This window comes from Eubalaena glacialis, chromosome 17 (genome assembly GCF_028564815.1).
Source record: "Eubalaena glacialis isolate mEubGla1 chromosome 17, mEubGla1.1.hap2.+ XY, whole genome shotgun sequence".
NCBI classification, from domain to species: domain Eukaryota; kingdom Metazoa; phylum Chordata; class Mammalia; order Artiodactyla; family Balaenidae; genus Eubalaena; species Eubalaena glacialis.
Window position 1 is genome coordinate 73,026,652 of NC_083732.1, and position 144,179 is coordinate 73,170,830.

At 39.8% G+C, this 144,179-nt stretch overlaps 3 protein-coding genes across 4 annotated transcripts; 2 read left to right on the forward strand and 1 right to left on the reverse strand.

Moving 5' to 3' along the window:
- Positions 1 to 2,078: 2,078 nt before the first annotated feature.
- On the reverse strand, positions 2,079 to 68,084 carry ATAD2 (ATPase family AAA domain containing 2). The gene is made up of 28 exons (XM_061171336.1): positions 67,832 to 68,084; positions 56,525 to 56,673; positions 50,101 to 50,150; positions 47,912 to 48,077; positions 47,172 to 47,274; positions 46,830 to 46,917; positions 45,897 to 46,097; positions 45,158 to 45,275; positions 38,254 to 38,361; positions 35,585 to 35,693; positions 35,232 to 35,347; positions 28,115 to 28,289; positions 27,151 to 27,239; positions 22,712 to 22,871; positions 21,731 to 21,821; positions 20,367 to 20,681; positions 19,891 to 20,023; positions 19,357 to 19,543; positions 18,247 to 18,432; positions 12,005 to 12,140; positions 10,363 to 10,559; positions 9,679 to 9,838; positions 7,576 to 7,698; positions 7,310 to 7,453; positions 5,740 to 6,132; positions 3,921 to 4,054; positions 2,948 to 3,076; positions 2,079 to 2,160 (listed from the first exon to the last, which is right to left on the reverse strand). The coding sequence occupies exons 1-28, from the start codon at positions 67,997 to 67,999 to the stop codon at positions 2,116 to 2,118; spliced, it is 4,173 nt and encodes a 1,390-aa protein (XP_061027319.1). The 5' UTR covers positions 68,000 to 68,084; the 3' UTR covers positions 2,079 to 2,115.
- A 10,828-nt stretch (positions 68,085 to 78,912) lies between these two features.
- On the forward strand, positions 78,913 to 96,583 carry NTAQ1 (N-terminal glutamine amidase 1). 2 transcript variants are annotated; one of them, XM_061172282.1, is made up of 6 exons: positions 78,913 to 79,226; positions 84,333 to 84,432; positions 85,223 to 85,273; positions 89,778 to 89,926; positions 90,555 to 90,679; positions 95,904 to 96,583. In XM_061172282.1, exons 1-6 carry the CDS (start codon positions 79,138 to 79,140, stop codon positions 96,011 to 96,013), a joined length of 624 nt encoding a protein of 207 aa, XP_061028265.1. In that variant the 5' UTR covers positions 78,913 to 79,137; the 3' UTR covers positions 96,014 to 96,583. The 2 variants fall into 2 exon arrangements, with proteins under 2 accessions (XP_061028265.1, XP_061028266.1); XM_061172283.1 differs by lacking the exon at positions 95,904 to 96,583 and adding an exon at positions 90,829 to 91,134.
- A 36,616-nt stretch (positions 96,584 to 133,199) lies between these two features.
- LOC133076987 (ubiquitin-conjugating enzyme E2 K-like) lies at positions 133,200 to 134,255 on the forward strand. The gene has a single exon (XM_061171703.1). It carries the CDS (start codon positions 133,285 to 133,287, stop codon positions 133,885 to 133,887), a length of 603 nt encoding a protein of 200 aa, XP_061027686.1. The 5' UTR covers positions 133,200 to 133,284; the 3' UTR covers positions 133,888 to 134,255.
- The last annotated feature ends 9,924 nt before the right edge of the window (positions 134,256 to 144,179 follow it).

Genomic DNA, 144,179 nt, shown 5'->3' on the forward strand with positions numbered 1-144,179 from the left:
AACTTTCTCTTCTTTTTCAAGATTGTTTTGGCCAGTCAGGGTCCCTTGCAGTTCCGTTATGAATTTAGGACTGACTTTCCCATTTCTGCAAAATGGGCCATTGGGACTTTGAAAGGTATTGCACTGAATCTGTGGATTGCTTTGGGGAACATTGCCATTTTAACAACATTAAGTCTTCCAATACATGTATACAGGATCTCTTTCCATTTATTTAGGTCTTATTTAATTTCTTTCAGCAACATTTTTTAGTCATGAGTGTACAAGTTTACACTGCCTTGGTTAAATTTATTCCTAGGTGTTCTATTGTCTTAGGTGCTATTGTAAATGGAATTGCTTTCTTAGTTTCCTTTTTTGGATCGTTCATTGCTAGTATACAGAAATACAACTGATTTTTATGCTGATATTCTATCCTGAAACTTTGCAGTATTTATTGGCTCTAACCGATGTTTTGCGGATTCTTTAGGATTTTCTATATATAAGATCATCTGTGAATATGCCTTTCATTTCTTTTTCTTGCCTAATTACTATAGCCTGATTGCACTTTTAAGCAAAAAAATGAGAAAAAAAATTCTAGGTTTGCAATTTCAGCATGGTTTTGAAAGTCTACATAGGAACGTAGATATATTACTTCCCACGTCAGCAGACAGTATGTCATGAAAGGACAGGAAGCAGATTAGTCTTTGTAGCTAAAGAATATACACATTTCAGTGTCAACAGCATTTTAAATTATGCACAGTAATAAAACAAATTTTTGCAACTGTTTTGCACTGAATTATTTTAAAATAATTAAGAAACAGAAACAACATTGAGAAGCAATTTTCACCTTTAAAATTTATTACAGAAGCTATACATATAAAATAAAATCCTAGTTATAAAAAATGCATCTAGAATAAGTTATAATAAACTTCACTAAAAATGAGTACGTGTGTGTCTATGCGAATCCAGGAATATACAGGTACTTAAACGTTTTCAGTGACTCGCATTGCATCACGCATTACATAAGACAGTATCTACTAATTAAGGTATCTGAATTGAGTTTTAGAAGGCTTTAAATACAATATCCAGATAAAACGACAACAAAAGGCAGTTTAACTCAGAAACTGTATTAGCATCCAGAATCTCTCATATGAGATCATTATCCCCTATTCCCCTCAAAAGAAGTTTCCAACAGAAGCTATTTCACAAACTAATAGTAGAATGTCTCCTAAAAAGAAGAAACATGGTGGGGTGGGGGGAGGGAGTGAATATGCATGGCAGTGAATGTTTTTATTGCTTTAAGAAAGAAATGTATTTTTGGTATCATTAATACAAAATTTATAATATTTACATAATTGTATATAAAAGGTATCTATAGACTACAACCTAAACACATTTAGAAGGATATAAATAGTTTTCAAATATAAAAATTTCGTGCTATTAAAAAGATGTTTAACAAAGTAGTCATTAATACATTTGTTGTATATATAATCATAAAAGTAAACCAAAAAATATTTAAAATTTTTATTAATCCAAATGAGAATTATAAAAAATGTTTATCTAAAAAGCATTAATTTTGACCTTCAAGTACAGAATTGTGGTGCAGCTAGAAGTTATTCAAGGGCCCTCCTGCAAATCACTACTTGAACACTAGCTTTTAAGTGAACAGGCGGGGACGCTAAAGGCAGATGGGAGATGGGCATTGAAGAAAACAAAGATGACAAAGGACGGCAAAGAGACAATGGTTAAGTGAGTTTCTAGTCTGACACAATAAACTATTTTTAGGAAGGATAAAATTAAAAGTGCTTAAAACAAAAGAATGTCAATGTCACTAATTACTCTTAAGTGCCATAAACATTAGTTATCAAAATAACTTTATTAAGAGTTGGCCACACTTTAACTACTGATAACCACAGGAATACTATACTACAGTGACTCAATGAAAATTCCAATATTTATCAGTTATCTCTGTAATTTATCTTACACATGTACATAAATACCAGAAAAGTTTAAATATTTTTATTTACTATTTTAATCTTTTCCTTAAAGATGCAGGATTTCATCTTGCATCAGTTATGTCAACATGACAAAGGTGAATTAAATAGGAACGGAATATAAAGAATATTTGGTACCATGACATCATGATCTGGAACAACTGAAGTTTTCTATCTCTTGCTCCATTTTCTAGATAAAGGATAGGAAGGAAAAATAGTAAGTTTCAATATGGAAAAAATCAAAGAAACATGACTCCATTGCTGGCATTTTTTTTTTTTTTTTTGCAGTAAACAACCTTAAGGATATTATTATCCATGTATATATCTGATAGTGAAACAGAAACTTTGTTCATGTTTATGACTATCACATAGACTGGTATCACTGACGGGACTTCATTATTTAAACCTCTTTGAAGTAAGTCTGAGATGCTTTCATCTTACATTAAATTCATACACTTATTAATCAAGGCACTGGTATACATATAGATATTAATACTTTATATTTTGTAGGTACTACTGTTACATATATATTATTCTGTGTAGGTACCATAGTATACTTTATTAGATATACTAAATACTATATATATTACATGCTAATAGGTATATAGTAGATACCAGTTTTATATATATATATATATAAAATACTATATAGGTATCAGCCAAACTCTATTTTTAAACATTAGTACTTGAATGCCCACTATGAAGCAAGATTAAGTAAAGACAAATAGGTCTATGTTAAGTCTGTCTTAAAAAGGAACTATATATCTTCATCAATATACACACAAAATAGATTTTTCATAGTTTACAGATAATACAGTGTTCCACTGCTTATTAAAGAAACACAAACTAATGTAAGTGCTAGATTTAAAAAAGCACAGAATACAGTTATACCCAGAAATAATCCATAATCCACACATTAAAAAAATAGTATTTAAAAATTTTTATAATGTGTTAACTTCTCATATATATTAGTTTACCTGAATAAGTGTTGTCTTGTCATAATCCCTGCGATGCTGATAAATACACTGGCTGATTACAGCATACAAATTTTCCAACTGAAAAATATTGTATTCTTGACTTTTTCTAACAACAGTCTTCAAAAGATTCTAAAAGAAAACGTAAGTGTTACACATGTGAGAGAAATTCCCTGAGATATTTTAATTTTGAAGATTTGGGGGCATTTTTAGCATATAAGCCAGAGAGAAGGCGGACCAAGTCATCTAATGAGACACTGCAGCCTCTGATAGTGACTCTGACATTCAGCTGTAAGTTAATGTTATCAACATTCTATGACTCTGGCCTCTCAGCCTAAAAACTACAGCTGAGGAGGTTGCCAATTTCAATTCTAGCCATACATCACTAGAGACAAATTAAAAAATAATCTCAAATTAGACTAACAGGAAAAAAGGCAACATTTTTGCAGAACATTTTATGGCACTATGAGTACATTATAATCAATTCTGTTATGTGAAATAAAAAGAGACAGTACATAAATGATGAACTACCTCACCACGTCAGGGTTCTTTTCTTACAAAAAGGAATTTCCATCCACTCAGTGTTTTTTTGTCATGACTGAAATGGACTTACTATTGATAAATTTCTGTGATTCTTCAAGTCTGGTCGTACCTTGATATTCCATTACCTCACAGTTAACCATGGTTGCATGTTTTTGTTAAGTAAAAACCAACTAAAATGGTCATATGTAATGGTCGTAAAAACAATGTATGGGATCAGTGACATAGACAAGTATGTTAAAAACAATAATATCAACATCCTAGCCATCTCCAACCACTGCCTTTATGAAAGTTATTCTATACCAAGTTTATCCTTTCATAAAAGATCATTATTTATTACGTGCCAAATTGATACAATGTACTATTACAATCCTTCTTTTGGTGGGTCATGTTTCTAATCTGCACAATGAAAGCATTACGATTTCAATTTACATACTTTTAATCGCTCAGGGTCCACAACAAGGGAGGGTGTCGGCTGAGAAAGAATCGCCAAAGCCTTTTCGACACAGATGAGCTGCTGTTGCTCTACCTGGGAACGTCTAGCTCGAGTCATTCGCAGGACACACATTTCTAGAATGAAAAAATAAATAACTGTTGTTTGTTTCACAGACACTTTATAATATCCAAAATAAATATCAGGCAGATTAAAGAGCAGGACATATTTACTTAGACACAAACCCCTGTTCTGGTTTATTGACTCTGCTGTGAGATTAAGATGCTGCCATTTACACACTCAAAAATTAAGGACAGGGAATTCCCTGGCGGTCCAAGTGGTTAGGAGTCTGAGCTTCCACTGCAGGGGGCACAGGTTCAATCCCTGGTCGGGGAACTAAGAACCTGCATGCCGCACGGCGCGGCCAAAAAAAAATAAGGACATTTCAGAAATATTTTCTCAAATAGAGTATTTCAAGGGATCCTCAACAGATTAGACTGTCTCCTACTTAGGCACAAAACTCAGAATTTAAGAGCTGGAAGGGGCTTCAGTAATCTCGAATAGGAGTTGCAAACTACTACGCATAGGCTAAATCTGGATTTAATTAATCCATAATTAAAGTTTTCTTAGAACACAACCATGCCCATTTTACATATGTGTGTCAATGTGGCTTCTCCAGCAGGGCTGAATAGTTGTGACTATCTGGTCCTTTACAGACAAAGTTTGCCTATCCCTGATCTAAAACAATCTACTCACTGAGAGATGAGAAAAATGAGGCCAAAGAAAGGTGAAGACTTTTCTATGGTCAACATACCTAACTGTTCTAAGAGCCAGGACAAGAACCCAAATCTCCTGACATGTAAACAGGTACCTATCTCACTAAATAGTGTCCTTTTAAAAAAGATAATGATAAAAGAAAAAATAAACTTTGAACCTAAACAAAACATACTAAATTATACAGCCAGAGGATTAACATTTAAAATATCCACACTGGAAAGGCTATATCCTAGACCATTCTAAGATTACTCAAACACAGGAGAACTCATTTTAAGGAAGTCCTTGGAAAAGATTTATCTACAGCATATAAGCCACTGAAGAAAACCAGTCTCATTAACTTAGTCAAATACTTTTGACCAAAATAAATTTTTGACCCTGTTACCCTTTTTTTGCTTTGTAAGACTAAATAATGTTTGGTTTTTCCAAAAACCAAACAAATCTAATGCCAAAGGTCCAAAAAGGTGCAGACAGGAAACAATTCTACATGAAAGACTTTGGGAGCAGGATCATTAGAATAAATATAAATAACCTTGGACTAAACCTACAGTAGGGATAGAGGAATGATGGGGGTGAGTAACAGTTGTTGTACATCACTCAGCAAGAAATCACATGAAACTGCTTATCTTGCTTAAAAATGAGAGGGTATCCTGCCAGCTTTTAAAAATTGTATAGCCAAGCACTTTGCTACATGCTTTAGATGAATTACTTTATTCAATCCTCAGAATATCTTATTACCCAGCAACTATCTACCCCAATTTTGCAAATGAGAAAACTGAGGCTGATGGGTCAAGAATCTTGACCGAGGTCACAAGCTACTAAGCAGTAGACTAGAGGCTCAAATCCAGGTCTGTTTGATGCTACAGTGTGCTTTTAACAATAGTGATTTACTAGCTCAATAGTTATTAAAGATAATGCTATTTTCCCTAATTAACTCCTGTACTCTGAAAGACAAGGAAAAAGGAGTAAACTGAGATGGTAATTAACTATTTAAGAACTTTGAATGAAACATCTTTTAAAATTAGTAAGTTGCTTGACTGAGACTTACCTTTTGCTTCATTTTCATCAGAAATATCTGTTATCTGAGAGCCAGAAGCATCTCCATTGCAAGTGATCTTATCTTTCCTCAATTCTGTACATGCTATAGTCTTTCCAGATTCTTCAAGTTGATTTTCAAAACAAGTACTTGAATTATTATTTCCCAATTCTATTTTGCTTTCAGAGGCATTTTGCTGCTTTTCATTTTCCTCCATTGAAGACTCCCCTGTGTTTCCAGCCTCATTGTGGTCTACACTTGTATCTTGATTTTCCTCTGTATCACTCTCAATTTTGTCATCTACGACATTTTGGCCATCATCTTTTGCCTGTGAAATCCTCCTTCGTTTTGTTATGGTGCCTAAGTACCACTTCGACTTTTTGCGGATTTTTCTCTTCAACTGAGCTTCAAATAATTTAAAGAAAAAGGGTAAGAGAACATTCAACAATTTTTTAAAGTCTAAGTAAGTGGGAGAAAAAAATACCTCCTGCGATATTAAGAGGAGAACCTGAGATATCACCATAGTATTGTATGGTTGGAATATACAAACAAAAGTAGAGAATACTGTGAGAAGGTAGAAAGTGGTCAATGACCTGTCATTCTAAGGAATTTGGATTTTATCTTGAATAATTTTTTAAAAAATCGAATAATTTTAAGGAGGGCAATGACATGAATTGTCTGATGCATATATTACAAAGGTCACTTTGGCAGTAGTATACGGAATGAACTGAAGGAAGGGCAAGACTAAAAATAGCTTACATTTACTGAGTGCTTACCGTATAGTAGGAACTCTTCTAAGGCCTTTATATGTACTAACTCACTGAAATTCCACTTTAACCTGATCAGGTTTGCTACCATTATCGACATCATTTTACAGATGAAGAAACTACCGTATACAGAGATTCAACATTCTGCCTAGACTAGACGCAGTATAAGCACACTGCAACCTTATGTTTGGGAGACTCATCCATACTGTTGTATGTACTTGAAGTTTAATAATTTTCACTTTTGTATAATAATCCATATTTTTCCGTTCTACTGTTGATCTGCATTTGGGCTGCTCCCATTGAATACTGTCTCTATGAACATTCTGTTTAAAAGCATTGAGGAATTATGGCACCAAAATCTGGGAAAACAAATGAATAGCTGAGAGGCTAAGAAGTTGAGGACAGTCTGAAATTCATGGAGCTTAAACAGCAAAAACTGGAAGTAAGAGCTTGCCAAAGAAGAGAGGCCTCAGGAACCCCACAGGATTTGGGTTGGTACTCCATGGAGTTATACCCTAAGAATAAAGAGGAACAGGAAACAGACTAGGATTTATAGGAAATAAAAGTCAGTTTCAAATCAAGTCATACCACAATTAGATTGTGAACTGAGAGGTGAAAGGTAAACTGGGATTGCAAGTGGTACTTTATTGCAAGCCTGGATTTATTTCAAGAATGCAAAGTTGCCTTACTGTTAATGAAATCAACATAATTCACTGCATCAGTATAGACAAAGGAAACTGATGGAAAAAGTAAACAGCATTAGAGGAGAATAAAGGCTATAGTTCCGTAAGTAAAAATTACATAAGTGCACTTACCAGGAGTGCTGCAAGCCATAGGAGTACTGGGGGTCTTCAGCTTTTCATTTTGCTCTGGATCTGGTCTTCTATCACCAGCAGGAGTGGAATTTTGCTTTGGCATTACATGGTAGTAAGATGGGGCATATCTGGAAGAGCTACAACCTTATAAACAGACATGTGGAATATCAAATCAAATTTCCAGATTTGAAAATTACATGAACAATTAATTAAAAGGACTCAACACATCTAAAGCATCTTTTTCTGATATCAAATCATTTTCCTACCTCTCTTCTTCCTAGATTCCTGAATTTCTTCACAAAGCTGCTCAAAGTCTTCATCAAGTTCTTCTTTAATTATTGCATAGGCAGTATCTCTTAAAGCACAGGCTCTATGTCTAATAAGACGATCTATGGAATGAATAAAGAATTTTAAAATGTTTTCCTTTTGCTAATGTAACAAAAATTAACACCATATGTTGGGCTAAGATTATAGCCGTTACAATTCCTTTTTTACTTCCACCGTGAATAGTAAAAGTTACTGGAATTGTGTTATTTCTGTTTTTGATGTTAATCTAATGTTCTGGACATCTGATTCAACACGGCAGACTAAACCTAATTTCATTGCCCTGTCCTATCCAGATCCCTTTGAAATACCAGAGAAAATATAAGAATCAATTAGTAGCAAAACTAAACAACATAATGACACAAAAACAGCAAGGAAGGCTATCAGTGTCATGAGTGAACCAGGGATGTAAAACAATTTTGGAAGAGATATAGAGGATGTTATTACATTGACAGAGAAACTAAACAAAGACAATGAAACAGCAACCCTACATAGGAAACACTAGAAAAAAATCCAAAACTGAGCCTAAGCACTGTAAACTGGAAAATGCCTTGAGGCAACAGGCAGATAATAGGTGAATGTAAATTTGCTTGAACAGCTGGATCAGTCCCCCTCACAGGGCAGTAGGCTGCAAAATTCACACAATATTCAGTTCATAGTTGACAGGAACAGCTATAAATAACAGAAGGGATGTTGCTGGGGGCTTCTCACATGGCCTGAAGAAAGGCCAGGCAAAGTTCATTGGTTCCTGGAGTGTGGCAGCATCGGCAAAACCTTGGAATTTGTCAGAATGCACATCATTCTCAGGCCCTGCATCTACAGAATCAGAAATTGTGGAGGTGAGGCCCAGCAAGCTGCATCTTAACATGTTCTGTAGGAGATGCTGATGGTAGCTAAAGTGTGAACACCACTGCTCTAAAGTAATTTTAGATTGTCACAGTGGACGAAAAGGGAAGCAGCGGCAGTATGACTGCAATGAAACAGAAAAAGCCCTCTTCCTCCAGGATAAATGCTTCCTTCTTTCTACAGTTAAGGGGTATTCCCAACTTGGTAGCCTGTTTCCCACTGCTTACCTCCAGAACTCTGAACTACAGGATAAAGTCTAGGGAAGGTGTGGGCAGAAGACTGGCAAGGGAAGAACAGTGAGCTTTTAAATTGTTGAGGAAACTCTTAGTGGTGGAAATCAATCTAATTTATAAGCGCTACAAATTTAAAAACAGAATGCCAATGTACTGGAGGAGAGAGCCAATGCAGGAAATAGAACTATTAAAAAAAATTATCCACTAAGACAGTTAAGGGCACAGCATCCATAAAGCAAGAATAGGAAGCTAGGAAAAAGCACCTGAGAGAATATTTTTATGGAAATGAACAAGTTTATAACAAACATATAGATATTTGAATATATCATTATAAATATGAACAAATATATCACTTAAAAATCCCTTACTTTATACATTTTATTTAACGGACTGGGTATGTGAGGTAGAACGTGAATGCATTCTACGCATCGGAAAGGTCTGGAAAGATATCCCCAAACTTAACAGTGTCCACCCTTGGAGAAAGGAAATGGGTGACTTAGTTTTTTAAGTATTACTGTTAGCAAGTATTATGCTATATTACTTTTGTAATAAAATTTATAATGGTCTTAACTAAGAAAATCCTTTCAAACTTATTGTATTACAGAGAGCTTTAATTTTTCTACTTTGAGAAAGAACATTGATAAACAAAGGAAACAAGCTAAGTTGTTATGCAATTTTGTGTTTCATTAGAGGCTATATCATATAATTGTTTTGGAGTGAAAGAAACCTGCATTTGAATTCTGCCTCTGCCACTTCCTGATAGTATGACCTTGAGTAAGTTTTTTAACCTCTCTAAACTTCCATTTTTCTCAACTGTAAAATGAGGATACCGTTGTTGAAGACTGAATGGCACTGTGAATATAAAATGTTTATAATATAGCACCTAGTATGAAATCACCCGCCACTAAGCGTTAGCAGCCCCCATTCCACCCCCTGAGGAAGAAAAACAAAACCAGTAATGCTCACCTCCAGGATCTCTATCTGGATTGTATTCTAAAGCATTACTACAGATTAGATCGATATCACTCAAATAGTCTTTCACAGTCAGATACTTGTGGAGATCAATTTTACTGATTACAGATGAAAGGTCCATTGGTTGCTTTATTACAGTGACATAATCAGGAACCTAAAATTCAAGCAAATGACCAAATCACTAAATTAACTCTGAACAGTAAAAAAATTTGAGTCAAGTTTTTCTACCAGGCAAAATAAAGGAGAGAGAATAAATACACAAGATATAATGAAAATATATTAATACAAAACTGTGACTCTATTTAAGGCGAGTTTTGTTTTGTATTCATTCTTATTCTTGGGCACCTATATCTCCAGTAACATCCTAAACCTCTTTCCTCATCCAAATGCCACCCACCCTTCAATGTCAACTTAGGACCTCATTCTTAACTGTGTAGGTCACAGTAATATCATGTAGCATTAAGACATTCTCAAATTACTTCTACAACATTTGAGTTGGGCAAAGTTAATTGTCTATGCTCTGCAGGCAAGGAAAATGCTTTACATAGCTCTTGAAGGACACTACTTGGTATGTTTCCAAATACAGAAAACAAGATCACAGTATACAGAGGGAACCACATAAACTAGTCAAATAGTCTCTAATTCTGAAGCATTTTGATCCAAAGATTAAATTAATACCTCATCAGGGTCAACAGGTTTAGTAAATATTCTGAATCGCTTGTCAATAGCAAGCCTATGTGTAACATTTCTTAAAAAAATCCTTAGTTCTCTAAATGTATCTTCTTCTTGTTCTTCCAGTCGTTTCACTTCTTCTGCTGTCAATGGTCTTGGTTCAGGTGGTGGTGCTACAGGGAGTACCTCCAAGGCCTGCAAAACTTTACATGAATGGAAGATTTTAGTTACCACTCTCCCACCATATCAAGGGTGACAAACAATTCAGTACACAAAGTAGACAAGCTCTCAGGGATTATCCTCCTTGTATTTGCCAGGAATCAGAGGATTTGGAATACTAAACAGCTACCATAATCTCGACCTCTACACGCCCCCCCAGCAATAATCGCTAACTTGTAATTTGGAGTGCTAATTCCTAAATCATTACCATTTTAAGATCATTTAAGAGGCTATTAAAATTTTGAAAATGCATATTTCCAAGACAAGAATATTCTAATTTTTTTAAAAGTCATTTTTTTTTTTTTAAATTTTATTTATTTATTTATTTATTTATGGCTGTGTTGGGTCTTCGTTTCTGTGCTAGGGCGGCAAGTGGGGGCCACTCTTCATCGCAGTGCGTGGGCCTCTCACTATTGCGGCCTCTCTTGTTGCGGAGCACAGGCTCCAGACGCGCAGGCTCAGTAATTGTGGCTCACGGGCCTAGTTGCTCCGCGGCATGTGGGATCTTCCCAGACCAGGGCTCGAACCCGTGTCCCCTGCATTGGCAGGCAGGCTCTCAACCACTGTGCCACCAGGGAAGCCCTAAAAAGTCATTTTTACTAGCTAATCTTTAAACTAACAAAAAATTGTGGTATGTTTCAAATATAACAAAAGTTTAATTTTGTTTAAACAGATTTGCACTAATAAGTAATAAGGATAAAAAAGGGAATATGAGAGTGCTGCCCCAGTAAGTTGGCAATCTATTAAGGGAGTAAGAGACATAATTATAACATCATTGTAATATCATATTAGTAGTATGAAAAAAGTACAGTGCATCATAAAGGTAATAAATTAATTTTGTCTAGATGTTAGGGAAGAAAGAATAAGTTATACTAGAAGGAAGCATGAATGAAATTATGAAAAGATACAATATGCTGTGTATGGTTTAAAGATAGAGTGCTTTGGAAGGAAAAAGTTGGGGGAGAGAAAAGTGCCAAAGGTGCGCTTGGAAAGACAGATTGGGGCTATGCTATGAATTCTAGCCCCAATTCCACATAGATTACGGCTATACTATGAAAGGCCTTGTATGCTTTAAGAACTTTAGTCTAGGGACTTCCCTGGTGGTCCAGCAGGTAAGACTCTGAGCTCCCAATGCAGGGGGCCGGGGTTCAATCTCTGGGAACTAGATCCCGCATGCATACGGCAACTAAGAGTCTGCATGCTGCAACTAAGACCCGACATAGCCTAAATAAACAAACAAACAAATAAATAAATAAGAACTTTAGTCTATTTTAATGGGAAACATAGGGATTTTAAGAGGTAAGTAAGAGGTATCAACTTCAACTGAGGTTTTGAGCTTCCGATATTAGAAGATGGCAATGCCATTAACTGATATTTTATTTCCACTTTCTCAAAATTATTATATATTAACTTTGATACAGGAACTAACCTGCTTTCTTTTTTGATATAGGAGGCTTAGCAGCTTGCTTTAGAATTAAATCTTCAAAAAATTGTGTCCGTTCTTCTTTACCAGGCAACTGGACATTAAAAATTTCTCCATAATCATGGATAAATAATTCTTGCACCTTAAAAAAGAAAACAGATGCATTTTATATACATACGTATGTATACACACACATTACTATGTATCAATCATTCAATGCCACAGTAGGTTACTGTACACGTTTTTAATGACAATCTAAATTGTGTAATAAAGAAATAATTTCTTAAATCTTTTACTTATATTGAATTTATGTATTATATAAACCATGTATGCAATAGATAAGGAACTAAAAACATGGGATCTTCTTTAGAACTCAAGGTTCCAAACTATAATTCATACAATAACTGATATGGTGATATTTTACTTAAAGGGTTTTGTTGAGATCAAGTAATTCACCTTCACAACCCAAAGTGAGATATGAGAATGAGTGGTTCTTCAGTAAGAATAAAGGCTGGAAAATAATAAGTATTGGTAAGGATGTGGAGAAGTTAGACCCCTTGTGCTGGTAGGAATGTAAAAGGATGCAGCCACTGTAGAAAACAGTATGATGGTTCCTCAAAAAGTTAAACACAAAATTATCATGTAACCCAGTATATTCAAAAAAACTGCAAGAAAAAAAATAAAAGACTCAACAGATACTTGTATACCAATAATCATAGCAGAATTATTCACAGTAGGCAGGAGGTAGAGACAATCCAAATGTTCATCACCAGATGAAGAGATAAACAAAATGTGGTATGTACCTACAATGGAATATTATTCAGCCCAAAAAGGAATGAAATTTGAACACATGCTACAACATGGATGAACAATGAAAACATTATGCTAAGTGAAATAAGCCAGTCACAAAAGGACAGATACTTTATGTTCCACTTATATGAGGATACCTAGAATAGGTAAATTCAAAGAGACAGAAAGTTACTAGAGGTGTCCAAGGGCTGGGAGAGGAAGGAATGGGGAATAATTGTTTAATGGATACAGAGTTTCTGTTTGAGATGATGAAAAAGTTCTGGAAATGGATAGTGGTGATGGCTGCACAACATCATGAACGAACTTAAAGCAATGTACTTGATGTCACTGAACTGTACACTTAAAAATGGTTAAAATGGTAAATTATGTATATTTTACCACCAAAAAAAGAATAAAGGCAAAACAGGTCTCAAAAGGATGTTTCTAAACAAACCTCTAGATCTTTCCAAGAATTATTAGAGGATAATAATGTTTATTCCTTGTATGATGTTTGTGTACTTTGTTCAGCCTACCTCTGATACAGAGAAATTTACATTCACAGCTTTTGCATTTTCTGCTTTGTAGGTTCTTCCATGCTCCAAACTTATGAAAACTACATACACAACATCATTTATGAAATAAGTCTCTCCTTTTGCTAATCCATTTACTAAACTACTATGTATACAAGAGTCTACTAATGAACTGTATTACATTAATTTGTCATTTCTGGCCCAAATTCACAGTTTTAATCACTAACGTTGTGGTATGCTTTACCATATTTGGTGGGCTTTTTCAAAATTTTCTTGGAAATTCAAGAACTTTTTTTTAGCCATGCCACGTGGCATGCAGGATCTTAGTTCCCCAACCAGGGATTGAACCTGTGCCCTGTGCAGTAGAAGCACGGAGTCTTAACCACTGGACCAGCAGGGAAGTCCCTCAAGCAGTTTTTTCTTCTACATTAAATTTTAGAATCTATTTTGTTGATATTTCTATTGCAATTTGTACCTTTCCCCCCTTTCTGGTGGCCTGGAAGTTGTATGCTGTATTTCTATTCTTTTATTGTTACAAGTTTTAACAGACATATCTCTAAGCTTCTTTTCCTACCAAACTGTGAAGTTAATCAATATCTACATATCAGATACAAATCTGAATGTGCTTTTACTTCCTCATTCTCCTTCACTATGTCCTTCCTGCTGTTTTGAGTTCAGAACCAAGATCAACTTAGATTTACAGTCCTTAAAAAAATGTTACTAGCACAGTTTTGTGACGAGTTTTACTGTTTTCTTTGCTCACTGCTTCTTATATGCAACTTCTGCAAAATAAAAATAATCCAAGAGGAGAAATAATCCCTTAATAATTATTTCAGTCAGGGGTTTATGGGTAATAGTGTCTTAGGCACTGCATGTTCAAAAATATCTTTATTTTGCTCTTTCACTCAAATGCTAACTTTGCTGGGAAGAAAATTACAGGTTCAAAATTATTTTCCTTCTAACTTTGAAAATATTGCTCAGTTGCCTCCTTAGTAGCTGGTATTATACCAGTGAGAATGTAGAAGCAATTTGATTTTCAGTCCTTTCTAGTAATGTTTTATTCTCTTGGAAGATTTTTAGATTTTTCTCTATACTTTTGGTGTTCTGAAATTTTATCTAGATGTGGGCCTTTTTATACCCATCAGTTAGAACAAGGGACCTTTTAAATCTGAAGATTACGGTATTCTTTAATTCTATGAAATGTTCTATTATGTGACTATTTTTCTCTTTTACATTTTTCTCCTCCCATAAATCCCATTAAACAGATGTTAGACCTGAATCTATGTCCTCTGTTTCCTTTAACTTCCTCCTCACTTTTCAAATCTTTGTCTTGTTTTTATTATTTACTATAAGAATTTCTGATCTCATGATCTTCCATCTTGCTAATTCACTCTTACCTGTGTCTGCTTCTTTTTAGCCCTGTGGGGTTTTTTATTTGGGGGGAGTTATTTCATTTATAATGTCTTCAATTGGTTCTTTTCCACAACAATCTGTTGCTGATGCATGGATATGATTTTCCATGGAGCTGTCCTTCCTCAAAAGCTTACTTATAAATTCATCTTTGCCTTTGAAATCTTCAACTGTCCACAGATGCCTTTTCTGTTTATTCTAGCTCTACTTCCAGTGATTATGAAAGAAGCTTGCCTATATTAGACACAGAATGTGCCTGTAATTTGTCTTCTGGGCACAGGGTCTCCCTACTCCTCCCATTCAGTACCTATACATAAGTCACTGATCTGCCACACTAGTCCTTGGGCCCACCTTCACTGCTCTAGCTGAGGACAAACAACTCAGCTGACTGCTGTCTGGCAATGGCCAGAAGTGAAGAAAGCCAAAAAAATCCAAAGTTGTCCAAAGACTCTTTCAATTCCCTCCTAGCACTGAACCAGAGCTAGAAACCACTCCCATCTTTCAAAGCAGTCCTTTCGTGCACATGCTTTAAAATGTGGTTACCTGTATCAATCTAATCCCCACTGCTTGTCTTTCACGATTCATCAAAGTTTCTAATCCACTGATGACTTTCTTTCTCATTTTTCCATGCTGCTGAGTTGTTAGGGTCCACTAGTACTCATGCATATAGATACCCTGACTGCAGTTTTGAGATGGACAAACTTTAATGTAGCTAATAATGGTATACACAGTACTTCTCACATATTATAGTCCAATGCTATATAGACAATATCACTGGATCACTAAGGACTACATAGACTATATAAGGCTCAAAGCGGACTTGCTTATTTGTATCCACATAGACTATTCATTTTATAAAATGAGCAATTCCTGGTCCAGTGCCCATTCCACCCTACAGTGCAGTGTGATACTGGGATACTTTACTCAGTTTACAGTGATATGCTTAGGAAATATTACCATAAGAAAACAAAGAAGCTATCTTTAAAAAAATTTTTTTTGAGTACAAAATTCCCACATTCTTGATAAAGTTATCCAAGATTAAACTGATGACAGTTTTTCAACCTCCCTACGTCTTTATTAAGTTCAGCTAGTTTGCCTTACTTATTACCAAGAGTATAAACTTATCTTTGTTTTAAACTTTGAAATAATTAACAAAGTTTTAATTGACAGTGAGTACAATAAATCAATGGTTAATGTGGCTACTAAATAGCAATTCTTCTTTACTCTGTTAATCAGAACATTGCTAGAGTACTTAATTCATTCTGGGTACAGCCTTTCAAAAAGGAATATAAAGAGAAAGACATTCAAGAGAGTGACTAGAATTTTGAAGAAACTAAAAATATGTGTGACGTATAGCAGAGCCTGCTATTACCACACTCCATGTTTTCTTCCTTTTGGGCACACTGCTATATGATATTTCCTAGTCTCCCTTGCAGTTAGGTATGGCTATGTGAGTTTTAGCCAATGGAATGTGAAAGGAAATGATATGTATCACTTTCAGACCAGGCACAAGAAGGCCAATCCTTTCAGCTGGGCGGAATGAAAGTAACCTGGAAAGCCACATGATGAAAATGAGAAAGCTCTCTCAGCCTGAGTGTCTGGTATGACTACATGGCAGAGGGTGGACCCGCCAATCTAGTCATCTGCCTGGTATTGTTAAGTGAGAAAGAAATAAACTTTTATTGTATTTAATAATCCTAAGGAATATACCTTATCATAGAAGAAGAAATTTTTAGTGTGAAGAAGCCTGGGTCAGAGTGAGGAGATAGAAATGAACACAAAACCATATTCAAACATACAAAGAGCTTGTCATGATGAAGACAGAATAGACGGGCTCTCTATTTTATGCGGGAAACAAATGGAGTTTAAGAAATGGAAGCCTCTCAAAATAAGTTGATTTTTCTTAGGAGTCAGAACTAACAAAATGAATTGTGAAGGTGTTCTACACAAAAGAAAGACTTAGAGTCCAGAACTAGATGACTAAAGTAGAAAACTTTAAGGACTCTTCCCACCCTAAGAATCTGTAATTAATATATACTTAATGTTCATTTCCCAGTTTAATTTTTAGTTGAAGAATTCACAACTACAAAACTGCCATCAGGGACACAATCTGGTCCTTTGATAACTCCCTGACATCATTTCCTTCTATTCTGTCCTTTACTCCCTCTGTTCTAGCCACTATAGACTTTCTGCAATTTTCCCAACACACCACACTTTTCCTTCAGGGCTTTTGCACTTGCTTTTCCTCTGCCAGCAACCTCTGTTCCTCAGATACTCAAATGGGTCACTACCTTACTTTTTCCAGGTATTTGCTCAAATGTCATCTTCTTGGTGAGGCTAACCTAGTGGATTTAACACTGTGACCCTACCACACTCTTTTGGCATTGCTTAGCTAAATTTTTCTCCATACTGGTAGGTTGGTATTATATTTTATTTTTGTTTGTCTCTCCCTCAACTAAAATGTAAGCCCTAGGAGGATACAGATTTTTGTCCATATTGTTCAATGCTATATTCCCAATGCCTATAACCATGTCTGTCACAGAATAAGTGCTCAGTAAATATATTTAAAATAAAATATTTGAATTATCTTCCTACTAATGTTCTAAAAACACACACACAAGACTACAACATGCTTATTATGTACTCTGGGGACAGAGAGGTGGGAAAATGTCCCTGATTTCACGTATTTTACATTCTACTAGTAGAGATAGAGTCAAACAAATTAATATTTAATGTCAAGTAGTGATAAAAACAAAGCAGAGTAAGGGAGAAGAGAGTGATAGGCAGAGGTGTTACTGCTGTAATTGAGAAACTGATCAGGAAGACCTCTGAGGTGATATCTAGGCAGAAATCTGAGAAAAATAAAGGATCACGCCTTTATTTTCTATGTATCTAGGAGAAGAGTATTACAGGCAGAAGCAGAATGAACTTTGTCACTGGTAGTTGTCTAAATTGGCACAAATTTGAAGGACAGTAATTTGGTACTATCAAAAATGTCAAATGTGCATCCTCTTTGGCTAAGCTCTAGTTATTCCACTGTTAGGAATGCATGTTAAAAAATCCACATAGTAATGCTCATATAATTTAAAACCCAAGAATGCTCACTGTAGCAGTTCAATGGGAAAAAAACTGGAAAATAACTAAAATCCTATTAATAAGGATTTGGATAAATAAATTATGGTATATCACGAAAACAGAAAAAGCTATGCTGCTCTTAAAAGAAATAAGACTTATGTATTAAAAAATACATAAGATATATAAAGTAAGTTACAGAATAGTATGCATCATATTCCATTTAGAGAAAAAAAATTTACAATATGGTCTTACTATATACATACACATATACATATACCATCCTGCCCAACAAGCACATGTATCAAATAGCTAACAATGGTATCTTTAATAGGAAAACTTTTCCTTATAATTTTATTCACCTCTGTAGCACTTGGAATTTTTTCCATAAATTCTTATTACTTAAGTATATCTCTTTTTAAAATATAATGATTTCTCCCAAATTACCTCTTCTGGTAGAGTGGAATGGGGTTTGTCAGAAGTCGCAAGTAGTAAAACTGGAGCAAAAGAAGGAATATTCTGTAATAATGTGGTAAATGTGGCTTTAAGTGTTGGTCCAACTATTTCCCACCACAAGTGAATATGAGGAACATACACTATACTTGGTGCTGTTTTCTTAGCTTCACGAATCATCTAGTAGAGAGAGAAAAAAATTACATTCAATTAGAGAGTCAGCACATTAGTTATATGCTTTATTAATCTGGAACAATGTTTCACTTCCCAGAATTGTCATATAAAACCCTCAAGTTTTAAAAATGCTTCCCCAATCCCACAATCTTGTTTTTAAATGTTTTATAAAAGTCTCATTTTTAGAAAAACATTATTGCTTCAAGCAATTAGAAAACAGCTCAAGAAATCTAGAAGATTTTTCTGTTATGGTAACCAAGGTTAAATATAAAAATACAAATATAAAAGACTTTTACACTTAAAAAATTTTAGTATAGCAAAAACAGAAGCAGCATAGTTCATATGGTTTTTGGAAACAATCAACCCCTACAGATTTTTAGGAATACTTTATACAGTATAGTTTCTACCATCATGACAACTGTAACAACAAAAAGTTTTCTAATATTTTAACTTTTAAAAAAAATCAATTAGCTGGCATCTTTTATCTTTTCAAACATCATTTCATTTAGTTTTAGGGAATTTACACAAGAAAAAATATATATATACTAATTTTCAAGGGAAATGTACCTATTCAAATGAAGAAAATTAAAATTTTATTTTGCATAGCCGTCACTGTTTTAAGTACTTTACTCATTTCTCACAACAGCCACACAAGGTAGGGACTATTATTATCTCCATTTTGAAAATGGGGAAAATGGGGCAGAGAGGTCTAATAACTCCTAAGTCACATAGCAAGTAAGTGGTAGAAAAGGGATTTAAACTCATACTCTTAAATAACTAAGCACTTATGCATAGTTCTATTTTGAAAACCTGAAGTTAGAAATCAGAAAGACAAAAAACATAGTACAAAAAGAATGAGGCAATTCTAGATTCTGTCTTTGGAAGACTACTTTGACTTACAGCTTATTTGTCTGGGCAACAATGAATTACCTGGGCACATGTTTCTTCAGGAGATGTAGCACTGACTCCAAAAAGAACAGGAATGTCTAATGTGTATACTGCAAATTTTTCCAAAGCATGGATGACAGCTGGTGCTAAATGAGAACCTTGCCCAAATCCTGGTTCTCCTACTATCAGTATTCTTGGTCGAAAAGACATAGGTTGATAACAAGCATTTCTGAAAGAAATGAGTAATAACCTATGATTTAGGAAAAAAAGTTTAAATTTCCCTCCCAATTACCAATTATGAACTTTAGAAGTCAAAAGTTTTGACAATATGGCCAATCATAACAGCAAGGTTCATATGGTTTTTGGAAACAATCAACCCCTACAGATTTTTAGGAATACTTCATACAGTATAGTTTTTACCATCCTGACAACTGTAACAACAAAAAATTTTCTAATATTTTAACTTTTTAAAAAAGTCAATTGGCTGGCATCTTTTATCTTTTCAAACACCATTTCATTTAGTTTTAGGGAATTTACACAAGAAAAAATATATATTAATTTTCAAGGGAAGTGTACCTATTCAAATGAAGAAAATTAAAATTTTCTTTTGCCTTATTAAAGGATTTTTGAGAAAGTCCATTTTCATATACTGATGGAACATCATCATCACTGTATGCCAAGTCACTTTCTAAAAGAGGACAAGAAATATCTATAAAGTAAACAAAAAAAGTGTGCGTTAGTAACTTTTCTGAATTACAAAGCAAATCTTCATGTAATGCCTCAGTTAGCAAACCAAGGAACTTCAACGACATTTTTTTAAGAATCAAAAATGTTTGTGTAGATATAGATAACAAGTAAATTAAAAAAATGCATTCCAAACTTAGATTAAGTCTAGGGCAATCTGTGAAGTAAATTTCTTTCAAATATCTAGGCAAAGCATGACCAAATTCCTTTGAAGAGGCTCTTTTATAAAGAAACATTACTGTACAGGGATGTACAAAACATTTAGTTTTACTGATTATGAAAACTAAATGGTCAATCAAGTTTCATACCTGAGTCTAATGCCTTTTTAGTTCTGATTTCCGCCTGTGGAAATACTCTCTGCAGAGCTTCTAAGATCTTGTGAACAGTGCTTTGCAGGAGTGGTTTCACAATGGTGGACAGTGCCTGCCCAGGTGATGTCACAGCTCTTTGGGAGGCTGGTATCATCTTTTGCATAGCTACCTCAAAGTCCTTAGCTGAGATATTAATTGAAGAGAGATCCAACTGTAGTTTCTCACTGGTGGTATAGATCTGTGGGTAGCGTCGACGCAGAGCACACAAAGCAGCCTCAGAACATATTGACTTAATATCTGCACCACAGTACCCTATCCAAGGCAACCAAAAAAAAATTTTTAAGTATACCACCACCCTATTAGCTTGACCATGGTTAAAAGAAAATTAAAAATCAGCTTAGCAATATAGTAGCAAAATATTTAGGAGTAATAAGGCTAAAATATCTCTCATTCCCCCAGTGAACTTACATGGTTGATAATAACCCTTAACAAATCAATCAACTTTTGAGAGTGAAATATGCAGGCACGAAGTAGAGCACAGGGGTCAAGAGCACGACTTTTGAAATCAATCAGGTTCAAATTCTAGTTTGTCATTTACTAGACGTGTGATCTTTAGAGATTTATGCTCTCTTTATTCATTTATGCTCTCAGCCATTTCTACATCTGTAAAATGGGGATAAAGCTACCTACTTCGCAGGACTGATGTAAGAATTACCTGAAATAATACATGTAGAATGCTTAATAGGATAATTAGAAAAATGTGAACAGTTAGTAAAAGATCTAACTTCCTTCTCAAATTCCCTGACAGCCAAAATATCAATTACCTCTATATAATATCTAGGACTTTATACGAAGAAAACAGGACTTCCCTGGTGGCGCAGTGGTTAAGAATCCGCCTGCCAATGCAGGGGACACGGGTTCGAGCCCCAGTTCAGGAAGATCCCACATGCCGCGGAGCAACTACGCCTGTGCGTCACAACTACTGAGCCTGCGCTCTAGAGCCTGCGAGCCACAATTACTGAGCCCGCGCACCACAACTACTGAAAGCCTGCACACCCGCACGCCGCAACTATTGAGCCCGTGCGCCTAGAGCCCGTGCTCCGCAACAAGAGAAGCCACCGCAATGAGAAGTCCGTGCACCACAACAAAGAGTAGCCCCAGCTCATTGCAACTAGAGAAAGCCTGCGCACAGCAACGAAGACCCAACGCAGACAAAAAAAAGAGAAGAAAACATGCCAGAAACTATAAATAAGAAACAAATATAATTTGCATTTCTTTAAACATAACCTTGGCAAAACTACAACTTATTCCATCTTTGAAATGCATGTAATATTTCTTTTAATGCTTAAAGCAATGTTTACCAACACAGTTTTCTGCTAGTTCTTCTAGAAATGTGTCCAGTGGTTTAGGATTCCAATCCCTTGTGTGAATCTTTAGAATTTCTTTTCGAGCCTACAAATAAAAACAGTTAAATTTTTCTGTAATAATAAAGTGCTATTCAGATTAATTTCAATTTAAAATAATTTATCTAAAATTTTAAAGATTTTAATACCTAATATAAACAGAAATATGAAACAGTAAAAATGAAAAAAAAAGTTGTATTTGTAAGAGCTTGAGGATTTTATGTTAAACAGATCTACATTTATAGCTCAAGTTCTAGTCATCATAAATGTGAACGAGAGAAATTAAGTAACTACTGGACTATTGTTTATTCTGGTACATATTAAGAACTGTTTTTAAGAGCACTGACAGCTCTACCCATATTTTCTTACTTGGTTCTCAAAATATTAGGCAGCTTTAAAATAACTGCATAGGATTATATGGTTGTATCCATGAAAAAAGCCAAGGCTAATGAATTGGCTAAGGATTGACTGTTTGTTAGGTCACGTGTTCTGAATCAAAATAAAGCTGTATAATTAACATGCAAAGGTTGTGCTCAATTTGAAAGAATTTTAAGAGTATTTCTAGGGAGGCACTATTTTATTAAAAAAAAAAAAAGAGGGGGGTGGGGTGGGGGGTTCCCTGGTGGCCCAGTGGTTAGGACTCAGCGCTCTCACTGCTGTGGCCTGGGTTCATCCCTGGTCGGGGAACTAGGATCCCACAAGCCACAGGGCCCAAAAAAAACAAAAAAAAAAAAAGAAAAGAATAAAAAATTATCCACGTTATTTTCTTTAAATAAAATAATGCCTCCCTAAAAATACATACATACATATTTGAATGTTAATCATACAACTTTGCTTCAGAACATACAAAACTCAATCTTCAATTTTTTGCTATACCAAGACTTGTTCATGATAAAGGCAATCAATTTTGTCAAAATTTGAGTGATGTTAAATTCTTACATCTTTATCAGGTAGGCTAAAAAGGAATTCTCTGTCAAAACGACCAGGCCTTCGTAAAGCAGGATCGATAGAATCCAGTCTGTTGGTAGCGCCAATGATGACAATTTCTCCTCTGCTGTCCAATCCATCCATAAGAGCTAGCAGGGTGGAAACAATTGAACTAAATTTAAAAATAAGAGAGAAGAGATTAATTGTATGGAAGCTGAACACATCATTTCTTTTTTTTGCTAAGATTTAATACATTAAATGTGTGACTGAATTTTCTCAGAGCATTCCACTACTTTCAATAAGCTTTTTAAAAAGAAAATCTGTAAAATAACATACTACATGGCACATAGACATTTAAAATCAATGGAAAACACAGTTTTTAGAATGCTACAAATGGATCCTGGAAGCCATTTCATAAAGCATAATTTCACATAGGAACTTTAGAGTTCTCAAACAGGGATCCAACATCAAAAAAATACAAGTACTAGGCAGAAAAACAGAAAGTAAAAATCATAAAATGGTTCATTGTGTACACATTATCAAAGGACCCCAAAATAAAACAGAATATACATAAAGCATAAAAACATAGGATTTGGACTTCCCTGCTGGCACAGTGGTTAAGAACCCCCCTGTCAATGCAGGGGACACAGGTTCAATCCCTGGTCCGGGAAGATCCCACATGCCGCGGAGCAACTAAGCCCGTGTGCCACAGCTACTGAGCCTGCGCTCTAGAGCCCGTGAGCCACAACTACTGAGCCCACGTGCCACAACGACTGAAGCCTGCGTGCCTAGAGCCCGTGCTCCACAAGAGAAGCCATTGCACGCAATGAGAAGCCCGCGCACCGCAACAAAGAGTAGCCCCCGCTCGACGCAACTGGAGAAAGCCCGTGCGCAGCAATGAAGACCCAACACAGCCAAAAATAAATAAATAAAATAAATAAATAAATTTATTTTTTAAAAAAAGGGTTTAAATTACATTTTAAACTTTTCATTATGTAGAGAGAATAGTAAAACAGTCTCCACATTTTCATCAGTTTCAACAATTATCAGTATTCCTTTTTTGTCTTCACCCAATAGCTTTTAAAAAAACCAACCAAACAAAAAAATCTCAGATCATTTAACCCATAAATATTTCATGTTAAGTACTTCACATATGTATTTCTGAGGATAAGGACTTTTAAAAACTCCCACAATACTATGACACCAACGTAAATGACACTAATTCGTTAATACCACCTAATATCCAATTTCCCTGATCGTCTCAAAATATCTTTTTACATTTGATTTGTTCAAGCCAAGATCTACACACATTGCACTTGGTCAAACATCCCTCAAATCCATAACAGTTCCCCATCACCCTTCCCTCACTTTTTTTTTCTTCCTCCATGCCATTTATTTTTTGAAGAAACTGGTTCATTTGTTTTGTAGAATTTCCTACCCACATCTGGATTGAGCTGATTGCTTCCTGACAGGCTCATTTAACTTGTCCTCTAGCTTTCATATTTCCTGTAAACTGGTAGTTACATCTACAAGCTTAATAAATATAGATTAAACTATTTGGGATAGCATATTTCACAGGAAGATACCATGTATTTCCTACTGTATACCTCAGGAGGCAAGTGATACCATATTTTCATTTTTAAGATCAGTAGGTTGGGTAGAGTTGAGGTGTTATCAGCTTACTCCACTCATCATAAACTTTACTATTAACCTTTTCACCTTATTTGCTTTCGTAGCAACCACTGATAATTACTGCTTAGATCAAGGTTTCTCAATCTCGGCACCATTGACATTTTGGGCCAGATAATTCTTTGTTGTGGAGAGCTGTCTTGTCCACTGTAGGATATTTAACAGCATCCATGGTCTTCACCCACTTGATGCCAGTAGAGCACCCCCCCTCCCAGTTGTGACAATCAAAAATATATCCAGATGTGTCCCCTGGGGGGCAAAATCACTCCCAGTTGAAAACCATAGGTCTTGATCCACTATTTCATAAGGGGTTGCAAAATGGTTATTTTTCTAATTCAATAATTTCCTTTGCATTTATTAACTGTGATTTTTCTATAGAGAACAAAGTTCTCTTATCATTATTATTAAATTACTCTGAACCATGGTTACAGGACAGGAAAAAGAAATGCTTGATTCATTCTCTTCATCAATTTTCAGAGTAATGAGTCACTGTCTTAGCAACCTTTGGAGTGACCAATTAAGTTCTTTTTTTAAAGAGACCATTAAAAACTGATGATTTCTGTGTACTTGATACACTTCAATATACTGAGTCTCTTAAATATGTGTATACATATTTAAGAGACTCAGTATACTGGGTCTCAAATTGTCCTGTCTTTGGCCAATGGAAACCCCTTCAAACTGGCTATGTCATTCTGATATGACCCCAGTAGTCTTTGATTGCTTCTTCACTTCCAGGAATAACAATATGTTCCAGGCTTGTCTTGCTGTTTCCCATCTCAGTTGTGCCTAACACCTCCTCTCCTAAAGAATCCTAGTATTTAGAGATCACACTCTGAGTGCTAGGGGTATGAATTGCCGCTGGATTGTGATTGTTTCTAGGCCTTTTTAGTGCCCAGAGATAGGAATCAATTTTTTCTTTAAAAATAAAATTCATCATAAGTTCATACTGGTATTTCTAACTCAAGTAAAGATTTGAGGGTTTTAATTTAATTTACTTTATATTTGTATCCTCTTTTCTTAGGCTTAAAAATCGTATTTTCTAATGCATTCACATAATTGCTTATTTGCATTATCCTACAATTATTACCAACAATAAGATAAAGAGTATAGTTTAACTATGTTCAATGTGCTAACTTCTAAAAAAGCTGAATTTGGACTTCCCTGGTGGCGCAGTGGTCCACCTGCCAGTGCAGGGGACATAGGTTCGAGCCCTGGTCCAGGAAGATCCCACATGCCACAGAGCAACTAAGCCTGTGAGCCACAATTACTGAAGCCCGTGCACCTAGAGCCCGTGCTTCTCAACAAGAGAAGCCACCGCAATGAGAAGCCCACGGACCACAATGAAGAGCAGCCCCTGCTTGCCGCAATTAGAGAAAGCCCGCACGCAGCAACTAGAGAAAGCTCGCACGCAGCAACGAATACCCAACGCAGCCAAAAATAAAAAATATAAATAAATAAATAAATTTGTAAAAAAAAAAAAAAGATTTACTCTCTTAAAATAAATAAATAAATAAATAAATAAATAAATAAATAAGCTTAATTTAACAAAAATGTTTTTCTCTCAGATTTTTTAAGTCTTTGGAAAAAACAAAAAACTAAATTTCTCTTAAAAATATATATTTGAAATGATAAGTGCTTGCTAAAATTATTCTATATTTCTTGTTAAAATTTCTCCAGTCCCTTTTAGAACTGTTCCAAAATACAGTAAGTACTCAACTACTTGATTGCAAAGTGATGGTCGTATTGTTAAATATATTTTTCCCTATCAACACAATGAATACAGTATGGCTGATAATGAAATGTGTCATATATAAAAAGTGTGTATGATTATTGGTAGGGTATGTGTACACACAACTATTTTTACCATATAGGAGTAAACATTTTAATTTACTCAGAGCAACAAATAAAATTTTATAGTATCAAGTCAAAGAAGGGGACCAGAATATAGTAAATGTTGTTAGGTGTTAGAAAAGCCAAAACCTACCTATCACTCATAATTTTATGTCTCGTTTCTCTTTTATATTATCTACAATAAAAAACAATACCGGCATAATGAAAGCATGCAAACATTTGCTTTTGGGTATCCCAAATTAATTAAATAATTACATTTAAAAAGAAGCTGTGAAAAACTGAAGATGAACTAGGACTAAAATGAATTTAGATTCAAGTTGAGTCAGTGGTACTAGTGAAAACTGCTCCCTTGGGTAAGCAGTTATCACAGGGGATATGCAACTTTCCTATTCTAAAAATCAGGAAGTTGGGCTAGTACTAGGGGGGGAAAAAAAAAAAGCATCTGAATTAGTTGGCAACATCTAAAAGATATTTAACACAAAAATTTGAATATAAAATTTAAGAAAGAAAATTTATTTTTCAAGTCTGAGTCAGCTTTTGCACTTCAGTAATAGGCTGGAGCTAAAAACAATTGGCTATGCTCTTCATGACTGGACACTCAGCCACATTTCCCAGACCCATCCTTATCACTGGCCTGCCTCACTCATTTTATTTGCCTTACCTCACTGGCCAATGGGCATTTAAGTCTGTATCACAAGTTAAATCTATAACCAATACTGTGCTTGAGAACACCCTACCCTTTAGAACAGGTTCACTTTTTCTTTTTCTTCTGTACTATACATTGGTTTCTACTACCAAAAAACACTGGTTTATAAACTTTCTTTCACCATCTAACATTCTATCCCTCATGCAACATCAATACTGCTCAGAATATAGGAAGAAAGGCAGAAGTACCATCAAGCAAGTTTTACCTGTGAATTTGATCTTGCCTGCTTGATCGTACTGGAGCCAGACCATCGATTTCATCAAAGAAAATAATTGATGGGCGCATCTGATAGGCCTAGGAAGCAAGTCCAGTGATTGCATGTTATCATGAAAAACTTCAAATACATAAACTTAATATAAACCATTTTAATTCATTTTCATTCCTACTTGCTTATAAGAAGTTTTTAAAAATATAAACTCAAGAACTATGTTTTAATGATTCAGACATAATAAATTATAACAGCATACAATTTAAGTTTATTTGCATTTTTAGCTGGAAACATTCAATATACTCCACTGGTTCTAACCTTCAGATTTCATACAGCTACAATTATTGGGACACAAAAAATATCTACTAACGACCAACTGTCGAAACAAGACAAAGAATAGAAGACAGTGACATAGGTTTCCTCCATGTCAGGATGAAAAAAACATTTAATAAGATGCCATAGTTTAAAATCTATTTCAGTAAAGTTAAAATAAAAAAACCTCAGTGAATTCTACAAAGAGATATAAAAGCATTTGCAACAATATGCCTCAGTAGCTAAGAATGTTATTATCTCACAACTTACTGTCAATACAATTGGGATATGAAACTGAAAGCCACTCTAGGGCAGAGCTAATCTTCAGCTCATATACTGAAACATAACTCACTACTGTCGTCTCTTTTAAGTGTGAGACTACCACTCTGTCTCTAGTCTTTAGATATGAGACCTAAGACTCCAAAGAACTTAGACCCAATTATTCCTTCCTCTTTTTACTATAAAACTGTTCATCATATGTCGGTGTAATCATGACATGACAAAGGAAAACAATCTAGGAAGAGTATATATTTGGTATAATTATTATGAGTTTATTTCTATGAAAAGTAATTAAATGCAAGGTTTATCCAATCCTTATACTTAATCTACACTGATTACAGATCTATATAGGTAAATTTTAATATCATACCTGATCAAATAGCAATCGCAGCTGTCTTTCAGATTCTCCTACCCACTTACTCAGACAATCAGCACCTTTCCTCATGAAAAATGCTACTCTTTTATGCCCTTGACTGCATTCATTGGCAAGTGCTCTAGCAACCAGAGTTTTTCCAGTTCCAGGTGGACCATAAAACAAACAACCTCTGTAAAAGAATAAGTATTATTTTAGTACTACACTGAAAAATAGACCAAACAAAAAATTAGAAACCAATTTCATGAATACATTTAATGAATAAGAATGTAATTAAGACAAGTGAAATATCATTTCAATCCACAAAGCACAACTTAAAACCCAGGAATTAATATTCATATTATAAAATTAATATTGAAACTAAATAAAACCCTTTATGTGAAACATATTTTCTTTCATTCATTCATCATGCTCATCATATTATCTTATCTTGCATAAAAGTTATGATTGAAAAGACCTGTTTAATTTTATAACATATCAGGGGAAAGAATAGCAGATTTCATGTATAATCTTTGGTCTGAGCACCAGTAACATAACAGCAAAAGTTTTGCAAGAAAACAGTGGGAATGAACACGAGAGAAAATAAGATAAAAGAAGAGAGAATTTGAAGTAGTGGCTGGGTAACAGGGACTAGGACAACACAAAGAATTCAAGATAATTTTTGGTGACATCACTGCACTGTCATAGGGTAATGTACAGCTTTTTCACATATTTCCAAAGTTATTCACTGTTCTCAGGACAGAATTCTGAGAAAATGGGTTATATTCATAATCTTAGTAGAAATGATCATCAAATAACTGCTCTTGAAAAGAAAAGTTAAGATCCCAGAAAAACAGAAATGACAAAATAAGAATGGCAAAAAAAAAAAAAAAAATCACAAGTGATGGATAAAATCTATTCAGAGTCAAGAAAAAAATAAGGGAATTCCCTGGCAGTCCAGTGGTTAGGACTTGGTGCTTGCACTGCCAGCGCGCGGGTTTAATTCCTGCTCGGGGAACTAGTATCCCGCAAGCCGCGCATCGCAGCCAAAAGAAAAAGAAAAATAATAAGAAACGAACATAATCAAATGCAGATGGTAAAAAAACAAAGCAATTGTTAAGAAAACAATCAGACAAGTAAGTGAAGTAAACCAGTGATTTCAATGTACAAAAGTCAAGACAGAAACAGATTTTTAAAAATATATCTATTTTTAAAAATATATCTCACAGTAATCTTATTTGTGAGATGGTATCTTAAAGAAAAAACTTAATGATTCCCATAAAGAGGAAGCAATGAGATGTTCATGATATTGACATCTGTGATAACAAAAACAGGAGAAAACAAAATAGCCAGAAATAGCAGAATCAATTAAATAAAATGTGATACATCCACAAAATGGAATATTATTCAGCCATTAAAATGGAAAGAGAACATACCATATGAAAATAGTTTAACATAGTCATATATTGATTTTTTATGAGCAGAAATGTAAGAAAGGGGAAATGTAAGGAAGGGGAAATGAAGAGAAAAAATTGAAGGAATCTGTTGTTTAATTTTTTTACTTTAATTTTTAAAATTCAAGTATAGCGGATATAAAATATTAACTAAGTTACAGGCATACAATATAGTAATTCACAATTTTTTTTAATATAAATTTATTTATTTATTTATGGCTGTGTTGGGTCTTCGTTTCTGTGCAAGGGCTTTCTCTAGTTGCGGCAAGCGTGGGCCACTCTTCATCGCGGTGCGCGGGCCTCTATCGCGGCCTCTCTTGTTGTGGAGCACAGGCTCCAGACGCGCAGGCTCAGTAGTTGTGGCACACGGGCTTAGTTGCTCCGTGGCACGTGGGATCTTCCCAGACCAGGGCTCGAACCCCTGTCCCCTGCATTGGCAGGCAGACTCCCAACCACTGCGCCACCAGGGAAGCCCCAGTAATTCACAATTTTTAAAGGTTATATTCCATTTATAGTATTTATAAAATATGTGCTCTATTCCCTATGTTGTACAATATATCCTTGTAGCTTATTTTATACCTAATAGTTTGTACCTCTTAAGCCCCTACCTCTATATTGCCCCTCCCCAATTCCCTCTCCCCACTGGCAAGCATTAGTTTGTCCTCCATATCTGTGAGTCTGCTTCTTTTTTCTTATATTCACTAGTTTATTGTACTTTTGTATTCCACAAATAAGTGATATCATACAGTATCTGCCTTCCTCTGTCTGACTTATTTCACTCAGCATAATGCCCTCCAAGTCCATCAGTGTTGCTGCAAATGGCAAAATTTCATTCTTTTTCTATGGCTGAGTAGTATTCCATTGTGTATATACATACCACATCTTCTTTATCCATTCATCTGCTGATGGACACTTAGGTTGCTTCCATAACTTGGCAACTGTAAATAATGCTGCTATGAACATTGGGTTGCATGTGTCTTTTTGAATTAGTGTTTTTGTTTTTTTCGGATATATACCCAGGAGTGGAATTACTGGGGCATATGGTGGTAGTTCTATCTTTATTTTTTTGAGAAACCTTCATACTGTTTTCCACAGTAGTGTACCAATTTACACTCCCACCAACAATGTATGAGGGTTCCCTTTTCTACACATTTTCCCCACATTTGTTATTTGTGTTCTTCTTTGTTTAAAAAATTTATTTATTTATTTATTTTTGGCTGTGTTGGGTCTTTGTTGCTGCATGCAGGCTTTCTCTAGTTGCGGTGAGCGGGGGCTACTCTTTGTTGCGCTGCGTGGGCTTCTCACTACAGTGGCTTCTCACGTTGTGGAGTACAGGCTCTAGGCGCGTGGGCTTCGGTAGTTGTGGCTTGTGGGCTCTAGAGAGCAGGGTCAGTAGTTGTGGTGCGTGGGCTTAGTTGCTCCATGGCATGTGGAATCTTCCCGGACCAGGGCTCGAACCCATGTCCCCTGCATTGGCAGGTGGATTCTTAACCACTGTGCCACCAGGGAAGCCGTATTTGTGTTCTTTTTGATAACAGCCATTCTGACAGGTGTGAGGTGATATCTCATTGTGGTTTTGATTTGCATTTCCCTGATGATTAATGATGCTGAGCATCTTTTCAACTGCCTGTTGGCCATCTGCATGCCCCCTTTGGAAAAACACCTATTCAGTTCTTTTGCCCATGTTTTAATCAGGTTGTTTGTTTTTTAATGTTGAGCTGTATGAGCTGTTTATATATGTTGGATATTTACCCCTTATCAGTCAGTCATATCATTTGCAAATATTTTCTCCCATATGTTGTCTTTTTGTTTTGTCAATGGTTTCCTTTGCTGTGCAAAACCTTTTAATATAACTAGGTCCCATTTGTTTATTTTGCTTTTATTTCCTTTGTTTTAGGAAACAGATTCAAAAAAATATTGCTATGATTTATGTTAAAGTGTACTGCCTATGTTTTCCTCTAGGAGTTTTATGGTTTTTGGTCTTACATTTAGGTTTTTAGTCTATTTTGAGTTTATTTTTGTATATGATTTTAGAGAATGCTCTAATTTGTTGTTTCTTTTAAAATTCACTAAATCAGTTTTTTTTTTGGCCACAACCCACGGCTTGTGGGATCTTAGCTCTCTGACCAAGGATTAAACCCGGGCCCCCAGCAGTGAGAGCTCGGACTGCCAGGGAATTCCCTAAAATTCACTAAATCACTTTAACTAGGTACTTTCAACATTTCCTGTAAGAAGTAGATTCTATTATTTAATATTCGTATCTTTTAGATTTAAAAAATTTTTTTGGAATTCACTCAATGTTTAACTGTAATTGATTTATGGTACATAACTTTTATAATGGAAAAGGGGAAAAGCCTACTAATTTTAAAAAGTTTACTTAGGGACTTCCCTGGTGGTGCAGTGGTGAAGAATCCGCCTGCCAATGCAGGGGACACGGGTTCGAGCCCTGGTCTGGGAAGATCCCACGTGCCATGGAGCAACTAAGCCCATGCACCACCACTACTGACCCTGCGCTCTAGAGCCCGCACGCCTAGAGCCCGTGCTCCGCCCCAAGAGACGCTACCGCAGTGAGAAGCCCACACACTGCAACGAAGAGTAGCCCCTGCTTGCTGCAACTAGAGAAAGCCCACGCACAGCACGTAGCAATGAAGACCCAATGCAGCCAAAAATAAATAAATTAATTAATTAAAGAAAAAAGTTTACTTAAATCAATGTTTCCATAGAGGCTGATTCAGGGAGAAAAATTATATAAGGAAAAGGAAATCAGGGACTTCCCTGGTGGCACAGTGGTCAAGAATCCACCTGCCAATGCAGGGGACACGGGTTCGAGCCCTGGTCCGGGAAGATCCCACATGTCACGGAGCAACTAAGCCCATGCGCCACAACTAAAAAAAAAAATTCCATACACAAGAAAATAAAAGGAAAAGGAAACCAGGAGCTAGGGTTTAAAAACTGGTTGATAAGTAAGGTATAAAAACTAGAAGAAAAAGGAAGGGGATAAAAAAGTATGGTGATATAAAAAGTTCAGGAGTGGACTTCCAGTTAAACATGACAGACTGACCACATGGTTTTATCTGTGCTCTCTCCATTAATTCTGCTAAAGCACATAAAACAAAGTGAACAACAAAAAGAGATGATAATACTTGAGACGCCCCAACAAAATTTTGCAAGTTAGAATGCAGATGACATTAGAGACCTGAAAAAGCTAAAAATCTAAAGAAGCACCCAAAAGGAAAGCTAATTTGCAAAACCCCTTTCACAATTTAGAGGCAATTTATCTCAAGGCAGGAGTGAGGGGTGGGGGTGAAAACAGGATGAAGGAAAATATTATTAAAGAACAGTGAGACCACCCTGATCTCCCTTTTCCCTACCCTGTGCAGGCAGCTTGCTTGGATGGTTTACTTTCTAGTAGAGGACAAGATGAGCTGCTGCAGGAATTAAGTGTAAAACGTCATACTTAATGGTGGAGACTCCTAACCTGTGCTCAGGTCTACTGCTAAAATGCTGGCAGCCAGGCCATCAGACAGAAAACTGAAAGATTCATCTCTTGGTGGGCGGATGGAGGGAACCCTCCTAGATATAGACTTTGAGAACTTCTGGTAGAAGAAACATCCCCACCAATCACCCTAAGGAGAGGCCTACAAGTTAAGCCCAACTAGCAAGCTTTAAAAATATGCTTCACTCTTAAACATCAACAGAGAGCTAAGGGTTACTAGAGACTTAAGGAAAGCCTCTAACATCAAGACAAACCAAAATCAGAGAAAAAAGGTAAGAAAAGCAGATTAATCTAGAAAGTCTAACGCTAAACTGATATGAAAGGGAAGAGGAAAAACTGGAGTGAAAAAATTACAAAAGAAGTAAAAAAAAAAAAAAAAAAAATTTCCCAGAAATCAAAGCCATGTTTTCAGATCACAAAGGTACAGCACAACAAACGGGGGTGTGTGGGGGAGGAACATCAACAGAGTGTTGGTTACATGACCATTCTCAAAAATAAAATAAATAAAAATAATCTCCCATGCACTCTTTTCCTCAGGCTATTCCTAGAATGTGCTCTACCAAAACACAGCTATAAACCAAGAAGGTCTTAGTTGAATCCAGGAAGCTAGGAACCCAGCACCGCGAGAAACACAAAGGAAATCCCATGAAGATGGTAATGGGAAATCCCAAGACTTAGTTGTGCTACAAGACTAAACAGCAACCAGTCCAGACAGAAGCAGAAGAACAAAGGCTCCAGGAAGATGTTTCTAGAAAAGTAAGGAGGAGCCAATAATCACCTGATATCTTTATACTGAGAAGAGCTTTACAGCTCTAGCAATAACTCTGTGGGTGAAAGGATAAGTATATATAAAACTAAGTACTGGGCTTCCCTGGTGGTGCAGTGGTTGAGAATCTGCCTGCCAATGCAGGGGACACGGGTTCGAGCCCTGTTCTGGGAAGATCGCACATGCCGCGGAGCAACTAGGCCCGTGAGCCACAACTACTGAGCCTGCGCGTTTGGAGCCTGCGCTCCCAACAAGAGAGGCCGCGACAGTGAGAGGCCCGCGCACCGCGATGAAGAGTGGGCCCCGCTTGCCGCAACTAGAGAAAGCCCTTGCACAGAAACGAAGACCCAACACAGCCAAAAAAAAAACAAAAAAAACTAAGTACCAAGCCCCTACCTCCCCGCCGGCAAAACGGCAAATATTAAAGTTGGTGGGGAGAGGAGAGATGTAAAAGAGGAAATGCAGTTATACAATACATGGCTCAACTGCAAGACACAGTCATAAAGGAAACAGTGAAAATCAAGTTTATCTATATATAAAGAAACTACTGGAAATATTAAAGGGGGAAAAATGTGTATGTGTGGAGGGTGGGGAAAGTAAGAGTCAAATAGTCATTGTTCACAGAAGTCTATATATTATGTCTAAAATAGAAAAAACAGAGAAGGGACTACTACCATTATTTCTTTGTAAAACTTATAGTACTATTTAACCTTTAAAATTATGTACATATAATCAACTACACTTCATTATAAAATAAAATAAAGAATATATTAAAAATTACATACATGTATTACTTTGACATAAATTTACAACTAAATTACAAAACTGAAAGAAAAAAAGTAAAGAGTATGTATGAGAGGAATTCTACTAAATGTATGAAAAGCCATGGAAAACGATTTTTTTTTTTAATGGAGAATCAATTTTGAAACCATTTTTCATGTTAAACATTAAGAAAGTAAAAATAGGGGCTTCCCAGGTGGCGCAGTGGTTGAGAGTCTGCCTGCCAATGCAGGGGACATGGGTTCAAGCCCTGGTCTGGGAAGATCCCACATGCCGCGGAGCGGCTGGGCCCGTGGGCCGCAATTACTGAGCCTGCGCGTCTGGAGCCTGTGCTCCGCAACAGGAGAGGCCGCGATAGTGAGAGGCCCGTGCACCGCGATGAAGAGTGGCCCCCGCTTGCCACAACTGGAGAAAGGCCTCGCACAGAAACGGAGACCCAACGCAGCCATAAATAAATAAATAAATAAAATTAAAAAAAAAAAAAAAAAAAGAAAGTAAAAATATTCGAAACACCCAGGATGTTGCAGGGCAAGTATAACAAATTACTGTAGACCTGAAAATTTTCAACAGAGAAGCATTATCTTTCTGGACATAGCATAGCTCAGATTTTGGCTAAAATAAAATGTATAATTAAATTACCTTGGAGGTTGAATTTTGAATTTTTCAAAGACTTCTGGATAAAGTAATGGAAACACCACCATCTCTTTTAGAGCTGCAATATGATTAGACAAGCCACCAACACTATCAAATCGCACCTGGTAATGGAAGGGAAACATTGACGTTTTTAAATTTGGAATCAAAATTAAAATCTTACTCCATTCCCAAACTACCCAAGCCACACACAGTCAACTGAGTAACAGTATCTTAGTTGTGGCCTAAAGATTAAAAAAAGAAAGAAAAGACTCTATAAAGATTAAAATTTGATAAAACAATTGATTTCTTTTTTAACTTTAAACTGAAACAAAAAATAATACATTTCAGACTGTACTCACTGAAGAATCTAGTTGCATTGGATCAACATCAGCAAGGCTTCCTCCAACTTTCATTCGATCTTTATAAATTCCTTTTAATTCATCTTTCCGAAAATTTAGTGGGAGGCACCTATTTTAAAAAGATTTAAAAAAAGCCCCATTCATCAACCCACCTTCCTTCCCCAAATTCCATGTTAGAATATAGACATTTTTCTTAAGAATTTAAAAAATTTCAAATGGGGAAATCATGAGATTATGTGTTTCAAGTTCCTCATTTTCTTTAGAGGTTGAGAACTTAAGTGTTAGAAATATTTATATCTGAACCTTTATTATTAAAGATGTACAATCAAATGAAAATACCAGTTTTCAAGATACCACAGCAACATAAAGTAATTCATGGTTGAGAATTCAGAAAGTATCAATATACATTATAATAATCTTGTCTGACCTACAGAGAGTTTACCATTTGCCAAACACTGTTTTAGTTTAGGTGCTTTACATGTATAAATTCATTAAATCCTCACAATATTCTTATGAAGCAGGTATTATTATTTCCCCAATTTTAAAAGAAAACCGAGGCACAGAAAGGTTAACTGTAATGCCCAAGATCACGCAACTAGTAAGTGGCAAATCTAGGAATCACATACAAGCAGCATGTCTCCAGACCTGCAACAACTCTGCTACTGTACCTCTCAGCAAAATACTCATAGTCCACCAGCACCTGGATCCATGTCAATCCTTTCAAGCAAGAATGAATCACTACTTTCCTAATTACTTTCAAAAACAGTTACGGTAGGTTACAAAAAATATACCTAGAAAAACCTGCTTGTTTTATAGCTGGAAGAATGAAAACACTTACGTTAAAAGTTAAGATACTTGTACCAGAATGCCTAAGCAAAAAATGCCTGCTGCAACTGAACACAAGTAAAAGCACACCATGCTCACCCCAAGTGACAATTCTTGCTAGTCTCAAACTCCACGAGGAATTTATACTGCGAAGTCTAAGATGGAAAAGTTTTCAGTTGTGGCTTTTAAAAAGATATTTCTTAAACAATTCTTAATAGAACTGCATGATAATAAAAACCATAGGATTGGGACTTCCCTGGTGGCGCAGTGGATGGGACTCCGTGCTCCCAATGCAGGGGGCCTGGGTTCGATCGCTGGTCAGGGAACTAGATCCCACATGCATGCCGCAACTAAGAGTTCACATGTCACAACTAAGGAGCCCGTAAGCCACAACTAAGGAGCCAACGTGCAGCAACTAAGGAGCCGGCGAGCCGCAACTAAGGAGCCCGCCTGCCACAGCTAAGACCCAGGGCAACCAAATTAATAAATTAAAAAAAAAAAGCCATAAGGTTAGATGCACATTTTTATGAAATGAAGACAAAGTACATAGCTTCTGAATGATCTCATTGCTGTCCAATAGAAATGAAATGCAAGCCAAAAATGTAATTTAAAATTTTCTATTAACTGCACTAAACAAAAAGTAAAAGTAATTTTAATAATGTATTTTATATATCCCAATATATCCAAAATATTATCATTTCATCATGCAAAATCAATATTTAAAAAACTAAGGTATTGGACTTCCCTGGTGGTGCAGTGGTTAAGAATCCGCCTGCCAATGCAGAGGACACGGGTTCGAGCCCTGGTCCGGGAAGATGCCACATGCCGCAGAGCAACTAAGCCTGTGTGCCACAACTACTGAGCCTGTGCTCTAGAGCCCACGAGCCACAACTACTGAGCCTGCGTGCCACAACTACTGAAGCCCACGGGCCTAGAGCCCGTGCTCCGCAACAAGAGAAGCCACCGCAATGAGAAGCTCACACACCACAACGAAGAGTAGCCCCCACTCACCGCAACTAGAGAAAGCCCACGCGCAGCAACAAAGACCCAAGGCAGCCAAAAATAAATAAATAAATAAATAAATAAATAAATAAAGGTATTTTACATTCTCTTTTTTGTACTAAGTCTTTGAAATCCAAGAGTGCATTTTTTACAAAAACTGATAGTATGTCTCAATTCAGATGAGCTACATTTGAAGTGCTCAATAGCTGCATGTGGCTAGCAGCCACCATACTGAATGGGGCAGAGCTAACATGATAAAAAAAAAAAAAGCGTAGAACTTAGGATACAAAGAATGACTGGTTTGCATGCCCCTTCAATTATTATGTCCCAATTGCTTTAACAAGCATTGTCTTCTACCCTAAGAATATTATATTAGAATCCAGGCACTGCATTTTTCATTTACCCACCCATGTTCGTAAAATGGGAATAATCCTTGCCCTGTTTCTATAATTATTGTGAAAATCAAATGAGTTGATTTATTACATGTGAACTTACACTACGAGGAGTGTGAAATGAGTTAACCTTTCAATTTTCCTTAAGAGTTCTATAATAAGAATTTATTATCATTATACATGGAAAAAATATATTTTCAATGAAAAAAAACAGTTATTTCCTCAAGTCAGTGCTTACCAAGCACCATTTTGGTTTTACAAGAAAACATATGTTCTAACCTTAGTTTCAACAGCAGATATTTCAAACAAGATGGCATTCCGGTTTATATATTAACCTGGCATATAATTTTTTAATTCAGCCAAGCTGCACCTATTCCCAAATTATTCATCTTTCTTTCCACTTCAAAAAAAAAAAAGCTGGTAGCTTTAAGGGAATCAACATGCACTAACCTGTTGATAGCTCTATTGCGGCTCCTTTTTCTTCGCCTCTCAAAGTGTTGTTCATCTTCAGAAGAGGAAGATGAAGTAGAGTCACTACTGTGGATTGCATGCCTTCGCCTAAAGTAAAGAGGAAAACTGAAATCATGATGGAGGAAGGCAGGAGAAAAAGGGCATCTTACGGGATGCAAACATTAGAAATACCTAATAATCCAAAAATGTTTATCATAAAATTAATACATTTGCTGAATCAATGAAGTAAGCTTTGTTGGTTGCATCTTTTGAAGGGAATAAAAGACTTAGACAACTGAAAAGGGAAAAAAAAATAGGAGGCTGTGGTAGAGCTGACAATCAAATGTTCATTAAGACAAAACATGGTCCAGGCAGGGTGACTTCTTATTCTTAGTCTTAATATAAATCAGTTACCCTCAAAGAGAAAGGCGGGATAAAGAGGGTTTTAGAATCTTTGTGACTGTAATTTTAGAAAGTATTTTCAACATTATACTACATATAATTTACACCTGGAAGGGAATCACCTATTTTGAAATATCAAACAACCTTAAAAGGAGAACAAGAGAATTTTTATGTAAACCAAAGGGGATCAAGAAGGGTTAAAAAATGCTAAGAAACTGTGAGAAATTAGATGGTCTTTTATCTATAGTATATCCTCAACTCTATAAATTCACAACTGCCATTTAATAGTTGTGTAAATGTGGATGAGTTACTCAACCCACATAAGCCTCAATTTTCCCACTTTAAAAAAAAAAAAAAAAAAGGACTTCCCTGGTGGCACAGTGGTTAAGAATCCACCTGCCAATACAGGGGACACGGGTTCGAGCCCTGGCCCGGGAAGATCCCACATGCCGTGGAGCAACTAAGCCCGTGCGCCACAACTACTGAGCCTGCGCTCTAGAGGCCGGGAGCCACAACCACTGAAGCCCACGCGCCTAGAGCCTGTGCTCCGCAACAAGAGCAGCCACCGCAATGAGAAGCCCGCGCACCGCAACAAAGAGTAGCCCCCACTCGCCGCAACTAGAGAAAGCCCGTACGCAGCAACGAAGACCCAATACAGCCAAAAATAAATAAATAAATAAATTTTTAAAAAAAGATAAAAATAATCAAAATCTTAGGCTGGTTGGTAGTATCGAATACAATGCTGATATATGTGGAATCTAGAAAAATGGTACAGATGAACCTGTTTGCAAGTCAGAAATAGAGACACAGGTGTAGAGAACAAACTTATGGACACCAAGGGGGAAAAATGGCAGGTGGGGTGGTGGTGGTGGGATGAATTGGGAGATTGGGATTGACATATATACACTAATATGTATAAAATAGAAACTAACAAGAACCTGCTGTATAAAAAATAAATAAAATTCAAAAATTCAAAAAAAAAATACAATGCTGAGTGCTGCAAATACTCAAAAAGTTTTAAAATCACTTCTGCCTTTGGACAGTTGCAAAAGACCCACAGAATAAAAACAGAATCTGGCTGGGAAAACCTTTAATCATTCTACTGGCTCAGGGTCTAGAGCATTTCCTGAGTCAGAGTACAATGGTTAAGTAGGTATGTCCAAAAATATAAAAGGTTCACAATCTATTATCTGCAAAATTGAGGTCCAGAATCTTATACTTAAAAAAAACCTCTGAAAACAACTTTTTCCATTATTCACTTAGCAGCAAAACATGACCTGAAATGTCATAAAGGCAGTTCAAAATCTGTTTGTCCTGCTTACTATGATTATTCATACATTTTGCTATAAAATTAATATATCTGACTATACGGTGCTGGCCCAGACACACCTACAAATGTTAATATTGCACATTATATATGTTGTATGTTTTCTTTGTAAATGCCCCCCCAAATCTGAATTCTGAAATATAAAGCAGCCCCAGGGTTTTGATAAGGGGTTGTGGAAACACAGATATAAGTGAGAAAATAATCCTTCACCACCTACCCACTCAAACACGCCCAAAGACCATATTTGTGATCTGCCTGTAAAACCACTGAGTACAAGTCTGCAGTTTTATATGAAAGACTAACTTATTTAATACTACCATTAATATTATAAATAGAATCTTACTTATAATTATGTAATATATATAATTGTGTGTGAATTCAGTAGGTATTCACATAATTAAGACTAACAATTAATAAAAAGGACTAACATTTACTAAGTGTTTCTTGTACCAGGTGGTTGACATATTATCAAACTTAATCTTAATTAAAACTGGACAAGTACATATTAGTAGGCTCATTATACAGTCGGGGCCAACGTGGCTCATAGTTTAAAGAACTTGCTTAAAATATCAGAATTAGTCAATGATGGTATAATTCAAAACCTTTGTCTATTTAAAAAAAAAATCCACGTTCTGTACACTACCACACTGATGATCTCCAGTTGTTTATTTCATAAACCAATAAAGTTATAAGCAAACAACAAAACCTTGTGGACTGACAAAGTTTCCAACGTCTGATGTGCAAAGGAGGGATTATTTTTGAACATTATAGTTACAAACACATATAGAACTTAACATGTGCCAGATGCTATTTTAAACATTTTATAGGTATTAACTCACCTAATTTGCACAATACTATGAGATAGGTGCTACTGTCTCCATTCTACAGATCAAAAAACTAAAGCATGGAGAGGTTAAGTAACTTGGAAAAGGTCACTAATAAGTAAGTGGTAGAGCTGAACTCACAACCTAGGCAGTCCTAGTTCTTCAAAATTACTCTACACTGTAGAAAGGCCATTATTTCAGTTAAAAAAAAAAATTCTAAATACATATACCCACATTCACTTTTTCTTTTTTCCATTTTACTAATAACTTTTGAAAAGTTTGGCACAGACAGCACTGGACCAGCACTCTGAACCTAACCAGAGTGTCTAGAGTTGCCAGTTCTAGTTCCTTGACAACCAGTAACGTGTACTTTGTAATACCGGTGAAGCAATTGTGCTATTTATGTTACCTTCTTGTTTAAAGGGGCTAGGCTTGTTCCAGAAACTCCAAACTGAAGCTAAAGAGTAAACCTTAGATGACTAGAGGTTAGCAATCACAAGGAAGAAAGAAAATCCTACTTAAAGGCAGTATTTCTGAAGTTCTGCTATGTAAGTATGCCAAAGACCCTTCAAAAATCCTACATTGTGGCTGCAAGTTTCACTAAGAGCAATGTTCAAACAACTCTTTGGATGTGTGCTTTGTTTCCCTGCCTAAGTAGGATATAAATGATAAACGGAAGCTGGTCTCTTCAAGAAAAAGTAAAAAGACTAATAAGCCAAATGACTACAATTAAAGTTGTTAGAAGGAATGAGATGTTAACTCCACCATGATGAAGAAATTGGAAAAAAAAAAAAAAAAAGGTTTAAAGGGCTACATTCAAAAGATCAGGTAATAACAAGTGTTAGTAAAGGTGTAGAGAAATTGGAACTCTAGTACATTGCTTGTGGAAATGTAAAGTGCAGCAGCCATTTTGGAAAAACAATCTGGCAATTCCTCAAAACATTAAATATAGTTAGCATTTGATCTAGCAATTCCACTTTTAGGTATATACCCAAGAGAAATGAAGACATTTGTTCACACAAAAAGTTGTACATGAATGTTCATAATAGCATTACTCATAATAGCCAAAAAGTAAAATCAACCCAAATGTCCATCAACTAATAAAGGGATAAACAAAGTATAGTATACTTACACAATGGAATCTTATTTGGCAATAAAAAGGAATGAAGTACTAATACATCCTACAATGCGGATGAACCTTGAAAATGTTATACCAAGCAAAAGAAGCCAGTCACAAAGAATTCCACTTATATGAAATACCCAGAATCTATACGGACAGAAAGTAGAATAGTGGTAGGTTAGGGCTGGAAGGATTGGCGAGTGATAACTAAAGAGTACAGGGTTACATTTTTTTTTTTTTTTTTTGGTCACGCCGTGCACGTATGGGATCTCAGTTCCCTGGTCAGGGATGGAACCTGTGCCCCCTACATTGGGAGAGCAGAGCCTTAACCACTGGACCACCAGGGAAGTCCCCAGGGTTACTTTTTGAGGCAAGAAAAATGTTCTAAAATTGTGGTGGTTGGGATTTCCCTGGTGGTCCAGTGGGTAAGATTCCACTCTCCCAATGCAAGGGGCCCGGGTTTGACCCCTGGTAGGGGAACTAGATCCCGCATGCAGGCCGCAACTAAGAGTTCGCATGCCACAACTAAGAAGTCCACATGCTGCAAGTAAAAGATTCCACATGCTGCAACAAAGATCCTGTGTGCCACAACTAAGACCTGGTGCAGCCAAAATAAATAAATATTAAAAAAATAAAACAAAATTGTGGTGATAGTTGCACAACTCAGTGAATAAAAACCATTGAATTGTATACTTTAAATGGGCGAACTATATGGTATGTGAATTATATCACAATAAAGTTGTTATCAAAAAGAAAAAGTTTAAAGGGAGTTATCAAAACCAACACCAAGGTAATTAAGTCAAATAATGTGACTCACGGTACAGCTTAAATCTCTTGGTTCATAGTTTAAATGAGTCAGAATCCTCCACTAGTCCGAGATCCAAGGGCAGGAATTCTGACTTAAGTCATTTTTATATCCATAGTGCTTGGCACATAGTAGTACTCAAACATTTGTTAAATAATAGGAGGGGGAAAAAAATCCTATACCCAAGGAGCTATGCAATAACATGAGACACTCTCCATAGAGAAAGAGTATACCCTGTGAACCAAATGTGGGAACTCAAGCACCAAAGTGGCAAAAAAAATTCCTACCTACTGCAAGATATATCGTAGGTGGTGATTATAGAGGTAAGTCAATCAACAAGCATGTTAATTCCAGAAATATAAACCCATTAAATATGGGAAAAGAAATTAAATTTCAAAGTAACTGCCAGCCTCTCACTTCTGTGGGATGAAACACAGGCCTGTTTTGTGAGTCAGTCAACCAAGACAGCTGCCCTGGGCCCTATGCTTGATGGGGACTCCAGGGAGCACTACACCTTACTCTCCTTTTCTGAAGATCATTAAATTACACTATGAAAATATTGGTCTTTAACAATATCCTATGGGGCCTATGAAAAGTACCGACAGCGTGGCCTCCTTTTTTTTTTTTTTTAATATTTATTTATTTATTTTGGCTGTACCGGGTCTTAGTTGTGGCATGCAGGATCTTTGTTGTGGCATGTGGACTTCTTCTTAACTGCAGCAGGCGGACTTCTTAGTTGTGGCATGTGGACTTCTTAGTTGCAGCATGCAGACTCTTAGTTGCGGCATGCATGTGGGATCTAGTTCCCCGACCGGCTATCGAACCCAGGCCCCCGGAACAGGGAGCGCTGAGTCTTACCCACTGGACCATCACGAAAGTCCCTGGCCTCTTTTCTTTTTTTGTGTGTGTGTTTAACTTTTTTTTTTAATTGAAGTATAGTTGATTTACAATGCTGTGTTAGTTTCAGGTGTACAGCACAGTGATTCAGTTATACATACATATATATGTAAGAATATGTATATATTCTTTTTCAGATTCTTTTACCTTATAGGTTATTACAAGATATTGAGTATAGTTCCCTGTGCTATACAGGTCCTTGTTGGTTACCTATTTTATTTTATTTTTTATTTATTTATTTTTAAAAAATTTTATTTATTATTTTTGGCTGCGTTGGGTCTTCATTGCTGTGCACAGGCTTTCTCTAGTTGCGGCGAGCGGGGGCTACTCTTCGTTGCGGTGCGCAGGCTTCTCACTGAGGTGGCTTCTCCTGTTGTGGAGCACGGACTCTAGGCGTGCGGGCTTCAGTAGTTGTGACTGGCCTCTTTTCAAGTGCAGTTTATCTTGGGCAGCCCTGACAGGTTGTCTTTCTGATTCTCTATGCTTCTGGGCTCTGGTTGTGTGAAAAGGGATGATGAAACAAGAAATCTAGACCGTACACTTGTGATTTTGAGACTCTGAACATCAAATTAAAAGACCCTGGGACGCAAGCAGTAGTTCATATTTTTCCTAGAAGAGAGAAATTTGTCAGTACCTATAGAGGTGTTGCCTTCCATGGCCAAAACATGATCAGATATAGTCTGCTTCTATGAGGAGGCTTCTAAAAACTGTTCGAATAGTTGAAGTCTCATAAGACTTCAGTCTTACTTCTGAGCACATTAATAATATTAGGAAAAAAGCACCATTCCCCACATGAGTGTCATTTTTTTCTGCCTTTTTAGGCTTCACCCTATAAGCTTTCTCATTCATGAACTATTATAATGCTACTATTACCCAGAAAATTCTAATGCATCAGAAAATCTTTTATTACTCAGGAGAATGAAGAAATAACAAGAATTACCTCTTTAGACTTAAGTATGACAGACAGGCAACAAGTGTTAGGATGTAGAAGGAAAAGAAACCCACAAATAATTTGAATAGTCATAGAAAATTAATGTTTCCCAGTATGTAAGAAGAGCAAATTTGAAAAATATATCCAAAAATGGATGGTCACTGTCATAAGTCTAGAAGCTATGTAACTTAGAATTTGTCATGGTAAGAAAATATATCTAGGACAGTATGTGAAGACAAGACTAAACCTATACTCTAACTTAATGTGAAAATTAAATGAAACAATCTATGTAAAATGCTTAACACCAAGCCAGGAATACAGTAAACACTGAAGCAAAGGTAGCTCTCTATTATTAGTGTGGAACAATGGAATAAACTACCTTACCATGGTAGTTGTTAACAATTCCTATCAGTGGAAGCAAAACCAAAAACTAGTCGGTGGTAGTGGGGATTAGAACACTAAAGGCATAGAGCTAACTCTCCCAAATATACGATTCTAGAATTCTATCCTGATACACCTAATCCTAAGACTCTAGAATTCTACCTTAACATAGAGACAATTATGTTGTCATAAATCAATCACTATTTCAGAACCAAACCTGTTCATTCGTTTACAATAAGGACTTCTTGGTCCCGCAGAAGATAATCGATATCTTGGTCTTGTGGGAGAAGCTGGGCCACTATAAAATATGTTGGGCTTTCTCTGATGACGAGGTTCTAAGAAAAAAAATTATATGTATGTGACATATAAATATGTATAAAGACAATTTTGCTCTTCACTTAAATACTTACAATGATGCTACCTTCCATGAAAATACTAGTACATATCTACTGTAGAATATTTTACTGTTCATGTTTTAAATCGTTTACGCCTGCAACGTTGCTGTTGCATATATATGTGTAGCACAGACAACAACCAACCAAAACACACACTGGCCATAAACAACCATTATGATTATACTGATGCATAATAGCTGATTATCAGCTTCGCATATATACGCTCAGAAGTATTGAGGCACAACTTTAACATAAATCAAAAGCAGTCCTATTTATACAAACTTATAAAATAAAGTACAAAGCTGTGAAAACCAAAATAATTAAAGACAGACATGAAATTTCAAAATAACCCAATTATTTACTTTCATCAAGGCTAACATTTAACTTTCTTTAGAAGAAATAAATTCTTGCACATCTTGGGTAAGTTATGAAAGACAACAGCCATGAGTATTCTGCAAAATGAAAACATGAAAAATAAGAATAACAGAAGAAAGGCAGTGAAGATAAAGGAAACCTGATTACATCTTCTCCTGGAAAAAAAAAAAAAAAGATAGCACTTACTTTCCAATGGAGCCTGATAGTAAACAGTAGCTTTTCTCTGTCTAAGATAATATCGCTTCTGATTATCTTCCTCTCCATCCTCTTCATCTTCATCGTCATCATCTTCATCATCATCATCTTCTTCATCATCATCTTCTTCATCATCATCTTCATCTTCACCATCATCTTCATCTTCTTGGTCTTCACCCTCTTCAGATGACTCTACAATTAAGAGACATAATAATAGAATTTGTCATGGTAAGGCTTCTCACCCAAATGCTAACAATTTTTAAAATAGGGGAATAGAAAAAGATTCTCCTTTTAAAATTTATTTACTTCTAGATTGTTCATAGAAAGAATCTGTAATTCTGCAACATCAAATGAAGATTTTTTAAAAATGAAGTAAAAAAACTATAGAATTAAAAACAACTAGAGGAAGGAAAAAAGTAGTTTAAAGGCTACTATCAGTATGTACCAAACTAAAGTTTATAGTGTTACTGCTAATTTCATTGATATAGTGGACTTCTGGCTGCCACTGAGTTACATGCAGTATAACTCAAATAATCTACTTAAGATAATGTAAAACACCCTCACCAAACATTTAAAACGTATTTTGGAAAACTGATTTTCATTCAATAGAAGTTCTAAGAAATTGCAGCAATAAGTCCTAAACAGAATAGTAAAACTCAACTTTAATTAACTTTTAACTCAAACAGGTAGAGAGAGATATGCTGTCTGTAGATGTATTATACAAGCAAACATGTTTTAGCATGTTTAAGTACTTTCCCAACAAAACATATTACCCTTTTATCTCCCCTGCCTTCACTTTTTTCTTTGAAACTATGACAACCCTCTTAATTTATCATAAACTACCATAAATGTCACAGCTTCTGAATAAAAAGGCTATATTCTGCCAAATAAAACCCAGAAGATAGAACAAGAGAAAAGACTAACCCACACTGCCTTCTTGATTGTCAGTTGTTTCTTCGTCAGTTCTTTGAATAGCTTTTTGTTTTCCTCTTGTGTACATATTAAGATTCCCCTAAAAATGTTTAAATAAAATCCATTAACGTTTAGTATGTTTACTTTAAAAAATCCAGTAGGGCCTTCCAATCCTACTGAAAATGAAGATATTTCCAGCTATAAACTCTTAAAACTCCAGCAATAACTAGTGACTGATCAAACAAATGCTGAACAAAATGATGAATAATTTAACCAAAAAATGGATAGGTTCTAGAGAAAAAAGGTTAAACTGGAGATTATTAAATCATCCCCTTAATGGAAGAATATATTTACTTCTTCTGTTTCATTAAACACTCCCAAGTCTTCAAGTTCTCTCAATCGCTGTCTACGCATCTTCTTCATATCATCCATTTTTTGAAGTACAGCTTCAGCAGTGCTTTAAAAAAAAATGACATAAAAATAAGCTAAAACTGTAAAAGAGTAGTATATTTTAGGACTTCCCTGGTGGCGCAGTGGTTAAGAATCCGCCTGCCAATGCAGGGGACACGGGTTCAAGCCCTGGTCCGGGAAGATCCCACATGCCGCGGAGCAACTAAGCCTGTGCGCCACAGCTATTGAGCCTACACTCTAGAGCCCGCGCTCCGCAACAAAAGAAGCCACAACAATGAGAAGCCTGTGCACGGCAACGAAGAGTAGCCCCCGCTCGCCGCGACTAGAGAAAGCTAGCATGCAGCAATGAAGACCCAACGCACCCAGAAATAAAGAAATTTATTTAAAAAATAAAATAAAAGAGTAGTATATTTTTAAAAACTTAATTTCTCTTCCATTGTATTCTCTGAGTGCTGGGATTTTAAATACCCTTATAAGAAGCACTGATTTACTAATGTAAAAATATTTCATATTCTTTGTAAGAATTTAAATACACATACAGAATTATTACAAAGTCCTCTAATAATCACTCTCCTTTATACTTTACATAAACTGAATGCATTAAATACTCCTGCTAGTCAAAACTTAGTCCCCAACAAAAAGTTTTTGCCAGCTAAATAATCTTGATCTAAATTTTTACTTACTTTGTTATAAGTTTGTCAAATAGTACAGACTGGTTCATGCTACCATAACGACTTCTAATCCTGCAACTTCGGCGAACTTCAACATCACCATTCTCTTCATGCAAGCGTTCTGTCTTTTGAACTATGTTTCTAGTCCTCAATGACCGAGTAACTGTAATTACTTTGTCTTCATAGATGCATACATAAAAGCAAATAGAAAGATATGAAATAACAGCATTTATAAAACAATTCTAAAATGAACAACTGAATAGCTACACTTTCATATAACGAAATTTTAGTTTCTTGAACTTACCCTTCTCAAAAATACTAGAAAACATAAATAAAGTTACAACATACACCTACCATAGGTCCAGCCACACCACTCTCAAGAGAAAATGAAAGCTATGTATGTAATACAAAGACTTGTACACAATGTTCAAAGCAGTTTTGTGACAGTCCCCAAATGGAAACAACCCAAATGTCCATCAAAAGATGAAATTGTGGGAAACAACCTAAGTGTCCATGAATAGGTGAATGGATAAAGAAGATGTGGAATATACACACAATAGAATATTATTCAGCCATGAGAAAGGACATCCTGCTATTTGCAGTAATATGGATGGACCTTGAGGGCATTATACTAAGTGAAATAAATCAGAGAAAGACAAATACTGAATGATATCACTTACATGTTCAATCTAGAAAAACCAAAGTCATAGAAACAGAGACTAGAATGATGGTTACAAAGGACTGGGAAGTGAGAGAAAAAGGGGAGATTGTTAGTCAAAGAGTACAAATTTTCAGCCATAAAATGAGTAAGTTCTGGGGCTCTAATGTACAGCAGAGAGGCTATAGTTAGTAATACTGTATTGCTGGGGTCCCCAACCCACGAGCCTGTTAGGAACCAGGCCGCACAGCAGGAGGTGAGCAGCAGGTGATCAAGCGAAGCTTCATCTGTATTTACAGTCACTCCCCATCACTTGCATTACCGCCTGAGCTCCGCCTCCTGTCAGTGGCAGCATTAGATTCTCATAGGAGCTCAAACCCTACTGTGAACTGTGCATGCGAGGGATCTAGGTTGCACACTCCTTATGAGAACCTAATGCCTGATGATCTGAGGTGGGGCTGAGGCAGTGACGCTAGCACTGGGGAGCAGCTGCAAATACAGATTATCATTAGCAGAGAGATTTGACTGCACAGAGACCATAATAAATCAATTGCTTGCCGACTCATACCAAAACCCTATCAGTGAGGGGCAAGTGAAAACAAGGTCAGGGCTCCCACTGATTCTGCATTATGGTGAGCTGTATAATTATTTCATTATATATTACAATGTAATAATAACAGAGATAAGGTGCAGAATAAATGTAATGCTCTTGAATCATCCCCAAACCATCCCCCCAACACCCCCGCCCCGAGGTCCGTGGAAAAATTGTCTTCCATGAAATTGGTCCCTGGTGCCAAACAGGATGGAGACCGCTACCGTACTGTATACTTGAAAGTTGCTGGGAGAGTGGATCTTGAATGTTCTCAGCACAAAAAAGAAATGGTAATTATGTGACATGATGCAGGTGTTAGATAAAGCCATGGTAATAATCATTTTGCAATATATAAGTATCAAATCAACAATGCAATGTACTCCTTAAGGCAATGTTATATGCCAATTATATTAAAATAAAGCTAAGGAAAAAAAATTGTGGTATATCCACATAATGGAATACTACTCAGCAATAAAAAGCAACACGGATGATACTCAAAGTAATTATGCTGAGTCAAAGAAGCCAAAGAAGAATGCATGCCGTATAATTCCATTAATATAAAACTCTAGACAATACAAACTCACCATACTCTACAGCACTCTGTAGAGTGCTGTCACACTCTACAGTGACAGCAAGCAGATTGGTGGCTGCTCAGGAATCTTGGGTCATGGAGAGGAGCTAGAGGAGCCAGGAGCGATTACAAAGGGGCCTGAGGAAATCCTGGAGGGTGATGGTTATCTTTACTACCTTATCATGGTGATGGTTTGACGGCATGCACTTATATCAAAACCAAACAAACTGTACACTTCAAATATGGACAGTTTATTGTATGTACCACAATACGCCTGTAAACAAAATACTAAATACAGCAGTCACATGCTAAATATGGACAGTTCCACATCAGTCACAATACATACTTTAAAAAATTTAAATGCCTTTAACATTACTTACCTTCTTTGCACTCTTCTTTTTTTTTATCAGCCTGCTGTCTGGCCAACTGCCTATATGAAAAAAATATAGCAAATAATTCAAAATAATTGACATAATTTTAAATCCTATGTTTTATAATACTACAAACTAGGACCAAAAATTAAATCAGCTTGGAGGGCAAATACTTATAGCTACCTAAAAACCAGTGAAAAAATAGCGTGAGAATACCTATGCTCATATATTGTTATGGCTAAACAAAGGCCGAGAACCCTGTTGTGAAATTCAATGATATACAGCTGTGTCTTAGTAACAGCAGGGGATTGGTTCCAGGACCCCACATGGATACCAAAATCCAAGGATGCTCAAGTCTCTTATATAAAATGGCATAGTATTTGCATATAACCTCTGCCCATCCTCTTGTATACTTAATTTTTTTAATAAATTTATTTATTTATTTATTTTGGGCTGCATTGGGTCTTCGTTGCTGTGCGCGGGCTTTCACTAGTTGCCGCAAGTGGGGGCTACTCTTTGTTGCAGTGCGCAGGCTTCTCTTGTTGCGGAACACGGGCTCTAGGCACGCGGGCTTCAGTAGTTGTGGCACGTGGGCTCTAGAGCGCAGGCTCAGTAGTTGTGGCGCATGGGCTTAGGTGTTCCGCCGCATGTGGGATCTTCCCGGACCAGGGCTCGAACCCGTGTCCCCTGCGTTGACAGGCGGATTCTTAACCACTGTGCCACCAGGGAAGCCTGTCCTCTTGTATACTTTAAATCACCTCTAGTTTACTTATAATACCTAATACAATGCAAATACTATGTAAATAGTTGTTGGTGAGTGGTAAATTCAAGTTCTGCTTTTTGGAGGTTTCTGGAATTTGGGGAGAGGGGATATTTTCAATCCACTGTTGGTTGAATCTGCGTATGCAGAACCAGTGGATACAGAGGGCCAACTGTATGCATGAACTCTTAGCTAAACAGAATTAATCAGAACAAAGTATCTTACTTAAAGCAAGAAATGAAATCCTTAGCCTAAGTATTTAGGTATAACTGAACTAATAAGCACTGAGTAAAAACAAGACAATCTGTTTTATACCACAGGGATATAGTGGTCCCACATCCTTGAGGACCTATAAACACGTTACAGAACTTAGTGACGTGTTCATTTCCTTCTAAGAACATTTGCTGGCTACAATCTTTACATGACATGCATTATCGTTCACATGTAGAAAGAGTCACATTTGTGAATCAGATATCCCACCTACAAACTGGTATACAGAATCTGTTGAATTACAAGGAACACCTTCCAAAGCTTAAAGAAAGTAACCTCCTCTCATCTTTTTCCCCAAATCCACTGAGCAACAAAGCAGTATGTCTCATTAACCTATTTTTAGGGACTCAATTTTCCATACTTGGATAGGCTATATCTATTAATCAACCTATGAATCAAGCAATATTTGCAAGTGTGCTGGTTATACCCATAGAGTTTCAAATGGGACACTTCAAAATAAAACAAAACCATCTTATCCAGAAGAGCTAACTCATGTGTCCTCCTAACAATGTAAGTCATCATTAATTCCTTATCTCTTTTGGAACACAGGTAAGAACCAAGAACAAAATAAAAAACCTTTCAGCAATCCATCTACAGGTCAAGGTCTAGTTTGTTCACAGGTTCACAGACTTTTCTCATAGAGGAGACCCTCTCTCCATACCATGTAGGTCTACACTTTTATAAACCAGACCCCCTATTAGATGCTAGGGATACAAAGATTAAAGCAGTGGTTTTTTTTTTGTTGTTGTTGTTGTTGTTTTTTGCCTGTAGGGGAAGGGAAGCACTTTTTACCCTTGCAGGGGTTGCTATACTTGTTCTTAAACAGCTAGATAATAAATATTTTTGGCTTGTCAGTTTCTGTCATAACTACTCGTACAACTCTAACAGTGAAGCAGGAATGCAGCCATAGACAGAAGTAATGGGCATGCCTGTGTTCCAATGAAACTATTTACCAAAACAGGTGTCTGGACTTTTGTAAACTCCTGTGAATCTGATGAAAGCTATGGATCTTTTCTCCCTAGAAAACTGCATATACACATACAAGTTTAAACATTACTTCAGAGGTTTCATATGCCCCCTGAAAACCATGATTACTGGACCTAGTTAAGAACTCCTGGACCAGACAAATATATATCCTGCTCTCAAGGCACAGTTATTCAAATCTTTATTATTCTAACAGTCTTGGTCCCCTGGTCTTTGAGCCCCAAACAGATTGAAAATAAAGGGGTGAGGGGTAAAAAAACACAGAAAGGAAGTAAGTAAAGAGATTACTATAGTCAAACTGGCAACAGCAAAAAGGGTCACCATGATAGGAAATAAGAAAACTACATAAGGCAGAATTCAAAAATACTATAGACCACTTTATATGTCTTATACAAACAGATCCTGGTGTTATCACTATATAAAATTATAGTCTTTGTAATAATGGATGTGAATACAGGGAGTTTTTTTAAAGATAGGAATTCTTCTTTTAAAGACCGGAAAAAATATAAATGGCCAGCCAATAAGCACATGAAAAAATATTCAACATCATTAACCACCAAGGAAATGCAAATGAGAACCACAATGAGATACTTCATACCCACATGGCTAAAATCAAAAAGACAGACTATGGCAAGTGTTAGTGAGGATGTAGACAAATTGGAATCCTCATACATTGCTGGTGGGAATGTAAAATGGTACAGCTGCTTTGGACAATGTTAAAACAGAGTTACCGTTTAGCCCAGCAATTCACTCCTAGGTATATACCCAAAAGAACCAAAACCCTATGTTCACACAAAAATTTGTACACCAATGTTCATCAACTAATGAGTGGATAAACAAAATGTAACATATTCATATAATGGAATCTTACTTGGCAATAAAAAGAATGAAGTGATGATAGATACTACAATATAGATGAACCTTCAAAACATTATACCAAGTAAAAGAAGCCAAACACGAAAGAACATATGTCGTATGATTCCACTCGTATAAAATATCCAGAATAGGCAAATCCACAGAGATAGAAAGTAGATTTGTGGTTCCCAAGGGGCTGGGGATGGAGGGATAATGGGTATGGTGTTTCTTTCTGGGGTGATGAAAATATACTGAAATTAGATAGCAGCAATACTTGTACAATACTGCAAATATTCTAAAACCACTGAATTATACACTTTAAAGTCATGAATTTTAATGGTACGTGAATTATATTTCAATAAGTTATTTTAAAATAATTAATAAAGATAGGAATTCAATAAATTTTAGAAGCAATCTTATTTAAAAACACCAAGTCACTCATTTTTTAAAATATTATCTTTAAAAAAATATTTTATTTATTTATTTATTTATTTATATTTTTGGCTGCGTCCGTCTTAGTTGCAGCACGCAGGATCTTCATTGCGGCATGCGGGATATTTGTCGCAGCGCGCGGGCTTCTCTCTAGCTGTGGCATGCGGGTTTTCTCTCTCGCTAGTTGTGGTGCACGGGCTCCAGAGCACGTGGGCTTTATAGTTTGCAGCAAGCGGGCTCTAGTTGCAACGTGCAGGCTCAGTAGTTGCGGCACACGGGCTTAGTTGCCCCGCGACATGTGGGATCTTAGTTCCCTGACTAGGGATCGAACCCGAGTCCCCTGCATTGGAAGGCGGATTCTTTACCACTGGACCACCAGGGAAGTCCCACCAAGTCACTCATCTTTAAATCAGGATTAAAAAAGCACTTATTTTAATACATTCCTTTAATACCTAGCACAATGTTTCACAGACCTGAGTAACATACAGAGCCTTTTAAACATAAAGACTTTTGAGGATTTCCAACATTAAGTTTTTTATGATTATGTACAAGCCAAACTAGATATAAATAAATCCATTTAGGTTTTATACAAATGAAACTATAAAAACAACTACCAACAAAAATATTAACGGAATACATTGGAGGTTTTGCTGAAACAAATTAGCCATTTGCTGTGTGAATGTGGTTCAGACTGCTATGGGTTTCTCTTGAGTTTGGCATGTTATGTATCATGTTTATTGTAATAACATGATGACTCAATTCATCCATTTCTCTTTATCTGAAGTGCTCCAAATCTTCATTTGAACAGCATGTCATGACATCACATCACGTGGCTTTCTCTTTGGAAGCAGATGCAACCTTTATGTATTAAGGTCAGACTCAGTTCTTTTTTTTTTTTTTAAAATAAATTTATTTATTTATTTATTTTTGGCTGTGTTGGGTCTTCGTTTCTGTGCGAGGGCTTTCTCTAGTTGTGGCGAGCGGGGGCCACTCTTCATCGCGGTGCGCGGGCCTTTCACTGTCGCGGCCTCTCCTGTTGCAGGGCACAGACTCCAGACGCGCAGGCTCAGTAGCTGTGGCTCACGGGCTTAGTTGCTCCGCGGCATGTGGGATCTTCCCAGACCAGGGCTCGAACCCGTGTCCCCTGCATTGGCAGGCAGATTCTCAACCACTGCGCCACCAGGGAAGCCCTCTTTTTTTTTTTTAATATTTATTTATTCATTTTGGTTGTGCCAGGTCTTAGTTGCGGCACGTGGGACCTTCGCTGTGGCATGTGGACTTCTTGGTTGCAGCATGAGAACTTCTTGGTTGCAGCATGAGAACTTCTTGGTTGCGGTATGCGGACTTCTTAGTTGTGGCAGGCATGCAGGATCTCGTTCCCCGACCGGGGATCGAACCTCGGCCCCCTGCATTGGGAGTGCGGAGTCTTACCCACTGGACCACCAAGGAAGTCCCCAGACTCAGTTCTTATCTCCAGAACCCAAGATAACTAAAGCAGTACTACTTGGTGCCAAATGTAAACATAAATGCAGTGCCTGAAATTTTATGGCTATTCTCTATAAGGTAGCAATTTAGATGATTCAGAATATTTTTTCTTCAGATCATGAAATAATCTTTAAATTCTCATAGAGAATTCACGGACCCCACCAACCCAACCCCACCCCACCCCAAGAAGACTTCAAGTTTCAGAAATACTGGGGTAGCTTAAATTGTATTTCATTGATTCTAAAAATTGTACATTTCCCCCTCATTTTAACATCTCTGAAATTGGGATATATCTTACTACTGATGGTATATCATAGTTTAACTTTCAGTGTTTTTTTCTTTCTTACTGTCTCATAAAATAATGCTGTGTGTTTCAATTGTTGCTAATTTGGATTCCATGAAATACAGTAGGTATTCCACGAATAGTGGATGAAACAAGATGCAGATTTAAATATATACAATAAAAGACCAAGTAAATAATTGAAAAAAATAACAGTACCAAAAAGAAACTTAAAAGGGCACAACCTCACTTATCTGGAAAATCTGCTACACAAAATAAGAATCAAGCCAAAGCAATCTTGTGGGGAAAAAAAATGGAGCTGGAGGAATCAGGCTCCTTAGAGCCCGCACTCCGCAACAAGAGAAGCCACCACAATGAGAAGCCTGCGCACCGCAACGAAGAGTAGTGCCCACTCGCTGCAACTAGAGAAAGCCCTTCGCAGCAACGAAGATCCAACGCAGCCAAAAATAAATAAATAAATAAATATTTTTTTAAAAAATTCTATTTGAGAGTAAGATGGTTCTAGTTTTCTACGTCATTACGAGTAAATTCTTTGTGAGAAGAATTAATGTAAAAACAATTATTTCATCAAACAAATTTTATTATAATTGGCATCCCTCTCCCAATTCCTGTTAAGCCCACCAAAATGCGGACAAATTGAAGGTTTTGAGCTAATTAATGTTAGATTTAAATTTGCCCTGGACCAAATAAACCCAAATTCCATGAAGTACATACTTCCTAATTCACTGAAATTAATTCCTTGAGTATTAAAATGGAATTCATGCCATCTACCTCAGGGTTCTTGAGAAACAAAATTTAAATATGTATAAAGCACCTAGTCAAAAAACCACTGAACCACTGAACAAGTCAAAAAGCAAAAACAAAGCCATGTTCTGCCTCCTATGTGAAGAAAGCCTTAGAAGCATACCAACAGAGATATTCATAAATGACTTAGAATTGATGAAAAACTTGATAGTAAGCAATCAGAAATATAACTACTATTTTGAATAAAGGCTTTTTACAGACTATGAAGCAGAACCACATATCATAAGCAAGTTATAGTCATAAAGTCTCTTTAGATTACTCAAGTACCCAGAACTCATCCTGTATCAACCAACCTCGTCAGTTGCACTCACACATATCACAGATACCATCTTTGAACAAGAAAATAAAAACAAACCTGACCTGAGTACATATTAAATTTTTAATTCAATAACATTCATTTAGTGCAATTTCATCTCAAATAAATTACATTTTACAATCTGGACTCTTGATGACCAGTCAAGAACACACTTAAAAATTAAATGCAAATCCTAAATTATTACTTTAAAGCTATTTTGAATTAGCATTTAAGCATCTTGTATTACCTTGTAAAATGCCTGCCATTAGTATGTTTCTCCGATATTTCCGTATTCTTATCAAAACTAGAATCTGAAGAATTCTGTGCATTTTTTCTCAAGGACCTTAAAGCACGTGTCCGGTGGTAGGTTTCAACTTCCTTAACTGAAGACCCATCCTTTAAAAAAAAATTAAGAAAGCCATCTAAGTTTTTCTTCAGTCAAATCCCCAAGTTAAACTCCTAAGATTTGTCTCTGATTAAAAGTTTTAACAACTGCTTTTGGTGCACAGTATCATTTTTGCATCTCCCCAAGAAACTAAAATAGTTTAATATCTAGAATAATCATTTTACAATAAACAAATATGAGCAATGCCTATGAGGTGGCTAGTATAAGATTTATTAATGTTTTATAGTTCTATTTCATAACAGGTAGTCTCGAGTGAAATTTTCTACCACTGATAAAAAGTTGTAATAGTTCATAACGGTAAGTACTCCTTTATTTTAAGGCTATGGAAATCAGAAAGATACACATACACCATGAAACCACTGGCAACAACCTTAAAATAACTGGACTATCAGAAGTGTAATTTTGGCTTGGATGGCAAAAAGGAGTTATTACTGTCTCACACAATTTCACCCACAAATGTAAAAAATGAATTTAGAGACTGTTTAGGTATGTTCATTTCTTGTAAAAACCATACAGTTCTATTTAACTTTATTTTTGCTCAACAGACTACAGGCTCTCTAAGTTAGTGGGTTGCTTTATGAGCTACAGAGGTTCTGTCATAAAGTATTCAAAATTTCATACATGCCTCTTAGAAATCATACAGAGGATACTTTTACGTTAAAAGAGAAGGCAAATGTACCTAACAACTCTATAATCCTATGTCTTACTACTCTAAAAATTTATAATTTTAGAAAAACAGGCAGTGTTTTTTTAAAAAACAATAAAACATCAGTGCCCCCCCACCCCATGCGCCTCAGGCTGGCTTTACCTGGTCATTTCATTATGTTTTATTAGGATATTTTGTCATTTAATTTTGCTTCAGCAAGAATATTTGATTGGTTCAAAGGTAAAGTAAGGATATTTATACCACAAGGATCTGTGCAAGAATTAGACAGGTTCTTAAAGGCACGAGAGGACAATTAAAAAAATTAGGTTCTTCATAAGGTATTAAATGATACGTATGATTTGTTACTTTTATCAGTGTACCTATATTTCAGGATGTTTCAAAAAAGAATACCTATACATTTAGGTAAGTGTATTATTTTTTAAATGAATACCCACATCTTAGATGGGTGTAGTGTAACATAAGATTTTCCAAGGAAAATTGTAAGGCTATCTATTTCCACTCTCTCAACTTCCACGTGTACTTTTTCTTAAAACGGATCTAAGAAGGCATCTTAACACAAGGCATCCTCTTTTATTTACCTTTCTCCCATTTTACAAAAGAAAGTCATAACTCTCACTCATTCTGAATCTTACTATTGTGGGCTGCTTCAAGGCATTAAAAACCTTCGTAAAGCCAAAGAAAAACACTAATGTAGGTGTTAAGAGAATGAATGACTAAGCTAGGCAGCAAATCCTTTCCTTTGTTAGGTGGTTTCCAATTCTTCCGCTTTTAACAAAATTGAAAGGAGACCTAATCAAGCTAAGAGACCATTAAAAATGTTTGGCAAGTGATTTTCTGCATATAAGCCAGAAAAACTGAGTGGCACTGCAAATAAAATTCCCTTCATTACTATCTACTTATTTATATGAACAATGTTTCTCAGTGCTTACCTTTATAAAAACAATGAAACTGACGACAAAACACTCTTCAGCAATAAATAAGATTCATCCACAGATACTTAAACTAACTGGGTGGGTAGGGAGACTTAAACCACATGAAATCCTAATAAAATATTACTTCCTATGTTTAATCATTTTTAATCAAAATAGATACTTTTTTGTTGTTTTGATCAATTGAATGTTAATAATGATAAATTCAATACACAAAATTTTATTTCTTGGAGCTCTGTCATCACGGAAAAGTGGAAAAAAATCCAACTTTTGTTTTATAAGTATGAAAGGATAATTAATAACTGACTTTCAAGCATGAAAATATATCAAGATAAAATGCTGTGGGTTAAGTGGATTGGAAATACAAATTAAAAGAGGGAAAAAAAAGAAGGTAAAATTTCTGACTACTAAAAGAACTTGTTCATGTATTAATTTTTAATGTTTCAAGATGGGTATCAAATAACTATAATTTTTACATTCCAGTGGATACTTATAAAAGTGTGACATAATAGTTTTATTTTTTAATGTCAACCTTAAAAAATGACAGAAATGATCTCCTTTGTAACTACTTAAACCTTTGCGGGGGGTGGGGGAGACCTTACATCTAAGGTCAGCTTAAAAATGTAAAAGCAGGGACTTCCCTGGCGGTCCAGTGGTTAAGACTTCACCTTCCAACGCAGGGGGTGCGGGTTCGATCCCTGGTCAGGGAGCTAAGATCCTACATGCTTCAGGGCCAAAAAACCAAAACATAAAACAAGCAATATTGTAACAAATTCAATAAAGACTTTAAAAAAAATGTGAAAGAGATTATAGAGCTAAAAAAATTTAGAAACGCAGGGGAAAACTTTCATGACATTGGATTTGGCAATGATTTCTTAGGACACCAAAAGCACAGATAACAAAAGAAAAAATAGATAAGTTGAACTTTATCAAAATTAAAGAACTTTTGTACAAAGGACATTATCAGTAGAGTGAAATGGAAACTCATGGAATAGGAGAACATATTTGCAAATCATGTATCTGACAATGACAAAGGACTGATATCCACAATATATAAAGAACTCCTATACTTTTAACGCCAACAACGAAAAAAGTTAAAAATGGGCAAAGGATTTAAATAGACATTCCTCCGAAGAATATACACAAATGGTCAATACACATGAAAAGATGCTCAACATAACTAGTCATAAGGAAATGCAAATCAAACCCAATGAGATACCACTTCACACTCATTAGGATGGCTATTATCAAAAACAAAAAAAGAAAAAAGAAAAAAAGTATTGGCAAGGATGTGAAGAAACTGGAACCCTTGTGTACACTGTGGAAAATGATATGGCAATTCCTCAAAAAATTCAACATAGAATTACCATATGATCCAGCAATGCTGGGTATATACTCAAAAGAAGTGAAAGCAGGGACCTGAAGAGATATTTGAACGCTCATGTTCATAGCAGCATATTCACAACAGCCAAAAGGTGGAAGCAATCCCAGTGTTCATCAACAAATGAACGGATTAAAAAAAAATACATATATATATATATATATATATATAGTACAATGGAATATTATTCAGTCTTAAAAATAAAGGAAATTTTAAACACACTGAAATAACATGAATGAACCTTGAATACGTTATGCTAAGTGAAATAAGTCAGTCACAAAAGAAGCAGGTTTCCTTTTATGAGGCTCCTTGCCAGGGGCTGGGAAGAGGGAAAATGGGGAGTTAGTGTGTGTGTGTGTGAGTGTATATGTGTGTGTGTGTGTGTGTGTGTGTGTGTGTGTGTTTTGGGGTTTTTTTTGGCGGGATCTCTGTTCCCGACTAGGGATTGAACCTGGGCCACGGCAGTGAAAGGGCTGAGTCCTAACCACTGGACTGCCAGGGAATTCCCAGGGGAGTTAGTGTTTGATAGGTACAGAGTTTCAGTTTTGCAAGATGAAAAATTCTGCACACAGAGGGTGGTGATGGTTGCAGAACAATGAATATACTTAATATTACAAAACTATACACTTAAAAATGGTTTAAATGATAATTTTATGTTATCTATATGTTATTACAATTAAAAAAAGAAAGTAAATGTCACTATATTCCTGGGAATTAAAAAAAAAAAAAAAAAAGGTTTGTTTCCATAGGAAAAAAGAAAGGATGGAGTTGCTAAATACTGGGAAAAGATTCCCTGAGAAACTTAGAAGATTTAATCTTATAAGTGAATCTCTGATTTGCATAGTGAGTGGCTTAGTTCATCATCCCTAAATAAGCACTAAGCATCAAGAAAGGCTCTCCTTAAAAGCATGGAGAAAAAAACAAAACAGGTTTTTTGGGAGTCACCTATATAAAGGCACATACTGGGGAATATAAAAATATAACTTTCAAAAATGGTTTTTATAAAAGCGATATAAAAATAAAAGCAATACGTGCCCATTATAATCAGAAAAATAAAGAAATGTACAAAGATGAAACTGTCACCCTTAATTCCAAGCTACCCACAGATAACCACAGTTAACCTTTTGGTGCATAAACCATTCTTTTCCTTTGCAAACACATCCACACAATTTTAAAATTGCGATAATATTATTTATTCTTTGTTACTTTTTTCTAGTAATACAACCATTTTCCCATGTCATAAAATCTGTTCTAAAAATCTTTTTACATGAATGAATAGTATTTCAGCCATTATATGAATTTAACAAACTGCTTAATGTATCACATATAGGTAATCTGCAATTTGTATTATAAATACCTCTAGATGAATTATCTTTTGAACATCTGATTTCCTAAGGAAACTAGCACAGTTGTTAAATCAAAGTCACATTTTAATACAGCTAATCAAAATAATTCTCAAGAGGTAAGTTAAACACCAACTAGTAACAGTAATTAACACTGGATGATAGAAATGGGGACTTTCACTATCTATTTTTTACATTTTTGCAACATGTATTACCAGAAAAAATTTTCCTAAGAAGTGAAAAACAAAGAGAAAACATACTTAGTCTGAAAACTAAACCTAGAGATGTAGTGTCATTTATTCTTTCGCTAAAATCTACTTTAATATTGAGAGCACTGATCGTTCTTAAAAGTGAACTTTAAAAGGAGAAAAAATATAGTTCATTAGATTTTAAGTCTGTTATAATCTTGCAGAATCAGTAAGTTAGAACAGGAAGCATGCAACAATAAGAAAAGTTTTTCCCCAAAGTGGACACAATTGAGAAAGAGAAATATTCTGATGTTATTTTTCCACAAAAGATCAAGCTTAGTAAAGCTTTAAATTAGTAAAAAATATGTATGGGAGTCATACTGGTTGAGTTAATGCAAGTTATCAATTCAACAAATGAAATTTAAACAGGATTTTTAAGATCACAGTTATATTACTGACATGAAACGTATTCATCCAGACTTGGGGCTTCTTGAAAGCCTAAAAAGCAGTGTATTCTAATGTACAATGGTATACACATTATACCCACATTACATAGTTGTGACAGCCCTCCTTAGCTTCATCTTTAAACACTGGTGTGGTCAATTACTTATCATGGATCTATTCCACAAGTTCCAGCAATTTGCTTTCTAACCATACAGCTCTTCCAGTAGATCTAAAACTATCTCCAAATAGCTAAATCCAATGGCCTTCTCTACCTCATTCACTTCTATGATCACTCTGTTGTTTGCTTTGATCCCCTGTTTACATGATACTTTTATTTTTTTAAACCTAATTCATCCTCTTCCCACCCTTAAAATAAAGCCATTGCTCCAGATCTTCTTAAATATTCTTGTGTTTTGCTATGCACCTTCAAGGATTCAACTCTCAACTCTATATAGGTGACTCACAAAGAAAAATAGTCCTTACCTCTCACCAAACTCTGGCGTCATATTCCCAAAGATGTACAGCTTACCTCTTCAGCTGGAAACAACACTGCCTTTCCTCACTCTATCTGAACAACTCTCAGACCCCTTGCAGTACTTTTGGACTTTTTCTCTCCATGCCTCCTAATACCACCTTAATTTAGGCTCTGGTTTTCTCTCCTTTGGTCTGTTGTGATAATAATGTACTAATTAAGAGCCCAACCTTTTAAAGACAGACTGCCTAAGATTGATTCTCCCCACATCACTTAGAACTGTATAATCTTCTCCAAGTTACACAGAGACCTTAGTTTCCATATCTGCAATGAGGATAATAATACTTTATTCGTAAACTTTTAAATTACTATACTTCAATTTAAAAATTAAAAAATAGGGACTTTCCTGGTGGCACAGTGGTTAAGAATCTGCCTGCCAATGCAGGGGACACAGATTCGAGCCCTGGTCTGGGAAGATCCCACATGCCACAGAGCAACTAAGCCCGTGCGCCACAACTACTGAGCCTGCACTCTAGAGCCCACAAGCCACAACTACTGAAGCCCACACACCACAACTACTGAAGCCCGCGCGCCTAGAGCCCGTGCTCTGTAACAAGAGAAGCCACCGTAGGTTTCCCTGGTGGCGCAGTGGGTGAGAATCTGCCTGCCAATGCAGGGGACATGGTTTCGAGCCCTGGTCTGGGAAGATCCCACATGCCGCGGAGCAACTGGGCCCGTGAGCCACAATTACTGAGCCTGCGCGTCTGGAGCCTGTGCTCCGCAACAAGAGAGGCCGCGACAGTGAGAGGCCCGCGCACCGCGATGAAGAGTGCCCCCCGCTTGCCACAACTAGAGAAAGCCCTCGCACAGAAACGAAGACCCAACACAGCCATAAATAAATTAATTAATTAATTTAAAAAAAAAAAAAAAGAGAAGCCACTGTAATGAGAAGCCCGCGCACAGCAATGAAGACCCAACGCAGCCAAAATTAAAAATATAATTTATAAAAATTTAAAAATAATAATTTCGGGAAAACAAACAAAATAATAATAGTTACTTTACAGGGGAAATATGTGTGTGCATATTAGGTACCTTGCCTGGCACACAGCAAGTGCTATGTAAATGGTAGCTATCAGTATTATAATCTTTTAACTGGTCTTCCAAACTCCAGATTTGTTGACTATAATCCATCCTAAACACTAACTCATCAGATCTCTGTTCTAAAAGTTGCAACCTCTAAGCCTAAAATCAAGAGCCAGCCCAACACAAACTAACAAAAATGGACAATAATGGACTATTATTGTCACAAAACAAGTACACTCTCTCAAATGCAGAGCAGCCAACTCCAGGGAGCAACATTCATTGCCACTTGTCAAAATCTCCCTATTCATGCTTTGAGATACTTCACTGAGCTGTACACTTTTCATTTTTGTGTTGTGATATGCTCCAAGTTTTAAAATATCTCCCATAGGCTGTACATATCAGCGTCGAGTTTGGGATATTTTTCCAGGCTAAATAAACATACAATTAAAAAAAAAAAAACAACCAAAAACAGTACCTTCCACATACTGCAGTGTTTTATTTTACCTAAAAACATACCGAAGAATAAAAACGTACATAAACACAACCCAAAAGTAACGTACAATCATCACCAAGAAAACCCCTACTACCCATCCTTAAGTGTCTCTTCAGCATGAGAAACCACCCTAAATTTAATGAATCAAAGAGCCTCAGACTTGTGAAAGCACAGAAATAGGCAATGGCTAGCCTGACTCTGGAGGAAAGGGGCATCCAAACTTATAAATAGGAAGAAAATAAAAGCTTAAAAACCAAAGAAACAGATTTAAAACAACAATAAAATATTTTCAGGGAACCCATACAAGTCAGGGGGAAAAAAAACCCTTAAGCACAGTTGAGTGAGATCATATTCAAAATGTAAAAGTAAAATGTGGTTGAGATTTCCCCAGCTGTCCGGTGGTTAAGACTCTGCACTTCCACTGCAGGGGCCGAGGGTTCGATCCCTGGTCAGGGAACTAAGATCCCACATGCCATGCAGTGCACCCAAAAACTTAAAAAAAAAAAAAAAAGTAAAATGTGAAAATGTGGTTAATAAATAGGTAACTGTAGGTATCTTCAGAACTTGAAGGTCAGCCTCCAAGATTAGATGAAGAAAAATGCAAGTTAATGAATTAATATGAATAAATCCAACCATCTTTAAAAGGAACCTACCCTAAGAAATGCTGTCAATAAATGTGTGAATGAGACAAGGAAATACCCAAATACAATGAGGGTGGATCAAGGAGTTAAGTTTCTGAAATGCATGATTGATGTAAAAAAGCAAGCTATAATCAAATCAAATGTATTTAATGTAAAGAACCCTAATTAGAAAATATTCTAATCACAAAGGTATGTTTCATTTTTGGTATTGGTGGACTTTGTCAGCATGAATACATTACTCCTGAAGACCCAATCCCATGCTCACTAAATAATACTCTGATTACAATCTGTTCTACGGAGGATTTGAGAGAGGAGTACTATGTCTCAAAAAGATATAATCCCTACTGGAAATCCTAGTCTGGAAAAGAATCTTTTCTACCCTACAACAAGCAGGTGAGTGCTAATTGCTCAACCACCACATACCACTGATACAGCAAGACAATCAACAACAAAATATTTATTATGCACCTACTATGCCCTAGGTGCTAGGAATACACAGCTGAACAAAAGGTCAAAATCCAAACCCCTATGGAGTTACATTCTGATTTGGGGAGAGACAAAAATATTTTAGAAGTAGGAAATTATAGAATATTTAGAAGGTGGTAAGTGCTGGAGACCATAAAACAGAGCAAAGGGCCTGTCAATGAGTGGTTTGCAATGTTAAATAGGGTGGTTAGGATAAGCATCATTGAAAAGGTGAAATTTTAGCAAACACTTGAAAGAGACTGTTTCATAGGTTCTCCTAGGTAGGACTCGCAGCTCTATTGCTTACTATAAAGGTGAATTGAGCAACTTATTTAAGTCTCTGTGCCTCAGTCCTCTTACCTGCAAAACAAAGATAATCGCACCTACCTTATAAGGTTATGAGGATCGAGTTAATGTTTGTAAAATTCTTGGAACACATGAAGCACTATGAGTCCTGAGTTTTTGTTTTTTATTTTTTAATTAAAAAAAATGTAAAAGGTAAAGGAATAGCTCATGCAGATATCCAGGGAAAGAGTATTCCCAACAGAAGGTAGAGCAACTGCAAAGGCCCTGGGATTCAAGGAGCAGCTAGGCCAGAGTGGGTAGAACAGACTGGGTTTCGCAAAAGGGAGAATGGAAGAGGATGTCATCATAAAGGGAAGGGGGCAAGGAGGTATAGGGCTGCTTCTCAACTTTTAAACTTTTATTCTTAGATAGGGATTTTTGAGCAGAGGAGTGATCAACTGTTTTGACTTTTTACAAGATCACTCTGTAAGCTATACTGCGAACTGACTTTCAAGGGAGGAGGGCATTACATATAAGGGTGGCAAACAGGGAGGCTAGTCAAGAATCTATTTTAATAATCCATGGGAATTCCCTGGCATCCCAGTGGTTAGGACTCAGAGCTTTCACTGTCAGGGCCGGGGTTCAATTCCTGGTCGGGGGAATTAAGATCCCACAAGCCACAGTGCTAGATCAAAACAAACAAACAAACAAAACCAAAACAAACCAAAACACACACAAAAAAACCAAAACACTATTTTAATCCAGGCAAAAGATAATGGCTTGAACCAGCATGGCAACAATGGAGCAGCTGAGACGTGGTCGGATTCTGAAAAAATTCTGAAAGTAAAGCCAACAGAATTTGCTAATATGAATGGAGAGAAGAGTTAAGGATGATTCTAAGGTTTTTAGCCTGAGGAACTTAAAAAATGGAGTGGCCATTAAAATCGACTGTGGTCTTAACAGCTGACAATGACTGAGTCCTAACTATCAGCCAAGTGTTCAGGTAATCTCCTTACATGCCTGATCACATTTAATTCTCACTACCCTTGTGGTGGGTATGGCCCCCTTTTAAGTATAGAAACCTGCTGATATTGGCAAACTGATATTCATAACTAACAGTTGTTTTTTTAAATTAATTTTTAATTGAAGTACAGTTGATTTACAATGTTGTGTTAATTACTGCTGTACAGCAAAGTGACTCAGTTATACATACATATATATATATATATGTACACACACACACATACACATTCTTTTTCATATTCTTTTCCATTACGGCTTATCACAGGAAGAACTAACAGTTGTTTTAAGCACTTATGTTTCTTAACCAGTATTCAGTACATCATTACAGTCCCAGGAACTAGCTTTGTCCTGAAGATAATAAACACTCAAATATTTACTGAAATAATTAGCTGTTTCTGAACATAGGTTAATGAGTCCAGTGACTGAGTTCACTGAAGAAGTGTCCAGCCTCCCCAGATCTCTTAACAACTTCTGCCTGTGATTGAGAAACAGATCCTAAAAGTCAGGAAATTGTTTTTTCAATTCAGAATCACAATTTCAGAGACTGACTGGACCATTTCATTCCCCTCAGTAGAGGAACAACTCATATAGGGCCTCTACAAAAGATACCACTAATTTCCTATAGGGATCTCTCTCTTACCTATGGCTTGTCCCTCTCTCCCACCACAGGTACCTCCCCTTGGCCTCTCATTCTGACTTCCCAGTTCTAACCCCCTCTCTGGTCCTATTTTTCCCACCCCCATGACTACCCTCCCTTCAACAGAACTAGACTACTTCCTGCTGCCTTAACTTTACTAGCGTTGCTTCCTCAATTTCTCTAACCCTTTGTTAACGCTGTCTCCTCCACCTGTGTCTCTTTCAGCAGCTGGGGTGGGGAGGTGGAGGGAGGAGAAGCACTTTTTTCAGGAAGACCTTAGTATACTGCTCCACCTCCTTGGAAACCTATAGACCTTGCTTATAACCGTAGCATGAAATAACAGAAAGGGAAAGGTGGTGGCGGCAGAGAATCCAAGTTCCAATTTTCGATCTACCACTTACTGGTTAGCTTCTTAAGTCTGTTTTTTCATCTGTAAGAGACATATCGTAACTATCCATTCTCATGGAGCTGTTATGAGGCTTAAGTGAAGAAGACGTACATGAAACGTTGCTCTCCATCTCTCTACATTATGCAACCTGGTATTATTCACTGCGTTCTGGTTACCGAACCCCTCTGGATCGTAAATGAAGGTCAGGGAACCTGAGTTACAATCTTTGTATCCCCCGCGGCCCCTAAAACACTTGTTATGCATACAGGAAGCGCTCAGTAAATGCGTGTGGCTCGCGATCGCTGCAAACCTAGGGCGGGAGCCCGGGCGACTGGACAGGGAGGTGTGTGAGGTGGGGGGCGGGGCAGCCCCAAACCGAGATTCGGCCTCCAGCTGCACATCGGCTGCGGAGGGCTCCCGTTTCCTCTCGAGTAAAAGTGGGTGGTAACGCACCGCTCACCCTCCCGCAGTCAGTCCATCTCTCCACCCGACCCACACCCCGCCGGGGCTCGGATCTTGAGAAGCCTTCCATTTTACTTGTCCTCGACAATACTCCTCCCAACCTACCTCCTTCTCCTTCCTCCACCCCCAGCCAACTGTCACCCGGACCGCCCGCCCACCCACCTACCATCCTGGGCCCCACCGGGCAACGGGCCGCCGGCAGTCCCCCAGGCCCGGCCCGAGGGGCCCGCTCCAGGCCGGTACTCACGCCCGCGGCGGCCACGGTGACGGCGGACTGCTCAGCGGCGCCGGCCGAGCGGAGCCGCCTCCGGCCGATCTGCTTCAGGCTGAGGAACTCGCTGGACAGGTCCAGAGAGTCCGTGGCCGAGGCAGCGGGGTGGCTGTGCAGCTCAAGGCTGCTGCGGAGGACCACCATCTTCTCTCCTTCCTCGCCCGGGCGTCCGCGGCGGGAGACGCACCCGAAACCCGGCAACAGTCGCTCAGGCTCTTCCGCGCTCCGAATTCTGGCGCCACAAGCTCCGCGCCGACGGCCGCAGCGCGCGCGCCCGGAATCCCTCCGCCGCCTGTCCCTCCCACGCCGCCACCCTATCACGGCGGGCTCGAAACTTTTCTCCCATCTGTAGAGCGAAGGACTTTGGGCCGAACTTGAGGAGAATCCACACCGACAGTGTCGAGAACCCGAGCGGACAGTGACGTGAGACCACTCTCTCCTTTTTCTTAGATAGTGCCGGCTCGCAGAGCTCGGCGGAGGGAGACGTCCGGTAGTGGCGCGCGGTCCCGTTTGGAATTTTGGCGCGTGGACGCCGTAGGGGGAAGGGAGGCTCCCGGCCGCTGTGATTGGCTGGCGGTGCCTGGCGGCTCCTCCCCGCCCCTCCCGACACCTGCCCTCGGCTTCCCGCCACGCGGGATTCAAATGCGAATTGCGGAGTCCTTGACTGGAGGGGGAGAAAGCACTTGGCTTTTGACAGGTTTTGACTTTGATTCTTAAGCGCCTAACCCAAACAAGTTAAGAGAAAGAGAGGTAAAAGAGAGCGGCTCAGAGTATTATAGTTAAAGACGCAGGTTCTGTACCCAGCGCCAACAGATCCCGCGATCTTGAGCAAATGATTCACCTCGCCGGGTCTTAATTTCCTAATCTGTGTATTAACTCTAATTACAATACCTGAGGTTCTAAGATTTTATTATACCTTAGAACCGTGTCTGCACATAAATGTTTGCCAATATTACAGAATTACAGAAGATGGCTTCTCTAAAAAATTAAAACAGTTAACGTGACTACTTTGAAATAGATAGCAACATGCTGAATGATCAGAATGTGAGAGGAGCCCTAGTGAAACAAACAAAAGCTATTGATTGATTTGGATAACTACATTTCCTTAATTCGACATGTATTAAATATTGATTGAGCATCTGTTATGTGCCAGGCAGTATTCTAAGCACTGGGGATGCAGCTGTGAACAAAGAGAGCAAAATGCCCTCATGGAACGTAAATTCTGGTAAAAGGAGAAAGACAACAAACTAAATAAATGATACGTTTGTTAAAAGGTAGTAAGTGTTAACAGAGAAATATAGAGTAGGGAAGGTGAAGGGAAGCGTGCAGTTTTTTTGTTTTTTGTTTTTTTTAAGCGTGCAGTTTTAAACGGCGATTAGGGAAGGTCTCACGAAGTGTAAGCAAAGACCTAAAGGAGGTTAGGTGTATCTGGGAGAAGAGAGATGCAAGCAGAGGGAAGGAGAGGACAGTGGGCCGACGAGATCAAAGAGGAAAAAGCTGCTAGGAGCCGATCCTGCAAGGCCTCAGCTTTTAGGCTTTTGCTTTTTATTATGAGATGAAAAGACATCACAGGGTTTTGAACAGAGGAGTGACTTATTCTGACTTTTTGAAAGAATCCGTCTGGCTGCTGCATGGAGAATGTAATATTGGGGACAAACTTATGCTTAAAAAAAAAATTATTGTTAATCTGAAATTCAACTTTAACTGGTTGTCCTGTATTTTTATTTGCTAAATCTGGCAACTCTAGTTAGGAGGCCACTACAATTATCCAGGCAAGAGATGACATGACACAGACCAGTAATGAGAGCTGTGGAGGTAATGAGAAATGGTCAAATACTAGGTATTTTTGGAAGAAAGAGCACATAAATTTGCTAATTAATTGGTTTTAGGCATGAGGGAAAGAGAAGAGTCAAAGATGACTCCAATATTTGGTTGCTTGTTTGTTTGCTTGAGCTAATGGCAAGATGGAGCTGTACCTAACTTAGAGAAGGCTCTGGCTAAAGCAAGTTTGGAGGGAATATCAGGAATTCCTTTCCATGCACATTTAAGATACAGAACTTACTATATATTCAGCACTTAAAATTTGGCCTTTTAAGAGTTTAAAAAAATTATATTTACCACAGCATTATTTATAATGTCAAAAAGCTGAAAACAACTTGAATGTCCCTCAGTGGGACCTTAAGAAGAATAGTCATTAAAAATTATGATGCAACTCTGTGTTAATTTAATTATATGGAAAGTTGTGCACAGTACATTGTAACTTGTTAAGAATGTACAAAGAAATAGATACCATACAGTTACATCTTTGTTTAAAAAAAAGTATATGTGTATACTTGCATTGGAAAAACCCCCAAAGAAACAACAAAATGTTAATGGTTAATTTCTGGATGGTAATAGTATGGTTGCTGTATAGTTTCTCTGTACTTTACTCAATTTTTCTGTTTTTTTTTTTGCATTAAATATGTATTACATTTACAATAGGGGAAAAAAAGCTTTAAGATGATTGTTTAGGGGGATGGTGGTGGTGGGATGAATTGGGAGATTGGGACTGACATATATGCACCGATATGTATAAAATTGATAACTAATAAGAACCTGCTGTATAAAAAAATAAATAAAATAAAACTCAAAAATTCAAAAAAAAAAGTATATGTGTATACTTGCATTGGAAAAACCCCCAAAGAAACTACAACAAAATGTTAATGGTTAATTTCTGGATGGTAATAGTATGGTTGTTGTGTAGTTTCTGTGTACTGATTTTCTTTTTTTTGCATTAAATATGTATTACTTTTACAATAGGGAAAGAAAGCTTTAAGATGATTGTTTAGGGGGACGGTGGTGGTGGGATGAATTGGGAGATTGGGACTGACATATATGCACCAATATGTATAAAACTGATAACTAATAAGAACCTGCTGTATAAAAAAATAAAATAAAATTCAAATATATAAAAAAAAGATTGTTTACCCAATATAAATGAAAGCAGAAAGAACAATATTTAAAGTAGCATAGTCTACCATTATGGTATGTCCACTTTTCTTTATGCATATTATACATCGATAAACATTTATGGAAAGAACTTCCACCCAAAAGGCATATACATTTGTGATTTTGTTATATATTACCAAATTGACCTCCACAGAAGTTATAGCTGTCATTTTAGTTTTTAGTTTTTTTTAAATAAGCAAAGAAATAGAAATTTCAGAACACCAAGAGATGGAGCCAGCCAAACAGTTTTCTTTGTTTCTTTACTCTCTCTCCAACAACATTAAGAATTACCATACTTGCTTCAGCCTTTAGTTGATGTAGTCGGTTGATCTGTGTACCCCAACAGGATACATCCAAGTCCTAAACTCTGGCATCTGTAAACATGACCTAATTTGAAATAGGGCCTTTGCAGATGTAATTAGGATCTTGAAATGAGATCATCCTGGATATACGGTGGACCCTAAATCCAAGTCTGGTGTCATAAGAGAAAGGAGAGGAAGATCTGACACAGACTCACAGAGAAGAAGGTCATGTGAAGATGGAGGCAGAAATTGGAGTGATGCATCTGTAAGCCAAGGACCACCAAGGATTGCCAGCAATCACCAGAAGCTTGGAGAGAAGTATGGAACATTCTCCCTCAGAAACTCCAGAAGGAACCAGCCCTGCTGACACCTTGATTTCAGGCTTCTGGCCTTCTGAACTGTGAGAGAATAAATTTCTGTGTGTGTGTGTGTGTGTGTGTGCGCGCGCGCATGTGTGTGTGTGTGGGGGGGTGGTTTAAGCCACCCAATTTGTGGTAATTTGTTACAGCAGCCTTAGGAACTTATAGAATTGGTCTGGAATTGGTCTTTGGCAGGTCACTTCTTTCTTTTGCTGAAGTCTTAGCTATTGTCGACAGGAATGTCTTGATTTAGGAAAAGAGGGGCAGTAGAAACTGAAGTTCTTTCCCATACTCCCTGACTTCCTAAAGAGGGTCAAGTGTTCTTACCTCACATGTGACAAAAGAGGCCTGAAGTAAGAGCTAATCATAATTCATTACCTCATTTGAGATGAGGTCATAGGTGGGTCCCTTTCTGTTTAGTAACAAAAATAGAAAGTAAACATCAGTTTGAACAGGGATTTCTTTCAAGAATGTGGTATATCTGACCTTACTTAAATTTGATAGCTAATCTCATTGATTTCACATGAAAGAGGAGAAAATCATTAATCCCATGGAGGTGGGGGTCATAGTTGACATTTTCCATTTTTTAGCTACTCCGAATTTAAACAGACACCTCTTCTACCTGAGAGATTTTCTCTTTGAGTGGGTTTGGGTTAGGCAGGGCCCACCTCCTTCAGTGGAAATCCTACAGGGACGGATACTTCTTTTCCCTGTTAATCTGGCAACTAGGGCTCAGGCATGTTACCTCATCTCAATCAGTAGGTTGCTCCCACCTGGGACATGCATTACGTCTTGAAGAAGTGACCCAAAGATGCAGGGGCAGAGATTATTCTTGGTGGCAGCAGCAGAGGGTACAGAGGCAGGGGCATTTAATGGTGGCATTCTCACCAGCTGATTTTTGGATTGTTGGAGCATTTTATCAGTGTGACCTGCCTGTGCTTCCTCCCCTTCAAGTCCTACCCAACCTCCCTCCTCCCCATTCTTCTAGTAAATTTGACTTCCTGTTTAAGTTAGCCAGAGATGGTTTCTGTTGTTTACAGTCAAGAACTCTATCTGGTATAGAGGCTTCAGGTCAGAAAAGGGAATTGTACCAGTGCTTTCCTTTTTTGTTTTGTTTTGTTTTGTTTTGTTTTGGTGGCGTGCGGGATCTTAGTTCCCTGACCAGGGATCAAACCTGTGCCCCTGGCAATTGAGGTGTGGAATCTTAACCACTGGACCACAGGTCCCTTACCAGTGGTTTCCTATAATGGACACTGCCATGTCAGACAGATACCCCTATCAGATCTGGAGGATGGAGGACCAGGAGAGGGGGTATGTTGGCATAGGAAGTGAGCCAGGAAGACACATCACAATTTTATGATGTGGTTTTCAGACTTTCCCTCTTTATCAGCCTCCCCTGAATATACTTCAGTTTCTCAATTTTCCCATGTAAGGTGTGGTACACAGCCCTCAGTCTAATACCACAGGCATGGGCCCTGGGACTATTGCCTCCCTCCCACTGCATTCTGAGTAAGATTAGTAATAATAGTATTGCGTTCCAACCCAGCCCAACTCCCCACCCTCAATGATGAGGGGCTTCCCCCCCCCCCGCCCCCCCGCCCCAGAGCTCACATAGCACATTGCTGCCTTAGCATTTACTGCTTTATGTTGAAGTTATCCCTTTAACACGGGAAAGTAGTAATCAGATAAATGCAAAATAAAATAACAATGGGAATGCCAGGTTTTTTGCCTATATTTTTGTTTTTTAATAACAATGTGATATTGAGGTATAGGCTTGTTTCTTTCTTTTTTTAAAGAATTTCACTTATTTATTTATTTATCTATTTTTGGCTGTGTTGGGTCTTCGTTTCTGTGCGAGGGCTTTCTCCAGTTGCGGAGAGCGGGGACCACTCTTCATCGCTGTGCGCAGGCCTCTCACTATCAGCGGGGACCACTCTTCATCGCGGTGCGCGGGCCTCTCACTATCGCGGCCTCTCTTGTTGCGGAGCACAGGCTCCAGACGCGCAGGCTCAGTAGTTGTGGCACACGGGCTTCGTTGCTCCGCGGCATGTGGGATCCTCCCAGACCAGGGCTCGAACCCGTGTCCCCTGCATTGGCAGGCAGACTCTCAACCACTGCGCCACCAGGGAAGCCCCATAGGCTTGTTTCTTAAAAGCAGTATAGCAATATGTATCAAGAGACCTAGAAAATATTTAAAACCTTTGGCCCAGGAATTCCACTTCTAGGACTCCCTCCAAACATAAATAATTAGAGGCATGGACCAAGATTTATGTACAAAGATGTTGACTGCAGCTTTATTTATAATAGTAGGATCTGAAAACAAACTAAATGTACAACAGTAGGGGAAAAGTTAAGTGAGCAATAGTCTGTCCATGTAGCTTTTTATACTGATGTTGATAAACTTGATTTTTTAGAAATGTTTTATTAAAAAATTTGTTATTAGAAAGTAACCCATGTGAAAAATTCAAGCAGTACAGAAATGTAAAAAATAAAGGTACAAGTCACTCTGTGTGATTGCCATGAGGAAAAAGAAGTTTTCTCTTTCCACTAGGGTTGTCAAGCCTGGAAAGTACAATATGGGGCTGCCAGCAGCCATCCTCCCACAGCAAGAAGTGAAGTGACCTCAGAATGAAGCCAAGCACTGAGAAGCAGACAGAGAGGGGGAGCAAGAAGGCCTGAGGAAGTGAGTTCTGCTTCTGGTCCCTTGAGACCCTGGTTTCCGCAGCTCATCCTTTAACTGTGAGAGCCACTTCAGTGTCCTTCCTGTTCAACGGGCTAATAAACAGCCTCTCTTCCCCTGACTTTTAACTGATTGAGTCATGACTAGTATAACTGGGACAGCTGCTTTGTGGGAATCAAATTATACTGTTTGTGCTATAATCCCATTCTAACGATCAGATAATTCTTCCAGCAACATGAAATGAGGTCCATTTGGCATGAAGTGGGCTTGGCAAACCAGTAGAGGCCTCTAAATGATCACCTTTTTTTTCATGGTCACAAATCATCCTGGGACTAGACATCAAGTTCATCAGGGTATACTGTCTGGAATATATGTATTTTTCCTTTTATGAAACTGAAGACAGCAACTATTCATATTTAGTCTTATGTTACCTCTTCCAACATATTTTCTCAAAGATCCTTAAGAAAGGCTTTGGGGTCATAATCTAAAGCACTATCAGTATGCTAGAATGTAACTCATTTGAGTCTAAAGATTTTTAACCCACTTAAGGCAACTTGGTGATTTCTACCACCGCACCTATCTTGGCTTTTAATTTCTTCTTACTGCTATTTTCTTTGTTCTTTACAGCTTGAGGATCATTTTCTTTGATAGAAAATGCAAGCAAAATAGACAGACATTGGGTATTTCTGTGTTCTTTCAGTTGTCTGATCATTATCGTATCATGTGGTCTCAAGCAGTGGGATTATCTTTCTTTTTCTTCTAGCTCTTAATATTGAGCATAAAATACCCCCTCCCCCAATAAAAAACAAAAGCCCTTTTTGCTATTAAACCTGACTGTATTGTGTGCTATAGACTTCCTGAATCTCCCCTTTCACATCCATGGCCTTTTTTAATATTTTCCTTTGTTATGTGTTCCTCCTCCAAACCCCTGCCCTTTAACATCCTGATTTCAGTGGGTATTGGCTTGTGTGAGTGCATCTCTTATTTCTTCCACATCCAGATCACTGGGATTTGTAGGTCAGAATCTGGGTCTATGCGCCTCCTACTCCTCTGAAACCATATCCTTTTTTATAGTCTTTACCATGAAATTGTATGTATTTTAAAAATATGATCTATATTTTTCCAATTTAAAGAGTAATTCCTGCTTATGAGACAAAGTTTAGAAGCATAAAGAAAGCACATTATGGCAGAGACTGCTGGCTCTCTCAATATTCATTCCCTCCTTCTGCTTGACATACTCAGATGTTAGCTGGGCTGCCCAAAATAAACCCTCCATTTCCTAATCTCCCTTGCACCTGGGTGTGACCTTGTGGTTATCTTTTAGGCAGTGGAATGTGAGCAGAAGTGACGTGTACAACTTGTGGATTTTGTTCTTAAACCTTCCGCTCCTGCTTTTTCCTGATTTTGCTGGCCAGCATGCAATTATAGCAGATATGGTGGTGAGCATTCTTGAAATATGTGGACCAGGGCAACACTGTAGATATGGCTTTCCATCCAAATCTCAGAAGCCTGGGTAACAAGACACTGTGGAGACACTACATCAGCTCTGGAATGTAAATGTTCAGGGTGTTATATGAGAAATGCATTTGTATCTCATTTAAACTACTACATTTTTGAGTTTCTTTGTGACAGTAACCTCACCTGTATCCTAATAAAACAAAGTCATTAATTCAACAAGGATTTATCCCAGTCACAGTGCTTATACTCTGTTCACAGCGAAATATAATAATCATAACTGCAAAACTCCATAGTTGTTTACTACATAGGGTACTTCTGTTGTGTCAGGCAGTATGCTTTTTGCACAGATTAGTTTATTTAATGCTCGCTACAGCATCATTAGGTAGACACTCGACTTTTATTATTCTCATTTTACAAAGAAACTGACACACAGAAAGGTTGGTGACTTGTCCAAGGTCATACAGGATAGTAAGTAGCTGAGAAAGGATTTGAGCTAGAGTCTCTGACTCTGGAGCTATTATTTTGTCTCACCTCTCAAGACAAGACCGTGTCATGGAGCTGCTCATGGCAGAGGTAGAGTCAGGTTGAGTTACTTAAGATGATAATAGTATTGAAGACATATGACTAAAAAGTCATGACAAAACAGAAAAAAAAAAAAAGCTGTGCAAAAATGGAAGGCAGCAATGAACTTTCCCTGGGAAAAGCTGCAAGTAAGGAAAGTGAAAGAGCACACATTAGATAGAAGATATGTATACCTTTTGCAGTTTTAGAGTGTCTGAGGAGTAGTAAGACACTCAGTGACAGGAGTATACGGTATGTTGGAGATAATGGAGTGAAATTATACCACAAATTGTGGTTGCTAACATTTTTTTTAATTAAAAAAATTATTTATTTGACTGTGCTGGGTCTTAGTTGCAGCAGGCGGGCTCCTTAGTTGCGGCTTGCAGGCTCCTTAGTTGCAGCATGCATGTGGGATCTAGTTCCCTGACCAGGGATCGAACCCGGGCCCCCTGCATTGGGAACGCGGAGTCTTAACCACTGTGCAACCAGGGAAGTCCTAGCTAACATTTATTATTACGTGTCAGCACATATTCTAACTGCTTTATATACATGAATTTAGTCAACCCTCATAACAACCCTATGAGGTAGGTGTTATTATCATTTTCATTTTAGATGAAGAAATTGAGGCATACAGAGGTGAAGTAACTTTGCCCAAGGTCACACAAATAGTAAGTAGTAGAACCTACCTAGTTTGGCTTCAAAGTCCTGCAGTAGTCTGGGTCCAATAAGAAGAAACCACATGGTAGGTTAAACAAGGGAATTTGAATGTCAAGAATTAACTATGATAAAAGCGAACTGTAAGATAAAAGGAAACTATATGGTAACTAGGGCTGAGGGAGAGTACGCAAGGACAAATTTGAGAGGGGTCTGGATCTCGTTAGAGAAAGCATGGGTTGGCTACCAGATAGCAGAGAAGTTTGCTGGTTTAGCCAGGCTGCAGGCAGTCTGGAGTTGCTAGGCAAACAGCAGAGAAGCTGGTGGAGGCGAGCAATCACCAACTGGCCCTGTGGGTAGCCACGGGAATCTGGGAGCCAGCAGGGACAGAAGGCCTTCAAGAGGCCTGGGGGGAATACTGGGGTGGGGGGCAGAAGGACTGCTCAGTGTGTGACCCTGCCCCCCAAAAGGCTTGCTGAAGGACAATGCGCAGGTGGTTGCCTGCAGGCCTCGCGGGGCTCTGGTTTCTGTGTCAAGAGGGCTGCATAAAGGTTATTGGCAGGCTGAAGCTGCAAGGTCACAGAAGGACAGAGTCTGGGCCTGCGGCTGGAGCAGACCCTACTGGATATTTTCATGACCACACTCCTAACTCTGGTCGGGTCTCTCCTAACCACACTCCTAACTCTGGTCAGGTCCCAGAAACTGAAGGAAGCTTCTTCCTCCAGCGAACTTAACTGAGAAGGCTTAACATCGTGCTCACTTTAAAGAAGAAATGCTTAAAGGAATTCCGTTTTTTATCACAGAGCCTATGTTGAAGTATGTATTTGGACCTGAGAGGCAATACACTAACTGACACAATGACTTATGTTCAAAGTCTTTAGGACTTTTGGGCTTTACAATTCATGAGACTGGGAGAATCTAAAAACCAATAAAATAATCTAACAATTTAAGTTTTTATAATGGGAAATACCCTGATCAGCTATATATGTCACTTGCAAATTTAAACATTCAGAAGGATATAAGTCTAAAGTGAAAGTCCTCCATACCACTCATTAACCAGAGATAAACACTTCTGTTTTTAAAGTTTTTTCTTTTTGGCTGGGTTGGGTCTTCGTCGCAGCACACGGGTTTTCTCTAGCTGTGGTGCGCGGGCTTCTCATTGCAGTGGCTTCTCTTGCTGCAAAGCGCGGGACCTAGGCGCGCTCATGGGCTCTAGAGCGCAGGCTCAGGAATTGTGGCGCACGCAGCGATAAACACGTTTGACAATCTGGTGTCTTTCCTTCCAGACTGCCAGCAAATAAACAAATATATGATTAGCACAAAAAGGATATCATGAGGACCCTTTCAAAACTGTTCTTACTTATACCTTTCTGAGCCAATATATTTGGAATTAACCTCCCCCCATCATCCTCTCCGCTCCCCCCCCGCCCCAACTCCAGACTCAAACTAAACCTTTGTTTTTCACACAGAGGTCCTCTTATTTCACTTGCACACGTGGAGTCTTCCGAGTCTCATCTGCCACAGCCGGCAACAGGTTACAGGGTCTCAGACTCCTCGGAGACTCACGAAGCACCGTTTACCAACTCCAAGCCCTCCCCTGACTCCTCTCTCAAGCGGCCAGCCGGTGACCCCCTTTTCCCCCACGCTGACTACAACCCCGCTGTTCCCAAAACCTCCAGCAAGCCTGGCGCCGCAGCCGCTCTAGGACCACGTGCCTCTCCGCCCCGCCCCTGGCCCCACCCAACTGGCGGGGCTTCGCCCACCAGGAACCACGCTGTCCTCCTCGCCCTGGGCTCCGCCCACTGTGAACTCACGCCGCTCACCCAACCCCGGATCCGCCTACGTCGCCCTGGCTCCACCCTCACGGGACCAGCACTGCGGGCCTCGAGCTCCGCCCACCTCGTTCCAAGCTTCGCACGCCGGGACTTTGCGTCACTCGCACCGCCCAGGCTCTGCCCAACAGGACTTGCCCCACCAACCCAGGGCAGCTCGCGTCCGCCCACTGACCACCAACACCCCCGCCCCCCGCCCCGGCTCCACCCTTCCGGAATCTGCAACGCGCGTCTCAAACTCCGTGCGCGGGGATCCTGCGCGCCCGCTCGCCCAGGCTCCGCCTACCCTGCCCCAGGCCCCACCACCCGGGGACGCCACCAGCGGCCTCGAGCTCCGCCCACTCCGTCCCGCGAACCCGCGTTGCGCGTAGTGCGCCGACGCCTTCGCCGAAGCCCGCCCGCGGGGCTGGTCCAGTCGGTCCGCCTCAGGTCTGTGCCGAGGCCCACCATGGAAGGGGACGTCTCCGCCGCCGCAGCCGCCCACTACCAGCCGGCCAGCCCCCCGCGGGATGCCTGTGTCTACAACAGCTGCTACTGGTGAGGGGGCGCGGGGCCGGCTCCCGGCATCTCCCTGGCCCGCTCGGCCGCGGCGTCGCAGCCGGGCCCCGCCTCTTCCCGGCCCCTCCCCGGGGGCGCTCGGGGCCTTGGCTGGCGAGTTTTCCGGTTTGAGGGGAGGAGGGAGCGGGAGTTGCAGCCCTTGTTCCTTGAGTCGAGCGTGGGCGTTTGGGTGGGTGAGTGGGTATTCGCCAGGAGTGGTAGGGTCGGTGGTGTGTTACTTCTGCCCGGCTCCTTTCCCTTGGACGTTTGTCAGCACATCTCAGGGCTTGGGCGGCCAGGAAGGGGAGTTGGAGGCGGAGGGTGGACCGCAGAGAGCCTTTGGAAATTATTCTGCTGAAGCCTGCGTGGTTTCACACTGATGTGAAGGTCATCTTAATTTTGGAAGAGAATGAAAGCGCAGAGATCTTACAGTAACATTCCCAAGATCACCCAGCTAATAGCAGCTTGTCAGGCCCTTTTGTACCAGAAACCAGGATCTGAACCGCCGTGTCGTCATTATAATAGTGATTACATTTACACGTAGCACTTGATATATGCCAAGCATTGTTCTGAGACGTTTATGTAAACGAAGTCATGTGAGCCCCACAGTTACACGAGGAGGTCGGTACTGTTGTCCCCATTTTAAAGGTGAGTACATTGGAGCACAGAGGGATGCAAGTAATTTGCCTAAGGCCACATAGCTTGTGAGTGAAGGAATGGGGATTTACACGCAGAGTTTGGCTCTGGAGTCCACACACTGTACCCCTGTCCTAGGCCACCTCTGTGGCTGAATCACCACTCTTATCTTGGTCCTTTTCACTCCCACACCTACCTTTCCCTTGCTTGAATAATGACTTCTAACCCCACTTTCCAGTCCCTGCACAAAAAACCTTAGAGCCCTCTAATAAAACTACCTTTCCCTCCTTCAGATGGTCACCAAACTGATGCTATGAAGAGCTCGCCATTTGTTCAGCTCTGACTGCATGTCAGGCCTAGTGCCAAGTATTTCCATCCATGCTTAGGAGATAGGTCTTTTGTTATTCTCCTCACGAAAAGACTGAGCCACAGAGAGGCCTGTTGTTTGCCCAAGGTCACACATCTAGCCAGTGGTGGTGCTGAACCTGGAACCTCTGCAATGGTGGGACCATGCTTCTTCTGCACTTTACTTCTGCCTTGTCTCTCACCTCAGTCCTGTTAGTTCTTGTCCCTAACATCCATTTATTGTTTTATTCATTCATTCAGTAAATGTTTATTGGAGCGTGTGATGCATGATTCTAGGCACTAGAGATACAGCAGTGAAGAAAATAGACATGTTCCCTGGTAAGATCTCATACTTCTTACATTTTGGTTGGGGGAAAGCAGACAAAACCAAGTTTAACCATGTTTGGGAGTGTTAAGTGCTATGAGAAACATAGAACAAGGTAAGGGATGATGACTCACTATATTATTAGGATATTTAAAGATTTTATTTATTTATTTATTTATTTATTACTCCAATAAAGATGTTAATTAAAAAAAAATCCCTAAGAAATTCTTTTGTATTCCAGAAACCACAAAAGGTATTATTTATAAAATGACATTTGAACAGAGGGCTGAAGAAAAAGAGGGCGGGAGCTTTGTGGATATTGGCAGATCATGCCAGGCAGGGGGAACAGCAGGTGCAGAGGCTCTCAGAAGGAAGCGTGCGAGAGTATTCTAGGAACGACAAGGAGGTCTCCACGATTGGAGTGGAGCAATCCGGTGGAAGAATAGGAGGAGGTGAATGTCTCTTTAATAGAACGTCTCCTTTTAGTTCCTTCAGCCATGGGCCAGACCCTCCTCAGCTGGCTGTTGGGGCCTGTTTCAGTCCTTCCTGACAAGCATCTCTGCCCAGCTCTCCACCAGCCCATTAGGTCTTTAACTTCAGCTGGCTTCACACTGCTCAAAGCCATTCTAAATTTGAACGTGCCAGAGAATCACCTGGAGCTTGTAAAACATGCAGATTTAGGGTCCTACCCCAGAGAGTCTGGATATGTGAGCAGCACGGTAGAGGAGTCTGAGTTTGGTCCATCAATCACATTTCAAGGAACTCAGGCCTAGACAATAAAGTCTGTCACCTGAGTGTAGCAAGCCGTCTGAAGATCTGGTCACCATCTGTTCCTTCGACCTCACTGTGAACCTGCCGTCTCTGCTCTACCCGAGGGTTTCTCAGCCTTGCCTCTGTTGACATTTTGAGCATGGAAATTCTTTGTTTGGGGGCCTATCCTGTGTATGGCAGGCTCTACCCACTAGATGCCCATACCACCCTCGCCCAGTCTATCACAACCCAAAATGTCACCAGACATTGCCAGATGTCCCCTGGGGGGCAAAATCGCCTCTCATGAAGAACCAGTGCTCTATCCTGTCTGAACACATCAGGTAGGTGCACCTTTCTACGTCTGCTCCTGCGGATGCTTCTAACTTGAAATAAATGCCTCCCCTCTACTGCTGTTAGCTTCTGTCAGATGTTACTTATCTTTTAAGACCCAGCTTAATGATAATAGTGGAAGCCAGTGTTTGTGTGGCTCTGTGCAGTTTGCAAAGCATTTTTGATTCTGTTGTAATTGTTTTGGATTTTTTCAAACATTTGTTGAGCACTTGCTGTGTGCTAGGGATTCTCCCCTTCTGCATGCTTCTCTGACCTCAGCCCATCACCGTTAACCCTTGCAGAATCCCAGCCCTAATACTGCTTTGTCAGCATTTCTGCTACCCAAATAATCAACTGACAGCCTGGAGCATTATTATTATCACCCACTTTTTTTTTTTTTTTTTTAACCAGTTAAATGAGTTCCAGGACTCACACCCGATCCAGGGCACTTTCTATTCCAACAGTGGCTCCCAGCATTTCCAAGGATAAGGCCCTTTTATTTTTATTAGCATCAAAAGTCTCATATGGAGGAGATCCTCCTCCATAATATTAATTGTACTCTTGAAAAAAAAAGTCGATAAAAAGGGACTACAAATTCAGTAACTCTTATGTTTAATTTTAGTTTTTCTCTGTGTAACATTCACACATACTTGAAAAGTGATAGCAGAGTATGTCCAAGCTACATGTGTATTCAGCCTACCACTAGTGCTTGTGGTACACATGGATTCAAGAACTTTTTGGATTAACCCTGTGCCCATTCTTGGGAGGGGGAAGGGGAGCACCAAGGAGCACCCACTGATCTATACCTCCTCCATCTTCCCGTGTCCCTCAGAATTAATGACTCCCTCCTCTATGTTTGCTCTATGCATCTTTTATGGCCTTTATGATGCTTACTTATTTATGGATCTGTATGGCTCCTCTCAACGTCTGTGAGCTCTAATTTATCATTACATCTTCCAGGCACTTAGCACAGTGCTTTGTACATCACAGGCTCTTTGTGGTCAACTCTCCAAAATGTCTATAGGATGGGCAGACAAATGTTTTCTCAAAACTTGGTCTGAGAACATCCAGATTAAAAAAATTTTAGCTACTACGTGTTACATGTCATATTGAAACAGTAAAATTTTGTTACTCCGTGCTACACATCCTGTAGAATTAGTAGCAATCTCCTGTTGGTACCTCTACCACCATTTTTTTCTGTGAAGGTTTCTTAGGTGTTTTAGGGAAAAACAAAATCATAGAAAAATACAGACGCTCAACTTCGGTACTTTAAGCCTAGTTGTATGGAGCGTTGAGACAGGTGGACAAGAGCAAGACTGAAGGGAAAGTGTGTCTTTCCACAGGAAGGTGCCAGTCCTCAGTGCCGTTTGTGTCTTGCCTCATTTTCAGGTAGCATGGTGTAGGTGGCTGGAAATTAGGTTTTGACAAATTGAGTCAGTTGTGTGAGCAAGGTGTTGGTGTAGCTCATTTTGAGCAGAGGTGCTGTGTGACTCATTAGAAGAAGACAGGACCCCAAAGCCTGGGCTGTGAAAACTGCCAGGAGTGACTGGGCTTGCCCATGCTGGAGTGTGGCTACCAGTGTGGCTTGGTTTGATGCACTGGACATTGCTTTACTTGGAGGGTTCTACCACTGCTTCAGATAGCTGAAGGCCTCTCATATAGAAGAGATTCATCTGGGGCAGAAGTATAAGGAAGGTGGATTTCAGTTCAGTATGAGGAAGAACTTTCTAAAAGTCAGGACCTCTTCCATACCGGAGAGGCTCGGGGAATACCACTCACAAGGGGCTCCCTCCAAAAGAATTCCTGGACATACCACATCGCTGTCCCGATCCTTTCCAGTCAGGAGTCCTCCTACAAAATACCCATCCTGCCCCATTCCAAAGAGGAGTAGGAAACCAATGTGAACTAAGATTTCTTGAGTGTTTATGATGTGATTATGCCCATTTTACAGAGGAGAAAAGCAGACACTCAGGAAGGTCAAGATGTCCAAAACTTCTTACCTTGTGAGTGGCTGAGTTGGAGTTCCAGCTGTATCTCAAGTCCCTGGACTCAAAGCTTACAGAATATTGACATAGCATTTGAGTAGTTTATTAAATGCCTCCATACCCTAGTACTGCTGACAGAGGTAACGAGCTCTGCGTGTGCAGAGGGGTCCACGCACAGTTTAGGTTGGTAACAGCTTGCTGGGGATTTATTTTTTATTTATTTATTTTTTTAAAGCTCTTTATTTTTTTATTTTTAATTTATTTTTGGCTGTGTTGGGTCTTTGTTGCTGCGCGTGGGCTTTCTCTAGTTGCGGTGAGTGGGGGCTACTCTTCGTGGCGGTGCACGGGCTCCTCATTGCTGTGGCTTCTCTTGTTGCGGACCATGGGCTGTAGGCGTGTGGGCTCAGGAGTTGTGGCTCGCAGGCTCTAGAGCGCAGGCTCAGTAGTTGTGGCACACAGGCTTCGCTGCTCCGCAGCACGTGGGAATCTTCCCGGACCAGGGATCAAACCCGTGTCTCCTGCATTGGCAGGCGGATTCTTAACCACTGCGCCACCAGCAAAGTCCCTTGCTGGGGATGTTTTTGAGAAGGTTCAACTGTTAGCCAGTTGTTGGATGAGATGGTGTTTCAGGTCTCTACCAATTTTTTAAAATGTCATTATCGTCTTTTGTTCAAATTTGAAAGACATAGAGTGCTCTTCCTTAATTATATTGATTAAACAATTACTTTATTTCAGTGAAGAAAATATTTGGAAGCTCTGTGAATACATCAAAAACCACGACCAGTATCCTTTAGAAGAGTGTTATGCTGTCTTCATATCTAATGAGAGGAAGATGGTAAGTTGGGGAGTGATTGTGGAAATTTAAGATTACATTAGAAGCTAAATAGACCATGGGTTTAGCACTGTTCTAAAATGTGCTTTATAAAATACAGCAACATTTTAAAGTTTGTTTTTGAATGAGATTTTTTTCCTACCAGGACATGGTTGAGTTAGTAGAGCTTAGTCCCTTACTTGCAGGTAAGGAAATATGTGATGGTATGTTTATGCAAATAAAATCCACTTTCTTTAGGTATTAAGTTAGAGCTTTTTAAATTAAACTTAATGTTTAAATTAAGTTAGAGGCACATATTCTCAGGTTTGAAGTAAAGGTTTCTTTGTTTCTGAAGTTTTAATGGAACTGTAGTAAACTTCTATGAAGTATTAAGAAAAGTAAGCTCTTAATATTTTGTAAAGCACTTTTGCGAGCATCATCTTGTTTGACCCCAGTGGAAACCCTGTGAAGTAGACAAGGTCCAGACAGCTGTCTCCGTTTTATAGATGAGGAAATAGAGACTCAGGGAGGTCCCATGAATAATTAAGTGGGAAAGCAAGATTTGAACCTGCCAGGAATTCCAATTCCTAGTTTAGGTCTCTTTCTACTCTCCAGAAAACATCTTGTAATTAATTATTGCTCCTTCATTGTTAAGGACACTTGGAAGGATTTGGATTTCTTCTTATCCATTCATTCTTTCACCTTGATTGTTGGTTGCCTAGAAATATTTTATTTTTCGTGTATGTATTGCTTTAAAGAATTTAGTAGTGGTTTAACTGAAGTTGTGGCTTAGGAGAGTTATTGTATTTTGTAGATACCTATCTGGAAACAGCAGGCAAGACCTGGAGATGGACCTGTGATCTGGGTAAGATGGTCAACACAGCTTCTGATGCAATAGTACTTGTAATCCATGAGTGGTCTTTATGTTTTGGTAGAGCAGAAATGATGGGGCAGTAAAGACTGTGATAATTATTAATAATTTGACTTCTTGATGATAGATGTTATTTGGTTTAAGGTAGAAGCACTTATGGGCATGTTTTCTTTTAATTTTGAAACTATTATAGGAATGATTTTAAATGGCTGATGTAGCAGATATATTTGTTATCTAGACTCTTGTCTATTTAGCACTGGAAGGAACTTGAGCAGTATCTAGTCCAGCTGCACAGTAGAATTATCCAGAGACTGTTAAAAATACAGGTTTCTGGGAATTCCCTGGCAGTCCAGTGGTTAGGACTCAGGGCTTTCACTGGCAGGGGCCTGGGTTCAATCCCTGGTCGGGGAGCTGAGATCCTGCAAGATGTGCGACATGGCAGAAAAAAAAAGAAAAAAGAAAAAAAAAAATACAGGTTTTTGATCTAGTCGATGTAGAGGTTCAGGAATTAGTGTTCTTAGTAAACTTCTGAGTGAACATGACTGGCATTTGGAAAACATGGGTCTGCTTCAGCCCCTTCATTTTTCAGGTGAAGAAACAAGCCAAGAAAGGCATAGTGAATAGCTCAGGGTCATTTAACTGATCATTGTCAGGGCTGGGTCCTTTCCAGTACACATCCATATGTCACCTTAAACTGGTCCCTTGAAGAATGGAATTGTTTATGCTAAGAAACATGAAGATAAAGTAAAACTCCATTCATGATAATGCAACAAACATCAGGTTTCTGATGCTTATTTAGAATAAGATATCATTTGAATTGGCTTCATTCATTTACTTAACATATGTTTATTGAGTGCCTCTTATATGCCACGCACAAAATAGACTGAAATCCTCGGCCTCGTTCTCTTGCTTCCTTCACCAGCAGGGGATCCGCTGCTCTAACATTGAAGCCCAAATCCAGTAGTGTTGGGTTAGGAGTGCAGGCTGAGTCGGACACATTGGGGTTAAACCCCAGTCCTCCCATTGGTGGGCTGTGTTAGCTGGACAGGTTATTTACGCTCTTTCTTCGGTGTCTTTCTCTGGTCACTGGAGGCTTTGGTGAGAGAATGCATTTGAAGCATTGTCCTGGTATCTGGTACCAGTGCTGTAGAAGAGTTAGCTATTATTGTTAGCAGAGCTACAATAACCCCAGTTGCGGACTGTCCATCTGCCCTAGCAGTCATGCCCATTGCTGAAGTGCTCAGCTGATTTTGAGTCACGGTCTTGCTTCCTGTCTTCAGGAAACTCACAGGGAAAGGACCTGTCCCCCTTTACACAGCAGCTCATGGTGGCTCAGGGTGGGGAACCTTGTTTCAGGAAGTGTCCCCACAGATTTTCTATGTGGAGTAAGTCTCTGGCAGATTGATCTGGGTCTCACTGCTGTTCTGTTGCAGGGAATGGGTAGGCTTCCCTAAGTGGGTAGAGGCTCGATCCCCGAAGGAACAGATCACTTTCTAAGTGGACATCCCTGCCTCTAGCCCCACTGGGTCTTTTCCAGGCATTTGGACAAGCTCTGTACCCAACTCAGAGAGTGAGGCTATTGCTGGAATCTGCATTCCTTGGTTCCCCATCTCTGCCACGAAGGTGACTCCTAGTTGAGGCCTGCTTTCCCTCTCGAGTTCACCAACCATCTGTTATGTAGGAATATGGACCCGAGCTAACCAGAAGGATATTCCTTGTTTATGCCTTTTCCTCTCTTTTTTTTTGGGGTTGTGCCTTGTTCCCTGGTCTTAGTTCCCCGACCAGGGGACGAACACATGCTCCCTGCAGTGGAAGTGTGGGATCTAAAACACTGGACCGCCAGGGAAGTCCCTGTTTGTGCCTTTCCACAAGTTGTGTCCTCCTTCTGGGAAGCTCTCCCCTTCAGGCAAGAGGCAGTGACGGCAGCCTTTCCTCAGTGAAACGCTCCTTAGCAGTTGCCTGCCTTTTCCTCCCCGCCCACCCCGCCTTGGTTGGCTTTTTATAAGGCTGATTATTTACATAGTAGTCTCATTAATTCTGTCAGTAATACTGTGAGTAACACTGTGAGGTAAACACCACAGTTATCTCCGTCCTATAGAGGAGGAAGCTGGCTGGTGGTGGGGCTGAAGCTAAGCCAGGTGGCCCCGCTTCAGGTGCCCTTGCCTGCGTGCTCTCCCACCTCCGCTGAATTACCTCATCATCTCGCTGGTCTGCAGCCGTTGACTTGTGTTTCCCACTCGCTTCTCTAGGAACTCCTTGAGGGTAAGGACCTATCTTTCTCATCTTTGTATCTGTATTTTAATAGCATGGTTTCCCACAAAAAAATAGGGAGTACATATTTCCAAAAGAACTGTAATAAAGGGTAGAAGACGTCAAGAGAGAAACAGATTTTGGATACGGCGGAGACTACTTCTGGCAGGGGTGGGAGAAGATCAAAGATGGGCTCATGGGGAAGAAAGCATCTGAGCCGGAGCTTGAGTGATAGATGTGCGGAGAGCGGAGGAGAAGGTGGTGCAGATGGAGCCGAGTAACGTGAGCACGCCTGGGGGAAGGGAGTCGTGGACTGTTACCGGGGGAGCGGCGCTTAGTTCATGTATCTGGAGGGTAGGATGCGTTAAGGGGAGGACAGGGAATAAGCTTTCATTTCTGATGCTATTCTGCTTTCTAAGATAGAACTGGAGCCAAAGGAAGCACTTTCGGCTCTGATGGTGCAACATCTCCAGTCTCAATTATGTTCCCCACCTCACTGGGTCAAATGAAACATCGTTTGAGAAAGTGCTTTGTAAGCTCTGAAGTACTAGAAATGTAAGATGGTATTTCTGACATTGTATTAATGTGATTGAACTTTTTATCTCGCAGTGCTGTTCTCTGTGAGCGCGTTTTTCTTCTGAGGAGCTCTAAGCATCACACTGCCCTCATGTCCATTGATAAACCTCCCTGACGTCCCTTCCAGCCCTTAGCTGGTTGGGGCAGTGCCCCATGTCCGGGAGTGAGAGTGAGAATTCACATGTGTGCTGGGACCCAGCTGTGCAGGAGAAGCTCTCTGTATTCTTCTTCCTTAATGGCTACAGATTAGGACTTGGCTGACTTAAAAACAATAACAACCACATTTTAAAGTCCTTCCCCTCTCCAGGCTCACCTCAAGCTGTCCCCTTTGTTAATGGTTTGGAGAATATCCTTGTAGACTTGTTTCTCTGTACTCATATGCATGCATGTGTACTTCTGAATGCACATGTCTGTCTTTATATACACGTAAATTTAAAAAATAATGTATAATACATAATCTGCAATTTGCTTTTTCCATCCAACTGTGTAACATGGACTTAGTCCAATTTCCACAAAAATTTACCTACTTCTCTTTAGCAGCTGCGTAGGACTCCATCCTATGGCTGCATCGTGGTTTGTTAACCATTCCCCTCTTGGTGGACTTCTGGTTGTGTCTGAATTTTCAGTGTTATAAACAGTGCTGCAGAGATTTTCTTTGTTTATATACCTTTACATGCATGTGGCCATACTTCTATAGGCTGGATCCCTAATGGTAAAATTGCTGGATCGAAAGGTGAACATTTAATGTACATGAGCATTTCCACTATTTGACTGTTCCCTGTTGCTGGACATTTGGTCTGTTTTCAGGCTTTTGTGTTTGCTTTATTTTGCTATTATAAGGAGGACTGTCTTAGTCTTGTATATTTTTTTTGTTTGTTTTTAAGGCTTCAACTTTATTTTTTTTTTAAGATTTATTATTTATTTTGTTTATTTTTGGCTGTGTCGGGTCTTAGTTGCGACACGTGGTATCTTTTTTATATATATATATATTTTTTTAATTTTATTATTTATTTATTTATGGCTGTGTTGGGTCTTCGTTTCTGTGCTAGGGCTTTCTCTAGTTGCGGCAAGCGGGGGCCACTCTTCATCGCGGTGCGCGGGCCTCTCATTATCGCGGCCTCTCTTGTTGCGGAGCACAGGCTCCAGACGCGCACGCTCAGTAATTGTGGCTCACGGGCCTAGTTGCTCCGCGGCATGTGGGATCTTCCCAGACCAGGGCTCGAACCCATGTCCCCTGCATTGGCAGGCAGATTCTCAACCACTGCGCCACCAGGGAAGCCCACGTGGTATCTTCGTTGAGGCATGTGGGATCTTTTCTTGGGGCACGCGGGCTTCTCTCTAGTTGTGGTGTGCGGGTTTTCTCTCTCTAGTTGTGGTGCACGGGTTCCAGAGTGCATGGGCTCTAGTTTGCGGCACGCGGGCTCTGTAGTTGAGGCGCGCGAGCTCAGTAGTTGTGGCGCGCGGGCTTAGTTGCCCTGCAGCATGCGGGATCTTAGTTCCCTGACCAGGGATTGAACCCACGTCCCCTGCATTGTAAGGTGGATTCTTTACCACTGGACCACCAGGGAAGTCCCTTGTATCTGTATTTGATGATATATATGCATTATTACTGTAACCTTTGAATACACCATCATAAGGTAACCTGGTTAACTTCAGCAACTTTTACTTCTAGGATTACCATGTTGTCTTGCTTCATGTTTCAAGTGGAGGACAGAGCTTCATTTATGACCTTGACACTGTTCTGCCATTTCCCTGCCCCTTTGATACTTACGTGGAAGATGCCTTTAAGTCTGATGAGGACATCCATCCACAGTTCAGAAGGTGAGGAAATTCAGGGTGGATTTACCTACTTTCTGAAGTTGGACCTTGACAATTAGACAGCGTTACTTTGTGTGTTTGTTCTTGCATTGGTTTTGTAAAGATCACTTGTCTTGGCTTCACCATTGAGTTGATGTTTGAGAATCATGTGCTCTACAGAAGATTCAAAATGTTTTAAAGTTTTAAAGGTTGTCCGTTGTATAAAAGTTTGGCAGTCTTTAAAAATTTGTGTGATGAGATCCAGAACATTTTCTAACAGTCGTTTTGGGGATTTCTCTCATACTCTTCGTTTTGGGTGGGTGGGTGGTGGGGTGGCGGAGCTGGATGCCTGGTGATGACAGAAGTCTGAGGGCTGAGACGGCAGCACCTGGAAATTACGCCCTTTGCCCCTCATATATACACTGAGTAAGTAAAGGCAACCGGGTATACTTCCATGCCTTTGTAGTTTGGGATTTCAGCTGATCATTTCTCATGGCATCTTTAACAGGTATTAAAGCTACATATATATTTGTGTATCACTAATAGTACAAAAATGCCTGTCTAGTTTTGTGCATGTCATAGAAAATGAGTCTATATGAGAATTGAGTTAGAATTTCAACTGTGATATAAACGAATGTTGGTTTATGTACAGGAAATTTAGAGTGATCCGCGCAGATTCCTATTTGAAGAACTTTGCTTCTGACCGATCTCACATGAAAGACTCCAGTGGGAACTGGAGAGAACCTCCTCCATCATATCCCTGCATTGAGACTGGAGGTGAGCCAAGGACGCCCTCTCACAGGGGTTGCCCATCACTGTGCAGATGAGCGTGGCCCCTTAACCAGGGACAAGAAGCGCATTGTTCTTCGGGTAAGACTCCCTGAGTGGTGAGAGGTAAGAGGGAGTGTAGTTCTTATATTTATCAGATGCAGAAATGAAGGCACAGGGAGCAGGACCGGAAGGTGCCAGAACTCATGGGAGAGGAAAGGCGTGAGGGAGCCGAACCACGACCCCGTTGCCGGAGTGTTGGGTGTACCTGCTGCTCGCGCCCTGGACTTGGGGAGATCTGTGTGTTTGTGCCACTTAACGGTGGGACTGGTAGCGCCTTGCCGTGGTGGGTGTCACGTGATGGTGAAGGAAATCCCCAGTGCATCTTTGGGATATGTGAAATGTCGTTTCACTGGCTCTGTGACAAAATCTGCATTAGAAGGAGGTGAGAGCTAGCAGGTTTTATTGCCCCACTCATGTCATTTATGTGCTTTCTCGAGACTTAAGTAGGTAAAGGATTCTTCACCGTGTTACTATTGTTTGGCATTCACCTGAGTTGGAAACATTATTTATGGTGGGAATTAATTCGCAACGTTGCCATTTATTGGTGAAACATCCCCTCACAAGGATGATACCGTCTGAGTGAAAATGCTCTGTAAGCCGTTAAGGATGCCAGAAAAATAGGACATTAGTGTTCAGAGTTCAGCACGGAAGAAAGTAAAAAATATATTTGGTGTATTTGAAGTGAGTGAACACTGAAAGAGGATTCCAACTCTGATTTTTGAGGCTCTCTGTGAAAAGCTCTCATGATTTTTAAAGTTTATATTGGAGTTACTTTGGGTTCACCAACCTGGTTCCCAGCCTCAGCATTAGAATTGGGATAGCTCAGGTCAGGAAAGGGCATCATGGGTCTTGCTTTCAGTCTCACAAACCCTGCTACACGACATGGTCTGGACAATGCTTGCACGGCTCCCCGTTTCTCTTTTACACGTGAGCACTAACGCAGAGCCTGACACGTCGTGGACCTTCAGTAAACACCACCTTGTCAGCCCCGGTCGTTCCTTTGGGTTTTAATGACTACTTCCCAGGAGGTGCCTAGCAAAGGTGCCAGGCTTTGTGCCAACCCCTTCACGTCTTATTTACACTTACTCTTCACTTGGTAGACGCGCACTGGAGCGCGTGAAGGTTCAGCCCTCCGCCTGCCCCCGGTGCCCAGCTGGAAGGAAGTAGGCTCCGTTAGTACCCTGTGCTCAGGAGCGGGGAGCGTGGTATCTTTCTTTGCCTTCTATGTAACTAGCTCATCAGGGGCCTCCTGAGGTTGACATTGGGACTCAAAGGAATCTGCTCTGAATGTGGGGTAAACATACTGGTTTCTCGTGTAGTAATTTAACCACATGTTCATGGTCTCTCGTGTGGTAAATCCATTACTTCAAGCCCTGTATTTATCAAAGGAATGTATTTGAAGTTAGGAGACAGGGGAATTACCTTTAGCTAGTTAGTATTGCTTTGTAAAAACAAAAAAAGGTTAAAAAAGAAAAAAAAATGGTTCAAGAGGACATCAAACTTTAAACTGATGCAGCTTTGTTTTTTTCATAGCAGCTTTCCTTGGTCCCCTGCATTTAGTTCTGGAATTGGCCTTTAGGGCTTAAAATTTAGTACATTTGATGTGTTGCACATTACAATTAAGCCTATACATTTAATAATTTTGGTGGTCATGTGTCTGCAGGCCCACTATTTTCAATTCAGCATTTAGTGTATTTTAAATAAAGGAACTCTTTTTTTTTTTCCTCCCCTCCCTGAAAAAAGAAGGAAACGGAGATTCACAGTCTTGTATCCTTGCTCTGAAGGCTCAGTTCCAGTACCAGCCACAGATGGTTCAGTTCTTAAGGACATTTCCCAAGTCTTGGGCTGAGTTACAGGGTCTACCATATTTGTCCCCTTCTCTTTCTGAGCCCTTTGCTGCCTTTTGTCCGCATTTACCTCGCATCTCCTTGTCTCAGATGACCTGTTATAGTAACACTGGCTAATTTGAGCCCAGCTGGAGGACCAGTGTTATGTAAACAGAAATGTTGTAGTGCCTCTTGGGGAGATTATAGGCAAGTGCTGATTTGTTATACGTTGATCTTTAAAAATTAAAAAAATTCTTATTTTTATATGTTATTAGGTAATGAATGCCTGCAGATCGTAATCATCTTTTATTTACTTACATTAAAAAGCCCTAGAAAATGAATACAGTTGTATTTCAGAAGTTGAGGTTTCCTTTAGCCATTTGTTAAAGATTTTAGCTGACTTACATGGAGTCTGGCATCTACCCCAGGTAAGCAAGAATTTTTGCCCCGTCTCTCCTGGGAGGCGCCTCTTTTTCCTTTATTTTGGATTCCTTGGTCATCGTGCATCCCTGGCTCTCTGATGACTTCAACAGAAGTCCTGCTTTTGCTGATTATCTAGCTTTTCTTGTTGTAAGGGTGGGAGTGACTCTGTTTCTGGTTTTCTGTATCCTAAGTGCTTACCTTCATTTTTGAAAGATATATTTGTTGGGTAATGTGTGCTAGTTTTACATGTTTTTTCTTTCAGTTTTTTAAAGGTGTCTCTCTCTTGTTCTCTGCTTGCTTAGTTTCTGATCAAGGAGCATGCCATTGTTCTTGTGTTTGTTTCTCTAAATGTAGTGTGTGTTTTTTCCCTGCTCTGGCTGCTTTTTAAGGTTTTTCTCTTTATCTCAGCAATTTGGTTATGATGGACTGTAGCATAGTTTTCTTTAGGCTTATTCAACTTGGTTTAAGATTCTTAGATAGGTGGATTTATAGTTTTCATCGAATTTGGAAACATTTGGCCATTATTTCTTCAAATATTTTTTCTGACCCCTCCCCCTTTTTAAAAAAAATTCTTGTCCTTCTCCTACGCGTATGTTAGATGGCTTGTTACTTCTCTTAGGTCAATGATGTTCATTTTTTTTCCAGACTTTTTCTGTATGTGCTTCATTTTGAATAATTATTTTGTCTGTAAATTTATTGATCTTTTCTTCTTCATTAACTAATTTGCTGTTAATCCCATCCAATGCTTTTTTTTTTTTCATTGTACATATTTTATTTTTTCATCTCTAGACATTCCATTTGGGGCTGATTTAATATCTTCCATTTCCCTCTTTGTCATGCTCATGTTTTACTCTACCCTTTTGAGTATACGGAGCATGTTTATAATAGCTGGTCCTTGTCTGTTGATTCTGTTATCTCTGTCGTTTCTGTCTGTGAATGTTGATTGATTTTTCTCCTGGTGTTGAGTCATATTTTCCTGTTTCTTTGTGTGATTCGTAATACTTGGTTGGGTGCCGGGCTTTGTGAATTTGAGGTACTTTTAAAAACAATGTTGGGTTTGCTTCTGGCATGCACTTAAATTCCCGGGGGTCAGCTGGATCCTTTCAGGGCTTGGTTTTAGGCTTTTTTAGTGCAGGTTCAAAGCAGCCTTTCACCCAGGGCTAATTTAGCCCCACTGCTCTGGTGTGACCCTTCTGAGGATTCTACCAAGTGCCCATGTGTTATGAGTTCTCTCTACCCTGGCTGGTGGGGACCGTGGAAGTTCTGGGAGTTATTAGACTGACTGCTTTTTGGTGCTTCTTTCCTGGCCTCATGAGATTAGTCCTTAACCAAAGACTTAAGGGTAGAGGAGTGAGTTCCCTCTGCAGAAATCCGGGACACTCTCTGCATAGTTCTCTCCTCTCCCACACTGTGTCCCTCACATGTAGCTGCCAGGCCCTCCTGAACTTGGATCTCTGTCTTCCCATCAGCGGGAAACTCCCATGCTGTTTGTGTCCCTGCCTCAGTGCTGTGGTCTGGAAACAGCCCCCCGGGCAGTGAGCTGGAGGGATCCTACAGCTCCTGCCCTTGTTTCTCTTTTCTTAGCAGTCAGTCGTGTGTTGCCCACTGTCTAGTGTCTGGAAACAGTCGCTAAATATATTTTGTCCACTTTTCTGACAGTCTATGGTGGAAGTGCAGTTCCCATAACAGTTCTTTGATGAGTAGAAGCATCTCTGTACACACTTAAAAATTTGTAGTATGGAAAATTTAAATCATATACAAAACTAGGCAGAACAGTATATTAGACTTTCAACAGTTATCAGCTCACGGCTGATATCCCATCCACGTATATCCCATCCACTTTCCCCCTTCTTGTATTATGTTGAAGCAAATTCCAGATATTATATCCTTTCACCTCTAAATATTTCAGTATGAATCTCTGAAATATAAGGATTAGTTTAAAAAATATATGACCACAATGCCATTATTGCATCTAAAAAAATTAACAATAATTCTTTAAAATCAACCTATATCTCTGTAGTCAGTGTTGAGATTATCGCAGTTATCTCATGAAGTCATAATCTTTTTTCATGTAGTTTGTTCATTTGAATCAAGGTCCAGATACAACCCCCCCATCGTGCTTGGTTGGCATGTCTCTTTAGAGTCTTTTTTAATATGTAGAGATTCCTAGTCCCACGCTCTGTTTTTTTTTTTTTCCTTGTAATTTATTTGTTGAAGAAATGAATCTGGGAGAAACGGTCTGGATTTTCCTGATTGTATCTCTTTTTTATCCTCTGTATTTCCTATAAATTGGCAGCTGTATCCAGTAAACTGGCAGTTTGCTTATTTATGCATTTTTTCATTTAACTTTTTATTTTGAAATAACTTTAGACTGCTAGGGAATTGGTTAAAACGGTACAGAGAGCTCCTATATACCTCTTACTCAGATTCCAGGGGGATCTGAGAAAACCATAGTGTAATTATCTAAATCAAGAAAATAACAAATCAGTATGAAAATATTGACACAGTACTGTTAACTTATAGACCTTACTTAAATTTTGTAACTTTTCCCCCTATTTCTGTTTTCTGGTCCAGAATCTAACCCAGGATATTACATGTAGTTGTCATGTCTCCTCATCTCATTCTCCTTCAATCTGTGACTATTTATTTATTTTTATTTTTATTTTTTTTCTTTACAACTTTTACCCTTTTGAAGATACTGGTCATTGACTATGTATAGTGTCCCTCTGTTTGGGTTTGTGTGATGTTTTGTCATGATTAGATTGATGTTATACATTTGAGACAAGAATACCAGAGAAGTGATATTGACCCCTTATGAAACATTTGAACAATTTTCCCTACTTTTGGTCTTCTGGGTTGTTTTATTGCTGTTAAGCCAGAATTGTGCTTTCAGTGGACATTTCTTTCATGTATTTTTGTAGATTCCAAAATGAACCTGAATGATTTTATCAGTATGGATCCTGAGGTAGGATGGGGAGCCGTCTACTCACTGTCTGAATTTGTACATCGGTTTGGCAGTCAGAACTACTGAAATTGACCTCTGGATGTAGTGCCATGGAGAAATTCTAGGACGTGAACAATCCACCCCTTCATCTGAGACAGCAAACATTATGGTACATTTGGCTTGGAATTATGCTTTCCTCTTTTAATTCAATTGAGTTGAAGCATTAGTGAACAGAAGAATAAATAGAAACAGTTTCTTTTTGGTGTGTCAGGTTGAAACTTGATGTAGTTGCTCAGATATTCCTACTGCTCATTTGTTAAAAAATGTGAAGACTTAACGCCAGTAATTGTTATGATAAATGTGTGGACTTTGCGTCTGTTTTGGATGGTTCGTGTCTCTCCAGCTATACTGTAAGCTCCTTGAGGGCAGGGCTGTGGCCCGTTGCTCTGTGAATCTCTAATGCCCATAAAAGGTGCCCATAAAATGTTTGCTAGTGACTGTGCTGCTGCCTGAAGAGGGCTGACGTTGTGAGCTCAATCAGCAATAAGTATTAGTCTTTCTGGACCATTCATTCTGTTCTTAGCAAAGATTGCAGCCCTCTCAGGCTTAAGTGTTGTTTGGCCTATTTATATATGTTTTTAAATAAAATTGACCTAAATTAATTTTGTTTTGAAGATTTTGTGTCCCTCTTTGATAATCTGGGATACCCAAGAATGTCTCAATTATAGATGGGAACCGTTGCTTTAAAATACATTGATCAGTCTTCCTTCCTGAAGATGTTTTGGAAATTTGGCTTTCATCATATAATTCCAGATAAAAGATGTTTGGTATTAAACCAGCATATAGCACTAGCTCTCATTCACGTCCTCCATGGTTCTGTTGTAAAAATGAGCAAATTTCTTATAACAGGGCTGCGCAAACTTTTGCTCTTAGATGAGTCTTCTGCTTACTCAGAAACTTCCATTCAAATCCTCTGCCTTGTGCTCTGGAGGGACACCTGCAGTCATTTCCTCAGGAGTCAGTCAGTCAGTCAGTCAAAGGAAAGACCATATATCCGTTTGGCTCGGCTGACCTGGAAGATGCTGGGAGAAAGTGAATCAACTTCGGTAAGAGGAATACAAATACAACCTAAATTATTTTTATAATTTAGAGTTAAATATAGACCCTAAACTTAGGTAACTTTGTTGAGTTTCAGATGGTCATTTAAAAAGTATGTGACTACAATAAAGAAGATAGATTTTGGCAGGTTGTACCACAGAAATACTTTGCCCTGAGCAAAAAGAATTCAGAGACCCCAAAGGATTGTGATCTGATTTACAAATTGCATTTTTTGGAGCTTTGGTTTTTGTTTTTTTTTTTCTCCTGCCAATTTATGAGCAGGTTTCCAATCTGGTATTCAAAATTATGTCTAGTGCAGACCAGTCAGACAATCTTGTGTGTGTAAGTTTGAACTTTCCAGCCACCTTGCCTTGAAATTGAAAACCCCCTACTTCTAATCAGTGTGATGAGCGAGGTTTATAGTTACGTTAACATATCCAGTGGCTGTTGTCATGACTTGTTAGAAGCAATAGAGGACATCTGTTATTTCTACCTACCACTCCTACAGTGCCCTTTGGGGAACTCTTCTTTGAGTATATCATATATTGTATATAGTCCTAGTGGCCCATAAATAGAGGCATGTAGCCTAAACCGGGCCAGGCTTGGACCCCACCCCTGGACAAGTCTAGGAATAGCCTGTCACAGTGTTCTCTGGAATTGCTGTATTGACATTAAGAGAGGATAATTCTCTGTCCATCAGGACTGCTGGGCTAGGGCCCCTGGGAGTTTGGGGCTGCTGGTGGGTATCTTGACTGCCACAGAAGAAAGGCCTGCCTGCATAATGCACCCAAGCAGAGCGGGAGCCCCAAGGACATTTCTGAGTGCCTGGATCTTTCTTTGCTTCAAACCAACCCCAATTTTCGAACTTGCCAGTTATACAAACCAGTGGGTTCCTTTTTCTCTTCAGTTTGTGTGAGTTGGATCGCTGTCATTTTTAACTGAAAGGTAAGCTCCCTTGCAAGATTTTTCTTCAGAATTGTTGATTTTATCAGGAACTGTTTCTTTTGTCTCTCTGTGCTTAATTTTTCTCTGAGGTCAGATTTGCTTCTCTTTATACTCAGTATGTGTGAGAGAACTGAATAAATACTGATAAATGCTGTTTGGAAAGAGGAACTTTCAAGAAAAGCAGGGGACTAAAATAGAATTTGTAGTTGACTATGAAAATAAGAGAAATAAGGTATCTCTGAGAATCTGACGGGAAAGCAAAACACAATATAAAATGGCTCCCAGGTCAATAGAACTGACTATACCTGATTGTGGGTATTACCGTGGCTTTTACAAGTGATTGTGTCTTTCAGAAGAAGGGGTTGTTAGCAGTGGAAGTAAAGACAAACGCTTTTTTGTGTGTGGTTTTTCTCAGTTTAATTTTTAATTATTTAAATATAGATGGCACATGTACATTGTACAAACGCAAAAGATATAAAAAGGTATGTAGTGAAAAGTACTCTTCCCTCCCATTCTTACCTTCAGTTTTCTGATTTCCCTACCCAGAAACAACCTGTTTTCAGTTTCTTTTCTATCCTTACAGGAATTTTTTTATGCCCATGGAAGCATATAGCATTATGTATTAAATTCTGGGGTTTTTTTCTTCCCACAAATGGTAACACTCTAAAAGTATTGTTCTGCATTTTACTTTTTAAAGTTAATATATTTGGATATTTTCCAATCAGTACATGTTGAATTTCCTCTTTCCTTTTAAGGGATACATTGTATTCTGTGGTGTGCATGGTCCATAACTGAACAGTCCTGAAGTTGTTGTAGTCTTTTGTTATGACCCAAAAAAAAAAAAGGTTCCAGGAGTATTTTTGGCCATGTGTCTTTATAGCAATTTCTGAGGTAAATTTTGGAGGTGTAGACTGCTAATTGTCCCACCGAATCCATTCTCCTTTTTTTCTAGAAAAAGGGATACGAATGTTTTCTATAAAGGGCCAAACAGTAAATATTTTAGGCTTTGCAGGCTGTAAGGTCTCTGCTGTAGCTGCTCAACTCGGCCTTTGTAGCTGGTAAGCAGCCATAGACGATATATAAATGAATGGATGCGGCTGGGCTTCAGGAAAACTTTGTTTATAAAATGTGGGGGCTTTAGGATTTGACCCTTGGGCTACAGTTTGCTGTCCCTTGTTTCAGAGTCACAGAGGTGCAGCTGGCCTTGTGGCTGCTCTGCCAGGGACTACATTTCCCAGTGTCCTTTGCAGCTAGGTATAGCCATGTGACCAGGTTCTCACCGTAGGAATATAAGGGGAGGGGTGTGTGTCACTTACAGGGCTGACTTGTGGGATGTTGCCCACCCACTCCTTCACACCTCTCCCCCCTTTCCTACTGGATGATATGATGGTGACTAGAATGACCTTGGAAGCCACCCACTGAAGATGGCAGAGCCACCATCAACCTGGGTTCCTGAATGACCCTATGGAGCCGAGCTGCAGGCCTGCCTGAAAAGTATATTGTAGAACTGTTCCATAAGAGACACACTTGTGTATTTTTTTAAGTCACAGAGTCATTGGTGAGTCTTGATTCTGCAGTTTAGCCCTCCCTAGTTAATACAATGCCCATTCAGGACTTGTCACAGGGTATTTCTACTGGGTTGGAAATGAGACTTTGTGATGTTCCATGTGGAGTTAGATCCTCGATGTTTTCGTGCAAGCTGCCCCTAAAGTGTCCTGGAGTGTTTGTGGGATTATTGCCCTTTGCAGAATGTTCAGGAACACTGAACACAGATATCCATCCATACCTCTTATTTTGCATGAGGTTCGAGAGCCTTGTGGGAAAGAAGCCAAATGAATCCTGTCCTCATTTACAGTTCAGACATGTGTGGGCCTGTCTGATGGACTAGGGGTCCTCAGAGCTATCCTAGCTAGAGGAGAGGAAAACAGATTCCTGAGGGAAAATCACTCTTGAGTGAGGAAGACACTTGGCTGAGTGGACCAGATCTGGCAACGAGGCTTGGTGGTTAGAGGGACCACCGGTGGCAGGTACAGCGTGAGGTGTGCTTCCTCATTGCTCACCCTTCATGCGGTGCACCCCTTTCCTTGCTCTCTCACCCTCTTGAAAGCCCTGTCCTCTGGGAATGAAGGGAAAGAACTGTGTCACTAGGGGCCCAACACGGCTCTCTGGGAACCTTGCAAGTAGCTGGTCTTGGGCATCAAAGGAGAACAGTGGAGGCCAGTGGCCTGAGAGGTTGGAATTCTGGTGGTTGAGTGGTTGGCTCAGAGCAACAGAGCAGAAGCATGATAAAGCCTGAAGGCTGTGGCTCTGATTTTCTGTGAATCCCCATTTAATCAGGACTTTTTTTTGGTTGCTGTTCAATTCAAATAAACACTTATTAAGCCTGTGTTAAATGGGGGCATGGTTAAGAGAGGCCCCTCTTCTGTCTGTGTGCAATTCCTGCCACTCTGTTTATCCTCATATGTCTCACTATTCTTTTATAGTTATTCAAACTCCTATAATGGAATGGTAACCTTGTTCAGAAGCTCAGAATCTTCTTAGAAAGTTGTTAGTAGAGTGATGGTCACAGCTAGTGGAGAATCTGCTTCATTTTCTGAAAAAAAACAAAACACTGAGCTGGACTCGTTGCTTCCCATGAGGATGCTGGGCTCATCTGGGGCTTCAGTCATAGGCTCTTTAGAAAAACCAGCAATGATGTCTTCTTTACTCCGAAGTTCTTTACTCCAATCTTTACTCTGAAAGTTCTCTGTGGGAAGAGAATGATAATCAACGGTGGCCTCAGTGACTTCTTCCTCAGAGCTCAGGGTGTTTAATTTCGCCTCAGTAGATAAAGCGAAAGTCTGCACGTTCTCCAAATACAAGTCAGTGGTAGTTTCTTCATCTTCAGTGAAGCCTGCCTTGATCAGTGATCAAGGCTAGTCGGTCAGTGGTCGACTCTAGGTCTGTGATGAATTCCGGGAGTCGTGTGGGGTTGGGCACAGCCAGGGTGAACCAGGCAGAGGGGAGGAGGGCCTTCTTGAGCAGGATGCTGATGCCAGCGGGGAGCATGGGGGCTTGTGAAGGTGAGGAGGCTGAGCGTGTCTCCATCTCATCAGGACTTCGAAGTAGAAAATGACCTTATATAGGATTCACAAGCTAGTGGGGGGCTTGCGTACATTCAGTTTATAATAGCGAGCACCCCTGACAATTCATAGAAGTTCTTGGTGAAGAATGCTTATTAAAAAGCTGGACTTAGTTTTGGTGAATATGTGCTTAAATCATGAAGAGTTGGGATTACTATAAAAGTGAAAAGTTTGTACTCACTGGTGGTTGGAAGCCTGGGACATACCAGGTACTTACCATTCGGGGAAGGGGAAGTCATAGTCATTTGCCTTGAATACATTTGGAGAACGGAGTTAGAAGTTACAGGCAGGTTGCCTCCCTCCCTCCCTCCCTCTCTCCCTCTATCCACCCACCCAGCGTGTATTACATGCCTACTATTTGCAAAGTTAGGCCCTGATGAATAAGGCAGAACTGTCCTAAGAGAAGACATGCAGAGTGCTCAGGTTCAAGGGACAGAACCTCTGTCCTTTATTAGTATGTCTTTTATTACCTCACTTTCGTTAGCATGTAAAGCAGAGGGCCGGCCTTGGAGGAGCCTGTTGTATAGAAATCTTTTGGTAAAGACGTGGCACTTAGAGATTGCGCTTTGAACAAATATATAAGCCAAAATGAAGGACTTTTCTGTAATTATTTAAAAGGATCTTGAAGGAAGAAGTGATTATTCCAGTACAGAACCAGAAAATTTGGAAACACATGAGCATCCCTAGGACCAGAAAGACCAATCCAGCCTGAACCAGAATTATTCACTTAGTTCCCCTAGTTAGGGGTTACCGTCAGCTCTTCAGTGAGCAAGAGCTGGAGACTTATGTTGGCACCACTGCCTCTTCTGTGTAGTAGTTAGTTGTAGGTATGTATCAGTAATATATAGTTGAGTCTATAGTACTCATTCTGGAGGCTAGTGACAGTTTCTCTGAGCAAGTCCTTTTGCCACCTTCATAGGACACTGAGTGAAAGAAGCTGTCTAGTTATAACTGCAGTGAGGTGTTCAGGCTGAGTGCTGTAAATATTATAGACCAGCTTCTGATACTCAGTGTGGGCAAAAAGTGCTAAGTAGTCCCCCATACTGCATTATCTTTCAGCATGTGGCACACAGTAGATGCTCAATAAACATTTGCTACATGAATGAATATATATTTATGAGGTTCTCTCAGTGTGTTTCCATGAGTGCTGCTAGTTATAAAATCGATGAAATGATGTGTAGTTGTGCACATAAAACAGCTGCAGCCAGTCGATTAGGTTGAATTTGGTTGTGAGACAACTATTACCACCGTTTTTTATCTTGGCAGAGAAATGATAGAAATGCACTGTGGGAGAGCTTCTCTCTCAGCCTATTCTTTTGCCCTTTGTCCCACTGTGCTCCCTCCCAATCCTGTTTGGACATTATTTGTGCCGTTTCTGAGAAGAGGATTCAGAAGTGTCCCAACTAATGAGAACATTTTGTCAGGGTATCTGCTTCCCTGTGTGCCATGACTGAAGAGACAGAGGGAAGGAACAATACACAATACCCCTGTATTTCACCATGGTGAACCACAGAGTAAATTTAGCCCCTTGTAATATAGCAAGGGTGCTATGGCTTGAATATTTGTATCCCCCCTACCCCACTCCCCGAATTCATATAGTGTAATCCTAACCCCCAAAGGTGGTGGTATTAGGAGGTGGTGGGGGTGTGTGTGTGATTAGATTAGATTAGGAGGGTGGGGCCCTCATGAATGGGATTAGTGGTGCTATAAAAGAGATCCCCCAAAGCTCCTTCTGCTCTGTGAGGACACAACGAGAAGTCTGCGACCTGTGATTTTACCCAACCTTGCCGGCACCCTGATTGGACTTGCAGCCTCCAGAACTGTGAGCAATAAATTTCTGTTGCTTATAAGCTACCCAGCTGTGGTATTTTGTTATAGCAGCCCAAATGGACTAAGACAAAGGGTTCCTAACCTGGAGTCCTAACACACATTGAGTGTGTATATGAGTATATTTTCCTGGAGAGAGGACACATAGCTTGTATTACCTATTTATTCATTTAACAATATTTATTATTATTTTTATCTATTGAGGGCCTACTCTATAACCTCAGGCTCCAGGTTAGATGCTGGTAACTGAAACCAGAATAGCTTTTGCTCTCTTGTAGCTTATAGGCTGATGATGGAGACTGACATCAATCAAAGAATCACACAGATGGCTGTACAATTGCAACTGTGAAAGTGCTGTCAAGGAATGGTACCAGTTCTATGAGAACATGTAATGGGGGAAATTAGCTGGTTAAAGGGAGTTGGGAGGATTCTTGAGGAAGTGTTTCATCCTTTCAAACAAATAGCTCCTACTATGTGCCAAGCACTGTTCCTGCCCTGGTGATTCAGCAGTGAAGAAAACAAGCCCCTGCACTCATAGAGCTCACATTCTGGTGGAGAAGACAGACAAATGGACACATACTATGTGTGGAAGAATGGTTGCTATTTACCGAATTGGAGAAGATTGTGGGTGGAGCACTTCTGGGGAGGAAGATCAGGAGTTTTATTTTGGACATCTTAAATTTGAGGTGCCAGTTCGATGTCTAAGAGGAGATGTCAGATAGGAGTTGGATAAAGGAGACTGGGATTCAGGGGAGATGTTCAGGCTGGGAATATGAAATGGGGAGACCTCAGTTAATAGACAGTATTTAAAGGCACAGGACTCAGTAAGATCACTGAGAGAATGAGTGAAGACAGAGAAGAAGTAGGGGGACATAGCCCTGGGAGCTTTTACGTTTAGAGGTCAGGAGATGAAGAGACACCAGAAGGAGGACAGAGGGAGGGGTTCGTCAGGGAGGGAAGAGAGAAGACAAGGAAAGCTCAGAGAAGAAAGTGATTCAGCAGGGAGAGAGGGCTCTGACACATCAGATGTTGATGATCAGTTGAGTAAGCTGAGGACTGAGATGACCGTTGGCTTCGGCAGTGTCTTCAGAGCAAGTTCAGAGGAGTGATGGGGATGAAAGCCTACTTGAAATGGTTCAGGAGGGAAAGGGAAGAAGGAGGCAGAGTGGTATGGTAAAAGGAACAGAGAAGTGGGGCAGTACTGGAGGGGGACATGGGTCAAGGCGGACAGCTCTGAACCTGGCCGTCACCCAGTTCTTCCTTTATAATGAACAAATTTACCATTTCTAGCCCTCCAGAGAGACTTCTAGGGACATCAAAGACCTGTCCTCCAGGCCCGTTGTTCTCATGCAGGGCAAACACTGCTCCGTTCTTGACTAGATCCATCCCTTGGTTCATGCAGCCTTCCTCAGCATTGACATGGAAGAAAGAAAGCTGGATACCCCCAGAGGTATAGTCATCTCTTGGTACCTGTGGAGGATTGGTTCCAGGATCCCCCACGGATACCACGCTCCATGGTTGCTCAAGTACCTTATGTAAGATGGGACAATGCAGTTGGCCCTCAGTAACCATGGGTTCCACATCAGTGGACTCAACCAACCATGGATGGAAAACTGCAGATTGAAATCCACAGATGCGGAACCTGTGGATAGCGGGCCGGCTGTATTTCATCAATGCAATTCCTATCAAATTACCAATGGCATTCTTCACAGAACTAAAACCAAAAAAAATCTTAAAATTTGTATGGAGACATAAAAGACCCCGAATAGCCAAAGCAATCTTGAGGAAAAAAAATGGAGCTGGAGGGATCAGGCTCCATTACTTCAGACTGTACTACAGAGCTACAGTAATCAAGACAGTATGGTACTGGCACAAAAACAGAAGTATAGATCAATAGAACAGGATAGAAAGCCCAGGGATAAACCCATGCACCTATGGTCAACTAATCTATGACAAAGGAGGCAAGAATATACAATGGAGAAAAGACCGTCTCTTCAATAAGTGGTGCTGGGAAAACTGGACAGCTACATGTAAAAGAATGAAGTTAGAACATTCCCTAACACCATTTGTAAAAATAAACTCAAATGGATTAAAGACCCGTATGTAAGGCCAGACACTATAAAACTCTTAGAGGAAAACAGGAAGAACCCTCTCTGACATAAATTACAGCGAGAGCTTTTTTGACCCATCTTCTAGAGTAATGGAAATAAAAATAAGCAAATGGGATCTAATGAAACGGAAAAGCTTTTGCACAGCAAAGGAAACCATAAGATGAAAAGACAACCCTCAGAATGGGAGAAAATATTTGTGAACGAATCACCGGACAAAGGATTAATCTTCAAAATTTACAAGCAGCTCAATATCAAAAAAACAACCCAATCCAAAAATGGGCAGAAGACCTAAATAGACATTTCTCCAAAGAAGATATACAGATGGCTAACAAACACATGAAAGGATGCTCAACATCACTAATCATTAGAGAAATGCAAGTCAAAACTACAATGAGGTATCACCTCACTCCAGTCAGAATGGCCATCATCAAAAAATCTACAAACAGCAAATGCTGGAGAGGATGTGGAGAAAAGGGAACCCTCTTGCACTGTTGGTGGGAATGTGAATTGATACAGCTACTATGGAGAACAGTATGGAGGTTCCTTAAAAAACTAAAAGTAGAATTACCATATGACCCAGCAATCCCACTACTGGGCATATATCCAGAGAAAACCATAACTTAAAAAGACACATGCACCCCAGTGTTCATTGCGGCACTATTTACAATTGCCAGGTCATGGAAGCAACCTAAATGCCCATTGACAGGCGAATGGATAAAGAAGATGTGGTACATATATACAACGGAATATTACTCAGCCATAAAAAATGGGTCATTTGTAGAGATGCAGATGGACCTAGAGGCTGTCATACAGAGTGAAGTAAGTCAGAGAAAAACGTATCGTCTATTAACGCATATATGTGGAATTTAGAAAAATGGTACAGGTGAACCTGTTTGCAAGGCAGAAATAGAGACACAGACATAGGGAACAAATGTATGGATACCAAGGGGGGAAAAGGGGGCGGGATGAATTGAAATATTGGGATTGACATATATACACTAGTATGTATAAAATAGATGACTAATGAGAATCTGCTGTATAGCACAGGGAACTCCACTTCGCTGTACGGTGGAAACTAACACAACATTGTAAAACAACTATACCCCAATTAATAAATAAATAAATAAAAATAACTTAAGGAAAAAAAAAAGTGCACAGATGTGGAACCGGAGGAGAGCAGGCCGGCTGTGTTTCATCCGGGTCGTGGAGAAGCCTTGCCACTACCACTAATAGGCTCCCTGCTTTTTTCCTTGTCCCCTTCCCACCTTTCAGTGTTTTCTGCACAAAGCAGCCAGAGTGATCTTTTAAAAATATAAACCAGATCATCTCACTTCCCTTCTTTAAAACCACCAGCACCACCACTTCACACTGGCTTCAACATGTACTTAAGGTAAAATCCACTGTTCTTACTCTGGCCCACAAGGCCCTGCGTGGTCTGAATTGGCTGCCTCTGTGATTCCAGCTCCACCACTCCCAGCCATTCCCCGTCCTGCCTCCCCTGTGAGGTTTCTGTCTCAGAGCAGGGTGAACTCATTCCTTCCTTAAGGACCTCACATTCCATTTGCTCTGATTTGACCCTTTCCCCCCATATTTTTTCTTGGCTGTTAGCTCCCTGACAGGTCAACTAATCCTTCCCTGGTCATGTGTCAGAAGCTGCCTGCCCCAGTCAGCATCAGGCTACTTCACCACTTTTTTCCTTCATAGCAATTATCACTATCTGAAATGATTTTGTGTATTTATTTGTGTAAAGTCTGTTTTCAATTTCTTTTCACTAGCCTGTGAGCTCTCTCTGCCTTGCCTAGTACAGTGTCTGCCACAGTGTAGGCACTCAACAAACGTGCCTCAAATATTTAATGAAGGAACAATTCCTGTTACTGCAGGGGTCTGGAAGGTCAGGTCTCCTCCCATCCCCCGCAGGATCTCTGGGTAATGCTGGAAAAGTGCTGCTAAATTCTTGCTCTTTGCATTTTCCCCTTTGACTGGATTCTGTTCTTTTTTCAGATTGTACTGTCCTTTTGCAAACAGTACTGTTTAGAAAAGGTATATAATTCTCGTTCAGGTTGTACTGTCCTTTTTCTTTAGCAGTCTCGCAGGCCTCCACTCCAAGCCCTACTATTCTTTCACCTTTTGGTCTAGAAAGCACATTACAGATGACTTCCAGAGATAGCAGAGATTATCACGAGTTGATTGAATCATTGTCACTGTCACACTCTTGGTGGGTTCCTCACTCTAGTCACCTGTTGCAAACATATATTGAAAGCACCTTGTCCTGTGTGTCTGGTCGTGACAGTTGGGGATCACATTACTTTTTCCTTCTTTCTTCTAAGCTGATCACATAGCCTGGCATCAGAGAATTAACTATTTCTTTCACCCTCTCAGTCCAAAGAGAGCATGGCTTTCACCATGAGCTATGGCAGGCATCTGTTAGAGCCAGGCTTTTAATAACATCCATTTGTTATCAAGGGAGCAGTTGTAGCAGAATTTCACTTAGAGTCAGTAGGCAATCTTTCCTGTGGTTTCCATGGGGATCTGGTATTTTAGAGCAATTTCTGGGAAGAACATTGGAAAGAAATTGAGGGGCGAAATGTTAATAACGTTACTGTTCTGGCACACACCGTTTCTAGAACCACGGGCAATGGATGAGTCACTTCCCACCCAAGGCCCACAGGGTGCAGAGCTGCGTGTGACCTCCTCGGGGCCAGGTGTGGAGGAGACCTAGTGCCTGTACTCAGAATACAGGAAACATCAGATTTGAGTCCTTAGTCCCCATTGTAGCTGTGCTTTTGTTAGTCACTTGCTGTGTGACCTTGAGGAAGTCACTTAACCTCTCTGGGCCTTCATTGCTTCACTTAAGAAAGAGTTATTTTGAGGCTCAGATGAGATTGTGTGTGTCTGAGAGAGGGAGAGGGAATTTTTCATAACTCTGAAGGTAACGTGTTTTGAATAGCTAACACTTACTGTGTGCCTAGTAGGTGCTAGATAGCCCTTCTAAGTCCTGTATGTGTATTAACCCATTTAATCCTTAAAACAACAATGTAAGGTAGATAACTGTTACTTTCCCTATGTTGCAGATGGGGAAACCAAGGCACAGTGAGTTAAAGTAACTTACCCAAAGCCACATAGCTAGTGAGTGGCAGAGGCAAGATTTGAATCCAGATAATCCCACGTTAGGACCAGGCTGCCATCATCTTTACCCAGTTCCCAGTTCACCTCCACATTCTGTAAGCAAATTCCAGTCGCTAGAGAGGTGTTCTCTATCGTGGGGCAGGAATGGGGCATCCAGTTTCCCCGTGGCCTGGGCAAAGTGTCTTTCAAAGCTATCTACCTGAATTAACCAACTTTGTAGTTACTGCAAACAATGTTTATCAATTAATTTCAAACTTTTTGAGCTTAAGATTTGTTGGAGAGTTTGTTAAAAAAAAAAAAAAAGGCAGATGCTCAGAACCCTTCCTGAGGGATGCTGATTCAGTAAGCATACCAGTCAGGCTTCAGTTGCAGGTAACAGAAGTCACTCTTGCTGCTTGAAGCCGAAAAGGATTTGATTCAGAGTCACAGAGAAGGGAAACAAACATTTGGAGAGCAGGGTCATTGGGTGTAGCAGCCAGAGATGCTTCACTACTCTCCCTTGGTGCCTGGACCCATGAATTCTGGCAGCACCGTCATGGCTTACTGCATTCTTTAGGACAGGACCTCAATATCACCAGGTGGTGTCTCCCAGCTGGTACTGTGCCTCAGCCTTCAATAGGTCATTTATTCTACCATCCAGAAGATCACCTACTTTTGGGTTATGGGGAGCGTTGTAAAACCAGAGAATCCTGGGGGCACCACTTCATTGACTTACTTCTTTTGCTGTAAATGGATTCGTGATTAGAAGTAATGTTGGCTTTGAGTAAGTCACTTTAACTCACTGTACTTATTTACATGAATCTCCAATGCCAAATTCCAGAGGCTGTGACATTCCATTTCATAGTTTCCTATAATCTGACAGTGGTTGTATTTCCAGATAAATACTTTAGTTAATAGTCATCCTGCTTGTTCCTGATGCTATTGAATGTCCAGAGAACTTATATATCACAGGGATTTTTATTTCAAAATTTGGAACCCAAGATGTACTTCTTAAATATCTAAGGCATTAGGCATTTTTTTTTTTAATTAAAAAATTTTTTTTAAATTTTTGGCTGTGTTGGGTCTTCGTTGCTGCCCGCGGGCTTTCTCTAGTTGCAGCGAGCGGGGGCTACTCTTCATTGAGGTGCGCAGGCTTCTCATTGCGATGGCTTCTCTTGTGGAGCACAGGCTCCAGGTGTGAGGGCTTCAGTAGTTGTGGCTCGCGGGCTCTAGAGCGCAGGCTCAGTAGTTCTGGCGCCCGGGCTGAGTTGCTTCGCGGCATGTGGGATCTTCCCAGACCAGGGCTCGAACCCACGTCCCCTGCATTGGCAGGCGGATTCTTAACTACTGCGCCACCAGGGAAGCCCCACATTAGGCATTTTTAAGTAAACAAAATTACAAAGAAGTGTTGCTGAACTTGATTACATAATTACCTCATTACGGGAAATAATTATTTTGGTCAGTTCTGAACAATATTAATCCTTACAGGAATTAAACCAGAATAAAGTATATACTTGGACTCTTTACTGAGTATTGAAGGAGAAGCCAGGACTTGTTTTATATGATTACCTCAGGGTGAAACAAAAAAGATATTTAGTGCATCCTTTAAAAAAAAAATGTCACTTTAAAGTGACCCTTTCGCTTTCCCATCCTCTTAGCTCTGTCACTTAAATGATGTTGGCACTTATTAAACTTCTAGGCATCTTGGAAATTTTCAAAAATAAAAAAATCAATTTGTTTCAAACTCTGTGGAAGGCAATCCAGATAATTTATTTGTAAAAATGACCTATGCACATACCTTTGGCTTAGTAATTCCCCTTCTAGGAATTTATCTTACAGATATACTGTACATATGTAAGACGATGGATAAACAAGGTTACTCAGTGTAACAACAAAACATTGGAAACCACCTACCAGCTCACCCACTGGGGACTGATGAAATGAATTATAATATAGCTATGGAAGAAAACATTATGAAGCTATGAAAACAAATGAGGAAGGTTATGTTTCTTAAGCTGAGTAGTGGTGTTTTTATTCTTTATCTTAAGCTTATGTTATATTCTTTTGCCTGTATTAGATATTTAGTAAAATTAAATTTAAAAAGCAAGTGAAAAAGTGTGTATTAAAAGAGAAAAAATATGTATTTGTGCAGAATATCTGAAAGAATATCCAACATCCAAAACAAACTGGTAATGTTAGTGGCCTCTGGACAGGAGAACTGGGTGGCTGGTGTCAGAGGAGGGAGGGAAACTTCATCGTATATCCCTTTGTGTTTTTAAGCATCGTGAGCCCTGTGAATATATTACTCATTAAAAATAAAAAATATATAAACCACACCTTCCCTCACTCACACATTTACCCACATGACTAGTTTTTTAATAAACAAACACAGCTTTTAACAGGTAAAGCCTCAGATGCTCTCTGTAGTGAAAGCTGCATTGACCAGCAGCACAAAAAGCCGGGATGTGTGACACACACTTACAGAAATTGCCGGCAGTATTCACATGACGAGAGACTGAGGAACGAGGAAGAATTCCCCAAATTGTTTTTCTATTATACTGCTCTTAGCCTTTTGTCCAGCGGTTCTAACCTTTGATTTGACTGCTGTGAGTAAAGGTGAGACCTTTAAATGACTGGCTGACAAGCTGTTTGTGCACTGGTGAGGGGTGTTTCGGTGCCTTATATGGCTTTGAGCTGCAGTTTGGGTGCAGGAAGGCTCAGGAAGCGTGAGCTCACGCAGAGAGAAAACCTTCTTAGTAGATGTCTCTTGATTTCTCTTAAGAATCTTAAAATTACCCCTTGCGGGAACCCATAATGATAGCCAACATTTATTGGGCACTCATTTTGTAGCAGGCACTGGTCAAAGCTACTGATTGTGTATAAAATGATTAATCCTTGGACTTCTCTGGTGGCGCAGTGGTTAAGAATCCGCCTGCCAATGCAGGGGACATGGGTTTGAGCCCTGGTCGGGGAAGATCCCACATGCCGCGGAGCAACTAAGCCCGTGCGCCACAACTACTGAGCCTGCGTGCCTAGAGCCCGCGAGCCACAACTACTGAGCCCACGTGCCACAACTGCTGAAGCCCACGTGCCTAGAGCCCGTGCTCCGCAACAAGAGAAGCCACTGCAATGAGAAGCCCACACACCACAACAGTAGCCCCCGCTCACCACAACTAGAGAAAGCCCGCGTGCAGCAACGAAGACCCAACACAGCCAAAATTAAATAAATAAAGAAATTTATATTAAAAAAAAGAAAAGATTAATCCTTACAACAGCCTTATGAAGTAGGGATTATTATTATCTCTGTTTCTCAGATGAGGAAACAGGCGTGGACCATGTTTCCAAAGGAGCACAGTTACTACTCAGACGAACGTGATCTGAACCTGGGTCTGACTCCAGAATTACTACCCCCTAAGATGACAGTCCAGTCACATTGGAATAAATCCAAAGGCGAAATTAGGGCATTGCTTCTCAAGCTGGTCTCTGGACTGAGATGCTGGGTGGATTATAGAAGTGAGCCTAGGGAAGTAATGGGGTGGCCTGTCTTTGGAATGTGGGGTGTCTTTACTGCATGAGAGCCTCGAACCTCAAGATGAGATTCAGGGCTTAATCTTGTAGGAAAAAAAGGGGCCACAGGGACAAGCTCTTAAACAGGGGAGAGATGTGGGGAAACTAGCATTTTGTAGGGTGTCCTTGAACTGTGATTGTCAGGTGGGGGCTGGCAGAGGGGAGACCAGAGGGAAGAGGCCTCCGCATGCAAACAGATGGGGGTCAGGACTATGGAGACCGTCATGGAAATGGGAGGAAGGATGGGTCTGGGAGATTTTGTTTTGAGGATTTGGTCGGGCGCACAGCAGTTGAAGGTTGATGAGGAAGCAAGGAGATAAGAGCATGCTTAAGATGCTCTATCATGCAGGGGTGCATAGAGGAGATGCTTCATCGTACTTTTACATTCGGGTGCGTTTAATGCATTCGCCACATACTCTGCTCAGGGCTTCCCGAGTCTTGCATTTGTCCGCCAAAACAGTTCTTCTAGAAGGTGTAGCAGATGCTGTCAATCCCTCCCTCCCCTATAGTGCCCATCTCCCCATACTCTTCCTCACCCGAGTGAAGCCCTTGTGCGTCCGTGAAGGGCTTTCCCTGGTCCTAATGCACTTGGCCCTGGCTCAGGCAGGCTGGAAGCAGGCAGGACTTAACACGCCCGGAGCAGCCTTCAGCTGCTGATGTGCTGGAGCTGGTGGATAAGTGCTTCTGCTTTTTTTCTCCTCAGAGGGTAGAGCTCTGAGTAGGGTGCTGCACCCTCTCCCAGGGGTCCCCAGCAAGGTCGAGCCCCCGCTACCCACTCAACACCTGCTCAGCAACCTGCTTCCTTGCCTCTCCTGACTCACTTCCCCACTCCTTGCTGGTGCTTCCTGGGATCCCCCGTCTCAAGGTCTGCTTTGGGGGAACCCAGCCTCAGGCAGTTGACAGATGATACTAGCTAGGCCCAGAGAGGTTATTTCACTTCTTCAAGCTTACAAATCCAGTCTGTAGGAAATCTAGGATTTTAATTCAGCTCTCCTAAACCCAGTGGGCTCCTGATGTTATTTTCTGCTAACCATGTTTTGTATCTGCTGTAACAACTCCCTGAGTCTTTTTACATGTCTGGCTTTCCTACTAGAGTCTGGCCAGTTAGACTCCAGTATAAACTAATACAAGGCAGAAACTATGATCCTGATCATTTTGTAACCAAGATCAACAAGAACAGTGTCTTTCACAGATAGACGCTCAGTGAGGATTTGTTGAAAGGAAGAGATGGAGCAAGAGGAAGGAGGAGGCAAAGGCAGTTGGGTGCATGACACTGGAGCAAGGATGAGAGTCTCCAGGCATCTTGGCCTGGGGCCTGAGGGTGACTTGCCTCGAAGGAGACCATGGTGAGAGGGTCAAAAGCAGAGGACCCAGAGGAGGCACAGCGGTGAGCAGAAAAATTGGTGGAGAACTAAAAAAATACTTTTTCTGGAAATCACTTATGAGGAAAGATAAACCTAACGAAATAGTCCTTTTCAGTGCATGTAAGGGGAGTTTTTTTTTTTTTAATTTATTTTTTGTTTTTAATATGAGATGAGTAATCTTAGCTTTGTAGGAAAAACATAAGATGGGTTCTCACCCAAGAGTAAATTCTACAAATCAGATACTCCAGTGCAGTATTTTTCAAACTGTGCTTTACAAGGCAGTAGGACTTCTAAGGATCTCTCAAGAAGAGGTTAGTAGATCATAAAAACTGATTAATACTTACTGAACTTTAATTAGACCATGGGCCAAGCCCTAGGCTATGTCTTGGGCTGCTTTATGGCATTTAATCCTCCCAGGTACCCTTTGGTAGGTACTGCTATCTTCCCTGCCTCACAGATGAGGAAGCGGATGCTCAAAGCGGTCACCCAGCTAGGAAGTGAACCAAGTGGGATTTAGCCCCCGGGTTATTTGACTCTGGAGCCCATGACCTTCACAGGCAAGGCTGTAGGTACCCTCCTCCCCACCCCTTGGCCAACCACACTCTCCCTCCACCAGAACTGAAGCTCAGATTTTGACACGTGGACAGCAAACTGGGGAATGGGAACTACACTGTTGGTTAGGGGTTTGGAGAGAGTGCATTAAAATGTGCCACACTTTGATTGCCTTCTCTAGAAGTCTTGGAGTTTTGCTTTCCCACTGTGCAGGGGAGTTTTAAAATGCATTTTGATGAATGCATTCTGCTCTCTTGGTACACAAGGGGGAGCATTGAGCACAGGAATGGGAATAACACTGCTACAGGGAGTGAGTTCTTGCTCTTCACCGGAAAGAGTTTCTCTCTCTTTCTCTTTCTCAATAGGATTTCCTAAGAACAAAACCAGTTTTCTGCCTAATCACAATACTATTATTATCATGTCCAAGAAGTTAATATTGATGAAACCGTATACATTGTCTATATTCAGTTTTCCCCGAATATCGCCAAGATGTCCTTTATTGCTTTTTCTTTTTCTTTTCTTTTGATCCAGAATCAATTTTGTATTCTCTTAATATTAGATCATGGTCATTTTTCTGAAATATTGTGGTGCAAAATGTTCATAATTTTTACTGGCTATTTACTATCCCATGAAGCTGATTTGTCATGATTTATTAATAAATTTCTCTTTGGTTATTCCTGTTATAAGCATAACATGGTGTTAAGCGGGGCTTTTCCTTTCTCAACGTTGACTCAGGCACCAATTCAATAGATATCAGATTGCAAAGTGAGAGTGAGACTGATAATCATATATGGCATTCACCAAGTGTCACAGGTCAGGTTCCCCGGAAAAGCCTCCTGATGGAGATTTTTGTACAGGAGGTTAATTGAAGAGTGTTTGGGGATCAACACCTATGGAGGAATAAAGGAAGTAGCGCTGGAAGAAGGAATAGTTGAACTTTGATGCAGTCACTACAAAGGCTTCAGCTGGCCCTCTGTTAGCTCTGGAGCTGAGATGGTCTTGCAGAATTGTTCCCTATTGGGGCAAGGAGATTGGGTCTTTTTACCTCTACACAGACCAGTCATTGGATGCAGATTGCCCCTGGGAAGTGGCCATGACCTTGGGTGAGATAGCTAGCTTAGACCAATTTTCAAAGAGACTCAGGGTGGCAGTGAGGGCCTCAGTCCTGTGGGGAGATCTGGGCAGAGAACACAGCATCCACTATACCAGGGGAATTCTCGTGGACCTGTCGTCTAAGTCCTGGATCCCTGCAGCCAGACTGAATACACAAGTGGGCGTGTGGAAATGGGCGGAGGGTGGAGAGATGCTGTTGGAGAGAGCATTGCATGTTGGGACTCCTCCCTCCCTCCCCAGGGGAAAGGCCAGGGCGCTACCTCCTTATCTGAAGGTGTATGATGGGGGCTTCCTCAGGACCACATATTGAGCTTGAGATATTTTTTTCTACTGTTGGGGGCAAAGAGAAGTGGCTAGACTGGCCTGTGGCAGCAGGACACAGAGGGTGGTGTTTGGTTCTGCCCTCCCAGGGTTTGTTGCGGCAAAGGATGAGAGAGTGTTTCCTAGGACTGAAATGTGAGTCACTTGGGAGAGAGAGAACTAGGCTAGAGCTATTTTAAAAAATATATTCAAAAACAATCCTCTAAGACTCACAAGAAGTTGCAAAAATAAAACAGAGAGTTCCCGTGTGCCCTTCACCCAGCTTTCCCCAATGATAACATCTTATATAACCATAGTGCATTTTCAAAAGTAGGGAATTGACATTGACATTGGTACAGTGTCTTGGTTTTTATCATTTTTTACATGCACGTGTGTATGTGTTACTATGAAATTTTATCACATGTATAGATTTGTAGATTTATGTAATTACCACCACAGTCAGGATACATAGTTGCCCCATAACTAGGAAGAAACTCCCTCACACTCCATCTTTGCAGTCAGACCCTCCAGTGGACCCTATTCCCTGGCAATGACTAATCTCTTCTCCATCACTGTAATTTTATCATTTCAAGAGTGTTACATAGTAGAATCATGCAGTGTGTAACCTTTTGAGATTGGCTTTTTTCACTCAGCAGAAATAACAGCCTTGAGTTCCAGCCATGTTGTTGCGCATATCAATAGTTCATTCTTTTTTATAGCTTAGTAGTATTTAATCGTATACCTATATATAGTTTATCCAGTCCCAGTGGGAGTCATTTTAAGTCCTGCCCAGCAGACTTTCCGGGAGGGTGAGAGGAAATCAAATGATGAAGTCTGAATGGAGAGGATTGCCAGGGAGCCTGGGGCAGAGGGGGTAGTGGCAGCTGGGAGGGAATGCTTCTCCTTTGTCCTGAGAATTAAAACTGGAGAGGTCCCCAGAGATGGGGATCTCCAAAGATCCCATGAAAACTGCACAAGCAAGAGGCAGTTTTTTATAGCTTCGAAGCCCAGAGAGCACGAAGTCGGCTTACGACGGTGCCAGTCACAAGCCAATTAAAGTATTTCCAGACATAACCATTTACCTCTACACCATTGGTACTTTGACATGGGATCCAAAACAGCAGCTAGTGAGTGGGGGAGGGAATGTGAAAGAGTAGTGGAAGAGAGAAGAAATTGCATATGAGACCCTCTTCCCCCCGACACCTGTCACTGAACTGCTGGCTCTAGCTGGGAAGGGGGAGGAAAGCGTTGGGATGAAACTGAATTGTTGATTAATATAATGACCTGACACATTGAATTACTCTATTAAGACCATGTTTGTGACTTGATGTGACATCAGACTGTCATTACTTGGAAGTGACCAGAGCAGGCAGGGTCCTGCAATAGTTGTCATCTGGAGTCAAGGACAAGCTCCTTTTTTCCTCCTACTGGCACTCCCCCTCAAATGAATAAATTTTTGGAGGGATGGTGGGAGAAAAACAAAGTATGTTTTGATTATGTCCACCAGCAGTTACATAAATAACTTGGAAATAAACATCTTTTATACATAAGCCTTTTTTTTCTTTTATAGTATACTTTCCTTCGAGCAAATTCCTGGAAATGGGGTTAATAGGTTAAAGGGCATGGATATTTTTATGATTCTCAAAACATATTGCCAAGTTACTTTTCTAAAGGTTTGTACCAATTTACATTCCCACCAGATAATGCATGGAAGTTAATATCATAAGATTGTTAGTATAATGGAGTTTAAATGCTATTTCATGTTTGGAATAATTTTTAAAGTGCTTTTGTAACATGGCACTTTTTGCATTAGGTGTTTTATCAATCTCTTTTAAACTTGACATTAATATCTTGAATACAGAATATTGTTACGGGTCTGATTTAATAAGTTGATTACTGGCTATTCACATTCAGCTTCCAGGGGGTTCCTGGGCGTACTTAGAAGAAGACCAAATCCTGTAGGATTTGTGGGCAAGAAAGAAAGGGAGAGGTGAAGGCCAGATGATCAGTGAATACAAGAGACAGGTTCAAGGGCTATGAGTGAGAGGTAAACAAATGAAGCAAGGGACCAGGAGCAAGGAGATGGCCATGAGGTCAAGAGATGATGTGGAAATGGACCGTGGGAGACAAAGATTCTAGCACAGGCCCCAAACAAGGAAATATGCCTTCCCCCCAACCCCCAAATATCAATGAATTCAAAATTTATTTTTTTAAAAAACCATAACATTTACTATCTTAACTATTTTAAGTATACAGTTCAGTAGTGGTAAGTATTTTCACACTGATGTGAAATAGATTTGTAGAACCTTTTCATCTTGCAAAATGGACATTTTTACCCATTGAAGAACAACACCCTTTTCCTTTCTCTCCCCAGCCCCTGGTAGCCACCATTTATTTATTGTTTCTGTGAGTTTGACTACTTTAGATACCTGATATAAGTGGAATCATGCTGTATTTGTCTTCTTTTGTGACTGGCTTATTTCATTTAGCATAGTGCCCTTGAGGTTCATCCATGTTGTATAGCACTTGACAGGATCTCCCTCCTTTTTAAGGCTGAATAATATTCCATTGTATGTATATACCACATTTTGTTCATCCACTCATCTATCAATTGATATTTGGGTTGCTTCCATCTTTGGCTATTGTGAATAGTGCTAAAGCATGGGTGTGCAAATACTTCTTCAAGAACCTGATTTCAATTCTTTTTTTTTTAAATTTCAATTCTTTTGAATATATATCCAGGTGTAGGTTGCTGGGTCACATGGTAATTCTATTTTTAATTTTTTGAGGACCTGCCATAACTTTTTTATGGTGTTTTACATGTTTTTTACCATTTACAATCCCACCAACAGTGCACAAGTGTTCCAATTTCTCCACATTCTCACCAACACTTGTTATTTTCTGGTTTTTTTTTTTTTTAATAGTAACCATCCTAATGGGTGTGAGGTGGTATCTCTCTATGATTTTGACTTGCGTTTCCCTTAAGATTAGTGATGTTAAGCATCTTTTCATATGCTTGTTGGCTGTTTGCATATCATCTTTGGAGAAATGTTTATTCAAGTCCTTTGCTCATTTTAAAATCAGGTTATTTGATTTTTTGTTGTTGAGTTGTAGGAGTTCTTTATATATTCTGGATATTAACTCCTTATCAGATTCATGATTTGCAAGCATTTTCTCTCATTCCGTAGGTTGGCTTTTAACTCTATTGATTGTGTCTTTTCATGCACAAGATTTTAAAGTTTGATGTAATCCCATTTGTCTACTTTTGCTTTTGTTGCCTGTGCTTTTGCTGTCATATCCAAGAAATCATTGCCAAGTCCAATGTCGTAAAGCTTTTCCCCTGTGTTTTCTTCTAGGAGTTTTACAGTTTTAGATTTTTAAGTCTTTAATCCATTTTGAGTTAGTTTTTGTGTATGGTGTAAGATAAGGTTCTAACTTCATTCTTTTCCCTTTGGATATCTAGTTTTCCCAACACCATTTGTTGAAGAGACTGTTCTTTCCCCTTTGATATTAGCAACCTTGTCAAAAATCATCAATTGTTATTATTTTTTAATCAATGGAAAAATAATAACAAGATCATGGAATTCTTTTGTGACGTATATTTGGGACATATAGTGACTTTTTGAATGAGGTGGAGAGGTCCAAATAAAAAACATAAAAATGTGAATAAAACTTTGAGACTGTTGGATGGGGACCTTGTAACACCTTTTCTTAAGATGTCATCAGTGCCAAGGGGCAGCAGTTTATCGATAAACTAATTAATTCACCAAATAAATGATTATTGAGTGCCTACTATACAGACACTAACCAGGCCAAGGGAATACAGGTATATATAGGAGACAAGTCCCTGCTATCTGTGTTTCTGTGTAGAATCTCATTTTCTGTTAGCAGCATCAACAAAAATGTGTGTGCTGGCCCCACCTCTGCTAGGAGTTTGGAGAGGTAAAATAGACTGTGAGATGCTGTCCATGCTCTGAAGGGCCCGTGTGAGCTTATTCTCACCGTGGCCCCAGATACCCTTCATGCCCACTGCTCTTTGCTAAGGGTTAATACCTGATGAGATGGACCCATTTTGTAGCTTGGAGAATGAAAGGGATGAGGGCTTAAAGGCTGGGGCTTACATCCAGATGTCTGAAGGAGTCTGTGTTCCATCTGAAGCTGCTCTCCGTAGGGCTATTTCTCAGGGTCTCCCCAGGCATATCCCACTCTGGTTGAAACCAAAGGTTCATTTCAATAACCTAAGTGCTCCATTCAAGAAACACAGAAAATAGGGTAATGTCCCTTTTCTGTTCTACAGTTCAGTTTAGGATACCACCACATTGAATTAGTTGTTGTGTCTCTTTAGTCTCCTCTAGTCTGTGACAGTTTCTCAATCCTTCTTTGTTTTTCATGACCTTGACAGTTTTGAGGAGAATTGGGCATGTATTTTGTAGAGTGTTGGGCCCAGTCACTTTTTAAAAAAATTTTTGTTGGCGTATAGTTGATTTACAATGTTATAATCATTTTTAATGCATTATTTTGTCATCTTCCTAGAGCCCAGAGTTAAAGCACTTCTTGAGTTATTCATAAAGGTAGTTTTCTAGGTTGGATGGACGTGAATGGACCCTTGTAACTCATACAATAATTTAAAAAATCCATTGCCCAGAAGGGAAAACTGCAGGTATGAGTCACCCTGACAGAGTCCAGCATTGGCCAGGTTTATATCTGTTTGGTTTTACATTATGGCCGATCTGTTAGTCAGGGTCTTGGAAGGAAAATCTAAGGTACACTCAGCCAGGATTTTGAAGACAATTTAATGAAGGGACTGTTAACCCAGGTGAGTCAGTGTCTTAGCTTGAGCTTCTATAAAAATATCATAGATTAAGTGGCTGAAAGTACAGATGTTTATTTCTCACAGTTCTGGAGGCTGGGAAGTCTTAAGACCAGAGCCTTGGTGAGGGCTCTTTTCCTGGCTTGCAGATGACTGCCCTCTTTCTCCTCGCATGGAGGCAGAGGAAAGCTCTGGTCTCTCTCTCTCTTTTTTTAAAAAATACTTATTTATTTATTTTGGTCGTGCCGGGTCTTAGTTGCGGCACATGGGATCTTCGTTGCGGCATGCGGTATCTTTTAGTTGCAGCATGCAGACTTCTTGGTTGTGGCATGCAGACTCTTAGTTGCAGCATGCATGTGGGATCTAGTTTCCTGACCAGGGATCAAACCCGGACCCCCTGCATTGGGAGCACGGAGTCTTACCCACTGGACCACCAGGGAAGTCCCTCTGGTCTTCCTTTCTCTGCTTAAAAGGGCACTTATCCCACTATGGGGACCCCACCCTCATGACCTAATCTACACCTAATTACCTCCCAAATGTCCCACCTCCAAATACCATCACATTGTGGGTTAGAGCTTCAACATATGAAATTTGTGGGGGGGACAGAAAGAAGCAGCCCATAATAGGCAGGGATAAAAGGAACCAATAGGGGTGTTGAGGCTCTCAGGGACTGGCAGCAGAGGGAAGCTGTTCCACGCGAAGGCCTGAAGGAGCAGGGGCGGAAGTTGTATCATGGATCTCAGAGCTGCACATGGCAGTGGTGAGTTGGGCAGGGGGCCCAGCAGGAGCTGTAGTAGTAGAGAGATGAAGACATTGCCAGAACACTGAGGCAGGGAGAGAGCAGGATATATCCAACCTTCCATATCCTTTCCTCCAGTTCCCAGTTGTCACCCTTTGGCCAAACCCAACCAGAAGCTAAGGGCAAAGGAGCCTGGACACTGCAGTCCTTCAGAATCAGCCCCTCCAGGCCGCACAGAAGGGTAGGGAATGGAGGAGAGTGTGTGTAAATGGTGAATAACCAGCACAGATACTTAAAAGTGTACCTATTGTTGACTCTATCCGTTTATTTAGTAATGCAAACTTTCGGAGGGCAGAAACACGACCTTTTTGTAAACTTAGCCTTGTTAAAGCAATTGTATACATTTCCTAGGGCTGCATGCATAACAAAGTACCACAAACTCAGTGGCTTAAAATAACAGACACAAATTCTAACAATTCTGGAAGCTCGAAGTCTGAAATCAAGGTGTCATCAGGGCCACGCTCCCTCTGAAACCGGTAGGGGAGAATCCTTTCTTGGCTTTTCTAGCTTCTGGTGGTTACATTCCTTGGCGTGTGGATGCATCATTCTAGTCTCTGTCTCCAAAGTCACATTGTTGTCCTCTCCCTGTGTGTTTCTGCTTCCTCTTCTTCTAAGGAGACTAGCCATATTGGGTTAAGGGCCACCCTACTCCAGTATGACCTCATCTTTTTTTTTTTTAATTTTTTTTTTATGGTTTATGATGAGCAAATCTCATCATATGTATAGAGAATTCCTATATATGCTTCACTAGCTTTCCCTAATGTTAACATCTTAATTAACCACAGTATGATGATCAAAACCAGGAAATTAAGATTGATATAATACTATTAAGTAAATTACAGATCTTACTTGAAATTGCTTGTTTTCCTGTTTAACTTTCCAATTTCCTATAGCAATCCAGTGAATTTATGAGACAAGACTAGCTTAGTCTTCTCTAATGTAGTTTTTTATTGTGTTTCATTATCTGGACACTTGAAAAGAACTCATCAGTTACTTTGTGGAATGTCCTTCAATTTGGGTTTGTCTGTGTTTTCTTTGATTAAACTGAGGTAATGCAGTTTCGGCAAGGATACCTCAGAAGTAATGTTACATCTTCCACCATGTATCATATCAGGAGGTACATGACGCCAATATATTTTATAACTGGTGTTGCTAACCTTGACCTCTTGGTTAAAGTGATACTTGTCAGGTTTCTCCATTTTAAGTTACTGTTTTACCTTTTGTAGCTAACAAATATCTTGGGGAGATACTTTGAGACTATGAATATATCCTGTTTCTCGTACTTTTGCACACTAGTTTTAGCATCTATGGAGGATTCTTGCCAGCAACAATTACTAATGTGGTATTTGCTTACTGGAGATTTTCTATTTCCTTCATGACTATATTTATTAATTGGAATTCCTCTCTAGGGAAGAGTTGTTCCTTCTCCCCCACTTATTTATATTAGAATGAGCTTATACACATTTTATTTTATGGGTTATAATCTAATACTATCATTATTAATTTTGTTGCTCAAATTGTTCCAGCTTTGGCCACTAGGAGCATAATCAGGTTGGCTCCTGTATCCTTTCAACATACTCTATCATTTGTGTGTACCTTCTTACGTTATGGCACTTCCTTCTTTTTCTAAGCTCATCTTGCATTTTCCTTGCCCCAACCCTGGAATCAACCTTTTTTCCGAAAAGTACTAGTTCCTTCTATTGGAGAATGGATTTAGAAACCACGATCTTGGTGGTGGGTGTGCTCATTGCTACTGGGGTGTCATTGTTTCTAGGTCCTCTCAGTGGACAGAGCTAGGAAATATGTGTATGTATACTAACACACACACATCTACGTTTATTTCAGTATGAATCTGTATAAATATGAAAAGCCATAATGAATATTTTCATTCTAAAGTAAATGCATGAGTATCTGCAAGGTACGCTTCTATTCGTCTCCCCCAAATAAGGAGAACATTACAATATTGCTTGTTTACTTGAAATAAAGTCAGTAGTACTTGTTTACTTTCAGTTTTATGTTATGATTCACATAGCTAAGGTTATTAGAGAAGAGACCTAACCTCATAGAATTCTGAAAACAGAAAAAAAAATCATAGAGGTATCCAGTTTGTGTTTCCTAAACTGGTATTCCATGGGATACTGTTTTGGGAGGTGTTAATAGGCTTATCAGGATGCAGGGGCTCTGTGGTCCAGTGAATTTGGGAAACTTGTCACGGTAGATCCCCCCACACCTGTGTAGCACTGCTCAGGGATTATTAAAGGAATTTTCTTAAAAATATGTTTTCCAGAAAAATTATATTTTATAAACAAAATATCAGACAAACTTTATAGAAGCAGGAGATATAAAAGAAGAAGAAAACGTCAAATTTATATGCAATATTGTATAAATTTATTGGGGACTAAATGTTGGTCTGCACAATAACATGAAATTTTTAAAGTAAGTGTGACCGCATTCCTTGTTAAGAGAAGCTGCTATAAGGTATGTCTTCAGATGGCTTTTAAAATCTATGGGGAAAATTACATTTTCTTCAACAAGGGGCAGATATATTCTTTAGAAAAAAGGTGTTCTCCACTCCTGCTTATTGAAATACAGCTCAACAGAACTTATGGAAAAACTAACAACAAAGACAAAATATCCTGTTTCAAAGTAGTCATTTTGCGGATGAAGGTAGAAACCTACAATCTTTCCCCTCAAGAGCATTTCATATTTAAACCTTCTATTTTTAACCTGATGGTGGGATTCATGGCTAATGCTTATGAGATCTACGTCTAGACAGTTGAGAAAAACAGGAAATGAGTTACATTGTTGTAGCTTAAGATAATTTAACCTTTTGTCTTCTAGCTCCAAGCTGTGCCTGCTTTAAAAAAAAAGAACATTCCTTCTCTCCTGAGAATTTCAGGGCATTTAGGGAACTATAATAATCCAAGGCCTCTTCAGGGAGCAGAGATAGCTATTTTGGTGGAAAAGGAAATGAAAACATGGGTTTACTGGGCTTGGCCTATGAAATGAACAGCCATTTGGAAGAACATGTTGCTCTCTTCTGAATTCTGAGTGTGTGCTCACAGTTGTCTCGGATGGTGTGCTTCTAAAGGGCAGGAACTCAGCCTGGCTAACCCAGTCTCCCTGTGTGCTGGTCGCATCGTGTGATGCTGTAGGACATACAGTGTCCCCCAGAAGAGCAAGTTAAGAAGAAGCAGCTGGCATCTGTAGAATACTTTCTATGTGCCAGGCACTGAACTAAGCACATTCACATACGTGATCTCGTTTAATCCTCTCAACGACCCTAACAAGATGTGGCTATTACTATTACCCCCATTTTACCCATGAAGAAATGGAAGCACAGAGAAGTTAAGGAACTTTGCAAGAGTAGCAAACCTGGCATTTGAACCCAAATCAATATGATTCTAGACCCTATGTTCTTAGTTGGTATGCTATACTGTAGTAGGGCTGTTTTGAAGATTAAATGAGATGATGTATATAACAAATTTATCATGGTTTCTGGCCCATAATAGGCATTGTAACTAATTCCTGCTATTATTTACATGTATAAGTAAAGTAATGCTATTCTTCATTACAAGTAGATGATGACAGGGGACTTCCCTGGTGGTCCAGTGGTTAAGACTCCGTGCTTCCAATGCAGGGAGCGCGTGTTCGATCCCTGGTTGGGGAACTAAGATCATGCATGCCCCGTGGCATGGCCAGAAAAACAACAGCAGCGACAACGGCAAAACAAACAGGGTTCGCTGCACTGAGAGGCAGGAGCCAGAGCCTTGTGGCCATGAGCCCATTTGGCAGTTCGGAATTCTTTAATAGAAGAAATGTAAAATAACTCGATGATGGAGAAGATGAACACTCTGTTTTGCGGCCATGAAGTCCACAGATGCGCGCTGGTTGATAGCAGAGGAGAGGCACCGAGTTACACTTGACCTTAAAGGAGCAGGATGGTCGAAACTAAGAGAGAGGCCATCTACAAAGAGTTCTTTTTCAAAAATTTTAATCAGGGAACACAGCACTTATCTCCTTATGCTGGTCATCGAGTCACACAGTGGGTCACACACATCACTGGTCCACCCTCTTCCTCCCATGTGAGGAAGCCAAGTCTGAGAAGGAGGAGTAACTATCCAAGGCATTTGGCTTTATGTCCTGAGTTGCCCTACAAACAGAGAAGATGAATCATCACCTGGAGTGGTTCAATGTGTACAACAAGGTCCAGATAACTCTCAAATCACATGACTGTGGTGGACTGACGGAAAGAGATGTGAAACTGGCCAAGTTTTTATTGAAAAAGGCAGCTGCTTCTGTGTGATTTCTTCCAAAACACATGTAAAATCTTATATACACATCTAGCTCCAATGTATTTTGAAGGCAATTTACATGAACAAATTAAGTTGTAAATTTAGTTCACCTTTTGAACTATCTATCACATTTTGTAAAATCAGTGCTCAAATAAAAATTATTTAAACTTGAAAAACCCAACAAAAAACAAGTAGATGATGACACTCACCCTCACCCTTCTCCTTGTAAGATACACAGTGTGTAGTGCTTCTAAGTAGCTGTTGAATCGAGTGAATTGAATAGTGATGGTAAGGATTTTTATTTAATGTATTTATTACCTGCAGCATTATAATGGGGCTGGGGATACAATGATGGCATCAGCTGGTCAGGTTAGAGAGTTCGTAAACAAGTAAAGGAAACTGGCTCACACAGCAATAAAGTCTACAATTTTGGCTTTATTAACCATTGCTTCTTAGAGTCTAAGAAATGGCCGTATACCACACACAACAAATATTACATTAAGGGTCTGCTTTGTCACACTCCGAGATGTTAGGGATACAATATTAGGTAAGACATAATCCTGTGCTCATAGATTTACCACCTAGTAGAGAATTCATTAAAAAGACAAACAGGGGCTTCCCTGGTGGTCCAGTGGTTAAGACTCCGCGCTCCCAATGCAGGGGGGCCCAGGTTCGATCTCTGGTCAGGGAACTAGATCCCGCATGCCGCAACTAAAGAGCCTGCATGCCAGAACGAAGATCCCACACGTGGCAATGGAGATCCTGCGTGCTGCAACTAAGACCCGACCCAGCCAGATAAATAAATAAATATTTTAAAAAAGACAAGCAAGTGAAATCATTACAAATTGTAATAGGCACCACCAAGGAAATAATCGAAGGGTTGAAATATAGAATAATGGAGTTGGGATGGGGGAGGAAGGTCAGACCCTACTTTGCATGGGGAACTAAAGGAAGGCTTCCTTGAGTAGGTGACATTTAAGCCCTGATGATAAGAAAGAGCCTAGGAAGAAGAAACAGTACAAAGGCTTTGAGGTGGGGAAATAACTTGACAAGTTCAAGGGCTTGACAGAGAGTGAGTGTGGCTGGAGTATAACAAGGAGAGTGGGATGAGATGAGTCTAGAAAGATAGGCGGGACAGATCATGGAGGGCCTTACCAGTCCTTGGTAAGAAATTAGGTTTTATTCTAAGTGTAACGGAAACCCACCAAAGGGTCCTAAATACACAAGTGACATGATCTGATTTGCTGCTGCGTGGAGAATGAGCTAGACAGGATGAGAGTGCCGTTGGGACCAAGCATCCTTTCTAGGGTGGAGGATGGACACTCAGAGGCAGAAAAGGAAGTGCGACGGTGGAAGCAGAGGTCAGAGAGATGTGGGGCTAAGAGCCTAGGAAAGCAGGCAGCCTCTGGAAGCTGGAAAAGGCAAAGGAGTGGATTCTCCCTTAGAGCCTCCAGGAGGAACCAGTGCTGCCAACCCATTCTAGACTTGTGACCTACAGAACTGTAAAATAATAAATGTGTGTTGCTTTACGCCTCTAGGGTTGTGGTAATTAATTACAACAGGGAGGTGTTGGCAGGAATAAATAATCTGCCTTCCACCCTGCCTCCGCCTCCAGATCTCTGTCTTCCTTCCATTGGCCGGATCTAACTAGAAGCCACAGGCAAGAGATCCACAGATGCCGTTCGCACGGGTCAGCCTTTCAGGTGACAAAGAGGGTGGAGAGGAGTGGAGAGTGGATCTGGAGCAGCAAATGGAAAATATCCAGCCCAGTACAGGTTGTCAAGCTGAGTGGTTTGCTCCTAATCTGGAGCTTATAATAAAGTAGGACGTTTGGCATGCCGCCCTTGCTTATCTCAGCCCTCTCTTTTGTGAGTTCTCTCTGGCGTAGCCTTCAAAAACTTCTTTGGTTTTGCCTCATATCTTTATAGTGCAGATAAATGATGTCAGTGCACCTGTTTCTAATATCTGATTTGCCCCTCAGTGGGATGCAGCAAGTTTCCAAAGCAAATGATGTGAATTAAAAGTTAGTCCAGGGCTTCCCTGGTGGCGCAGTGGTTAAGAATCCGCCTGCCAATGCAGGGGACACGGGTTTGAGCCCTGGTCCGGGAATATCCCACATGCTGCGGAGCAACTAAGCCCGTGCGCCACAACTACTGAGCCTGTGCTCTAGAGACCATGAGCCACAACTACTGAGTCCACGTGCCACAACTACTGAAGCCTGCGCGCCTAGAGCCCGTGCTCCACAACAAGAGAAGCCACCGCAATGAGAAACCCGCGCACCACAAGGGAGAGTAGCCCCCGCTCGCCACTACTAGAGAAAGCCCGCGCGCAGCAACGAAGACCCAACGTAGCCAAAAATAAAAAAATAAATGAATAATAAATAAATAAATAAATTTATTTAAAAAAAAATAAGAGTCAAAGTCCCCTTTCACTGCTCTCTTCTGGGTCCATTGAAATCACGCTCCCCCACCCCCGTTCCCCCCATCCCGAGGTAGCCATTGTTAATAGTCTGGGTGATGCATTACAAATTTTATTATGTATGTTTTCAAACCTACTGCAATGGGCCGAATTGTGTCCCCCCCTGAAATTCACATGTTGAAGCCCTAACCCCCAACATGACTGTATTGGGAGATAGGGTCTTTAGGAGGAAATTAAGATTAAATGAGGTCAAGTGTCTGTCATCCGAGGCCACAGTGAGAAGATGGGTGTCTGCAAGTCTGGAAGAGAGCACTCACCAGAAACTGGACCCTACCAGACCTTGATCTCGGACCTTCCAGGCTCTGGAAATGTGAAAAAATTAATTTTTGTTGTTAAAGGCCCCAGACTGTGTTATTTTGTTATGGCAGCCTGAGACTAAGACACCTACCTAAAATCAGAAGAAGTGGCAAAAAGAATCTTCATTTACCTATTATTCAGATTCGACAATTATCTATTGAATGATTATAAACAGGGAAGTGCTATGATTAGATAATGTGTTCTAGAAAGATCTCTTGGGCAGCAAAGTAGATATGTTGGAGGGGTTCAGGCTGGAGATGGGGAGACAAGTTAAGCACCTCTTGTAAATTTCCAGGTAAGCGATGCTGAGGGCCCTAGTCGGGGGGAAGGCAGTGGAGAAGGAGAGGAGGGGCTGACCAGGGAGAGATTTAAAAGTAGACTTGATGGGCTACATGTTTTTCAATCGTGAGTCTGGGTTTCATTATATCTAAGATGCCGTGGAGTGTAAGATGCAGCCTGAATTCAAAGATATGAAAAATGAAAAGAATGTTAATCTTAGGATTGATGAAATGCAGTAGAATTGAAAGCTGGGACCGCCAACCCCCCATGGGAACAGTGAACACGAGCTCACAATTTAGTGCGTAAAAGAGAAACAAGATTTCGATATCTGGAATCCTGATGCATAGTGTGGGTTAATGAACTTTTTTTTTTTTTTTTTAATACTTCTCAAGTTGAACTCTTTTCTTACTGTTCTTGATTAAAGAACATGTTTGAGGGGTGGGTTTTGTGGCTAGGAACTTTTATCGGAGCCTCTCAATTTTAACAAAATGCTACCCAGATGAGATGATATCATTTACAGTGCTACATCCATGCTCAGTTTTGGGGCAGCCAAATTCTGTTTATTTAATTAAAAAGGATGTTTTGAATGGTGGTGCTATTTCATGGAGCTTTTCATGGAGCTTTCTTAGGCTTCCAGACAGAGTTTGGATCCCACAGGCAGATGGAGCTATAACCCATGTTTTCTCTCCCCAGCGACAGGCCTGCAAGCCTGTAATTACAGAGTACCGGCATCTCTTGTTTTGGAGCTGGGATGGTTATATAAACATGGAGAGCAAGCCTAGCTTGTCCAGGCTGCATTTTGAGGGCCTGAAATTCCCCTTTGGAGGGCTTGGCACCCAAATCACAACAGGCACCTGGCCGAGGGGCAGCATGCAGCTTTCTGCAGCAGAGCCAGAGGCAGTGTTGACAGAACAGCATGCCAGGAGAGGCCCCAGCCATATCGACCAGCGAACTCATGTCTGCATGCACAGGACCCCATGATAATTTTTGCCTTTTCAAATTTAAAATTGGATTAAAAATTTGAGCGAATGTTTTTAAAGAGTCCAGAGCCAGACTTTTTTCATTGCAAGTTATTTTAGGACTACATTTTATCGGTTGCTGTTTTGGAAAAAGTACTTTCGCCTTTGCATTCTTGGAAGTGCCCAGCAAAATCGGCCAGTCGTAACTCCTATGTTACACAGTGAGTGCGGGTTCTGGATTTAGACAGCCTAAGTTTGAATTCCAGTTCCACTGTGTGTCCTTGGGCAAGCTGCTCATCCTCCTTTGCCTCAGTTCTCTCTGTAAAATGGGAATAATAAGTAGTACCTGTTTCATAGAATTGTTGAGATTAATCAACCATTTAGCACGTTTAGAACAGTGCCTTGCTACTCAGTATAAAAGTAACAATAATAACTACAGTATTGACTACTAACAAGTGTTCAACTTACTCTGTGTCAGGCACTTTTCTACGTAAAATAGCTCATTTAATCCAACCAACCATCCTATGAGGTAGGTGCTGTCACTGTTCCTGTTTTGTAGATGAGGAAATTGAAACACAGAAAAGTCTATTCAATATAAATATTCTTGTGTCTCTGCTAAACCTCATGTATACCTGGTTGTAGAATATTAAAATTATTGGTTTGTATGCCGGCTCTCCCCTGTAAGTATGTGGGCTCCTCAAATACGATGACTCTAGCTGTCTTTTTTGACTCAATAGACCTAGTACCAGGCATACAGTAGGCGATAATATTGAATACATTGGAAGTAGCTTAATGGAAAGTGTCACTTTGGGGCATCAACATGAAAATACATATTTTTTCAGTATTGGCTCCCAACTGTTTTATATGGCTCTTTCTGAGGCTTCATGGGAACAGCTTCCTTGATGACCTTCAGGCCAAATTCTGCAGCTTTTCAGTTCCTGCTGGTTATTAGCAGTTTCAGTCCAGTCCTGAGCCTCAGCCTGGTTTATTTGATAACGTCTCTCTCAGACTCCCTGCGTAGCTCCCCTCCCCTCCCCGCCAGTGCAGGGGAGGCTGTGGCTGCAGCGGCTTGTTTCCCCGTGGCTGTTTCTCCTCCTGGAGCTTAGGTGAGGGGTAGGAGGGTGGCATTGGGGAGTAGGCAGAGATTTCGCCTTACTTAGCAGTCCAAGACGAGGTTTCCGTCCTCTCTACACAGGTCGTTGCTGTATCTCCAGCTGATTTGCAGCTGGTCCTCTCTGGGGCAGGTGCCTGAAGCTGGGGCTCCCGTGGCTTGTGAGAGCCAGTCCTTTTGAATTCCATTTGGGAGTCTGTCACCCCCCACTTCCCGGCGTGGAGATCTGCCTCCTGTGCAACCTCTTCCCCTGACCCTGCTTCAGTCCCCGCCCCCTCAGTGGCTGCTGCAGGCACTGACGTGGGAGACACCCTCTTAACGAGTTGCAGAGGAGATGGCTCAAGCCCAGCTACCTTCTTAGTGTCCACTCCACCCAGGGGAAACTTGCACACCCTTGTATGCTGCTGGGGACATGGCAAGGTGCCTCGCTGCCCTTTCATCTCCCAGGCCAGTGTCCTCTCCAAGTCTCTCTTCCGCTGTCCAGGTAACAGTTGCAAGCCTGTTGTCCAAGCAGCCATCTGTAGGGGAATGAAATGCCAGTCTTGCAGATCACTGGAACTCCTGGGCTTTATGAATGATTCTCCTGGAGTCCCTGCTGTGATGTAGGCGAGGGGATAGGCTCTTTCCATGAGCACTGTCCTCCCTTCTCTTCACTCCTCCTATTACACTGATTCAGAGGATGGAGGGAGTCGAGTTGATTTTGGCCTCTCCATAAGCCCTTCAGGTTGGTGGCTGGCTCCAGCTCTTGAACTTAGAATGTCAGGATACTTGGTACCATTTGTCCTCTGCACTGGGTTTTACCCCAAGTTCTGGGACTTCATTGCAGGATTGTTCACAATAGCCAAGACACGGAAGCAGACTAAGTGTCCATCAACATACGAATGGATAAAGAATATGTGATATATAAATATATACATATATAATATATATATTACATATGAAATATATATTTTAATATAATATATTTAAAAATATGTAATGGAATGTTATTCAGCCACGAAAAAGAAGGAAATCTTGCCATTGGTGACAACATGGATGGACCTTGAGGGCATTATGCTAAGTAAAATAAGTAGACAGAGAAAGACAAATGCTATATGATCTCACTTACGTGGAATCTAAAAAAGCCAAACTCATAGAAACAGACAGGGGCTGGGAGGTGGAGGAAATGGGGAGCTGTTGGTCAAAGGGTACAAACTTTCAGTTATAAGATGAATAAGTTCTGGGGATCTAATGTACAGCCTGGTGACTCTAGTTACCAATGTATTATATACTTGAAAGTTGCTCGGAGAGTAGATCTTAAATGTTTTCACCACAGACACCAAAAAATGGTAATTAAGTGAGATGATTAACTTAATTGTGGTATCATTTAGCAATATATGTGTGTATCAATTCATCATGTTGTTTTACCTTAACCTTACATGATGTTATATGTTAATTATATCTCAAAAAAGCTGGGAAAAAACCAAAACAAAAGTAGGGGCATTTCCAACTTAAAAAAAATCTTCCAGGGATAATATAGGAGACACAACACTTTATGTCATAAGTGATTCTGTGAAATAGACCACAAAGTTTAATGTGTTTCTTTAATGTGTGTCCCTTCACACCTGTACCTATGACTCTGTGAACTGTGTTCAGAAATTAAAAAAGAGTGACTAGAGTTTTTTCCTCATTTATATGCCCAGGCAACTGCTCTTTGAGTCAAGGAATGTGGCCCCTGTAAGAAGTACTTGAAAAAAACAGTTGTCCCCTGAACTAGGAAGTGAGGTAACCTGTGATAGTTAAACTAGTTAAAATTAACACATAATGGGGAAAAAAACCCCACAACAAAGTTCTGGGACAAGAGATACTCACTCAACATCCTGTTACTATAATTAGCGAATTACAGAGTAGGGTCCTGTTTTCAGCAGATAATTAGCATTTCTAACCCTTAGTTGTCTCATCTGTAAATGGGGGGATACGCCTTAGGAAGGTGGTAGAAGCGGGACCAGATCACATCTTGAGATCTCTGTTAGGTTTAATGTCCTTAAATCTATGAAGTTCATGCTTTTAGGGTTGCCTGAATTCAGGGTTTCTCCCGTCTCTGTTTTTTTCAAGTTAAAATTATATTAATTAGGCACAAAAAATAATGAAATATTGCCATTTGCATCAACATGGATGGACCTAGAGATTATCACACTAAGTGAAGTAAGTCAGAAAGAGAAAGGCAAATATCATATAATATCACTTTTGATAATACAACTGAACTTATTTACAAAACAGAAACAGACTCACAGACATAGAAAATAAGCTTATGGTTACCAAAGAAGAAGCAATGGGGGAGTATAAATTAGGAGTATGGGATTAACAGATGCACACCACTATACATAAAATAGATAAACCACAAGGATTTACTGTATAGCACAGGGAACTATATATTCAATATCTTGTAATAACCTATAATAGAAAAGAACCTGAAAAAGAATATATATATATTTATATGCATAACTGAATCACTTTGCTGTATACCTGAAACTAACACAATATTGTAAATCAATTATAGTTCAAAAAAAATTGCACTCATGTCGAAGCACTTCAGAGTTGTGAAATGCCCGACCTAGAAAGAGGGGCGCATCCTAACTGGGAGAGGGGAAGAGGGGGCTGTGTTCGTACATAGGAGGGAAACGGATGCAGGGCTGTGCTCTGTACATGATCTCTTCCCGTCTACTAGGGCCAGGGTTATGAACACAAGCCAAGCAGTCTTTCAGCTATTTGCTGGCAAGTCTTCCTCTAAAAGAAAGACCATTTGGATGGCAAGGCTAATGAGGGTTTAGCCTGGAGACCCCTGGGCACCTGGTGCAGGAAATATGTATTTCACAAAGACTCTTCACAAGGTATCGTACTAGATGCTGTGTGGGAAAGACAGCTGTAGAGTCATAAAAGGACACCAGGTTTAGGATCAGATCTGAGCTTAAAACCTACCTCTGTGGTTTAGTAACTGTGTGTCGAGAGTGGGTGATAGTAAATGTTTAAAAATCAGCTCTCGCGCGGACCCGGCGCCATTTTGGTGGCCGGGCGCGGAGGTGATTCCACACTCAGGAGAGCGCGGCGGCCGGGGTGGCATTGGCAGCGTTCGTGTGCTCGGGTGTGAATCGCAGAGGGAGGAGGCGGTGGAGGAAGAGGTGGCGGCGGTGGCGGTGGTCGTAGCGGTGGCGGAGGAGGCGGGTACGAATCAGCTGCGGGCGGAGACATGGCCAACATCGCGGTGCAGCGAATCAAGCGGGAGTTCAAGGAGGTGCTGAAGAGCGAGGAGACGAGCAAAAATCAAATTAAAGTAGATCTTGTAGATGAGAATTTTACAGAATTAAGAGGAGAAATAGCAGGACCTCCAGACACACCATATGAAGGAGGAAGATATCAACTAGAGATTAAAATACCAGAAACATATCCATTTAATCCCCCTAAGGTCCGGTTTATCACTAAAATATGGCATCCTAATATTAGTTCCGTCACAGGGGCTATTTGTTTGGATATCCTGAAAGATCAATGGGCAGCAGCAATGACTCTCCGCAAGGTATTATTGTCATTGCAAGCACTACTGGCAGCTGCAGAACCAGATGATCCACAAGATGCAGTAGTAGCAAATCAGTACAAACAAAATCCCGAAATGTTCAAACAGACAGCTCGACTTTGGGCACATGTGTATGCTGGAGCACCAGTTTCTAGTCCAGAATACACCAAAAAAATAGAAAACCTATGTGCTATGGGCTTTGATAGGAATGCAGTAATAGTGGCCTTGTCTTCAAAATCTTGGGATGTAGAGACTGCAACAGAATTGCTTCTGAGTAACTGAGACATAGAGCTGCTGATATAGTCAAGCTTGCCCCTTCTTGAGGAGCATCAACATCTGTTATTTTTAGGATTCTGCGTAGATTTCTTTTAAACTGGCATTCTTGCCTAATGATGTTATCTAGGCACCATTGGAGACTGAAAAAAATCTCTGCTCTGTAAATAAAGCTAATTAAACGTCTCTGTAAATTTAAAAAGGGGAAATACTTTAATTTTTTTCTTACTTAATAGTGTAAAAATTCTTTGAGCTAAGCTAAAACCATGGAAAAAACATGCTACTTTAGTGTTTAGCAGTGTACCAAGACTAGCAAGAGTTTGCTTCAGGATTTCGTTGAATAATTAAGATAATATTTTGAGTGTGTCAGGGCCATTCAAATTGTTGGTGTTGCATCACAGCTACCGTAACTGTTTTTAACATGGATCCTCTGTGCCTGTGAATTTACTTGCATGCTTGTACTTGACTTCTTAGGATGGGTAGCTGAAAAGACCACCATTTTAAGCATTTGAGAATTCTTAAATAAGAGATTATTCAGAATTGAAGATGGTGACCTATTCAGAGCCTTTTTGTCCTTGTCAACAGACTGGGACACCATATCTGTTTTTCCCCTCTTACCACACACAGCTAATATTCTAATAGTAAATTTCTCTATTTGGTGGGGAAATGTGCTGAGGGACAGTATCCCTTGCTCCATTTTTAGGTTGTCCATTTGGTATGTTTTGTCACAATTCTTCACTCTTAGAACTTTCATATATAAGTAAGTAATAATGTAAAAATGGAGCTGCCAGTTTCGTTTCTCTTGCAAAAACAGTAAAAACTTGATGTTGCAGTATTCCCAGATTTAATGAAAGAACCCAGCTTAATTTTTCAGTGAGTTTAACATCTTTCTATTTTTAAACTGATGAAATTTTTCTTTGACAACTTGCAAGGATGAAATCAACTGTTAGCAGTTTTTTAAGCCTAATTTTGGCTTTATAAGAGATTGCTTTATCAGATCCTTTAAAAGTCACTCTTGCTTGCATTTCCCCCTATTGACACATGAAAGCTGTGTTGGTGTTTTACTGTACATACTTCAAATGCAGATAGGAATAGAAGTGTGTTATAAATCTAGCTTTCTTTATGATGTTTCTGATAACATGAGAATTGAAAACTTTACCTTCTCTTGTACATAGTCAGACTTTCTATACGTATTAAACTTACATTTCATTCTAAGTTCAAAAGTTTGAAAATTATTAGTTTTGCAAACTCAAACACTAATGTGACCATTTTATGAAGGGTGAAATGGATTTGTGTAGGCTGTTCTATATATAGAAACACAGTTCTTATTACATATTCAGGACCAATGCAAAAATAACAAAAATGTAATGGAATCAGAATGAATTAAAGTAAGGCTGTATACTGAAAGTAATATTATAAAAGGTTTGCTTTCTTCAAGTGTTACTTATCCTAAATTATAATGGTTAAGTGTTTGGAAAATAGTTTTGAACCATAAATTCAGCATAATTTCATTTGACTTCTCAATAATCTTAGAAGCAATAAAAGAACCATTATTAAATTAAAAAAAATAAATAAATAAAAATCAGCTCTCTCTCAAAAAAAAAAAAAAAAAAAGAAAGCTCTGATTTGTAGCTCTTGCTGATTTCTGAGGTATAAATATCCCCACTATGGCTGATTTTAATTTACCAACATGCCACTGAGTGTGAGGTTGGAAAAAGATGAATCCATTCAGCTCAGCTCTCATGAACCAGCTCCAGCCTGCCGCACTGTGTGATATTGAACACATCATATAATTTCTCTGAGCATCCCCAGTTTCCACATTTGTCAAGTGAGGATGATACTTGTATCTACCTTACAGGGTTGCTATGGCAGTTAAAAATGTATTTGAAAGCATTTGGGAAAGAGTAGGATTCAATTTATTATTGATGTTGCAGCTGGGCTTCCTTTCTTATTACCTTGGAGTTTATAAAATTTAAAGGACTTTCACCCAAGAAAAATTCTAACTGATAAAGAGTGTATATGTGCCTGTTGTGGGAGTTGGGAGGGGATGGAGAGAGTGTTGAAGGAAAAAAAACAAGAAATAAAAAGACAAAATAACATCGTTTCCTCTGAACTATTATATGATTTCCTAAAATCACGAAAGGCTATATGAGCTAAAAGGGACCTAGAGACTAGCTAATCCAACCCACCTGCCTGTTAAAGATGAGGAAACTGAGTTAGAGAACAGAAGTGACTTCCCTGAGGTTCAGCCCTGCTGTGACAGCCCTGAGTAGAAGCTGAGTCTGCTGACCGGCTGTCCGGGGCTCATCTTGTGAGCCCACCTCTTTTCAGCCTGCATTTGTTGGCTTGAGCAAAGAGTGATGGGAATCTAAGGCTTCCATTCACACTGGTCAAGAAAAGTGATTTGGCTCAATCATCAGAATAGCTCTTTAAACCAGTGGTCTCCAAAGTGAGGTGCTGGAAGGAAAAAAAAAAGAAAACTTCCATTGATTTCTCTGTTAAAGAGTAAGAAGTAAAGAAATTATCTATGAGGCTTCTGGCAGGAAATAATCTCGTGTAATTCCATTGAAGGGACTACTCAGACAGGTGTGGGCAGGGTTAAGGGAACACAAAAGATGCTGAGGCCCCCAGAGATGAGCAACAAGGAAAATTACTTCTCCCAGGTTTGAGGAGGAGCCTCGTGATGGCTGGAGCCATAAGGAGGGTTTATGTGGAGGAGGGCTGCAGCTTCTGCCAGAGACCAGGGGCCAGTCAGGAGAGAGCAGGCAAGAAGGACCCTGAACTCTTTCTCTTTCTGCCCTGGTCTCTGCCAGCACCTCCCATTGGACAAACCCAACCAGATGCCAACTGGCAAGAGAGTCTGGGGGACGCAGCCCTTTGTGGTCAGCCGTCTAGGGCGCTGAGCTAGGCAGAGGAGCGGAGAATGGATCTTCGGGGACAAGCAGAGAACAACCAGCACAAAAGCTTTACAAATGTTTAATGTCTGGATTGACAGTGGTCCTTTCTGTCCATCCATCAGAGGTCAGTCAGTACCCAAGGCACCTTGGCCTCAGTGGGGAGCGGAGGCCAGTGGTACCCAAAGTTGATCGTTTGTTTTCAGTGTACTGTGACATATTGTAACTTCTGTATGCCCGACTAAATGGATTTATGGATTACAGTATCCAGTTTTAAATAAACAAAATCTCACAAAATGGACAAATGCTTTAAGAAGTTTCCTAGTTTCTCGCAAAGAAACAGCAGAATGACGATACTACTATTGCAGATGCAAAGGAGCAGACAAATGTGAGCACTAATATGGCTCTTCACTGGCTGCATTAGCTTAATGATAAGCTAATGAGATCTGACTAAAAATTGGCCAAAAATTTCATAATGATCACAACTATTTGAAATATCGATTTACGTCCATTATTACTCATGATGACTGTCCTCCTATGTGTGCATTATGCTTTGAAATATTAGTTAATGATAGTAGTGCCTGCCAATACTTCATAGATAGATAAATAAATACACATATATTGGGTTTATGCTTAAAAACTGTTTATTGATGGGATGGTTGGAGACCACTGGTTTTAAACAATAAGCAAAGGCTAGAATTGTGGGGGTCATTGATTTAGTTATTACGTTTCTCTTTAGAGACAGTGAAAGCTACATGGTTTTTCTGCCTAGAGCACATAATGCAAAAAAAAAAAAAAGGAAGATAGTGGGCTTGTGAATAATAACAAATGTTTATGTAAAGCTTCTTATGTGTTAAGCACTGCTCTGACCACACAAAAGGTATTAATCATGTAAAATGCAGCAACTCAGTTACTCCTCACAACAATTCCATGATGTAGGTACTGTCATTATCCCCATTTTACAGATAAGAGGACTGAGGCAGGTCAAGGTTTAGTACAGTGCCTGGTACAGCCAGGAAGAGGCAGGGCAGGGTTCAGACTCAGGCAGGTTGGCTTCAGATTCTTTGCTCACTATGCCTTGCTGCCTCTCTGAAGGAAGTAGGGGCTCCTTGGAGTAATTTTGAAATTAAGAAAAAACGAAATTGCAAAGTAAAATTAAAACAATTGAATACAAGTTTAAAAAGTACAAAGAAAGGGGAGTCACTCAAGTACTCTTATGTGGGTTAAGAGTGACTGTTTCCTTGCACTCTTTGGCATCTGCCAAATGTTATTTCTCATGATGTGGTAGCTGGCTAACTGCCTCTTGTAGCCACTAGATTCCGCTCTCCCTCTGGTTTTTCTCCCTTGCCCTCTAAAGCCTTCCTCTAGACTTTCCTTGCCCTTGTTCTCTTTCTAGGAGCTTGTATTTATTAGTCAGGGTTCTCCAGAGGCATAGAACCAATAGGATGTCTCTCTCTCTCTCTCTCCATCTCTGTAGAGATATATATAGTACCCCCCTCCCCCAGATATAGATGTATAGATGTTGCAGGAAAGGGGACCCCTTCCAGGCCCCGAGAGTGGGCTCTTGTCTAACACTCAGAAATGAATTGTCCGAGGAGACACATGTGCTGACAAAGCAAGAGACGTTATTGGGAAGGGGCACCCGGGTGGAGAGCAGCAGGGTGAGGGAACCCAGGAGAACTGCTCTGCCACGTGGCTCGCAGTCTTGGGTTTTATGGGAATGGGGTTAGTTTCCAGGTTGTCTCTGGCCAGTCATTCTGACTCAGGGTCCTTCCTGGTAGCGCTTGCATCACTCAGCCAAGATGGATTCCAGCGAGGAGGATTCTGGGAGGTTGGTAGGACATGTGGACTGGCGTCTCCTCTCTCCTTGAGACCTTTCCCGAATTCTTCCGGTTGATGGTAGCTTGTTAGTTCTGCGTTCCTTACCAGGACCTCCTGTTGTAAGATGACTCATGCAAGTGGCTACTATCTTGCCTGACCAGGGCGGGCGGCTTCGGTCAGTGTTTCCCCTAACATAGAGATAGATTTTATTCTTTAAAATAAAATATTTTGTTCTTTAAAATCTGTCTATCTATAGAATTTATTTATTTTAAGGAATTGGCTCATGCAGTCGTGGTGGCATTGGCAAGTCCACAATCTGCAGGGCAGGCCGGCAGGCTGGAAACCCAGAGAAGAGCTGATGCTGCAGTATCGAGTCTGGAGGCAGGATTCCTTCCTTGGGGGCGGAGGGGGGGTGGGCGCAGGCTTTTCCTCTTGAGGCCTTCAGCTGATTGGATGAGGCCCATCCACATGGTGGAGGGTAACTTTCTTTACTCAGGGTCTACTGATTTAAATGTTAATCACACCTAAAAATTAACCTTCACAGCAATATCTAGATTGGTGTTTGGCCAAACAAATGAGCACCATGGCCTTGCCCGGTTGACACATAAAATTCCCACTATAGGGCTCCTTGAAGAGATCTGGGGTTCATTTGGGCTTCTGTTAGTTTTCTAGAACACTGGTGAGGCTCAGGCACTGGGACCCCAGGGAATACATAGAGCTTTAGTTCTCTCCAAAAGGGAAATCTGCCCAAACTTCAGTGTTTTGTGTTTTGTTTTTTGTTTTCAAGAAACCATTTGAAACCACCAAATGGGCTTGGGTGGTAAGTCTTGGTCTCTGGCTCTTAAGCCACAGTCCCTGGCTCCCAGATTTCAAAGGAGGAGGCCCTGTTCATACTGATTCAGGAAGAGCATACAGTAGGCTTGTGTCTGATGCTGCACTGTTTTCTTTCTCAGAAGCACGAACTCAGTTCTTCCTCTCTGAATTCCTCTGGTACTTTGTCCCTCACTAGGGCACTCGGAACTTTGGATCGTATGTTGTGGTTGACGTCCACTCTCTTGCCCGCCTGGGGACCAGGTCGGTAAAGTTCTCTGAGAGCAAGTGCTGAGTTCACACTTCTGAATGGCTGTTCCGGTGCCCAGGACATTGCTGCTTCATAAACGTGGCTTAAACATTGGCGAGAATTTGAAATGCTGCTTCTCTGTGATGCTTCTTGGGTACAAACATGATTGGCGTCAGCCTCAATGAAGCCCATGTAGAACGGGAGGGAGGCAACTTGACACCTGTCCCCGACAGGCAGAGCCCTTCTGTCCAGTTTTTGCAGGTCCGCGTATCAGGGCGGCCAAGATAACTTGCTGCTGATTTAGGCCGTGCCTTTCATTTGCAGACAGACCCTCACTCAGCGTGGGATGGGGGACATGCAGAAGGATCAGTGGGAGTTTGTCTGAAGGGGCAGAGCTAGAGTGTCTGTCTGATGCACTGTCCTGGCTTCCTGTATGGCTGTAACAAGTTACCACAAATTGAGTGGCTTAATACAAATTCATTAGAAGGTCAGAAGTCTGGCACAGGTCTCACTGGGCCAAGGTCAAGGTGTCAGCAGGGCAAGGTTCCCTTCTGTAGGCTCTAGGGGTTGATGGTTTCCTTGCCTTTTCCGGATTATAGACTTCGATCTCATTCCTTGTGTCTTTGGGGAACCATTATTCTGCCCACCATAGCAGCCTTGTGATTTCCATTTTAAAATAAGTTATTAGTGTAAGATATGATTTTTAATGGAAAGGTATAAAAATTTCACTAACTTTAACAATGTTAGGTTTTTTTTAGAGAATTTGAGATATATTTATGTTTACTAAATTTATAAGTTATTAATTTACTTGGGAATGTTTTGCTTATTAGGGTTGAAGCTTCTTTGAGCAGGTATTTGAAGTGCTTATTTTTAAAAAAAGCAAATGCATTAGAGTTATAATTGCAGCTTTAAGATGTTTAAAGGAATTTTTATTGTTTGTAAAAGGGACTTGTTTAGTCTGTCCAATGTGAGTTTATCAAACAGTAATAAAAGGCCCTCTTATTTCGTATGAAAATTTACTAGACCTGTAAAGGTTTAGTTGAACTTAAAAGAAACTTTAATGAACACTAGGTTTCCACATTTGTTACTTTTTCAACTACCATTAATTTTTAACCAAGACACTATAAATAGTTGTATGCACGTAAGCTCACGCTGATTCTTATTCTAGCCCAGGGTAAGTTTGTGGTCCTGAGACTTTCAAAAGCATTTTATGAATCTGTGCGTGGGTTTATTCATTGATTCAGCCCAGGCATTGTGCTAGGTACAAATAAGATTACAGTGTAACAAAGTCCATATGCAAAAAAGTGATACAGAAGATGAGATTTTCTCAGTTGGAGGAAGCTTCAGCCAGGAGGTGGTCCTAAGGAGCAATTGATGCTTATCAGACAGAGGGGCTGGGAAAAGCATTCTAGGCAGGTGGAACGGCCTGAGCAAAGAATGCATGGGATATGTAGGGAATCGTGAGATTTTGTGATCCTGTTGGGAGTTAAAAAAAAAAAAAATCTCTAATTATCCTCAGGTGCATTTTATGTCATTTTCTGATGGAGAGTTAGTGGCAGGATCAGGGCAGGTTCCAGAGTAAATGTGTCGAGGAAGTCTGTCATCCATGAGTTAGTCACTTGAGCATATTATACCCAACTAGGAATGCAGTGCAATTCCTAACCCGATTCTCTCTCTTACTGCTCAGGAAATCATAATTATTAACATTTACTGAGCTCATAGTTTATGTGCCCAGCTTCTAGCACTTTACATGTATTAGCTCACTTAACCCTCACAGCCATAGCAATAGATTTATTATCAACAGAGTCGAGGAAACTGACACAGAGAAGGGTGTTAAGTAAGGTGACAAAAGTCACACTGCAGGTAAGTGACAGGACCATGATCTGAACCTTGCACAAGCCGTTTCCTCTCTCTGGAATGCTCATGCCCTCATCTTCTGAGGCTGGCTCCTTCTCACCTTTCAACATCACTTCCTCAGAGAGCTCCCCCCTACCCCCAGCCCACCTTGCTATTCTGCATCTCAGTCCCTTGTTTATTCCCTTCATAGCACTTATTACAAATTAAATTCATCCCCTACTTGTTTTTTTCTTTCCCACTAGAATCTAAATTCCATTAGGATAGAGACCCCATCTGTCTTGTTCACAATCCTATACCCAGTGCCTTGCACAGTGTAGCATATAGTAGCTGTTCAATAAATGTCTGTTGATGAGTAAATTAATACTGACTTTAAAGTTCATTATTCCCAAAGCATTCTATTATATGAATAGTAAGTGGAAATACCCCATTTGAGCATAATACTGTATTTCTGATTCAGGTTGGTACTCAGCAGCAAGCTTAGTTTTCTATGTATTCCTAGAAAATTTTACAACGATGATAAGTTTCTGGGAGAAGGAATATAACTTTCACTCAGCAAAAGATAAACATACTCAGTTCGATAAAAAACCAACTTGAATTGACATGCACCAAAAATGCACCAGTGTGTGTTGTTGGAAAAACATTTATTGCAATTCAGTGTCAAAAAATTTTTACAAAAATACGCTACCGTCTGGTACAAACAACTATAAAAAAAGAAATCAGTTCATCATGCAAGAAAAGAGTGCAAATAATTTATACAGAAGGACTCAGCTCACACAATATTAAATAAACATCTTTGCATGTAATTGGTCTAACCTTAAACTTTTAGTTAAAATGTTCAATCCCCTATTGTATTTTTAATTAAAAAAGTACTTTGAAGCTTCTAAAGCTTAGGATATGGACTTTAATATACACCCCCTCTGGCTAGGGTGATTGGCACTTGGTAGAATAAAGATGGCGCCAAGTGTTCTCAAGTGTAGAGCACTGCTTGGAGCCTTCTGTTTAACAGACTTGTGTATCATTAGTTAAACAAACATTTCTACACTCAAAGACAAAAAATGTCATGTTCAAACTCCAGAAGTAATGTTGTAGCAGATGGAGTTTCAAGAAGTTCAGAGTTTTGAAGCAGCCATCCATTTTTGGCCAGACGGAGCAGGGCCTGAGTTTTGAGAGATCTCTCAGAAAGCTTTGTTTGCTGAGTTCAAGGACACTTTGAAAAATGTCTAGCAGACAAAGTCATGAATATCGTGGTCCCTTGCTCCTTGCTGCCTCATGGAACAATCCCCCTTTGCTTGTGAGGTTTAGCAGAGAGTGATCTTCCACTGGGTAGAAGCTTATTGGATCTCACAGCAGGTACCAGGGAGATGGAAGGGATGGATTAAATGTACCTTTTTGTCTAAGGGGAGAGGAAATACCTGCTTGGTTACCATCAGAACCTCAGTTTCTAGAAAGCAAGCCAGCTGCTCAGCCATTATCTGTCTCAGGGGCCACCTTTATAATTAAAATCTAATTATCCAGGGAAAAATAAATTTGTCAAAATATGCTGCTTACTTTGTGGCAAGCAGGTTGTACTCACTAGTATGCCGTACTCACAGCAGAGTCAGAGGTCTGTAACAATGTTAAGCAACTCCTTAACTTCTCCAGGAAGAATCAGGGACTTAAAATGTCTTTAAAAGTTAACGGCCAGACACCGAACACTGGACACGAACGTGCCTTCCACAGCGAAGGTCTTGAGAAGAATCAGCTCAGCTGTCAACGTGTGTCCAGCCACAACAAAAGGTGCTGGGGCAGGGGGTACAAAGTCAAGGCCTCAGAAAGTCCCAAGTTTACGCTCAGGTCCACTGCTGAGCGCCAGGTGGGTTGAGGCATGTCACCTGAATATTCTGGACCCACTACCTCATTTTGAAAGGCAGAAGAAATGCCAGACTCCAGCGTTTCTAACCTCCCTCCCCGCGCTCAAGTCTGGGGGAGGAGTTTCCTTCCTTTGGAAAACCATGAGGGTTGACTCTCCTTAACAAAACGGAGAAGAAACCATCTACAGAAAACATTGAGTTTAAAGGAATTACGATCTTGTTTGTTGAAGACATCAAGGGCCCGAGATATATCAAAGAGCCCCATCTCTGCGTTTGCCTAGAGGTTCAGGGTGTTTCTGAGGTCTGTTTAAACACTAATAGGATTTTAGGCCAGCATCCAGTCAGAGGATGGTTCACAGACTCGGAGAGTTGGAAACAGATTAAAACAAAAAAACACAAAAAACAACAGATGTCAACATAGAAAATGATGATAGAGTTTAGTTTAAAAAAAATTCACACATAAAATTACTGTTAAAAAAAATTCACACGTAAAATAGCGTGTTTGCATAGCAAGACATAATTGCCCTTCAGCCTGGCAGGAATATATAAACTCAGGTGCCTATTTTATGATAAACATTGTATTGAACACTAAGAATGATATACTTTTGAAATGATTGAACTTCTTGTAAATCACGCCACTTGCTTAGACAAATGAAATTCCAAGCTCTTTCTCTTCTCCCACATAAAAACAACTGGAAACAAGGAGCCTCTGTTAATTGCAAGCTCCCAAACAGTTTTTGAAGAGAGAACTGTGGCAATAAGGCAATATACACTTATTACCTTCCTTCACCATTGCCAAGTGAAGCCCGTTCTTGCCTT

Excerpts from the sequence above, each read along its gene's own strand:
- ATAD2 (XM_061171336.1), bottom strand. The coding sequence starts at position 67,999 with ATGGTGGTCCTCCGCAGCAGCCTTGAGCTGCACAGCCACCCCGCTGCC. Across the intron at positions 20,024-20,366 it reads TAAAAAGGCATTAGACTCAG|ATATTTCTTGTCCTCTTTTA; the intron begins GTATGAAACTTG and ends TTTACTTTATAG. Across the intron at positions 3,077-3,920 it reads TGGACCCTGAGCGATTAAAA|AATCTTTTGAAGACTGTTGT; the intron begins GTATGTAAATTG and ends GTTTTCTTTTAG.
- NTAQ1 (XM_061172282.1), top strand. The coding sequence starts at position 79,138 with ATGGAAGGGGACGTCTCCGCCGCCGCAGCCGCCCACTACCAGCCGGCC. Across the intron at positions 85,274-89,777 it reads GAGATGGACCTGTGATCTGG|GATTACCATGTTGTCTTGCT; the intron begins GTAAGATGGTCA and ends TTTTACTTCTAG. Across the intron at positions 90,680-95,903 it reads TCCCTGCATTGAGACTGGAG|ATTCCAAAATGAACCTGAAT; the intron begins GTGAGCCAAGGA and ends GTATTTTTGTAG.
- LOC133076987 (XM_061171703.1), top strand. The coding sequence starts at position 133,285 with ATGGCCAACATCGCGGTGCAGCGAATCAAGCGGGAGTTCAAGGAGGTG.